This window comes from Dunckerocampus dactyliophorus, chromosome 12, assembly GCF_027744805.1.
Source record: "Dunckerocampus dactyliophorus isolate RoL2022-P2 chromosome 12, RoL_Ddac_1.1, whole genome shotgun sequence".
Classification (NCBI taxonomy): domain Eukaryota; kingdom Metazoa; phylum Chordata; class Actinopteri; order Syngnathiformes; family Syngnathidae; genus Dunckerocampus; species Dunckerocampus dactyliophorus.
The window spans coordinates 18,403,183-18,517,314 of NC_072830.1; the positions used below are offsets into that span (position 1 = coordinate 18,403,183).

At 40.3% G+C, this 114,132-nt stretch overlaps 3 protein-coding genes across 8 annotated transcripts; all 3 read left to right on the top strand.

The window, feature by feature from the left end:
• Positions 1 to 14,371: 14,371 nt before the first annotated feature.
• On the top strand, positions 14,372 to 41,193 carry akap1b (A kinase (PRKA) anchor protein 1b). Its single transcript, XM_054794054.1, has 11 exons — positions 14,372 to 14,536; positions 18,301 to 19,790; positions 28,381 to 28,505; positions 32,512 to 32,638; positions 32,773 to 32,897; positions 33,519 to 33,696; positions 33,886 to 34,036; positions 35,689 to 35,756; positions 35,837 to 35,910; positions 35,989 to 36,054; positions 36,975 to 41,193. Exons 2-11 carry the CDS (start codon positions 18,323 to 18,325, stop codon positions 37,035 to 37,037), a joined length of 2,445 nt encoding a protein of 814 aa, XP_054650029.1. The 5' UTR covers positions 14,372 to 14,536; positions 18,301 to 18,322; the 3' UTR covers positions 37,038 to 41,193.
• Positions 41,194 to 42,760: 1,567 nt separating this feature from the next.
• On the top strand, positions 42,761 to 65,654 carry cuedc1b (CUE domain containing 1b). 6 transcript variants are annotated; one of them, XM_054794066.1, is made up of 12 exons: positions 42,761 to 42,922; positions 45,890 to 46,382; positions 46,530 to 46,657; positions 49,227 to 49,353; positions 51,940 to 52,186; positions 53,913 to 53,975; positions 56,434 to 56,514; positions 56,606 to 56,699; positions 57,018 to 57,076; positions 59,606 to 59,824; positions 62,916 to 62,985; positions 64,845 to 65,654. In XM_054794066.1, coding segments are annotated over exons 2-12 (1,389 nt in total). In that variant the 5' UTR covers positions 42,761 to 42,922; positions 45,890 to 46,082; the 3' UTR covers positions 64,846 to 65,654. The 6 variants fall into 6 exon arrangements, with proteins under 6 accessions (XP_054650041.1, XP_054650039.1, XP_054650040.1 ...); XM_054794064.1 differs by having other exon boundaries at positions 59,606 to 59,796; XM_054794065.1 differs by having other exon boundaries at positions 51,943 to 52,186; positions 59,606 to 59,796.
• A 2,603-nt stretch (positions 65,655 to 68,257) lies between these two features.
• wsb1 (WD repeat and SOCS box containing 1) lies at positions 68,258 to 84,679 on the top strand. The gene is made up of 9 exons (XM_054794070.1): positions 68,258 to 68,653; positions 71,563 to 71,731; positions 71,824 to 72,107; positions 73,520 to 73,651; positions 74,047 to 74,147; positions 78,899 to 79,071; positions 79,489 to 79,602; positions 82,671 to 82,778; positions 82,872 to 84,679. Exons 1-9 carry the CDS (start codon positions 68,614 to 68,616, stop codon positions 83,032 to 83,034), a joined length of 1,284 nt encoding a protein of 427 aa, XP_054650045.1. The 5' UTR covers positions 68,258 to 68,613; the 3' UTR covers positions 83,035 to 84,679.
• The last annotated feature ends 29,453 nt before the right edge of the window (positions 84,680 to 114,132 follow it).

Here is a 114,132-nt window from a genome sequence, read left to right on the forward strand (position 1 = left end):
ACGCTGGAGCCTATCCCAGCTGACTAGACTGATCAGTCACTGAGATAATAGTGACTAATAAAATAAAAAAAAAACACAAATTGCATCGTAAACAATGTCACTTTTTTTCTTTTTTTAATATAAGAAATAAAAGTGCTTCAAGAGAAGTAGCTCTTAGTTTCCCACTTTAATTTCACTTATCAAAATATATGCCAGTAGATGTCGATGGCGGAAGCATTATTTTAAGTCAGAACTTAAAAATGGGACAGCACTTACCGTACAGGATGCTGCTGTCGCTTGTCCTCTGTCAAAATGGTCCAAGTGTGCAGCCTTAAATACTTTGATGAGCGAGAGACAGCCAATCACTCAAAGGAACATTCCATTAGTGGACTTTAACACACCCACAGATGCCAGAAGTTAAGTGGCCCCTTAGGCAGTGGTTCCCATTTATTTTCTGTCATGCCATCCAGTGAACAGAATTTTGTCACGCCCCCCTGATCTGAAATACTATTGAGAACCTGATAATATATAATTCAGCATTGTTAAAGCATTAATAAAGACACTAAGACTTGACAACCTTGGGAGAAATCCAATTGGTAGATTTATTATGTTATTATTATTATGAAATGTCCTAATTGAAGAATAATAATCTGGGGAAGGGGAAGCGCTTGCTACTGACTGTCCAGCTTTGTTGCTTGACCTCACAAGAAATTGTGCGTCTCCTTGCCCTAACAAACATTTTTATGTTATACTGGCGGAATGTGGTGATGGTGGTGGTGGTGGGGGGGTGTCTTCCACAAGTACAAGCAGTCAGATAAAATGAAATCAGGGATCATGCTGGCCCGTTGTTTGGTTTGGTTTGGTTTAGTTTATTTGAACATGAAGGTTACAATGGAATACATCTCATGAATCATCCTTTCCCAGTTCCACATGTCCAAAAGGAGTAGGAAGAAGCAAAGCTTATTTAATCCTACGCCCCATCCATTCCACATCTTGTACAGTACATGTTGTTCACCTCCTGCATTCCATATCATATTTGATATAATAATCAGTGTAATAATAAATAACAGTAAAAACAGTAAAAAAAAAAAATAAACAAGCATGACAGACTCATCAAGACTCTTCTGCCTTGTATTTAGCAAACATCAACTGCTTGTATTGTTTTTGGAATTTGCTCATCTCTGTACATTGTTTGAGTTCCTTACTCAATCCGTTCCATAATTTAATTCCACATACTGAAATGCTGTGCGTAGTTCTCACATATAAATGTTTTAGGTTTAATTTTCCTCTAAGATCATATTTCTCCTCTCTGATTGAGAAATACTGTATGAGGTTTTTGGGTCACGAGTTATTATTAACTTTATGCATTATTCAAGCGGTTTGAAAGAGTACAAAACCTGCAAATTTTAATATCTGTGATTTTAAAAATAGAGGGTTTGTATGTTCTATTTATACTTGGCATTATGATTGAGCCTCACCCATCTTTTTCGCAGTACGTTAAGTGAGTGAAGAATGCTTTTGCAATTATTTCCCCATATCTCCACACAATACATTAGATATGGTAATACCAAGGAACAGTAAAGAGTGTGGAGTGATTTTTGATCAAGAACATATTTTGCTTTATTCAATATTGAAATATTTCTTGCCACCTTTTGTTGTACATATTTAATATGAGATTTCCAACTCATTTTTTCGTCTATTATGATAGAGGTCCAATATGGACCTCTGGGGTACTCCACACGTAGTATTTAAACTCCCAGATGTATTTTCTCCTAGCTTTACAAATTGCTTCCTGTTTGCTAGGTAGCTTTTAACCCAATTCAAAACTAATCCTCTAATTCCATCCCTTTCTAATTTTGATGTTGAAATATTGTGATTAATTGTATCGAAGGCTTTTGTCAGATCCATAAATACTGCAGCTGCACATCTTCTCTTGTCTTTTGCAGTAGTAATTTAAGTAGTTGTTGTGCTTCAGTGAGCCGTTCTGTCCTCATTATCTGCACACTAAGCACACCTGCACACACAATTTATAAGATAACGTGACATAAGTTATACCTGCAGGTTTTATATTTTCCATCACAAGCGCAAATGCTGTCTTTCTACTCTTTTGCCGTTGTACAAATTGTGAGTGACATTGAATTTCCGGCTAGTAGGATTCCTATTTCTGTTTACGACTTTCTAAATATGTTTTTTAACATTATTAAAGCCCTCTAGACATGAAATAACACCTTTACATTCGTATTACCTAATATAGTAGACATAATAACAGAAAATCAGACATTCTTCTACTTCCAGTTTCTGTATAGTACTTTCTGTTCTAGCTATAACATTACTGCCACAAAGTGACCAGTGAAGATGACTACATATCAAAATGTGTCCTTCAATGCATTTTATGAATGCATATTTGTATTTTAGTTCATTTAGCCATTTTTATGCTTGCAAATCCTTAATACAGGCCAAAAATATGTAAAATGTGCTTAAATTTACATCTTTTTTGACTGATAGGCTGTATTCAACCACAAAACATCAATGATTTCAACCGCGATAAAGTGAAGCCTCGAAATTCAAAGCGCAATGTGGTAAGGGACGACTGTATTGTGATTCTTTTTTCACAATGAAATTTATGTTTACAGTATATACTGGATATAGCAGAGCTACAGTTCATTTTTTTGAACGTCCAGTGACCAGAATGAGAGAGTTGGAGAGCAATATCAAGAAATTTAACACACCTGCTCTCCATTCACTTCTGAGACAAGTCACATGGTACCAGGGTGGGAAACTGGCTTTTTGGGCAGTTTGGTCATTTTCATAATTATTATTTTCCTAAAAAACTTGTGATTGAAAAATCTATAACTTGGGTCACATGTTATCTTAGAAGTTATCAGTATATTGTATTTGTATCATTGTATCATTGAGTCTTGTATCTCAGCACATTGTATTCACACAAGTACAAGTAGTACCATGTGAGGTAAGGTGGTGTGGGTAGTAAGGGTGTGTTCTGATCAACTCTGGGGGCCAAGTACTGGGCTGGTAAGACGTGAAGAACTGGTCAGTGCCCTGAAGGTCTCTGGTGATACAGGACTATCTGAGGAAAAATGTGACCTCTTGTACAAGACAGACCGGCACCTCTCGGAATGTGGTTGTTTTTGCCGTGTTTGGTGTAACATATTTGCATGTTATGAGGTATTGGAATCTGAGTTGACCAGATGGACCAGACCGACCCTACAGACCGGACTGTTCTGTATTCTGGATCTGTTATCTGACTTCTTTGCAAAGGTAATACTCGTAGTCTTACAATTTTTTTCCACAGCGTGCTGATACCCTCCATCGTAGTCATTCATTTTCAATCAGTTATGGACTAGAGTCTCCAATTAACCTAGCAAGCATATGTTGGAGGAAGCCGGAGTACCTGGAGAGAACCCACACTTGTACGGGGAGAGCTTCAAATCCCACACAGAGATGTTCCAACGAAGGTACGAACTCGACCTCCTGACTGTGAGGCCAACATACTGTACATGACTACGGAATCATTTATTACAGTCTACATTCTACTAGTATTCCTGATTTACATTTCTGCTAAGCATTCCGTATCTTACATGCCTTTTGCGACCTGACTTTTGTTTGCAGGCCTGGATTGGCCAACCAAGGCGGAGCCTGAAGATAAAACAGCAGAGGTGACGTCGCACTCTCTCTCGCTCCTCCGATGCACGCCAGCGCACCACAAGTCCATCCACAGCGTTGTCACACCACACCGCCCAGGCCCATTCATCGGCTGAACCGGTCTTAGCGTCTAGCTTCCTTATATAGTGAACCCAGGCTAAGTTGGCCTGCTGAGTTTCTGTTTGACTTGTTGGTATTTGTTGCCATGCGCTATTTTCATTCCATTCCATTCCATTCCATTTTCCTCCGCTTATCCGGGTCCGGGTCGCGGGGGCAGCAGTCTCAGTAGGGAAGCCCAGACTTCCCGGTCCCCGACCACCTCCTCCAGCTCCACCGGGAGGACACCGAGGCGTTCCCAGGCCAGCTGTGAGACATAATCCCTCCAGCGTGTCCTAGGTCTTCCCTGGGGCCTTCTCCCGGCTGGGCATGCCCGAAACACCTCACCAGGGAGGCGTCCGGGAGGCATCCGGACTAGATGCCCGAGCCACCTCAGCTGGCTCCTCTCGATGTGAAGGAGCAGCGGCTCTACTCTGAGCTCCTCTCGGATAACCGAGCTCCTCACCCTGTCTCTTAGGGTGAGTCCCGCTACCCTACGAAGAAAACTCATTTCAGCCGCTTGTATCCGCGATCTCGTTCTTTCGGTCATGACCCAAAGCTCATGACCATAGGTGAGGGTGGGAACATAGATCGATCGGTAAATTGAGAGCTTTGCCTTCCGGCTCAGCTCTCTCTTCACCACGACGGTCCGGTACAGCGACCGCATTACTGCAGACGCTGCGCCGATCCGCCTATCGACCTCACGCTCCAACCTTCCCTCACTCGTGAACAAGACCCCGAGATACTTGAACTCCTCCACCTGGGGCAGGACCTCATTCCCAACCCGGAGGGAGCAATCCACCCTTTTCCGACTGAGAACCATGGCCTCGGATTTGGAGGTGCTGAGTCTCATCCCAGAAGCTTCACACTCAGATGCAAACCGTCCCAGTAAACGCTGCAGGTCACAGCTCGATGAGGCCATCAGGACCACATCGTCTGCAAATAGCAGAGATGAGATCCTAGTGCCCCCGAACTGGACTCCCTCGACACCTTGGCTGCGCCTAGAAATTCTGTCCATGAAAATTATGAACAGAATCGGTGACAAAGGGCAGCCTTGGCGGAGGTCAACGTTCACCGGAAACAGGCTTGACTTACTACTGGCAATGCGAACCAGGTTCCTGCTCCGGTTGTACAAGGACTGAATGGCACGTAGTAGCGCGCCACCAATCCCATACTCCCGGAGCACCCCCCACAGGACACCGCGAGGGACACGGTCGAATGCCTTTTCCAGGTCCACAAAGCACATGTAGACCGGTTGGGCAAACTCCCAAGTACCCTCCAGTACCCTTGCATGGGTATAGAGCTGGTCCAGTGTTCCGCGACCAGGACGAAAACCACATTGCACCTCCTGTAGCCGAGGTTCGATTAACGGTCGTACCCTTCTCTCCAGCACCCTGGAATAGACTTTCCCAGGGAGGCTGAGGAGTGTGATCCCCCTATAGTTGGAACACACCCTCCGGTCACCCTTCTTGAAAAGGGGGACCACCACCCCAGTCTGCCAATCCAGAGGTACTGTTCCCGACTTCCACGCGATGTTGAAGAGACGTGTCAGCCAAGACAGTCCCGCAACATCCAAAGCCTTGAGGAATTCAGGGCGAAACTCGTCCACCCCCGGAGCTTTGCCACTGGGGAGCATTTTGACTACCCCAGATACCTCAGCCACGGTGATGGAACTGTCCGCGTTCGTATCCTCAGTCTCTGCTTCCTCTATGGAAGGTATGTCAGTGGGATTGAGAAGGGCCTCAAAGTATTCCTTTTCATTCTGTAAAATAAAATCACTGAAAATTATCAATCATGTCCATCCTTTTATGTTACGTGTCCCTTTTTTCCTAGACAACAGTCATGGGGACTGGAACAACGTAATTTACACCTGTGATTGCCAGTGCCTGCAATTTTGGCTCTATAGCACCATAGCACAAATAAGCTGTTTTTGTATCAACATTGGGTATTTATAACAAAAACAAAGACATTCTTTGTAAAATTGTGTGCTAGGCAGCAGCTGTGGTTACCCCTCATGTAGTCCGAATGGTACAATCTTGATTTTTATATTTACAACTGTGGATACTTAGACATTTTCAATAGATGCAAATCAACAAGTTTTCAATCAACCAACAGAATCAGAGGTATCACACACTATTAGGTTACTAAGACCACCCAAATGTAAAAATGTTTTTGGCATTTGGCAGCAAAACAAATTATTAATCATTGAAATACCACACCCTTTGGTCTACATCACATGCCGTTTGGTTTTAGAGCCAATTACTCCACTCAGACTGCTACTTGCTATTTCACTGAAAACATCCCAGCCAAGGCTCTAAATGTTGAGGGACGGTCTTGGCTGACACGTCTATTCAACATTGCGTGGAAGTCGGGAACAGTACTTCTGGATTGGCAGACCGGGGTGGTGGTCCCCCTTTTCAAGAAGGGTGACCGGAGGGAGTGTCCCAACTATAGGAAAATCCCACTCCTCAGCCTCCCTGGGAAAGTCTATTCCAGGGTGCTACAGAGGAGGGTACGACCGTTAGTTGAACCTCGGCAACAGGAAGTGCAATGTGGTTTTCGTCCCGGTCGCTGAACACTGGACCAGCTCTATACCCTTGCAAGGGTACATGGGATTTTGCCCAACCGATCTACATGTGCTTTGCGGACTTGGAAAAGGCATTCGACCATAGGATTGGTGGAGCGCTACCGTGTGCCATTCGGTCCTTGTACAACCGGAGCAGGAACCTGGTTGGCATTGCCAGCAGTAAGTTGAAGAACAATTCAACTCAGTGCTATGCTGTGAGATTCATAGAGTAGCTTATAATTATTATTTTCCTCAAAAAAAAACCTATAGTGGCGAGAGAGGAGTGAGAGCACATTTGCACTTGTGACGAAAAAATGTATAACTTGAGTCACATGTTATCTTAGAAGTTATCAGTATATTGTATTTGTATCATTGTACATTATGAGTCTTGTATCTCAGCACATTGTATTCACACAAGTAGTACCATGTGAGGTAAGGTGGTGTGGGTAGTAAGGGTGTGTTCTGATCAACTCTGGGGGCCAAGTACTTGGCTGGTAAGACGTGAAGAACCAGTCAGTGCCCTGAATGTCTCTGGTGATACAGGACTATCTGATGAAAGGTGTGACACACCGGCACCTCTTGGAATGTGGTTCTTTTTGCCGTGTTTGGTGTAACTCATTTGCATGTTATGAGGTATTGGAATCTGAGTTGACCAGATGGACCAGACCGACCCTACAGACCGGACTGCTCTGTATTCTGTATCTGTTATCTGACTTCTTTGCAAAGGTAATACTCGTAGTCTTCGAATTTTTTCCACAGCGTGCTGATACCCTCCATCGTAGTCATTCATTTTCAATCAGTTATGGACTACAGTCTCCAATTAACCTAGCAAGCATATGTGGGAGGAAGCCGGAGTACCTGGAGAGAACCCACACTTGTACGGGGAGAGCTTCAAATCCCACACAGAGATGTTCCAACGAAGGTACAAACTCGATGTCCTGACTTTGAGGCCAACGTGCTACAGAATCATTTATTACAGTCTACATTCTACTAGTATTCCTGATTTACATTTCTGCTAAGCATTCCGTATCTTACATGCCTTTTGCAACCTGACTTTCAATTGTTTGCAGGCCTGGATTGGCCAACCAAGCAGAGTCTGAAGATAAAACAGCGGAGGTGATGCCGTCCTCTCGTGCTCCTCCGATGCACGCCAGCGCACCACAGGTCCATCCACAGCGTTGTCACACCACACCGCCCCGGCCCATTCATCGGCTGAACCGGTCTTAGCGCCCAGATTCCTTATTTAATGAACCCAGGCTAAGTTGGCCTGCTGAGTTTCTGTTTGACTTGTTGGTATTTGCGCTATTTTCGTTCTGTAAAATAAAATCACTCAAAATGATCAATCATGTCCATCTTTTTATGTTACGTGTCCCCTTTTTCCAATTATCAGCCAGCTCTCTTAAGCTGCAGTCTGATCTCCACTCTTTGCCAGATCGTTACCTGCTGTTCGCCTGCTACCTGCTCCTTCCAGCACCGTGCGTTTGTGTCTAGCTCCTGGTCCTTTTTTGCTCTTTATTCTCTATGTAACTCAGTATTTCCTGCCAGGCTTTTTCCCTGCAGTGGTTAGCATTTTTCCTCTCTGCTACCAACTTTTTGCAAGAACTTTTAGTTCTAGATTTTCCCTGCTTGTTTTCTATGCTAGCAAAGTCTTTTGGTCTTAGCTTTTTCCCCATGAAAAGGTTTGGGACGTTTTTGTGTTGTACTTTGTGGTTTTGTGTTGTACTTTGTATTTTTGTATTCTTGTATTTTTTTCTACCATGTGGTCACCCTCTGTTAATAAATTTTTAAAAACATTTTATTTATAATTATATATTTTATTCCCAAAATATTTTCCTTTTAAAAAATTCTTGCTTTCAAAAATCAACATTTTAAAGGAAATACAACTTAATTTTTTTTTTAAAAGTCTCTTTAATATTTCAACATTGTGCTATAATAAGATGTTCTTGTAAAATTCCAGCTTTTTTCTTCTAACATTTTGACTTAATTCTTGTAAAGTTACTGCTGATTTTTCCATTTTTACTTTTTTACATTTTTTCTTTTGGTTTTTTAGTCATCTTAAATTATGCACTCAACAAAAATATAAACGCAACGCTTCTGGTTTGCTCCCATTTTTTTAGATGAACTCTAAAAAATAAAAGCTTTTTCCACATACACAATATCACCATTTCTCTCAAATATTGTTCACAAATCTGTCTAAATCTGTGATAGTGAGCACTTCTCCTTTGCTGAGATAATCCATCCCACCTCACAAGTGTGCCATATCAAAATGCTGATGAGACATTATTAGTGCACGGGTGTGCCTTAGACTGCCCACAATAAAAGGCCACGTCTGAAATGTTTGTTTTATCACACAGCCACAATGCCACAGATGTCGCAAGATTTGAGGGAGCATGCAATTGGCACGGTGAGTATGCTGGCCATGCAAGAACTGGGACATTTTCAGCTTTCAAGAATTGTGTACAGATCCTTGCAACATGGGGCCGTGCATTATCCTGCTGCAACATGAGGTGATGTTCTTGGATGTATGGCACAATAACGGGCCTCAGGATCTCATCACTGTATCTCTGTGCATTCAAAATGGCATCAATAAAATGCACCTGTGTTCTTCGTCCATAACAGACGCCTGCCCATACCGTAACTCCACCGCCACCATGGGCCATTCGATTCACAACATTGACATCAGAAAACCGCTCACAACAACGCCACACACGCTGTCTGCCATCTGCCCTGAACAGTGTAAACCGGGATTCATCCGTGAAGAGAACACCTCTCCACTGTGCTAGACGCCATCGAATGTGAGCATTTGCCCACTCAAGTCGGTTACGACGAGGAACTGGAGCTGCAGAACCCGATGACAATGACGAGCATGCAGATGAGCTTCCCTGAGACGGTTTCTGACAGTTTGTGCAGAAATTCTTTGCTTAAAAAACAATTGTTTCAGCAGCTGTCCGAGTGGCTGGTCTCAGACGATCTTGGAGGTGAACATGCTGGATGTGGAAGTCCTGGGCTGTTGTGGATACATGTGGTCAGTGGTTGTGAGGCTGGTTGGATGTACTGCCAAATTTTCTGAAACGCCTTTGGAGACGGCTTACGGGAGAGAAATGAACATTCAGTACACGAGCCACAACTCTGGTTGACATTCCTGCTGTCAGCATGCAAACTGCACGCTCCCTCAAATCCTGCAACATCTGTGGCATTGTGCTGTGTGATAAAACTGCACATTTTAGAGTGGCCTTTTATTGTGGGCAGTCTAAGGCACACCTGTGCACTAATCATGGTGTCTAATCAGCATCTTGATATGGCACACCTGTGAGGTGGGATGGATTATCTCAGCAAAGGAGAAATGCTCACCATCACAGATTTAGAGAGATTTGTGAACAATATTTGAGAGAAATGGTGATATTGTGTATGTGGAAAAAGTTGTACATCTTTGAGTTCATCTCATAAAACAATGGGAGCAAAAACAAAAGTGTTGCGTTTATATTTTTGTTGAGTGTATATATATATATATAGCATATATATATACATTCACACAATATATTACTTTAACTTGTTTTCAAGTTGAAAAAAAAAACCTCATTTTTAAGTTGTGGCAGCTTTTATTTTGTAGTGGCACACCGCCACTATCAATTACATGTAGGAATCCCTGCCACCTGTATTATGATAATATTATTTCACACCTTTGTGCATCCTTATGCTCATAATTGTTACAAATGGCCCCCAGGCTGCACTTTAGACAGACCTGGTCCAACTGACAAGTCACCAATATACTGAAAATACAGATTCTGTTTGAAAGTAGTATATTCAACTGGCAAGAATGACACCAGACCGGCCCACGAGTGCAAAAATGTAAAAAAAAAAAATTTGCAAAAAAAAGCGCAACTGTAACTATATTTTAAAAAATTGATTACATTAATTTAGATTGAACTTTATTGATCCCTTGAGTGTGTGTCGTCAGGAAAATTAAACAAATGCTATACAGAAAATAAAAAATAGTAAAATTTTCCAGTCATCCTTTGATTATTTATTTAGTGTGCAGCCCTTGGTTTTGGGGATCCCTGGAATAGAGGATCTTTGACTCGTGTTTTTGCAGTGGGTCCTTAAGATCTGCAGAGTACTCCTGTTATATGTGCAGTGGTGTGATTTCTTATTTTTTGCATGTTTGTCACACTTTCAGTTTCAGATCATCAAACAAAATTACATATTAGTCAACACAACTGAACACAAAATGCAGTTTTAAGTGAAACATTTTAATAAGGTAGAAAAAAATCAAAACCTAATTGGCCCTGTGTGAGAAACTGATTGCCCACCCAAGAAAGAGATCTATCAGTTTGGAAAAGGTTATAAAGTAATTTCGAAAACTTTGGGACTCCAGCAAACCACAGTGACAGCCATTGTCCACAAATGGTGGTGAACCTTCCCAGGAGTGTCCGGCCAACCAAAATTGCCCCAAGAGCGCAGCGACGACTCATCCAAGGGGTCACAAAACACCCCACAACAATATCCAAAAAACTGCGGGCCTCACTTGCCTCAGTTTAGGTCAGTGTTCATGACTCCACCATAAGATACTGGGCAAAAACGGCCTGCATAGCAGAGTTCCAAGACAAAAACCACTGCTGAACAAAAAGAACATGAAGGCTTGCCTCAATTTTGCCAGAAAACATCTTGATGATCTCCAAGACCTTTGGGAAAATACTCTGGTCTGACGAGACTAAAGCTGAACTTTTTGGAGGGCGTGTGTCCCATTACATCTGGCGTAAAAGTAACGCCGCATTTCAGAAAAAGAACATCATAGCAACAGCAAAATATGGTGGTGGCAGTGTGATGGTCTGGGGCTGTTTTACTGCTTCAGGACCTGGAAGACTTGCTGTGATAAATGAAACCATGAATGCTGCTGTCTACCAAAAAATCCTGAAGGAGAATGTCCGGTCATCTGTTCATGACCTCAAGATGAAACAAACTTGGGTCCTGCAGCAGGACAATGATCCAAAACACACTAGCATGACCACCTCTGAATGGCTGAAGAAAAACAAAATGAAGACTTTGGAACGGCCTAGTCTAAATCCTGACCTGAGATGCTGTGGCATGACCTTCAAAAAGGCGGTTCATGCTTGAAAACCCTCCAGTGTGGCTGAATTCTGCTAAGTTTCCACAGCTCAGTAAGAGACTCATTGCAAGTTATCGCTTGATTGCAGTTGTTGCTGCTAAGGGTGGCACAATCAGTTATTAGGGAAAGGGGGCAATCACTTTTCACACAGGGCCATGTAAGTTTGGATTTTTTCCCCCTTAATAATAAAAAGTTTCATTTAAAAACTACATTTTGTGTTGATTTTTGTTGTCATTGACTAATATTTCAATTTGTTTGATGATCTGAAACATCTAAGTGTGACAAACATGCAAAAAAAAAGAAATCAGTGTCATGAGCTGGGGTGCTGCTCTGCTGCCATCTAATGGTCTATTGTTTCAGCACACCTGCCTACCTCGGGGAGGAGCACAGACACACTTGATGCTGCCAGATTGTCTTTCCATGATCACGTTTTGCTTAGTCTACCTTATTTCCCTGCATCTGGTCTACCCTTTGAATTATTGTAAGTACCCATGCTCAGTTCCTGCTTGCCTGTTAGCAGCAATGATTTTTTTTTAGCTTTATTCTACCAGATTTTTTCAGCAGCTACTTTTGTTTGTAGTCCCTCGTTGATAGGCATCAGGTGTGTCTGAGCTCCTCCCCTAGGTAGGCAGGTGTGCTGAAACAATAGACCATTAGATGGCAGCAGAGCAGCACCCCAGCTCATGACAATCAGGAAGGGGGCAAACATTTTTTCACGCCACTGTAGATGATCTTTAACGAGTGTAAACATATAGTTGTGTTTTAATTTAAAAAATAAAAATAACAGTTAAATGAGAAGTCCGGTCCCCCGGTCCTTGGCTTTCTGAAAATGTGGGCCCCAGAACAATTTAGTCAAATAGTCAGAAAGCCTCAGGTGCAGAACGGGTTAAAATTGAAACCCAAAATCAATTTTTCCCACAGAAAATAATGTAAATCCAGTTGTTCCAGACACCCAAAAATATTAACCAAAAATACATTTTATGGAGAATAATTATTCTTTATTATTCTGCAGAAAAACAATGTGAAAAGATGAATGGGTGGAACTTACTGTTGCTGCGGACTTCCGGTACATCCTGGCGAGATTGAATTCAAACGTGTTCGTCACCTTCTTTATCAAATTGCTGGCACTCTCAACATGCTTTGGCCCTATGGCGGGTTATTTAGCAGTCACACTCAATAAAAAATGCAGTGAGTCAGAAACGAGTAAGGTGCTTTTTTTGGGCACCCGAAAACCAAAGCAAAATTTTGGCAACATTTTGGACGAAAACCGAATCATATGAAAACGTTGGCGTTCAAAAACTAAGGTTTGACTGTAGTTGTATTATTTTATTGACATTGTTGTATTTTGTTATGTGATTGTGTTTATCCATCCATCCATTTTCTATGCCACTTCTCATTAGGATCGCGGGGGTATGCTGGAGCCTATCCCAGCTGACTTCGGGCGACAGGAGGCGTACACCGTGGACTGGTCGCCAGCCAATCGCAGGGCACATATAGACAAACAACCATTCACATTCATACCTATGGACAATTTAGAGTCGCCAATTAACCTAAAATGCATGTTTTTGGAAAGTGAGAGGAAACCGGAGTACCCGGAGAAAACCCACGCACGGGGGAGAACATGCAAACTCCAAACAGAAATGTCCCACGGAGATTCGAACCCAAGTCTTCCCGCTCTCCTGACTGTGTGGCCAACATGCTAACCACTAGACCACCATGTTTATATGTTGTTAAATTGTTCAGAGGTTTATGGATACAAATAGATTTTTTGCTCCCTTAAAATGCTTCTCCTCTGTGATGCCCTGCAATAATATGAGAATTATACTTTTCAGTTTTTGTCTTTGTTTATAATTGACATATCTGTGTTTTTATTGTGTTATTGATACTGTTATATTTATATCTGTAGTTCTCGGGTTACAAACAAGTTCCGTTCCTAAGATGCTTTCTAGGTCTAATTTTAGTGTAAGTTGGAACGCATTCCTAAATTAACACGTAAATCATTCACATTGTTCACGAAACACATAAAATACACTAAATACAAGAATTAAATGAAACTGTAATAAAATAAGAGAATAGTTTCTGACATTTATCACTGTTGCTTTTTGGGGGGAGGAAGTAAAAGAGGCAGGAGAAGCATTCATTCTGGTCTTCCAGCCAAAGCACGAGCAAACTTTCCATCTCGAGATAATAAGACCACTCCACTGCTTAATTATTACTGTCGCTTTCATAGGAGCAGATCCTTTAAGAGTTTAGTGATTTCCGACTGTCTGTGAGGATATGAACGCAACATAAGTCCTGACTGTGTGTGTGTGTGGGCTGAGTATGATGCCTGAGTGCAGAGAGGACAATTGAGTTTGCTGATGTTGTTTTGCCCTGGTTGCAACAAACAGTAGCCTGTTTTGTTTTTTTCAGTAAAGCTATTGTTGATCAACCACCTCCTCGTCATCCCTACAACGTCCGGATAGACATTATAATATGAAAATTGGTGCTTGTTTCTCCTCTCTTGGAGCTTTTTATTGTATTTATTTTGATCAAACAATTGTATGTAATAAACATTACTAATTTGATTCTTTTTGCTGATATTGTTACATTGTCGTATGTTGTTGTATTTTATTGTTAAATTGTTCAAAAATAAATTGAGAAAGATATACTGTAAAATGTATTTTTTTGTTTGCCTAAAATATTTGTAATTGTATTAAATTAAAGGCTGAATCATAAAATCATTCAAGAAACTTAACTGCTGCAATTAAAAATTGCAAGTAAAATGTATCGTTATCGGCCTGACTTATTTTGTATTTACCTGGTATCGGATGGAAACCAAGATTCGCCGTATCGCCCTTACCCAGTGCCGAGTATTGCAAACACGGCTATTGGCAATGGTGCTGCTGCCATTGCCGCATCGTCACTTATCGCGAGACTACAACGCGCCACTTGAGCTATGCATCGCGAGATTTGAGCAGCTGTTGAGTGTGTGTGTTTTTTTAGACTAGTTCTCGTCGGACAACACGTGGGGGAAAGAGGTTGAGTTTGTATGGGACACTTTTGGGTTTTTTTTAACAAAAAAAACGACACTTACTTTGACACCAGCCTTGCTCTCACCGTGGCGGCATCAACGACTCTAATTTGCTGTAAGTGAAACCGATACATGAATAAATGGTGGCAATGGCAGGCTTGTGTGTTTGTAACTATGCTCACGCAGCATGGCCTGGGTCAGACATAGTCGTCGCGATGTAACAGCCTTTCACACACACACACAAACACACAACTTGTGTTAATGATGGTCGTGCGTCGCTTGACTGCCCATGTCATTGAGCAGCTAGCTTGTGTAGCGTTACCAAAGCTAGCTCCATGTTTTTGACATAAGGCAAATGTCTCCCTGAGTGTTTGTTAAATGCTTGGCGTAACAAAATTAGCATGTGTCCTCAGTCGTGACAAGCAGTTACAAGAAGGGCTGTAACACTTTCATTTTCGTTAGGCCGGTTAGCAAGCTAACACCAAGGTCTGAGGCCGATCCGGTAAAGATGGACTCTTGTGGGCTAAAACGGCCTTAGGTTACATCAAGACACTGGTGCGTTATACTGTGTTTCCATTTCTTCAATTAATGCGTCCACTCCAAAGCATGAAAAATGGTGTTTGTCGACACCTTTAGGGTGCCTAGGGCAACAATAGTGTGCTGTTCTTGTCACCGTGCTTTGACTTTTGTGCGTTATTACTAAAATGACGTATAAAATTAGTATCCTTAACGAGGCATGCTTTACTCTCAGCAGTGTCAGTTAGCTTAATGCTATCAGCAACGCTTTTTACTCGGATATGTTTCGCGATACACAAGATTCATCAAACACTTATTTACATATTCATATATATAGCATACATATAATTATATTTGGATGTTCAGCAGTCCTAACTTCGTATTTCCTATGGTCAGCCGCCAGCCCGGTGGCGTTTTTTATTCTACGATTTCTTGATAGGTTGTGTTTGCTGCTTTTATCAGATACATGCCTTTTTCAATCGTCAAAACAAACGTTCAGACGTTTAATTCTTGGATTTGTCCTTTCCTATGTCATTTCAAGGGGACAGACGTCCCTGTTGTAGCTTCCGGTTTACGCTGTGTCCATGATGCTAACTTGTCGGATAGCTAACGCCAGCGACTAAATTTTTTTAAAACCCTGAAACGTAACTATTATATTGATAATGTTGTAAGCAATACCTACAAAAAATGCAATGTTTTGGGTTTAACGTTATGGTGTTAAGAGTGACCTTAGAAGTTAGAAGTATGACCTTTTTGATGTACTTTTAGGGCACCAATAAATGTTAGTGTCACGTGGGCTTCGTGGTGTTTGGCGATTGGCTAGGTTTTAAATTTGACATGGTAAAAGTATAAAAGGAGCTGTTAGTGGTATACCTGACTAACCAGACAATTCAGAATGTATCATGTTCATAACTGTAACACTAAAACCTATTGAACCTTGGGCCAGTTTGCTAGAAAGACATACCCAAAATAAATCAAGTTTTTCTCTGCATCTACAAGATCTACAAAGCTGATCTTGGTATCAAAGTAAAAGCAAGACTTAGATGCTGAGCTTGGATAAGAAAATGTAGATAGCTGTGCTACTGGTAAATGTAAACGAAGCTGCTTGTTGAGTGAGTCTTAAGCCCTGTCCATACAAACATTCCTGGGATTTTTTTTTTTTTTTTAGGGAGTTGAAAAAAATTGCGTTCACACTGTACCGGATTAGTAAATAGTTGCATCCGGATGGGAACGGATCATTGGGTGAAAATGATGTAATACACAAGGTACACCCACGTGTGGCGCTGTAAACACACACACAGACGGAACCATGTGACACACCAAACTATAGAAGAAGAAAGAAAGCACTTGCATAAGTCCATTGTCTTCCACTTACCAAGGCCCGTCTAACCTTACGACAAAGTGGAGTTACTTCTGCGAGTCATTTTGGACTATATTACAACAGTTTTAGGAGAATATCGACTATGGTGATCCATACCCGTCCAAATATTCAGATGATATGTTGACTTGTCATAAAAGGCCACTTCTGGTCACGTGACGGTGATGGGTCGGTGATGTCATCGTTTTCAAAAAGCAGCGCATTTGCTGGTCTACATGGAAACGACAAGCCGGTGTTTTCAGATGTTCCCACAGTAGAAGCCATCTTTAAAAAAAAAAAAACACCATTTCATGACATCCTGAACGCCGTTTCTGTGATGACATGCTGAAATGATAAAATACTTTGCTGTTTTGACCTGAAAACATTTCCATGTGGATAGCTCCTTGGAGGCAGAGCAGGAGTATCCAAAGTGTGGGCTCGGGGGCTCATTGTTTATTGGCCCTTGGCATGTTGTAAAAAGTACTCTAATTTGTTTTGTCACCAATAATACAAAGCTAAGAGTACATTGTTTTAGATAGCTTAGCAAATATTGACCTACATTGGATTGATTTAGCATCTTTATGCACAAAATGTATCAAAGTGCCCCCCGTATTTTTTTGCATTTTTAGCTTTCAAGCTAGACCAAGTTAATCACATTAGTCTTTTGTTTTGAGATTGTTCATGACACAGACTTCTAGTAATAATACCATGCATCCTTTTATAAATGACACCCTTAAGGAAAGGCATGTGCACAGGGCCTTTTTTTAAACATGGAGGGAGGGAGTCATTCCTGTAAGTCGCCACATGGTTGCTCTGGGTGTGCACAAAGTTCAGAGCCTTTTTAGTTATAATTTTGCTTTTAGATGTATTATTATTTCTGCTGAAAAAGTGTGACATAGTCCGATGCCCTGCGAGCTGGAGATTTCAAGAAAACTTAAGTGCGATCACGCATCACAATTTAAAGTAACTGATTTTAGATTAAATGCACTTAATTTTTTTATTTATTTTTTTAAACATTGTAACCAGTGGAATGTGCAATATCTTTTGAATAAAAAGGTCACATCAAGTCAGGCAACTTTTAATCAATTATAACAAATAGGCTCAATCTTTGGCAATATTTTGTTGGTCATATTAAAATGATTCGTTTTGCGTTGAACCCCCCATCCATGTTAAGTCACATATCAAATCACAAAATGTAACAAGAAAAAGCTGAAATGTTGATACTAACAACAAATTGATGTATTTAAATATATACAGAATGTTTTTGTTGTTTACTTTTTTTAAATTTAATTTAATTTTTTTACAAAATACCAAAAAATACACAAAATATCTTAGTGGCCCTAGGGGGAGGAGAACCATGAATTACTACATGCTGCTACTTTTTCCACACGCTTTCAATCCTGCCACTTCAGCAATGATGTAGCTAATTTATGGCAGAAAGAACTGCAGTTCCCATGAAGCTTAGAGTGCAGAGTCAGGAAGTAGTGAATTTCTGAAGTGGACACTAATATAATGTTGTGAAGTACTATGCAACGATTGTGTTTTGATCTGACAAGTCTTACTCTGACGGGGGGCGGGGGGAGCATCTCACGTCACATCACTGGCGCTAGCGGTTGACGCTGGGAACACTGACTGGAGGTAGGATTGCAAAGTTTATAGTGTGTCTTTCTGTGTAAATATCCCATGTTACAACGTGGACACCTCCGGTCTATAAACAAGTGCGGCCTATATATGTACACATTTAGTTTTCTTTTTAAATTTGGTGGGTGCGGCCTATATTCAGGTGCGCTTAATAGTCTGGAATTTACGGTACCCAGGTTTGGTCTGGACCAGCAGTTAATCGCTTTTGGAGACCACACACCCAGCGACTATAGGAGTTAATGTAACAGATTATTTGAAGCATTTATGGTATAAATATTAGTAGGTTTACAGCTGTAACTCAGTGTTGACAGACTTGAGATCTTGCATTGCAAATTAACTACAACTTTTTCTCTCCCTACCCGCAGGTGTAGCTAGTGTCCTGAGGAGATGCCGCTGAGGTTTCGCTCGGTCGTGCCCTACACACTACCTGGAGTCCTTGCACTGATTGGTTGGTGGTGGTACATCTCCCGCAAGAAAGAGCGCCTCACCAGCCATGACGAACCGGACGAAGCTTCAACTACTGCACCCCTGATGACATCTCTAGCAGTGGGTAGCAATGGCATGTGTGACAAAGGCACTGTATCTCCTACAAACGACACAGAACATCACTTCATCTGCAGAAATGCACCAGTAACTAGTCAAGACGAGGAGCAGGAAAACATCTCCCAGACTCTTGTTCAGGATGTATGTGCAGCATGTTCAGTGGGACAAACTTCCAAAGATGCGTTGTCTGATAATAGTGGAATGAGACTGAATGTTGATAGACCCCCAGTCTCAACTCTTCCACCATATGTGCAGGGCGACGGTCACAGAAAAGAACAGGACTGTTCGCAGAAAAGTTCAGCACCTGCCATGGGTACAGAGGCGGAACTCTACCTAAAGACTAACCTAACTTGTGCTTCAGAAGCCACTCTCAAAGAGATTGTCTTGCCCTGCCAAGCCCCCACGTTGGTGTACCTTTCGGATGCAGAGAGGCCTGAGCCAGAGGGAGAAGTTGCAAAGAATCACAGCACTATAATGACACAGAATGACGGTTGTGTAGTCACCCCCACTAAAGTGCAGAGAGTGATCTCATCACAGTTGGATTCTCTAGATGGTCACATGTCACTGCACGATTTCAATCAACACATTCTAACCAGCACTCCTACCTCCCCGCTTCTGACCTCCGAAGCCCAGACCACATTATTGACTGCGCAGGAAAACCTGGTTCATGATGAGGAGCAGGATTTGGAGGTTCTGGCAGCTGGGCTCATAACTGAGGTCATCTCGGCAGCCACCCAGCAGGTCCTTGGTGTCTCCAGCTGCCAGGTTGCTGACAAAGGCAAGCAGTACCACCACCATCAAATGTCTGATGCTCCTCAGACAGACCACGAGGCTGTACAGGTAGAGGTCAAAGAGAGCAGAGAGCAAGTGATGCCGAATGGCTGTTCTGAAATGTCTGTATGGGAATCTGTTGAGGTCAGTGGGTTGGTTCATCAGGCAGACAATGCGCAGGGAGACCCTTTGTCCAAACTGTCTCATCAAGTAGCAATGAGTTCCCCTCTACCAAGCTTGAACCCTAAAGCTGTGGAATCGGCTACACAGGCTGAAGACTCTGCTTGTAGTACATGCTACTCTGAGGATGGCATCAGCAATGAGGACCACCAACTGTTTGACAAGAAGCGGGATATCTTCCAGGTTACAGACTTGTCAGAAAGAGAAGAAACAATACCCCAATCACTGGCTGAGACCGCCACAGAGGCGATGATTTTGGCTTTGACTGAAGAAGACTCTGTGAATGTAAACAGACTTGACGGAATGGACTTGAGGAATGGAGCTCATGGTACATGTGATGTGGAAACAGACCAGTCTGGAGGTGAGTTATGAGTCTGAGATTGTGAATCAATTGTTTATGTACTCTTAATGGGGGAGTCTTACATCTCAAAGTCAACTTATCTGGGGGCCGCTGGGCCACATTAAATATTCCGCAAAATGTAATGTAACTATAGAAATGTAATAAATTATAGCATATTGGCATGTAAAACCGTGACCCTTTAGCTGTGCCCTACATGGTACAATCCACAGGTTTACGCTCTACAACCATCTTAGTGTGACTCTGTTTGTTCTTCTTTTCAGCGCACATCAGCAGTTGAAAATTGCTTCACTTAACGTGGTTGTACTCACTGGCATGATTTTGTAGTAGTTAAACAGGTTTTTCACACTCAGCACTCATCCCGTGGGTGCTGCATTTCTGATTGTAACTTTATTCCTTGCCACATAGATTTATATTGCATTATTTAATCTATTATTTGCATTTCTAAAATCAATTGAGAATCTGTTCACTCTGCATCGAGAGGCATCAAAAGTGGGTTTTTTTCGTGCCACTACCAGGTAGCAATAGCACTTTGAAACATTAACCATAAAGCATTTAAGATAAAGAATCCAAACCTTATGGATACTATGAAGTAAAGGTTTCAGACTGTTTCCCTTGCACACCCAGTATAAAAATGTTAAATCAAAACCATAGTGAGCATGCGCCTGGGAAGATCTGTGACTGTAGAGTTGCTGAGTGTTAGCATGGTTAGCAGTGTGGAGAGTGTCATTGGCGTGAGTTGTGGCTGGCAACAGCTCCTGTGTGAAAGTTCACTATTTTCTTTACGTCTTCTACACTGGCCACTAGGTGTCAGTAACGTTACATTGAGACAATAGCCACCAAGTATGCTTGTCAGTGCTAGCGTGTGGGTCTTTGTAGTGTCTTATTTATGTTTAAGATGTCTGTCTTTATATTATATCAACTATATTGGTAATACAAGTGTTATTTCATGTCTAGGAGGCTGTAATAATGCATATTCAGAAGGTCTTAAACAGGTTTTCTATGCTCTCATTTATTACATTTATCAAGAAGGAATTCTACTTCACAGAAATTAACTTATCGCGGACGGGTCAGGAAGCCAATTAACTGTGATAAACGAGCGATGAATGTATAGTTTTACATGTAGAAAACTATTAAAAATGCATATAAATACAGAAATTAAATGGATAAATTAACATTCAGGGTTTCCGCTACATGTAATGGATTGTGGCCGCACATATTTACGCACATATTGACCACAATTAGTTTGAAAACAATTGAAAATAGAAAAATGTTTCACTGCCCTTTATTTTGATAAACATGCATCACCTGTCTGCCTTGCTGGCACTCGCGCATATGTGACGAGGTACACAATGCGTCTTGTTAACTTTCACTTTTTCTTATTATCAGTAGGATGAACAATAGCCCATAAAATATGTAGTCAATTAACGACACATGCGACACTTGTCACATGCTAAGCCCGTCTATGTCAGCGTGTGTGATTGCTCATGTTTCAATGTCATTCGACTTTCTGGCATTTTTGTTTACACATGTCGTCTGGCTGGAGGCATCTAGCTAGCTCGTTTTTGTCCCATGGACGAGCTACAAGTGGCTGTATTACGTTTACGCTTACTTTTTTAAAGTGTCACGTAATCGTGCTCTCTTGTTATCATTATAATATTTATGGCTTGTCTTCAAAATACTACTTGTGTGTCAAAGTTGTTCAATAGAAACACGTGTGTCCAGCTTCAGACAGTGACGCTATCACAGTTACTAAAAGGTAGCTCATAAGGTAGCAGTAGCTCACTAGCTGATGTTGAGTAGTTCACCAAAGAATATGTTTCATCTCTTAGTATTTTTATGTCTGCTATTCAAACATGACACCTGTATTAATGACAAATGAGCACACTGAGTGGAGATGTGCTTTGTCAATAAAATAGAATTTATCTATTTATTTATTTATTTATTTAAAATCTGAACCTTTATTTGGAAAAGTCATCAATCGATCGATTGGGCACACACCTGACTTGAATTGTTTGGTAAAAATTGGTTTCAATTGCTCTTTTTAAGTCTCCTTAGGCAGAGGGTTCAGTTACTTATTCCTCCCCCTTCTGTCATTGTTTGCAGGCTATCCTCATTAAAATATGAAAACCTATAAGTGTTTGGGTGGTTTTAGTTAAAGCAGACACTGGTTTTTCATCTGTGTGATTTTGACAAAGATCAGATCACATTTGATGGTGATTTTATGCAGAAATGTGAGAAATTCCAAAAGGTTCAGATACTTTTTCATACCACTGTATAAATTTCCCATGTATCCGTAGTACTCTTAAACAGGCATCAAATTAAATTTAGGTTTGTGTCAAATAGTACAAAATGTTTTGTACTACTCACATAGTACTATTGGACTAAATAAGTCAGGTAACAAAAGGAGGCTCGACATTTTAGACTCTCACTTTAAGTGTTCTCAGTAAGTTTTCCATTAAATGAATAGTTTTGCAATGTTGAAAAAAAGTTAAATAAGATAATAAATCAATAAGTAAAAAAAAAAGGCCATCTGTCATTTAAAAAAAAAAAAGCAGACTCAGCAGGGGCACAACACAGCGGCGGCAGTCATATGCAGCCCACCAACACAGCTTTAAAAAAAAATCCTTGGGGAAACCCTGACATTTAAGGTTACTTTTGAGTGTTCCCAAAGACACGATGTGGCAGCAAGACACCACATGGACACCACCTTCCTGCTGTGCAATGAGTTATTTTTTGAATTCAATAGCTTTTCTCAGTTCTATAACCCAAAAATGGAGCCAAAGAAAGTTTTAAGTGCCAGCATGTTGATAAAGGTGAGAAACACTATTTAATTAAAGAAATAAATCATGACAAAACAGGAAGATGTCCGTGTGGTGTCTTGCTGCTACATTGTGTCTTTGGGAACAGCTACATTCAATTAAGGTACAATGTTTGTTTATCCCTTTTGATTCCTCATTTATACGCATTTAGATTTTTTTTATGCATTTAAAAACTATTAAAACATGTTTTGTGTCGACACTTTTGAGCGTCAACCGCTGGTGACGTTTTAGACTGGCGACATAGCTGACTTCCGGTATCTGTTGCCATTTTGTTAGCAAGCTATGCTAACAAAGACGTTTGTGATTAAAAACGCATTAAGAACACAATTGGACTCAAAGTGTATTAAGAACAAGACAAGACAGATAAAAGATAAGGGAAAAAAAACCCACAAGATGCGTGCCACATTGTATGTTAACCGGAAAATGTATTCAAACGAGACACAATTTTGGCGTACATTTTTTTTATGTGAACTGAAAAACCTGCTAGGTTCCACTGTACTACAGTTCACTGGTGACAATGAACTCTGACAAGCTAAAGAGACATACAATTTCATGAAGTTTGGCAGATCTGTTAAAGTTGCAAAGTGATGATCTGACAATGTGATGACGCGACTTGTGAAAGTGACTAAATAATGCAAAGAAGACACAAGACTTGTGAAATCACTCCCTGGAGCAGGTGGCAAAAGCAATACGACACTGACTTAACCGCAAACCTGGTGTGTTGCCTGGAAGCAATTTGAGGGTGATAGAGATAAAACAAAACAAAGTTTACCAAACCTTTAGACTCTTGAGTTCTCCTTTATGTACTTCTTGACATCGTGTTAAAGTGATATTGCATAATATGCTGATAACATGCTATCACATAAGATATACGTGTCTGAACAGTGACGTTTCTCTGTCATGCAAATGTAAATGCACGATAACTGCTGTTAATAACATGGGGAATCAATAAACGTGTTTGAACTTTGCGATGAGCGTGTAGAGGGGGAGAGGATTACATTCTTATTAAATTGATGAAAGGTTATGCTGGGGAAAAAATGAAAATTGATACAGATTACATTTTGAAACTGGAACATAAATACACTCCTGATCAAAATCTTAAAACCAGTAGAAAAATTGCTAGAATTTGCATTTTGCACATTTGGATCTTATTGGGGGTTTAAGTAGAGCTACAATATACAAAAACAAGAAGGGGGAGTGAGACAAAAAGCACTTTGAAAAAGTAATTTATTGAAAACAACAAATTGAAAGGCTGTTTATCAACTGATCAAAAGTACAAGACCATCGCTCAAAAAATAACAAAAAACTCTCCAAACCAGAACAAAACAAATTTTCAGTAGGACTCAGTAATGAGTAACTCCACTGTTCTTGTTAATCACTTCAAAAATTAGTTTGGGCATGCTTGATGGGAGTATTTCCAGGAAGGTAGTGGAAACATTGCTCCAAGTGGTGAAGAGGGCTTCACGAAGGGCATCAACTGTCTGGAACTGATGGCCATTTTTATAAACTTCCCTTGCCATCAATCACCAAATGTTCTCTATGGGATTTATATCAGGGGAACATGCAGGATGGTCCAAAAGAGTGGTGTTCTTGTCCCTGAAGAAGTCCATTGTCAAGCGAGCATTGTGAACTGCAGTGTTCCAGCTGTTCCAGCTGTTACTACACAGACGAGGGCCCTCGGTCATGAGGGATGCCTGCTGCAACATCTGCACGTAAAAATCCGCCGTTTGACGACCCTGCACCATCTGTAGCTGCAGTGTTCCACTGAATGAAAAAGCACCCCAGATCATGATGGACCCCCCCTCCACTGTGCCGGGTAGAAAACATCTCAGGTGGGATCTCCTTGTCATGCCAGTAACGTTGGAAGCCATCTAGACCGTCAAGGTTACATTTCTTCTCATCAGAGAATAAAACTTTTTTCCACCTTTCAATGTCCCATGTTTGATGCTCCCTGGCAAAGTCTAAACGGGCAGTTTTGCGGCGTCCAAGGAGACGTGGTCTTTGAATTAGTTTTTGTTTTTTTTAAACCCTTTTCCCGCAGATGCCGTCTGATGGTTATTGCGATGCAGTCGGCACCAGTAAAGGCCTTAAATTGGGTCGAAGACCGCCCTGTGTCCTGGACAGCCAATCTGATCCTTCGGTTCAGCGCAGGTGTGTTTTTTTTTGGGGGGGGGGTCTGCCACTTTACTTTTTTGTTCCATAATGCTCAGGATCTTTCAAAAAATGTAGAATGACTGATTTGCTGCACCCAACCTCAGCAGCAATGGCACGCTGCGAGAGGCCTTGCTTATGCAGCTCGACAATCCGACCACGTTCAAAAAGAGAGCTTCTTAGCTTTAACCATCAGAAGGACATGACGGTATGAATCCCTGACAGAAAATGAAATTTTGGCCGGATTTTGGCTTTTATAGCCTGTGGTCTTAAACTTTTGATCAGCTGATAAACAATCTATTTCAGTTTTGTTTTTTGTTTAAATTACAAGTTCCAAATATTTTTTGTCTCACTCCCCCTTCTTGGTTTTGCATATTGTAGCTCTACTTAAAACCTCATTAAGATCCAAATGTTCAAAATGCAAATTCTAGCAATTTTTCAACTGGTCTTAAGATTTTGATCAGGAGTGTATACATAGAATCCAATGTGCCATCTTTCATTGGAAAAAAATCACACACACAGCATTGGGGTGTGCCGATACAACCTTTTCACTTCCGATAGGATACTGAGAATACAGCATTGCGGATCAGCTGATACCAATATCAATTTGATTTGATATCAGTAGGAACCATACATACCGGTACATTTATAACATTTTGTTGTGTCAAATGCTTGATCAAGTGACTCAAACAGAATAGACAGTAGGCATGAGAAAAACTCACTGTCACGCTTGGCGGATGTTTCAGGCAGAGTTAGTTGTTGGGCCTCCTTGGTCTTGGCAGGATCCTCATGCAGTTTTTTTGTGGCGCTACTTTGGATGTGCGATGGGGTTGGTTTTGTTGAACTTCCCCGGTTCTGTGCCGCCGTGGGGGACTTGTGTGTGGTGTGTTTTGCGCTCGACTGCCACCTCTTTTTCGGACTTTGGCGAGGGGTACATTATAGTGATTTAATGCTATTTATTTATTATGTATTGTGTATAAAACTAAGACATCCGCAACATAAACTTAAAAGCACAAGCTGAATACGAATTACTTAACATCAGTACAAGCCCGGAGTTTGTTTTCAGAGAGAAGATAACGTAGGATGGTGTGACAGATATGCACATAAGCACTCAATAAGATCTTCAAAGCTTACCTTTATGCAATCCCACACAGTATCAGCATTTGGGAACAAATATGAGGTGAAAGACTACACGGAAAAATACAGTGAAAGTCTGTGCAGAGTCAGAGCACACAACTATGGTACATTGAACAAATTGAATTGTACATAAAATTTGATGTCGTTATTTACAAAAATGTTTTTGTTTTTTTTTGTTTTATCATTGCACCTGAAAGTTTTCCACGATCCAGTACCGGTCCATGTGGACCCCTGCTGTACTACAGCATTGTATGAATATGAGTGCATGCCTGCCCCACAGACTCAAGTGTATGAAGGGGTTTGCGACTGTAAAAAGTTGGCAACCACTGCGTCATGCGTTTTAAATGAACAGGTTTGGTGTGGAATAGACAAAGGCTGTAAGATCAATGCAAAAGGCTGGGCACTGAAATTGCAAAGCAGAACATCTTTCCCAAATTACATCAGTATTGAATTAATTCCATTGATTTTAGAGCAGTTCTGTTTTGCATTTTTAAAACATGCAAACATGCTACGTTTGGGTGATGTGCCAAGTCAAATAAGCACATTCAAGTCAGCAATAATTAATTATAAAAGAAACAGAGGCGTAGACTGCAAGTGAGCAATTCAAACTGTCAGGTATGGAAAAAGTAGCTAACTCTGGCCTGCAAAAAAGAGCTGTTTAGAAAGAGGCATAGACTGTTTTGTTGATATTTTACTGGTCCTAATTGTGTACACCTTTACTGTAATGTACTGAGAGCAACAAGGACACTGAGTTTGTTCGAGTTTGTGTATAAGTAACGGTAAAGGATAGTCTTGTTTGGAATACTGTCGAGGTACTTTGAGTATTGTTCTCAGGCATTGTTGCTGGAAAACATCAAGCTTGTGTGCCAACCATTTAGTGAGAGACCAAATCTCACTCGCATACAGAGACTACTGTTGAGTTGAACAGATGGATTTTGTTTTTTACGTCAATCTAGGGGGAAGAACAGATATGATGTGATGAGCTAAAAACAGCAAAGGCCTTCCCAATTTGCCGGGAAATGTCTTTGGTCAATGTCTTTGGTCCTTTTCCCATCTGTGGTCAGAGAGCTTCCGTGGAAGACAAAGGAGCTGACCTTGTCCAGCTTTTTGTTCCCAAAAATGATGCACATGATCTCTTCCCTTGTGCTTATTCACAACCCAACTTGACTGACCAAGTGGTCTGTCATCCATTGCAGCTAAGATTATGTTGGTGCCAACGGCACAATATCGTCGGAGAACTCTGAACCAGTCTTCAGACGATTCAGTCGGATGATTTTGTTGATGCCGCCAGTTGCTTAAAGTTGGCTGCTCTATTTTACGGTTCAGGACAAAGTACAAGCAAGCGGAAATGGGGACAAAGAAAGGATGCAGACCTGTCGTGACGTCTCAGGGTTTCCGTTACATGTAATCGATTGTCACAGAACACCACAGTAAAATAAAAGCTGCCACACCTTACAAAATGAGTTGTTTTTTAATGTGAAAATAATGTTAAGTAATACATTGTATGAATGGCCATACCTGTATATACTACCTGTATATATCAGGGGTGCCCATAACGGGAATCGTGAAGGTAGTGTGGAACGTTTGTCACCCACATAACCGTCACTTTGTAGATGTCACATGACAACAGTCATCAGACATTAAGCGCCCTCCTGATTCGCTCTTTTGCTTCTGCGGTAAAAGTGGATAACAGCTGTGTCCATTGCTGAAAGCTTATTAATATGTTACCTTGACTGCATTGTCTTTAGCATAATCCTTTTAATTTCTCATGTCAAATATCTGTAATTTTTTACAGCAAATGCTTATTGGACACAATGCATGAAGTGTATTTATAATGAAAGCTACGTAGCTATTTTGACGTATTACTCAGTTTATTTACAAAACTAGTGAGGAATTGTGCCTTTATTGCCATATTGATTTGAATTGTAAATTACTGAATATCAACTATTTCGATGATCTGTAAACTTTGAAACTGTAAATGTGAAATCCTAATCATTAGTATTTAGTATAGTAGTTGCAAAGTTTACCGGTTAGATTTTATATATGCTGTGTTTTTTGGTACACCCTGGACTGGTCCCCAGCCAATCACAGGGCACCATTCACACTCATATTCACATGTATTGACAATTTAGAGTCGCTTTTTGGCAGTCAACAAATTTCGCCGCTGTTCTATATCACGTTCTATGACATTACATAATGCCAATATTTAAAATTGTTTCTTGATTTTTCTCCCAAGAAGTGTTGATTTTCATTTTAACTGTAATGAAATGCTTACTTACGAAAACAATTGGAAACCAAAATACATAATTGAGCCGATGGAATGCAATTTAACTAAAAATGTATAGCAGTAGTTTTTATTATCATATTTTAAAGTGATCAAATTCAATTGATGCCACGGATGCCTTTTTTTTTTTTTTTTTGCCATTTTCGCAATGATTGTGGTGTACTGTTGCTTTTGAATAACTACCTGTTCTCACGTCCAGGCTCTGATGTCAACAGCATGGACTCAGGTGACAGTGGCTGCACGATGGGCGCTGGGGAAAGTCATAGTAGCCAAGCTTCTTCATCAAGTTCAGACATTGTCTTCTGGGAGATAGAAATTCCAAAGGTGAGACAGAACTGCTCGAACATGTATACTTGATGCCCAATTAACTAACCCATTTTGTGATAAATGTCACTGGACAAACCAATCATTTGCCATAATAGGGCAACCCGCTTAAGTCGGACCAGTTTGTCGACAACTAGTCTTGCGACCAGCTCGTCAAGTCCTGGTCCACAGTGTTCTTATTAGTCTACGGAAAAGTGCCTGCTTACTTTGACATGGATGTCTACATCATTATTATCATTATTGTTAGGCGGCGTGAAACGACAACAACATAACTGTCTTACTACAGTCTTAAAATGTGCACACAGTGACTTCCTGTTCAGTGCAAAGTAAACCCATGGCAGTATTAACCTGAATTCTGCAGCAGCAACTAGCAAAATGCATCACTTTATTTTTTTAGATTGTTATCCCATCGGGAGAAAGATGTGCTCATGCACAGAAGCTTTGTCATTGCAGCCATGACATACAACAGAAGTACCACAGCAACTGTTTAGTTCTGAGAGTATAAAATATGATATGAAAACGGAAGAATCTAAAGAAAAGTAGTCACAAATGGAGGAAGAACATTGTCAATAAACTGCTCTAGATTCAAAAATCCTTTAGTGGCAGTTCTACGCATGTCTCTGAAAGTCATGTAAATGTGTAAGCAATGGCTAGATTCCATTTTGGTTTTGGTTATGTTGACAACTGCTTATGTTGACGTGAATCAGCCAGTTCCAAGTGTGCCGACATAAAGTTGTACTGTACTATCAATTTATAATGTAAATCTCTAGCACAGCCGAATCTTTGAAGGACGGCATTTTTTTTGTGCTTGCAGTCACTTAACCTGCCACCTATGTTTTATGGTTTCATTCTAAAGTCTTCAGTAGTCACCATCAGAGGTGGGAGAAAGTCTGAGTTTTGCAAGTCTCAAGTAAGTGTCAAGCATTCAATCTTAAGTCAAATCTTAGGTAAAGACGTGCAAGTCCAAGTCACGTCTGAAGTCGAGATAAGATATGTCGAGTCAAGCCTGAAGTCATATGCTTAAAATGTTCACTATTAAACACTATTAAATTGGACAAATACAATGAATGCATTTGTATTTTTAATTTTTTAAATAAGACCAGTGTGACTAGGATTTAGTCAGTGCACAGAAATGTAATCCACACCCTTGTTTGTTCTTAAACCTGACTGGATGTTAATAGATTCAATGAGGCAGATTCTGAACATGTGTTGTCTTGCTGGAAATGACATAATAGCGGCCATGTTAGTTGAATACTTGGGGACACGTTTTGCTCAACTCACTCACTGAAAATCTGAAGTATTTTCAAGTCATCAGCCTAAAAGTGCGAGTCAAGGGGGATTTTTGTGACGGAACACAAAAATAATTAATAGTTAATATTATTAAAAATAGTTAATAGTATGGCACCTCAGTGCGTTCCATAAATAGTTAACACAGAGCCATAGTTAATCAGCACCTGTTTCTTTCTTATCATAACTCTAAGGGCATACTTGCACGAGGCCGTTTATGCCGTGCCGGACTTTGGCGCGTTTAAACATTCGAGCCATGCAGGGAGGTTTACGGCTGGTGAGGCAGTGACTCCTTTGGAGTCAGATTTATATGTGTACGCTCCCTCCAGGTGCCGCAGAATGCTGTCTGACATTAAACATGCTGTCGAAAGTCATGGTGTATAATAAGTCGACATACAGAGAAACAGGCATGTGCCATGCAAGCCAGGTTGGGCTTAATTGCTCATTCAGAGATGAGGTGAGGTTCGCGCCTGCCTCACCTCTGCTTTCTGCTCTGTATTTGATTGGAAAATGTTGCGAATTCAGCAATTTTGTACTTGAAGGGATAGTTCAGATTTTTTTACATGAAGTTGTACGACATCCCGATCAGCAGTGGACTATAGCAACAGTGACTTACCCCCTCTCCCCCCCATTTGGTCACGCGAGTCCAGTTCTGGTCAGATTTTCGTGACGAGGAACGTAGTACTGCTTAGTTGCTGGGTCATTTAAATACAGTAAAGAGTTTGGCTTCTCAAAGCAATATGCGTTCAAAAGAGTAGTACATTTGCATCATAAAAATGCCTCCTCAAAAAAAACTGACCTCACAAATTGCTTGGCATTCTATTTGCCGTGTCCCTGCGCACTGTCCCCTCTCCATTCGTGTGTATGTGATGAAGACGCTGGCATCTTCTTCCGCTGTGGAACACACGTAAACAAGATGGCCACAGCGCTCCGTCCCAAACTTGAGACTCCTCTGCAGAAAAATACACTGCTAATAGATAGATATGACCTGACAATACAATGACATGGATGAATTAGAATATTCACAGGCATAATACAGTAGATAGCTAGCTAGATACCCTATATCTATCTATGTAATAATAACAGTGATAATGGCGGTGCAGGCAGCATTGTTCAAGATCCCGCTGTTAATGGTGATGATGGCTGGGGTTGCTTGAGAGATGAGGAAGAGTATCACAAGTGGATGAGACATTTGGATGAGACTGTATCGTGGAGACATATACCTGACCAATTCTGAGCTTGGTGACGTCATAATATGTACATTAGATGAGTGAATTTACACCCATCACAAACTTTGGGTCATACTGAGGATTTTTCTAATTTACACTATGCCTTTATCCCTAACCTGTTTCAAGCTACAGCCTTTTCAAATCGTAATGTCAAAACTGGAAAAAAAAACACTGGCGCGTAAAGGGTTAAGTTGATCTGTCTCTCTTCCATTGCCTTTTTCTTCCTGTTTTGTAGCAACACATTCGTTTCAGCACTACAATACTATTCAGCTGATGCTCATAAGGGTGTGGTACCTCAGTGTGTTCCAAGCTTATATGCAGACAGAGGAGGTTGTAGGAACTCTACCAAAGTTGTAACGGCAGTAGGCCATTCTATGGTTTGTCTACACTGCACGCCTGCATGTGCATGGAATTGTACCAGCACCTGGTTTGGCTCTTCCAGTCGTGCCAAAAAAAGGGGAAGCGCCATTCCAGGGCGCCAATTTGTGCTCTCATACTTGCCAAACAGGTGTGAACTGGGCCCAGGCACAGTAAAATTAGCATAGTGTAAGTACACCCTAAAAATGTCTGTGAATAATCTTACAATGGCGTCTTTTATCATACTTTTATCATTATTTACTATATGTATCATTGCTTCCTGAAAACCTATGCCTCAAGTATCCCATTACTAATATTACTTTTTCATTAATATTGATAATGATGCAGGCAAGTGAAACTAACCATTTGAGAGGAGTGAATGATTTTATTTTGAGTAAATGACAATTTATTATTGGTTGAAGTGCAGCATTAATAGCACCAGCTTCCATCTCCCATCGCTACTGAACAATGGCGGCACACTAGTGGTGTCACGAGACACTGATGATACACGAGATTGGGTCTACAAGAACGAGATGAGATTTTAACTTAACTTTTAAAAAAAGTACAATGAAAACATATTAAACTATATGACAATATATTGCAATCTACTAATGTGATTTCTACTATGTTACACTCTTCTGCACTCTGTGTGTATGCTAGCGGCCCCACCTCCACCCAAAGAGACTGTATGACTGACAAAATGGCTCACTCCGTTCATTTCGTTGTTTTCTGGAACAAACACGCTAAGGTGCTGAAACCGATGACGAGTGAACTCTCTTCCTGCCTGTTGGGAGGCGGGAGACGAGCAGACACGCATGCACATGGCAATGTATTGAAACTGACAAAATTATCAAGTTCATTTTTCATTTATTGTGTGATTAATTCATTTATTTATTGCCCCAGGCCTAGTGTCCGCAAATCTTGTCACGTTTTAATCTCGGGAGATCTTGTGACAACCCTAAAGGCTTTCATCTTATCCACTTTGTGTTCCCAAACCGGAGATTTATCGACGGAAGAAGGTCTCCAGGCTCTGGCTTGTCCTTGGCACCACCACTAGCCATGGCTCCTGCTCGCTAACGGCTGGACGGCAGACTTTGTTTGATGTGACTCTTTTTGCTGTCTTTCTTGTGCAGCTTCTTGTTGGCCGCTTAATTGGTAAGCAAGGAAGATATGTCAGTTTCCTGAAGCAGACCTCTGGTGCAAAGATCTACATCTCAACTTTGCCTTACACCCAGGAGTTCCAAATATGTCACATAGAAGGTGAGTCGGGGTTCATGTCCTCATCTTAATAGGCTACCATTAGGAATCTGACTGACCAGGGAATTTGATGAATTTATCACTACTGTGATTGACTGAAGGAGGTCTAACCTGATGTTTGATTTCCACCCTACTAGGTATGCAGCAGCAAGTTGACAAAGCTCTGTCTCTGATTGGGAAGAAGTTCAAAGATCTGGATCTGACCAACCTTTATGCACCTCCACCACCACTGACATTGCCATCGCTCCCCATGACTTCCTGGGTAAGGACGGATGTTTGTCGAATCAATGTTTCACGCAGTGCTCTTCATAATTATAATAATACTGTCAGGGATGTCCAAACCTTTTCCACTGAGGGTAGCAATAGAACAATTGGCGACTACTATGATATTCTTCACATTCAAATCAATGATACACACCAATTAACAGTCCATTGTTGGTCAAGATATGTTAAGCTATTAAGGTCAGACGTAATACGTAATCTAATGCTTTTGTCATTTGTCATTTGTCATTTACTTGTTTATGAAACAAAGAAAAGCACAGCGTCAAATTAAAACCACAAAATGAATACCAACTCGCCATCAGTATGGTAATAGCATGGTTTGATGCGTGTGAGTGACAGGCACAATGTGCTGATGTGACTGATGTTTCCGGATCGGATGCCAACAGTACCGATTCCAACCACAACACACACACACACACACACATACGCGGTTTGACACTAACAGGAGGCGAGACATGAAAGAGTGACGCGAGCGGAACAGCGAGAGGACGGTTTCCGAAACTTGTTTTTTGGCCTTGGTGGAGGTCTGTGCTCATGTGTGCTCTTATTTATTTTTTTCTTTGCTTGTAACGGAATAATTGTGCTGTCATTTGTTGTCCAGCTTCTTCTGCCCAGTGGCGTGACTGTGGAAGTGATCGTGGTGAACATCGTGTCAGCCGGGCACGTCTTTGTCCAGCAGCACACCCATCCCACTTACCACGCTTTGAGAAGCCTCGACCAGCAGATGTTCCTGTGCTACTCCCAGCCAGGCACACCCACCCTTCCCTCACCGGCTGAAGGTAAACATACTTGCAAAGATTTAAAAATAGCATTCAGGTGTATGGTCGGAATGACATCATTATCCAATGATTTTGACATAAATTGAAATTACAGCAGACTTTTTCAAAAATCAGGAAGAGGAAGCCGTTCTAATTTTATGCCCTTTTGCACAAATTTACCATAATGTCTTTCTGCGTTTTGTCCTCTAGTTGGAGTAATATGTGCTGCCCCAGCAGTGGAAGGAGCCTGGTGGAGAGCTCAGGTCATCACTTTCTACAAAGAATCAAATGAGGTGGAAATAAGATACGTTGATTATGGTGGCTATGACAGGGTCAAGATTGACTCGTTACGGCAGATAAGGTAGGAACAATTTACCAATTATTTACATATAATTACATATAATTTACATATATTTTCATAGCCTTTAATTTCATGACATTCATAGTTATTTAATTGGAATTTTGTATTAAATTGCATTTTTACTTATTTAATGACTGTTTAAAAAAATATTGCATTACATTTGCACCCTGCATCTGTACGTTTTTGGCTTCTTACTTTGTCATCCTTCCCCACTCATTTTGAAACCCTTTCTTAAAGGAAAGCTGCACCTTTTTTTAAAAACAAAATTTGCCCTTCATCTACAATCCTTATGAGACATGAACACACGTCTTTCTCTATTATGTACAATCTAAAGATATAAAAAACGATAAAAAGAGACAGCTCATTACTCCAAGTAATGGGACGCACCTATTCCGCCGACAAAGACCACTATTAAAGCACATCCAAAACCCTCTAACAAGGTTTTATGGATTTATATCCATGCGGTGACCATGTAGTAACAGGCACATTCATGATAATATATAACACTTATAGTATTTTGCTGTATATTGTTCATTTTTAAGCATTACCAGAACTTGCTTCCTGGGCGCATTGATTTCACATAGCAACATAGACAGAACTGCTACACTTTTACACTTTTTCCAAACTTAAAAACAAAAACACAGCAGCAGTTGCAGTTGCAGCCGCTCCAGTATGTAGCGTTAGCTTTTGGTAGTGGCCTGAGGCATTGTGAGCACGGCGCTGACGCACTGCGAGCATGTGGTGAAGATAGTAGCTAGCCCATGTGGTATGGTGAGGTGTCACTACGCCAGTAACGTAGTTCTTAGGTGTAACAATGTTAATAATGATAACAATGTTGCTTTAGCTTGGTTAATATACCGGTCACGTTATGTAAATGGAGCGTTGTTGGCGTTTTTTTTTTGGTCTTTTGTGGAAGGCATTATAGGTGCAATACAGTAGGTGGGCCCCTTATGTTCATTCTTAGCTGCCTCGGTTTATCTGTTTTTTTATCTTTAGAACGCACAGAAAAGACAGACATATGTGTTCATGTGTCACTTAAGGATTGTGGATGACGGGCAAAATTCAAAAACAAATTTTAGATTTCCTTTAAGTTTAGAATAAATAAATTAGGGGCTAACTAGTTAGCTCTGTAGCTTTTTATGCCATGCAACCGACCCACATTACGTTGGAGATACAACAACAAGGAATTTTTCCATTGCTAGCATGTGAGTTATGTCTTATCGCTTATCATGTCTACTATATTAGGAAAAATGTGTATATAGGTGATTATAGGGGTGTTATTTCATGTATACAGGGCTCTAATAATGGTGGGGTAAAAAAACATTTTTAAAACATCATAAACAGGAAAATATTCAATGTATTAATATTGAGTCCTACTCTGCGGAAAGTCACTCATTGCGGTCACTCATTGGAACCAATTAACCGTGATAAACGAGGGCCGACTATATATTCAGTTTCTCAAAAGAATTAAACAAGACAGCAGAAAACAGCAAAAATTGTATTTACGCCTGTATTTGTACATTGATATTGTACCACATACAGCTACTTGGGGGTATTGGTTAGTAGGGTAATAAAATTGCAGATGACGTGAGTTTTGCTGCTTCCACGTAATTAAGTTGTTCATGTTTATTCAACATGCGTCTTTCTTCCAGGTCTGATTTTGTAACACTACCATTTCAAGGGGCTGAAGTATTGCTTGACAACATAGCTCCCCTCCCAGGTACGCTATTATTAATGTTGAAACACAAATTGTTTACTTGTGGTTTGTTATGTATTCTTTATATCTACTATATTAATCAGGAGAAGATCGTTTTTCATCGGAGGCCACATCAACATTAGAAGAGCTGACACAAGGCGTTTCATTGCTTGCACAGGTAAGCTTTTGCCCGTGAAGTCTTTCAAAACTGTTGAGTTGATTTGATGTTAACCGGTTCTTTCTCTGGCTCTTACAGGTCTCAAACTACGATAACAATACAGGTCTCCCACTGGTTCATCTGTGGAACATAGTGGGGGAGGAGGTAAGGCACCCCAGCAAAAATGTTTCATATTAATTGATTTAACTATACTTGTATGGATATGTACATGTGTTATTAGCCTTAACATATGATGACAAGTTGCAATGTAAAGAAATGCAACTTAAACACAAAGTAAAAAATAGTGTTTAAAAAAAAAAAGATACTTGCAGTGCTCTTTTGTACGGTTCGCTAAGCGCAGTTGTGTGCAAAGTCCTACGTAGGGGCCGCTTACAGCAAACAACTCTGGCATTTTTAAAATTTTTGTAAAGTTCAACACGGCTTGCATTGGAACGTTATGAAGCATGATTAGCGCCGCACTCAAAACGATTAAAGTTACAAGAAATTTGCCTCGATTTGGGTATTCAAGAATATTATAATAATGGATTGAATTTATATATCGCCTTTTTACAAGGTGCCCAAATTCACACACAGCATCAGCATTTGGGAACAATGATGGAAACGGGGAAAATATGTCTGAGAAAGTCAAACTTTCACTTTCTCAGTGCACACGACTATGGTGTGTTTGAGGACCGCTGGGAATAAACGCTCGGCGAAACATAGACAAACATGCAAAAACAACGGGCTTTCTAACAGTATAATATTTTTTTTTATAAAATAGTAACCCTTATTTCTAAAATTTAGATGCATTTACATATTTGATGTAGTTATTACGAAACTTTTTGTTTTTAAAGAAACGTGTTTTGTTTTTTTTGTTTTTTTCTTCTAAATTTAAGTCTAATAATTGCAACAGTCACTCTTATTGCAAATGTTGATTTGAAATCATCAGGGTTTTTATGGGCATGGTGACGTGGAACGTAACCTTCACGGAAAGCAGGGTTCCTACCATACGTATGGGTTTAACTTGAAAGATGGTGTGTTTCATAATATTTTCTTGTCAAACCATTATTTGTTGTCTTCTTCAGGTCATTTCAATAAACCGCTCGCTGGCAGAGAGGGGTCTGGGGGTCTGGGTGGATGGATTTTGAACCATCATGTTCAAAGACACATCACTGGATGAAGAGTTTTTTTGTTGTTGTTGTTGTTGATGTCCTGTTATTCCTTTTCTTTAAAAAACGATTAAATAAAATTAGTTTGCAGGCATAGTCTTCATGAACATCACTGGTCCAAAATTAGATTATTTAATTGGAATTTTTGGTGCACCAAAAAAAAAACAATCGGAAAAAAAGGATGTGATACTTTTTTCTTTTTTTTTTTAAAGAAGGTATAGAATGTGAAGTGAGGTTCAAAGGTTCAACCCATGTTTTTCTCGTCCAACACAAACTGGGTCTTTGCACACTGTCTAAAAATCATTATGCAGTGTAGACGCTTAATTTCCAATTCACTCACAACTCGGTCAAGACATTTCAGTCTGTTCTAAGAACTCTATATATATATAAAAAAAATTAAAAAAATTACAATGCTGCAAAAAACGCACCAAAAGGCCGAATCGCACAAAATCACTCGCCTGTCTAGACCAGTGTTTCCCAACCTTTACTAAGCCAAGGCACATATTTTTGGGCACCCGTATGAATGGAAATGGGTGAATACACAGGTTAATTATGTACCATCTGCCATCTTGTGGAAGAGCATGTAATTGTTCTGCCTGTCACTATATGTCGCTGGCATAGCGAAATGGGCAAAGCTATGTTAGTTACCAAAGGTGTGGGCTTGGCATGGACTTGAGTCAGCTAAGTCACAATTTTGATCACTTTGGACGCGACTTGAAACTCGACTTGGACTTTGACATCAGTATTATACATTAGCATTCAATTAACCGGGTTGATTGTCCAGCAAGACAACATATTTTCCCCACATATCTGCCTCATTGAATGCATTTATTAACATCCAATCAGGTTTAAGACCAAACCACAAGTGTGTGGATTACATAAATCCTGAATGCTGTGTCACCACTCTTTCTGTGCCTAATTCTTGTCACTCTGGTTTTATTTGATTTTAAAAAGTAAGAATTCTAAATGCATTCATTGTATTTGTCAAATTTAATAGATTGTTACCTTGTTAAAATGGCATTTATGTGAGAGATGCTAAACTGTGCTTACGACTTGTGAGGATTTGAAAATGTCAATCCTATGATTTAGGACTTGACTCGACCCGTCTTATCTAGACTTGGATTTGGATGTTTTTACTTGAGACTTGCAAAACACTGACTTGCTCCCGCCTCTGCTGGTTAATGAGTCACTTTTATGGAGACTAACGGAATTGGCATTTAGCTTTGTAGTGGCATGTGTTGTCGAGATGTTTCCGGAGATTTGCGGCTGAGGGCTGAGTCGATTACATGTAATTATCTATCGAAACGCTAGGGGGCAGTGTTTTCCTTAGAGTTCCTTCCTATCTACAGTAGTTTCCTGTGGAGTAGTAGGAGTAGTGGTGAACAATGTTGACTGAAGCAACGGCCAGATAGTTAACACACCACATTTCACTGTAACGGCGTAACATTTTAAATAATTAATTGCATCACCCGTTACTGGAAGACAATTTTAAAGCCATTACTCCCAACATGGATTATTTGTAGTAAATAAATGAGCACTTTTACATCACTTCTCTCGTGTACTGTGCCACAGTGGTTGGGAATCACTGGACTAGCCAACAGTTGGTCTGCAGTTTAGGCAATGGGGCCTCTTCCAAAGAGTTGACCTCCAGACTGCAAACTTTCCTTCTTGATTCTGTCGCTGTACCTCCATATGCAAGTGTTTTACTCCAAAGGCCAGATATAGACAATAAATGTATTTATTGAAATTTAAATATATGATGCACAGGTGCGCGTTTCTGACAGTTTAAATGTAGGCGTGTTCTAACAGTGCGAGTGCATTTAAATGATCAAGGTCCTTTAACGCTAAAGGGAAACAAAGCTCCTAGACATACACCATTTGGTTTATTATTAACAAGTGAAATTAAATTCAAAACAGTGTGGTTGGAAGAACACTACGTGATCTTGCCAAGTTTTCTTGTCTTGAAACATTTCATGGTGGCCTCTTTGAAATGCAATACTGAGAATTGTACTGCATTGTCATTTAACTTCCATTTTTATAAGAGCCTGCTACATTTAAATCCAGCATAAATCCAATGTGTGTCTTTACTGTACTACTCTGACTTCTGTGACACATATTGGCCTAATGCAGGATTAATGTATGGTTTGTGGGTGGCAAAGTCAGGGGGGAAAAATGATGTATTTGACTGATGCCAAGGTCTTAATGAATGGGGTGTCCAAAGTGCAGCCCTGGGGCCATTTTCAGCCCACAGCTCATTTAGTGGCATATTTTTAAAATAAATTAATGGGATATATTCAATATTACACTAATTTGCTTTTTCATCCACAACCCAAAGCTAAGCCTTTTTGTTCAGATATCGAATTGTTTTTTGCCTCTTTAATACAAATGTATCAAAACAGCCCCATGCATCCCTCGATTTTTCTGAACGCATCCTTTACTGGAAACAGTTTGGACACCCTTGTCTTAATGTGTCTTGGATTTTAAATAGGGGACGGAAGTTTTGAGGGGGAAAAAATACCGCGAGGGACATCACAAGGTTACATGTGAAAGATGCACTTAGGAAAACAAACTCAAAAAGGAGGGAAGAGTAATATTTACTTCATGGGGAAGAACAACTTGCTATAACATCACATTTTACTGATGTGCTTGTGAAACACTCTTGATAACAAGTCCACAGTCCACTTTTGTGTAGTCAGACGTACGACTGTGTTGTCTTTCATCAGGAAGGGTGTCATGTACAGTGGACCTCCGCAGATTTGCGATTCAGCATTCTCAAATGAAAACTCTTTTTTTATGCACAATGTGGAGTATGCGGGTATCAAACACAAATGCACTAATTCATGAAAGACAATACTAACATTCATAACCCGCAAGGCATGCTGGGAAGCCCCGGTGCAGACTTCCCCAACAGGTTACCCAGCATGCCTTGCGGGTTACATATGCTAGTATAGTTTTGAATGTACAGTTTATTAGTGTGTGGGTGGGTGTTTCGTTACCCGCATCGGCCGTGTGGTGTTATTTTTGGTTCCATTATGAGTGAGGTAGGCGTTGGGGTTGATGTATGGGTATAAACAGCAGTGCCCAGCTATAGCAGCATAACCCAGTCTTCATTAGTGTGTCAAAAATTGACATCTTTATGTGTCAATTACTCAATTTTGCTAAAAGCGGGGATCTACTGTGCACCTAAGTCGTTAAAACTCTGCCAACAATATCATGCTTTGCATTGTTTCCAACAAATCACTTTGGGGGGGTTTAGGCACATACTGAAATAATGGACATGAAACATGTTGCCGAAAAGAGTACGTTTTAAAACGCTAATGAGTGAGTTGCTTCACTAATGGGTTCCCAAAATCTGTTTGGCCAGGGTTGTCGAAAGTGCGGCCCACAGCTCAGTTTTTTGTTGGTCGTTGGCATTTTGTAAAAATTCAATGAATTCATTAAGATGTTTGATTAGATATTACACTAATTTGCTTTGTCACCTACAGCGCTGCGCTTTGTTAAAATAGCTTTGCATATGTTGACTTAAATGTACAAAATGTATCCAAGAGCATCCTTTAACTGAACAGTTTGGACACCTCTACATTATTAGGTGTTGGTGGTGGAATCTGTGCACCTGCAGGCACGTGATGGAGGCCTTTTTAGAGGGATAATTGAATTTAAAGACTTCCATTCAAGAACAAAATTGGAGCAGTAGGCATATTGTTGCTGTCTCTCGGGAACTGTTTTTGTTCTTCCAATTCTTCCAGTAAATATGCCAATGTAAATGAATCAACTCCCACCACACTTACTATAGTTTCTCTGTAAATAAGATCTACTACTCTACTTTTCTAGAATACTGATAGAGTGGAACATAAAGGGAAAAGTCTTATTTATGTATTCCTGTCCTGGTTCATCCTGCCTCAACCTTTCAGTCACGCTAATTTTTTGAAGCTGTGGGACTGTTTTTTTGTGTTTGCATAGCTAGCCAAGTTATAATTGGATTATTTTTAAACAAGTGTTGCTGTGCCCAAAATAATTCAACATGTACAGATGAGGGGTTTTTTTTGCGTGAAGACTATTTGGATTGTACAAAACTATTTTGAGGGGGGGGGCACAATAAAGTGTGTTGAAAGTGATCATGTTCACTCCTTTCAATGTTGTCTTCATTATTTTGACAGTATGAAACATTTTAATTTGATGTTGGAATACTGCTGATTTTACAAATGTAATGCTCCGTATAGTACTTACTAGCGGTGAGTGATACTGTTAAGTAGCTCAGCCTTTTGGTTAGAGCGATACTGCAAATGTCGGTATCGATCTAATGCCGCGTACATACTGTGTCAGTATTGTTGATACCAAAATACTTAAAAAGATCCTTGAATTATTTTGACTTAAGTTCATGTAATTAATATATAAATATTGCATCGACAATGTAACATTGTAAACATTACAACCGAAACCACACGTATTTTAGAAAATGAAAATGGCTACTCATTTTTGTGGAAATGATTTTCATACCTTATTTCAACCCAAACAGATCAAATATGCTTGTTTTACCAAAACATTCACAAAATGCTGGTATCCACAACTCACATTTTATGTTTCAGAATACTTTTCTTTCTACTGTTCTTACATTATTAACTGAAAAGCTGAATGAAAAGCAGGCTTGTGGGCACCTCATGTGGTCGTGGGGGGCTACCTGGTGCCCGCGGGCACCACGTTGGTGACCCCTGCTCCAACTGCTGTTTCTTCCCCAATGCTGGTGTATCATCTGCTGTCTTGAGATCTCGGCGCAGCTCTGCTGACTGGAACATTCTGTGGTCGGGGAGTTGGCTGTTTTTTCAATATCAGAGTAGAACATGCACAAAAGGACTGTTTCCTCTAACTGTCAGTACTCACACAAAGCCTGTTTTGTTCCCTTACATAGTTATGTGATTATATGTGTTGTACAGGTAAACTGTTTTGCTCTATTCTATGATTATGTGTCGTGCTGCCAAGCTAATGAATAACATGTCTATTCTACAATACAATAGCTAAATAGCAAGTGTGCATGTAAAGTGGTTACTATATCTTGAGCAGATATAAATAAACAATAAAATAGAAAAAGAAGAAGAAGCCAGTGATAAAACGTTCATACACCTTCAATTGTGAATGTAAACTGACAAATATAGAACTCATCACGTTCGAATCGATACCGATAATCGATATTTGGATCGTATTTGACGTAGGCCCGTAGCTAAGTTTTACTGACCTTTTTCTGTGCCCTCTGGTTATTATAGTTCCCCCGTACCTTTACGTTCCTTATATTTTCACTAACTTTTTAACTTAACATAAAAAAATAAGCACAACTTCCGGTCCGTTCGGCAACACCACTGAACTGCAACACGCGTGCAACATCGGCTAACACATCCTGTAGCCGCTGATGTCAGGTCATCAAAATAAAAGCTTGTCCATAAATTAACACGGTGGTATTGCAGTTTTGGTAGACATTTGAGTCTTTACACAAACACATATCAGAATGTCGTTTATTTTGCTGGAAAAATTCCCATATTTTGTAACGCAAGTGTTGACAGGTGTGGGTCTAAGATTACACGTAAAATGTGTGTATGTGCGTCTGTAAATTCATCTTTTTCAATGCTGCGAGAGGCGATTTGTTTTAACAAGTATAATTTGAAGTTGATTCAAGTTTTTTTATTATTATTATTTTTGACTTAATAGTGTGTGAACGCTCAACAGGCTAAAGGGACACATCCGGTTGCTAGCTGAGCTAGCTTGGTGCTAACAGCGAGAAGGGACAGTTATACTTCATGAAACTGTCCACGATGTCTGGTCTATAGTGACTCATCTCCACTGTGGATGTTTGTATTTTTTCAGCCAGTGTGTCAGTGAGTACCAGCGTCCTTACCACATTATTAACACTTGTAGTTTGTTGGATTTAATATAACGGGGCCGAGGCCTTGTGGATGATCAGTTTGTCTGGAGCATCACACACTGCTTCAACGTCCGTTAGCTGCGGTCGCTAGCATCAGCCCAGTCTTGATATTTTTATTAGAAGCGGATTCTATTGTTAAAAGCCACACATTCACCAGAAGGAGGCTGATTATATGTTGTCTATCCAAATTTGATTGTGCATATTGGGTAGCAGCAAGTTGCTGTTGACAACACAGGCAAGGGAGAGCAGAGCTAGCGTCAAATACAAACAACAAAACAACATCTACAGCATTTCCATATGGGTGTTGTAAAATAATCCGTCCAATGACTCAATGTTACTTTACAATAAAACGTCCTTGGCCCAGACAACTAGACTATTTCCTGTCTACTCATTGAGTCGTTTACAAATAGTTTAATGTTGACCCTTTATTCAAAATGATGTATAGGTCCTTAAACTTAATCCTTCCCCCTAGCAGTGTTCCCGACGCCTCAGAAGGAAAAGTAGCTATTGACTGTCCTAAAAGTCCTAAAAGCTAACGCCTTCTATACCAATGTCAAATCAACATTAGCATTAAAAAGTGACTGTTGTAACACATTTGTTAGTTCAGCTCCAATAACACTCCCGACTCTCTTTAATTGCCATTGTTAGTTGACAAGAAGGAAGCTAAGTTGTGGTTGCACACTGAGTTGATGCTCCGGAAAACAGCCCTCCTAGCGTTTTAGCGTTTTCAACAGAGAATTGCAGGTCACACGCTCAACCCCACACAGAGCATGACATCAATAAACGCAGTGATTCCGCAGAAGCATAAGCACAACACGTTTTCACGTCAGAGTCTTACAAAATCTCCAATAACGCCACAAAAAGTCGCCTAATTGGTCGCCAGTTGCTGTTTTGAAAAAAAGTTGTGGCATGGGTCTGAACACTTGCTAAATAGAATGCCAAGTCCTGTCCAATTTGGCCTATTTGAGAATATATTGTTCAAAATAAGCATCACATGACTGTACGTGTATTCATCCAAGAGTATGACAATTTTGATGCTAAACGTGCGTGTCTTCCAGACCCCTGATACAAATTATGATGGCGATTATGATGATTTAATACCGATATGACATAACTATGACACACATCATATGATACTAGGTGGTTGTACAAAGAAAACAATTGGTAAATCTAGTAGACAAAAGAAAGTTCTGCGAAGGCGCTTCATCTATCACTGTTACGACTATATAATTGTAACGCAAGGGGGTATGTAATAACTATTATTGTTCCTAAGTTCCAACAGTGTAGTAATGAATAGTAATTTGACGCTATTCCTCTTTGATTCAAAGGTTATCAACCTAACCTGTGCTCCTGTAAATAGCATAAGTGTGAAATAAAACTCAAGGAAATCTACTGGAGTTGATAAAGTGGCCTCTACGATCTTCTCAGCCTTTTCAAGCGCAGGCTGACATAAGTCCAAAAGAATTTGACAGTAGGGGGCCACTTATGGCTGACAGCGCGGTAGCAAGGTCTAAACGCTCCAAACACAGATATGAGCCAAAAAAAGGGAAAATGCTGCAAAGTAAAAATGCAGCAATCGCATAAATGCTGCAAGATCAAAAACAAATCCTAAAGAAAAACGCTGCAAATGCCAAAAAAGCACCAGTATGATAGAAATGCTAAAACTTCAAGCCTACCAGAAAGTTAGCCAAGTTACCCATGTTCACAGACCTGAGGGATAGACATTCAGGTCTGTGACACAGACATGAATGTCTTCAGACGTAATTTTACAGTATCATAGAGAATAGAGTTTTACAGCCATGTGTTTACCAAATACATTAATAAAAATGTACATTTTTAATAGCTATCCCTCAGGTGCGCCGCCCCTGGTAGCCTGGCTAACTTCCTGGTAGCAATGTCTTGGCGGAGATTTTCACAGCGTGCTTTCAACTCCAACAAAGTACTTAGAAGGTTTATAAAAGGATGGCACGGTGACTCTGCAGAAGCATAAACCAAGCTTGAGTGAAGCACATGAAGTACCACCTATATCTGTACAGTGGAACCATGGGTAGCATCATGAATTGTTCCAGAATGTCTGATTAACCAAATGTTTTCCCATAAGAAAAAATGTAAATCCAATTAATCTGTTCCAGAAAGCAAAAAATGTTAACACAGTATACTTATTGTATGGTTTTACGGTTTTACACACAGAAAACGATTCGAAATACATACAGTATAGATGATCAATGACAGGGACAAATGAACATTTAAGGTTATTTTTACCATCATTGAAGACATGATTCTTGATGTGTTCTCCCCAAAATCAACAACCACCACTTAATGTTTTGACATCCATCCATTTTCTATACCTCTTATCCTCTTTAGGGTCGCGGGGGCATGCTGGAGCCTATCCTAGCTGACTTCGGGCGACAGGCAGGGTACACCCTGGACTGGTCGCCAGCCAATCGCAGGGCACATATAGACAAACAACCATTCACACTCACATTCGCTTTTTGGAGTATTTTTCAGAAGGCTTAATCGGCGGAATCAGTGTGTCCCATAAGTGCAGTACTGAGTTGTTGGTTTTTATCTGTTTATATATCTTTAGAACACACAGAAAAGAGAAAGATCTGTTCATGTTGTGGATGATGGGCAAAATTCCAAGTGCAGGTTTCCTTGAAGAATAGAGGTGGACTCACACAGCGTATTAATAACACGACAAAACGTGTGCCACATTGTACGCTAACTAGAGAATGCACCCAAATCGAGGCAAAATTGCAGTGTAAATTTTCAACGTTCTGCTGTATTTTTTTGCGTTGGTCATGACCAGAATACCCAACTAATTGTAACCAAAGCCAAATTCTTTTGTAAATGTGGAAAATATCCGGTACGATACAATAATAATTAAAGTTTTCATGTCGTTTTTTTCCTCCTGTTGCAGGTCCTCTAAACTTCAACGCTGCCTGTAATTTTCAACAACACTAAAGCGTATGTAATGAGCCAGAAAGGTCTGCCGTGGTTGTCTTATAAAGTGGGATAAGTTGGGTAGTTGAGGAAGGCTGGAAGAGCAGACGTAGTGTGGTGGGAACAACTCGTCGCGGCCATCCTAGCTGTAGGTTGGCCAGAACTTGAAGATGACCAGCCTGTTCAAGCGCAGCAGTAGTAATGGAGGGTCCAGAAGTAGCGGTGGCAGTGATGGACAGGGTGAGCTCAACAACAGCAGGCCCAACCGGCAGGTCCGCCGCCTGGAGTTCAACCAGGCAATGGAGGACTTTAAGACCATGTTTCCATCAATGGACTATGAAGTCATTGAGTGTGTGCTGCGTTCCAACAACGGAGCTGTGGATGCCACTATTGATCAGCTTCTGCAGATGAACATTGATGGACAACTTTCAAACGACAGCTCAGACTCTGATGACAGCATCCCGCCAGAGGTAAGTGGAAAGTGTCAAAGGTCATCATCATTGTCGTCTTTAACGTGTAGTAGTTTGCAATAAAAGCAGTTTAAATAGCTCAACAAATCCAATATTGCAGTCACTAAACTAAGATTGTAATGGTCGTACTTGTCCCCCCCCCTCCAGATTCTGGAGAGGACTCTTGAACCTGACAGTTCAGATGAGGAACCGCCTCCTATCTACTCCCCACCCACATATGATATGCACATTTATGACAGAAAATATCCAGAACCCACACCAACGCCCCCACCAAGGTAAGGAGGAAGAACTGGACTCACTAAGCACATGGATACTTTGCCTATACTACCTTGGCTGTACAGTCGTCTCTCGCTCCTTCGCAGTTCGAACATCGTTCCCTCACTCTATCGCATGTTTTCATAAATGAATTAATAAATGATGGCTGTTTTGTGGCCTATTATCCAGCCATCCATGTTCTATGCCGCTTATCCTCACGTCGCGAGGGTATTTGTATTTGTATTTGTACTTTATTTATCCCACAGCGGGGAAATTCACTTGTTACAGCAGCAGCAAGATACGCAAGTATCAAGTATGCTGGTTTGCTGGAGCCTATCCCAGCTGACTTTGGGCGAGAGGCGAGGTACACCCTGGACTGGTCACCAGCCAATCGCAGGGCACATATAGACAACTATTCACACTCACATTCATACCTGTGGGCAATTTCTAGAGTATCCAATTAACCTAAAATGCATGTTTTTGGAATGTGGGAGGAAATCGGAGTACCCGGAGAAAAGCCACGCTCGCACGGGGAGAACATGCAAACTCACACAGAAATTTGTGGCCTATTAGTAGTTCAAAAAACGCACATTTGAGCAAATGTTACATATTCCTGGCCGAAATTAAGCATTTTCAAATCTAAAAATCTTTTACATTCATTTTTATTTGTATTTTTTTTTCTATTTTTTAATGAAAATGTTGTAAATTAAATAAAATGCAAAAACAGTTTGATATACAGTTTGAAGAAGTTGCGGAACTGTAGTCTACACAGGCCACTACGTGTCACAAGTAAAACGGACCAGATTTGATTGCCAAAGACAGGCTTTTATTAAAATTCACTCACCACAGGCATAATAATAATAATAATAATAATAGTCATCCGCATCCTCATTATAACACGGGCTACTGTTGTGGCCATACTCCAGCTATGTCTTTGACAACAAGCACTCTGGCCTGTGATCCTCCATTTATTTACTTGATGAAAATTTTGCGGTTGGCACTCCAAAGTTCTTTGGAGCCTTCCCTGCTTCCTTAGGTCGCGTGCTTTCTTGGCAATTTTAGCATTGCGTTTTGTCACATGCTCATTCATGTAGACCAAGGGTGTCCAAACTTTCCAGCGAGGGCCACATACTGAAAAATTAAAGGATGCAAGGGCCACTTTGATATTTTGTAAACCAACACATTGAGATATGCTCAGAAGCTATACAGTATGTAGCTCAAGAAAAAAAACAGCATTTTACCTTCGTAATATATCTGTAATGTAGGTGAAATGCTACTAAAAATGACGTTTTATTTATTATAATACGAGTTTATTCTGGTGAAATTGGCACTTATGACTAATATTTGGAATGGAATATGACTAATATTTTGACTTTATTTCCATAAAATTACAGCTGTTTTTTTCCATTTCTCCTGATTTTTTTAAATTTTCCAACTGTTTCATTTCAGCTTTCCTCTTTTAAATTTTCTTCTCGCAATTATAACTAATAATTAATATCTTTTTAAAAAATTATGTATTTTTTCTTTATTTCAACATTGTTACTGAAATGATATTTTTCCTCATTTTACAAGTTTGTCATATTTTTTCAAATTAGAAATCGATTGTTTCCTCATAATATTTTGACTCTACTCTGGTAAAATTTCTGCTGTTGATTTTTTTTAGTATAATTTTCCAAATATTTCAACTTCTTTTCTCCTGATATTTTTACTTTATTCCCATGTCAATTTACGTAAATTTTCCCTCAACCTAAGTTTCCAAAAATTGCAACTTTATTGTTTTTTACTTTAAAAAGAACGATTTCAACGTCATGCTACTAAAATGACATTTTTCCTCATACTATTACTTTATTCTTGAGAAAGTATGACTTTTTTCCTTGCTAGATTACAACTCGTCTCTTAATATTTAGACTTTTGATTAATTTTCCCATTTTTGCTGCTGTTTTTTTTTTTTTTAAGTTTCCTTGTTAAATTACATATTTAGACTGTGCAGCGGGCCGATAAAATCACAGCCCCGGGCCGCAAATGGCCCCCTGGCCGCAATTTGGACACCCCTGATTTAGACGTTTGTACCTTTCAGGTTCATTCCCTGTTTCAGTAGGCCGGTTTGGAATTTCCTATTATCAAACTTGACGAGGATGACTGTTGTGGGGTTGTTCCTGCCATACAGTAGTGGGATGCAAGTGTCAATGGTTTGGATGTCTACCTCCACCTCCTTTTGATTGTAGAAAAAGTAACAACTTATTGCTCCGTAGAAGCGACATACATTTCATCTGATTCATCCTTACTCCCAACTTCCCTGGCATAAGTCCTGGGTTTGATCCGAAGCACTGCTTAAGCAAATTGCTATTTGTGGTGTGCACCTCCAAAAGTAAACAAATTTGATGGCTGTAGAGGGTAGAGACAAATAGTGCTTTTATTGGGTTATTAACACAAAATTGGCTTACATTGGCTAACAGCTTGAGACAAGTGGCAACCTGATTGCTGCAGAACACAAGGTCTATTTATAACCTTTTGATTTCCCTCAATAACCTATGACTAAATTATGTCAAATATTGTTATGAGTCATGCTACTTTTTACCTCCCTCACAGATTTGAAGACCAGCCACATTCAGGTCACAAGGAGGTCAGAAGTTTCCGAAACTGGAACCCTCCTTTGCTTGGGAATCTCCCAGATGACTTCCTGAGGATCCTGCCACAGCAATTGGAAAGTATAAAGGTAAATGTCAAAAAAACCAAAAAAGATTTACTTGCTTTAGCATGTGCATGTCCTCTGTTTTTGGAAAAAAGACTCAGTATTTACACAAAGACAATAATAGATCATATTTAAACACGTCCTCATTTTGTCTCCAAAATACTGTTTCAAGATCATTTTCAATTAAAAACAGTCTTGTGTTAATAACAAAGAACTACTGGTTCGCAGTGTTGGGAAATTAAAAAGTAGGGCTGTCAAAAATAACACGGCAACTAATTCATTTCATTAATTATGTTAAAAGTTTTAGCGTAATGAATGCGTACGCATCATGGCAAGCCACACCTCTCTGTTAGGACGACAGACGGAGGCACTGTGTAGTGTCCCCAGAGCCTGACGCTCTTTTTATAACTTTATTCTGACCTGAACAGGTCAACAGCAATGCAATTCCAGCACCATATATGTATCTCCAACTCAATTCATCATCAGAACAACACTTGCGCCTTGTCACTACGTGAACCGAAATATATATTGCAATATAATATGAATATAAATTGTGTCCTGTCATGTCATCTTTCTGTTCATAAAACACAGTAAAATGGGCATATTTCTCACATAGTTGCATCATTATAATCGACAGCCCTACTAAAAAGTGCTAATAGTTACTAGTTACTTTCCCCAAAACAGTAAATGAATTACAGTAACAGAATTAATTACTCCCTCATTCGTGTAATTAGTTACCATTTAAATTAATTATTGCCTTTTTCAAAAACCTTCCTATATGTAAAAAAGAATTGGGATTTTGCTGCGCTCGTAACTTGCAACTCTCTACCAAAACGCCAGGGGGAAGTGTTTTCCTGAGAGTGAGCAACCACCACTTCTTGACACATTTGAGGTGGCAGTGATTCGGAATGAAATCATTTTAGAGTAAACTTAAATTGTTAGTGTGTGTAAAAGTGTCAATAACTGCTATGTAAAAAAACAACAATAAAGCTCTTGGCCTTTTTAACTCACCAGATGAAAAAAGACAATTGTGTTATGAACAAGGATGAGAATAAGTCAAATAGGCAAATTTTTTTCTTATTAAACATACAGAGGTGTGTAAAAGTTTGCTATTAGCATGTTTGTCACACTTGAATGTTTCAGATCATCAAACAAATTTAAATACTTGTCAATGACAACACAGCTGAACACAAAATGCCATTTTTAAATAAAGCTTTTTATCATTAAGGGAGAAAAAAAATCCAAACCTACATGGCCCCGTGTGAATAAGTGATTGCCCCCTATACCTAATAACTGGTTGGGCCACACTTAGCAGCAACAACTACAATCAAGCCTTTGCGATACCTTGCAATAGGAATTTTGGCACACTTATCTTTACAGAATTGTTGTATTTTAGCAACATTGGAGGGTTTTTGAGCATGAACCTCCTTTTTTAAGGCAACAGCATCTCCATGGGATTCAGGTCTGGACTTTGAATAGGCCACTCCAAAGTCTTCATTTTGTTGTTCTTCAGCCATTCAGAGGTGGACTTGCTGGTGTGTTTTGGATCATTGTCCTGCGACAGAACCCAAGTAGTTTTCAGCTTGAGGTCACAAACAGATGGCCAGACATTGTCCTTCAGGATTTTTTGGTAGACAGCAGAATTCATGGTTCCACTTATCACAGCAAGTCTTCCAGGTCCTGAAGCAGCAAAACCGTCCCAGACCATCACACTATCACCACCATATTTTACTGTTGGTATGATGTTCTTTTTCTGAAATGCGGTGTTACTTTTCCAGCAGATGTACCAACCACCTTCCAAAAAGTTAAACTTTTGTCTCGTTAGACCACAGAGTATTTTCCCAAAGGTCTTGGGGGCTCATCAAGATGTTTTCTGGCAAAATTGAGACGAGCCTTTATGTTCTTTTTGTTTAGCAGTGGTTTCGTCTTCGAACTCTGCCATGCAGGCTGTTTTTGCCCATTGTCTTTTTTTTGGTGGAGTCATGAACACTGACCTCAATTGAGGCAAGTGAGGCCAGCAGTTCTTCCAATGTTGTTGTGGGGTCTTTTGTGACTTCTTGGTTGAGTCGTCGCTGCGCTCTTGGGGTAATTTTGGTTGACCAGCCACTCCTGGGAAGGTTCACCACTGTTCCATGTTTTCGCCATTTCTGGATAATTAGACATGGCTTTATAGCCTTTTCCAGACTGCGAGATCTCAATTCATCTCAGTTATGTTTTAACGGAGGGGGCAATCACTTTTTCCACACTGGGCAATGTAGGGGTTTTTTTCCCCTCCCTTAATAATAAAAACTTTAATTTAAAAACTTCTTTGTGTCTTCACTTGTGTTGTCGTTGACTAATACTAACAATTAGTTTGTTGATCTGAAACCTTTCAGTGTGACAAACATGCAAAAAAGTAATCAGGAGGGAGCAAACACCTTTTCTCACCACTGTATGTTCAGATTCTTATAGGTAAGATGGAGTTTTTAGTTTAGTTCTGCAGCTCTGTGCAAGAAAAGAAACTTGATTTAACAGTGATGTGCGGTTAGAGGGGGCAGGTGACGCAGAGCCTCATTTACAAAGGATGCTGAATTATTTCGAGTGTAACTGTTTATCCTGTTGTGTCCATAGCAGAGTACTCAAGGCCATCTGTCTCAACCTGGTTCGTCATCTTCAGTCTCTTCAATGAACCACTGGACAGCCCGGTCAACTTTTCAGTCCGGAGCTGCTAGTACCACTGGTGGTCCAGGTGCTACAGAGCAAGACAAGAAATTAAAGCAGTATCTGGAAGACGAGCGCATTGCCCTTTTCCTACAGAACGAGGAGTTCATGAGAGAGTTGCAGCGAAATAGGGACTTCCTTGTTGCCTTAGAGAGAGGTATGAGTTTTATATATTATGCAGACACATAGTGTGGGGTAGGTTAGTAAGTGTTCCTCATCCCTCCACAAACCATGCCACAAACAAATATAATGGGGTTTGTTACATTCAACAACCTGCACTTTTTTGCTCACTCCTGCATTGCAGAGTATGAAAAGCAAGAAAGCAGGAAATACATTTGTTGTACAGGTTCTAAAAAGTTAAGTATTGCACATGTGGACCCAGAGTTGAGCATGTCGTATCAGGGCTGCAGAGCCACACTCAGCTAAAGGCTCTCGGCCAGGGGTTCTCAACTGGTGTCAACCTGGGACCAACATTCTCCAATGGTCATTTAGTCGCTTCCCACTCTTATTTGTCATGTTTATTTTTATCCATCCGTTCATCCATCGTCTATGCCGCTTATCCACACGGGGGTGTGCTGGAGCTTATCCCAACTGACTTTGGTGGGGTACACGCTGGGCTTGTCGCCAGTCAGTCGCAGGGCACATACAGACAACCATTCACGCCTTATTTTAATTATTTTTTTACATTTTTATTAATTTTTTTTTTTTTTTTTTTACTGCGGTAGGCTCCAACATACCCCCGCGACCCCAATGAGGCAAAGCGGCGTAGAAAATGGATCGGTGGATGGACGTGTTAAGCTTTCATTTATGTATTCATTCAATTTATTTATACTTTTATTTAAGTCAAAACAAGCAAATCTGTTTTTTTAAAATAATAATTAATGTCATCTTTTGAAACATGAAAACACATGTCAGTGCATTTTAGAGGTTTATTAGTGCATTTTGTAAAAAAAAAAAAAAATGAGGACAAACATAACTGCATGTATACAAATAATGCATAAATGAAAATTTTATTTAAAAATTGCAACAAAATTGCATATTTCACTTATAACTGTGTAATGAATATATACCATACAGAAATGACTACAGATGACTAAAATATTGCTGAATTTCAATTTTTTTTTTTTTTTAACTCAAGTCCGATGTCTCAAACATTGCTTGTATATTACATATTTTACTGTCATGTTTGACTCGCTGTCTGCGACCCACCCAGAATGGATCCATTTGACAACCACTGCCAAAGCACTTGTGAAAACTTGCGCACGTACCAGTCGGATAATTTTTGTGTGCACCCATTGTTTCCCACAGGATGTTAGATGATGTCATCCAGTTTGCATAATTGACCCTGTGCAAGTAATTGCAATGGATGCTGGAGGAGAGACACGTTTCTAAGCAAAACACATGTTTACAACTTTCTTCTGCTTCTTTTTGGGGTTTATTAAATGTGTATTCAAAAATTTAGAGATCAAATCAGGCTCGCCTGTTAAAGGTTGTAGTGAATATAGTGCCTTGCATCATTCAGGAGACTGTCATGAGAATGCAGACACAACAGCCTGCGGCAGTTATTGGTATCATCGGTACTTTTATCACGCCAGCCTCTCACCTTATTAACTTGGTACAATATGTTGAGGAAATCATTTACCAGACCTTCTCAACATTAATGTATAGGATATGCATACAGAGCTGCAGGCCTTCCAACGGGGGCAAACTTATAAATTCAGCACTGGATCAAATATTTACAGTATGTTACCCACTGTATACACTAAACTCAAGATACAACAAACGCTTGCATATATATTATGTAGTATGCGACCAAGGCAACTGTTGGTGCTTTTAGGCTTTTATGGCTAAATGTGTATATTAATCCTGCTCTCTGCTTTTAGATCGCTTGAAGTATGAATCAAAAAAGACTAAGCTCGGATCATCGAGCTTGGAAAATTGCACAGGTAAGAAGAAATCACACACATTTCTCTGCCAAGCTGTGCTCTTATGTCTCTGGATTCAGCAGAATGTCTTGGTATTTGTTGATTGGTTGACGGCTTTCTCATGCATCATTTTAAAAATACCTGTGCAGCCACAGTAAGTGCGTGCGATTTTTATATGTCTCCTAAATGTGAGTACATCCCTCTCATTTCCGCCACCATTTTATTACGGTATATCTTCTGAAGGGACAAAACTGTTGAAACAAAACGGGTACTTTAAAGTTTTCAGTGTATGGCTCTGTATCGCAGTATAGATTTACAATCAACACAGCAATTACTGTCTAAATTGCTAGCAACAAGTTAGTACCAAGATCATTGTCTCCCCAACACACATCCAAGACAACAACCGGCTTGCAGAGGAAGGTGATGGAGTGGCCGAGTATGTCCCCGGGCCTAATTGAGCACCTGTGGGGCATCCTCAAGTAGAAGGTGGCACTCTGTGATGTCATCATGGAGGAGTGGAAGAGTGGAAGTGCACCTCTGCTCAGTTCCATGACAATTCCATGACACTTGTGCCCAATTAGGTCATTTTCACTGTGGGGTTTCCGTCACTGTGTGGCCAGCTATCTAGTAAATCTATACTGCTTTCCAGGCTGGACACTGTCTACTCTAAAGTCAAACCAAGGTTAATTTCTTTGGTATTGTCCATTGAAATTACAGGATATCATTAAATGGTTCCTGAAATGTGATATAAAATGAAATGTGTTATATACTCCCATTTACATTTGTGGTTAAAAGTTTACATGCACTGGTCATCGGCTTGAATGTTCTTTAAATATATTTATTTTTTGGCCCTTAATGATTTCTTTGAAACTTTTTTTTTTTTTTAATTTTAAGTACCCAATTATTTTTTTTTTTTAGCCTGCCAAACATCAACCAAATGTAAACCATTCAGACGACCTCATGGGTGTCCAAAGTGCATCACGGAGGGCTATTTGCTGCTCGCGGTTGTTTTTTTTATTGGCCTGAGACACATTCTAAAAATATAAGAAAATGTAAAAAACAACAGTAAAATTTTAAGAAAAAATATCAGCACCTACATTGGTGTGAAAAAGTGTTTGCCCCCTTGCTGATGTTTGTCACACTTAAATGTTCCAGATTGTCAATGACAGCACAACTGAACACAAAATGCAGCTTTTAATTGAAACTTTTTATTAAGGGACAAAAAATCCAAACCTACACGGCCCTGGTGTAAAAGTAGCGCCGCATTTCAGAAAAAGAACGTCATACCAACATTAAAATATAGTGGTGATAGTGTGATGGTCTGTGGCTGGACCTGGAAGACTTGCTGTGATAAATGGAACCATGAATTCTGCTGTCTACCAAAAAATCCTGAAGGGGATCCGGCCATCTGTTTGTGACCTCGACCTGAAAACATCTTGAGTTCTGCCGAAGGACAATGATCCAAAACACACCAGCAAGTCCATCTCTGAATGGATGGAGAAAACCCACGCACACATGGGGAGGACATGCAAACTCCGGAACCGCAACCATTCTACAAAATACACTTTTAGCTAAGATTTACCGAATATAATACAATAAAATTATGACGGAACATAACTGTCGCTAACATGAGATCTACTCTAAACAAACTTTTACTTTTAATGTGGCTTACAAGAGTAAAAAAAACAAACAATATATTGTATTTATTGATTTTTCTGTTCTATATAAAAAAAATTGTTTTATACATTGGTGAATGACACTTGTATTTGATTACGAAATGGTCCAAGTGACTTGTTTTTAAAAATCATTGAAGGTGTATGCTGTATAATCATTTGACCCTATAAAACGGGTGTCCAAAGTGGCCCACACCTCGTTTTATTGTCCCTGAGCATATTCTAAATATAAAATAAATTATCAATGAGATGTTACTAGATATTTAAAAAATTGTCACGTGTAACACAAAGCTAAGATGTGGATGTTTTGTTCAGATAGCTAAGCATATAATAATGGATGAGAGTTGAAAGCGCTCATCAGGGTACCCAAAGCGTTTCACAATGAAGTGAACCCATTATTCATTCAACCTTCAGTCACACACTGGTGTTGGTCACCCACATCTGTAGCCACAGGGGTAGTCTGACCGAAACCTGGCTGCAAATTCGTGACCACCACCCAACATTCATTCACATTCATACACCAGTGTGGGCAGCACTGGACAACAGTGACTGCGGTTTCTGGACGACCTGCTCTACCTCCTGAGCCACTGCCACCCATATCTTTGCACCCCTCCACAAGCTTCAACGTAATGTGGAACCCCTGCTATAAAAAGAACAGTTCAAAAAATTATTTAGGGCCCAGAATTGATATGACTTTCATTCCCATGATGAGTGTTATGTAAACTTTTGAGCAGAATGTCTGTTGCTGTGTATCTACAGTACATTTCGTATCAGTACACCGTGTCAGTGTTGTTGTCTCTGTGCAGGAGAAGTTTTATCTGCATCTTCATGGGAGGCTGTGTCAGATGATGCACTCTTCAGAGACAAACTCAAACATATGGGCAAATGTACGTATTCTGCTTTGAAAAGTTTACATATGTGTGTAGTAGCCTTTTGATGCCTTTTAAGATGATTTGGCAATTTGTGTGTTTTTTCCAGCCACAAGAAAGAAGCTGTTTGAAATTGCCAAAACCTTCTCAGAAAAGACAAAAAGAAGAAAGTCGAAAAGGAGAGCACTTCTGAAGCACCATTCGTATCCTGACTTTTGTCTTCCATAAACATATGATCCGTAAAGTTAATACCAAAATTACAAATTTTTCATTTGGGTGGCCAAGATGAGACCATTACTCTTATAGGGTGGCAATAAGTTGATACCTGAAATGTCTAGATGGCCAGTGGGGTAGCTCCGCCACTGCTTGTAATCCACTGCTTTATCCTGTCAGTAAGTCTCACGTTGAGGCTTGTGATTTCATGTTTGCTCATAGTTTTATGTCCACATTTGGTGGTCATTTATATTGAAGAAGCTACTTGTCTTGCAGTATTAACTTTTCTGAATTAAGGCGCTTACCAGATTGGGGACTGCTAATTCCACAGCCAATCTCCTTGACAATGTTGAAGGAAACTCCTGTGGTAAGAAATTCATGTCACATGGTGATTTCTTTTTTCCTATGCCTCTTTTGACCACCAGCCAAAGTATCCATCCATTTATTTTCTATGCCGCTTATCCTCATTAGGGTCGCGGGGGTATGCTGGAGCCTATCCCAGCTGACTTTGGGTGAGAGGCGGGGTACACCCTGGACTGGTCGCCAGCCAATCGCAGGACACATATAGACAACCATTCACACTCACATTCACACCTGTGGACAATTTAGAGTCGCCAGTTAACCTAACATGCGTGTTTTTGGAATGTGGGAGGAAACCGGAGTACCCGGAGAAAACCCACGCTCGTACGGGGAGAACATGCAAACTCCACAAAGAGATGTCCAAGCGGAGATTCGAAACCAGGTCTTCTCGATCTCCTGACTGTGTGGCCACTGTGCGGCCACAGCCAGAGTAGTCATCAAAACGTTACCAACTGCATATAAGAGCAGGAGAAAGCATAACGTCCATTTGACCAGCTGGCTTCTATGTGTAACAGTTAGGTACTAGCATGTAGCATTCTTTTGTTGAGAAAGCCACACTACATAGCCAACTGACACCAACTCTCCCCTCCAGCATTTCAGAGGCACACAGCTTTTGGCTAATGATCGAATGACAGCCAGAGAGAAAATAGCAAGGTTTATTAGTGCCTGTGTGTGTGTGCGTGTGTGTGTCTGTGAGAGAGTGACAGTAGGGCACGTCAATGCCAGTTATGGATCGTTCTGTAACTTTGATCCAAAATAATGGAATGACTAACTTCTCCCCACACACAAGTGGTTTGGCGCATTAGCGTGAAACCGTATTTTAGCTGCTGTCATTATATTGGAAATTTTTGTCACATAATTGAAAATATTACTATTACTTTTTTTAAGTAAGATCAAAGTCACTGACGTTTGGTCAGATGAACCTATGATGACGATTGCAACGATCTAAAAACATGCTCGCCAGGTGAATAAAGAGTGTTAATAGTGAGCTGTCCATACAGTTTTCGTCAGAAGTCCCCTGCCTCATGAGTAAATGCAAAAGCATGAAAAGTTATGCAAATGCATGTCTGTTGTCACGTAACGTTCTGGGCAACATTTAGCACAGCTCTTCTCTGCTTCTAGCTGGCACAGCGCCCCACGTGACGCAACCAGCTGATTAAACTCCGCTTAGAGCAGTTCTTTCCATTTAACTTTGTTGCTACATTTCTCAACATTTTAGACCCTGTTAAAGGGATAGTTTGGATTTTTTGACATGATGTTGTATGACTCACCCCCAACTCTGTCTCCTAAGACCAGTTCTGGTCGGATCTTGTAGTTCCACGTTGTCACTGGGGTTTCACAAGTAGGAGTTTGGCTTCTCAAAATGATATGCGTTCAAAAGAGTAATACATTTGCGTCACAAAAATGCCTACTCGAAAAAATCTGACCTCACAAATCGCTCCGCATTATATTTGTATCCCTCCGTATCCCTGCGCACTGTCGCCTCTCCATTCTAGTGTATGTGACAAAGACACTCGCATCTACTTCCACAATGGAGCGCCGCGGCCATCTTGTTAATGTGTGTGTCCCACAGCCGAAGAAGATGCGAGTGTCTTCATTGCATACACAAGAACGGAGAGGCAACAGTGCACATCGATACGGAGGGAGACAAATATGACGCTGAGCTATTTGTGATTTTTGTTTTTTTGAGTAGGCATTTTTGTGATGCAAATGTATTCTTCTTTTGAACGCATATTGTTTTGAGAAGCCAAACTCGTTACTTGTGAAACCCCAGCAACTACGTGGAACTACGTTTTTCATCACCGACCAGAGTCGCTGTTGGTGGACTACACTGCTGATGGGGATGTGATACAACTTCATGTAAAAAAAAAATCCGAACTATCCCTTCAAGGACTTGGCGGCGAGAAACAAAACTAAGAAATGCTGCTCGGTTTGCTTGTATAGTATGATGTTATTACTTGTCCCTGTAGTGGCTAAAAATGTCCTGGAAAAGTTCTGCTCAATAATTTTAGGGAAAGAGTGGGTACCCTGTTGTAAGAAGTTTAAAGTAATCCAATTCAGAGTTTTGGAGTTTGGCTAGCCAGGACGGGTAGTGCCCCCATTGCAGTACCCAACCATGACAGACAGAGCACCTTTTAAGAGAGTCGTCCCTCGCCACTTTGCGCTTCAAATTTTGTTGCTTCACTCTATCACGTTTTTCAAAAACGTTAATCAATCATGCGGTTTCGTGGTTGAATACGGCCTATTAGCCAAAACATGCATATTTTGGTCTCAGACTTTGCCTTTCTTCTGCGCCGGGAGAACGCAGCAGCCTGCGGCCCCGGTGAGCTGAATACCCGGCGAGCAAAGCATCCGAGGCGTAAACGAGGCAAGCGAGCCGGCCTGCATGCTAGGCTAAAAGCTAGAGCGACTAGGCCACCGCTACCAAGCTTGCTGCTAGCCAACGTCCGCTCTCTTGAAAACAAGATGGACGAACTACGAGCAAGGATTACAGCTCAACGTGAGATCAGGGAATGCTGTGTCCTCACCTTCACAGAAACCTGGCTGACGGAGGATATACCGGACTCGGCGATCCAGTTGGAATCATTTGCTGCTTACCGGGGAGATCGGACTTTAGCGTCTGGTAAACACAGAGGTGGCGGCGTCTGTGTTTACGTAAACAAACGGTGGTGCACAGACGTACAGACGATGGAAAAGCACTGCTCGCAGGACATTGAGCTGCTGATGGTGAAATGCAGACCTTTTTATTTACCTCGTGAGTTTAGCGCTGTGTATTTAACTGCTGTTTACATCCCACCACGAGCTAACACTGCTAATGCACTAGGCCTCCTGCATGACATCATCGATAAACACGAGACCAAACACCCAGACGCTGTATTCATTATATCTGGCGATTTCAACCACTGTAACCTCAGGACTGTCCTCCCCAAATATTACCAGTATGTGAGCTTTCCCACAAGGGAAAATAACATCCTGGACCAAGTCTACTGCAACATGAAAGGTGCTTTGAAGGCTGTTCCAAGACCCCACTTTGGAAAGGCTGACCACATCTCTATATTCCTTTATCCAACGTACAGACAACTTCTCAAAAAAGCTCCCCCTGTAAGTACAGCAGTTAAAGTATGGAATGAAGAAACTGATCAAGTACTTCAGGACTGCTTTGGCTGCACAAACTGGGATGTGTTTAAAACTGCAGCGGGGAGGGAAGATTGTACTGTTGATTTGGATGAATATGCTTCTGCTGTTACTGGCTACATTAGCACATGTATAGAGACTGTTACCACCACCAAGTATTACAGAAAATACCCTAACCAAAAACAGTGGATGAACTGTGATGTAAGGGCTAAGCTACGTGCTCGTTCGACTGCATTTGTCATGGGCACCGCTGATGACTACAAAAAGGCCAGATATGACCTGAGGAGGTCCATACGGGAGGCCAAAAGACAGTACAGACAGAAGCTGGAGGGCTACTATTCCACCTCAGACCCTCGGCGCATGTGGGCGGGGCTCCAGCACATCACAGACTATCGACAGCAGAGTAGCGTAGCCACGTCCAGCCAAACCACACTTCCAGATGAGCTGAACGAGTTCTATGCCCGCTTTGACACCCAAACTTCTGATGAGCAGAGAGGGTGGCTGAACCTGGGGAGCACACAGGACGCACCTCTCATGGTGACATCAGCTGATGTGCGCAGGGTTCTAAACAAAACAAACCCACGAAAAGCAGCAGGCCCAGACAACATCTCAGGACGTGCACTTCGGGTTTGCTCATCAGAGCTAGCTGATGTGCTTGCTGACATATTTAACCTGTCGCTTGCACAAGCATCTGTACCGACCTGCTTTAAGTCCACCACCATAGTGCCCGTACCCAAGAAGAGCAACGTGACCTGCTTGAATGACTATCGCCCTATAGCACTCACTCCTATTGTTATGAAGTGCTTTGAAAGAATAGTCATGACCCACATCAAAAAGAGCATCCCGGCGGCAACTGTGGACCCTCTACAGTTTGCATATCGCCAGAACCGGTCCACGGATGATGCAGTCAACACTGCCATCCACACAGCCCTTTCTCACCTACAGGGCCAGGACACATACGTCAGAATGCTATTTATAGACTATAGCTCCGCTTTTAATACAGTCAGCCCCCACAAACTCACAAATAAGCTCCTCACACTTGGCCTGTCTCCCTCCCTCTGTAACTGGGTGTTTAACTTTCTCACAGGCAGACCCCAGTCAGTCAGAGTCCACAACCGCACATCCAGCTCAAGAATTGTGAGCACTGGGACCCCACAGGGGTGTGTGCTGAGTCCACTCCTCTACACGCTCTTCACCTACGATTGCGTGGCCTCCCAGAACAACACCAGCATCATTAAATTTGCGGATGACACTACAGTCATCGGACTGATCACTGGTGGTGTTGAAACATCATACAGAAGAGAGGTGGCGGACCTCATAGCTTGGTGTCGTGATAACAATCTCCTTCTCAATACAGATAAGACTAAAGAGATGATCATCGACCCAAGAACAAGGGAAAAGGAGCCACATAGACCCCTGTTTATTGGTGAGACTGAGGTGGAGAGGGTGAAAACCTTCAAGTTCCTTGGCACACACATCAGCGAGGACCTCACCTGGTCTCACAACACCCAACAAATTCTGAAGAAGTCCCAAAGGAGACTGTACTTCCTGAGAAGACTGAGGAAATTTGGCATGTCCACCACAATCCTGAGTTGCTTCTACAGATGCACCATCGAAAGTGTCCTTACCGCCTCCATCACTGTTTGGTACGGTAACTGTACAACACGTGATAGGAAGGCACTCCAGCGGGTGATCAAGACCTCACAGAACATTGTTGGGGCAGCCCTCCCCTCACTGCAAGACATTTATAAATCTAGAGTCCTACGCAGAACACACAACCTCATCAAGGACAGCACACATCCACAACACTCATTATTCACACTCCTACCATCAGGCAGACGCTACAGGAGTTTGAAGTCCAGGACCACAAGGCTGGCAAACAGCTTTTACCCACAGGCCATCAGGCTTCTCAATGAAGCACTCAGACACGCCACACGCAACACACACTCATAGCACTTTATTTATTTATTTATTTATTTGTATTATTTACTTGCATTAATGTCTCTTCTGTTGTTGTTGCTTAATTTCTTGGTATTTATGTATATGTGTTTATGTTTCTTATGTTCTTATTCTTTCTTGTGTTTTTCTTTCTTTTCCTTGGGAGAATGAACAGAATAAGATTTTCATTGCATGGTATAACTGCTGTTTTACCATGCACATGACAATAAAACTCTCTTGAATCTCTTGAATTTAAGCTAATGTTGTGAATTTTCCCCTAAATTGAGCATTTTCAAGCATAAAAAATGGCAGAATGAACTAAAATACAAAGGCCAGACTTTGCACACCTCTGTCTTATCATGTGACCAGCAGAAGTAGAGAGTACATGGCTTCAGGCCAAATGGACTGAAAAGTTTGGGAACCACTGAACTACAAAATCTTCAATTATTTTTTCAGCAAGAATTGGATGCACACTTTATTTTGGATTGCTGTTGGATTTTATCCACACAGGGTAAAAATGATACATACAAGCTCATATACACTGCATAAATACATGCCCTGGACCTTGAACAGGATAAGCGGAAGAAAATCAGTGACTGAATGATTGCGAAGTATCGTAAAGTAGTCGCTTTCTAAGGAACCTCAAGTCTAGCGCACTGTTTTCCTCTGTTGTTCATGATTACCTGTGTTTTATAAATGCATGTGGACATTATTGAACAAAACACTTTGTTGGTGGGTAATTGACACCCTGATGTTTCTATGCCTGTGCCCAGAGGAAGAATGTCAATCTAGAAGAGCAGTCACTCAGGGAGAGAATGAGCAACGCAGCGAGCCAGACTCATGGTAGGAACCTGTTCCCACTCATCCCACTTGTGCTGCAAATGAGCTTGTTACGTCACACATAGTCATACAGTCTCTGGCTGACTTGAACTTTCCATCTACCCAACAGGGTCAGGGCTCATTTTGCTCATTTTTTGTCATATATTTGATTCAAAACAGTTTTAATTTGAGCTGTTGTTGGCAGTGATGACATAGTTATGCAGGGGTGTCCAAACTTTTCCCACCAAGGGCCACATACAGTAAAATCAAAGGGCCCGGGGGCCATTTTGATAATTGATATTTTGTAACTCAACCCATGTAGCTATGCTAACAAGTTGTATATAAAGGAAAAAAACAGCCTGCATCTCAGCTTTGAGGTAAAGGTGACAGTGTATTAATACTTTTTCCCCACTGCTAGTTTTTCAATTATACAAATATTTCAACTGTTGTAATTTTTTTCATGACACTGACTTTATTCCCATAATATTTTGACTTTATTGTCATAATAACATTTTCCCAACTTAATTTTTCAGAAATTGAAACTTTATTCTTTGTTTTCCTGTCAGTATTGTGAAAATTGCTGCGGAAATTATTGTGAAATTTTTTTTTCCTCATAGTATTACGATGTGCTCGTAATTTTTTTTTGTCATGTTACAATTTTGTATATTAATACGACTTTATTGTAACGAGTATTTTATTGTCATAACATTACTGCTCTTTTTCCATTTTTCTTCTTGTTTTGGTTAGTTTTCTTGTTTAATTGTATTTTTAAAATGTGCCAAAGGCCTGTAAAATATCAGCAACAAGTTTCTAATGGCCCCCGGGCCACACGTTGGACACCCCTGTAGTAATGGGACGGCCCGGCTAGGTTTTAGATCCTGGCGCAGACACGAGAGTCATGAAATGTTGTACAACAGTTTATTTGAAAGCAAAAAAGCAGACATGTGACAAGTGAAACTTGGCCAATATACTGTATATATTTGAATTGGATCATTTTGACCCTCTGTAAAAATTATGCACACCATTCTAAATTGTGCTCTCACTTCTTTTTTAAAAAAAAATCGACCTTGTTGTGTAATACATTGTATAATAATTCCACCCTGGGAAAAATGGTCATTTAAGAATAGTGGAACAGTGGAACCCGTTTATAATGAGACCCCTCGGAATGGCTATGTAACTGACGTCGACATAGCCAAAATCTAGCCATTGCTTGCACATTTACTTGTCACTTTGGCCAAAGACAGAAGAAGAATGGTCAATAAAATGATTTTTTGCATATAAAAGGATATTTGTGCATATTTTTATTTGGATTCTTCTGTTTTCATGCAATATTTTGTACTCATCAGAGCTGCTGCGGTAATTTTGTTGTATATCTTGACAACAATGATAATAAACCTGCGCAAAGTAGATGACTACTTAAGCGGGCACTTTTTCATACTCCGGTTTTCACCGGGAAACTCCCGTATTTTGCCCTTCATTCCCAGAGCCTTCCTGTTGTACTTTTTCGCATTTTTCCTGTATTTGTATTTTAAATCCTCTCCAGTTCCAGCGTAGCAGCAGTGCTTCCGTTCGTCTCTGCAACACTTATGCAACATCTGCATAATACATCCTGTAGTCGGTATATTAAAGTAAGGGAAATTGTGCTCTTCCACAAGAAAGATACTTGTGGTGGAAGAGTTGCTGAATTTCCCTTAATTTCCAGAACATTTTTCGTATTTTATAACGCAGATGTTGACTTTTTAGTAATAATAACACAGTGAACCAGGACTTGATGAGCTGATGATACAAGACTGGTTGTCAACACAAGCGGGTTCCACTGGTTTTGTATATGTTGTTTTCTGACCAACCATCCAGTGAAAAAAAAATGATTTTCTGCATTTCAGATTCTCCCAAGCACCATGATATCATGGTTACCTCTGTGACAGCGGAATGAGCATCGGTGATGGCCTTGAAGTCTTCACCCATAAACCAGCCAATAGAAAGCTCTGCTTCCCTCCTTTCCATCCCAAGGAGAGAAAAACTGACTCTTTGGGTGGACTTTCAATACATATGTTATTCAATACACTATTTCTGTATTATAATTGTTGATATACCATTTTAAGTGTAAAGGAACAAGTATTAGTCCCTAATTATTTCTTCTTCTTTTTTTTTTTTATAAACCGCTTCCTCAAAATCTTTTTCAGGAGTGCACTAGCTATAGCGATGTACTTTTTTGTTACTTGTTCAGTCATAAACGGTAGCATTTTTGTGTGTTTGAGACTCTGCATCCTCAGGTTGGGCATTAGAAATCCAAAACATGGAAAGTGCCCATTTCTGTACACTATCAACTAGGGGTTTTCAAAGTGAAAGGTTATCCTCCCTTTAGGTTTGCAGCTTTAGAAAAATCAAGACATATATTTTTAAACCTGCTAAGCTAATGGATAGCGTTTTGTTTTTTGTTCTTACTGTGAGAAGATCAAGCAAATGATCAAATGTTTTTTTTTTTTCAGGATTGCCTTTAATTGTTAAAAGTACCACATTGTGTTGAAAATTCCTGTAGTAAGCCATGTGAGGATTTTGGCTTTGTTTTTGTCCCCATATTGTGTTTCCTGTTTCAAGATCTGTGGATGCAGAACTTTATTTTTCATGTATCAGAATATTGTGGCCATCGAAGCTGAAGCCAACCAGAAGTAAACGCTAAACCTTGCCAACAAGTTCAGTGGTTGATTGAGATCCGAACAAGCACCTCAAGAATGTCCTAAATCAGGGATTCCCGATACCACTTTTTCATGACCAATACCGATTCTGATACTAACTTCTTTGCTACAGTAATACAAGTAATAAGTACAGTGGTTGCCTGCAAATTTGCAGATTTGTTTTCATTTTCTCTCAGAAAATAGACCGTTTTCTCATTCACCAAAAGTAATATATGATAATACAGGTAAATTGTATAGCATACATGTAGCACTGTTAAAAAAAAAAGTTTTTTTACATGTTTTTGTGTACTTTGAGATGTAAAAGTTTGTTAGGCTGCAGAAGCACTTGCTTCGACAGTCCAGCTTCAAAACTTGTAGCAAAGTCAACACATGTTAGTATATTATGTAGACGCGGCATAGAGAAACGTCTTCTCGGCTAAAAGCTACACCGTGACTCGATTCCATATGTTCATTGGTCCTTGGTTTACGACATTTACATGATAATGCAAGTCATGTAAAATGATTCTTAATCATGTAAACCAAGGACCACTTGTAATGGTTAAGAATGGTAATGGTTGAATTTATTTCAACATGCATAGAAGTTACATTGGAATACGTCACATATTACAGTTCCACGTGTCCAAAAGGGGTAGAAAGAAGCAAAGCTTATTTAATCCTACCATTCATCCGTTTTTACATCAACTGCAATACATTTGTTCATTTCCTGTATTCCAAATGCACGCTTTGCTGGTTGAAATGCATAGGAAAATGATACGGTAATGTAATGTGGTCAAATAATAGTGCAGCGAACAGCCCAGACCATTATACATGGCTTTCATTGATCTGACCGAGGCTTTTGATTGCGTGTCAAGATTACTTGCATGATGGCATGTCTGCAACTGTCTAGACCACCAGCGGACACATTCCAAGGTAAAATGGAGTAAAATACGGATGTGTGATTGTGCCAACTCTCTAATCTTCATTGCAACCATCCTGTACCTGTATATAATCAAAGGACATGTACCACCAAACTCGGTTTCTGCACCAACCAGTCCCAAATTATCCAAGATTCAACACTTAATGTGTGCTGGAACTGCCCTCAGCCATCTTAAAAACAATTTTTCAAGACCTTGACATCAAAACAGAAACCAAGGTGGCTGTGTACCAAGCAGTAGTCATCCCAACACTCCTGCATTTATCTGAAACCTTGACAGCATACCACCATCTAAAAACACCGGTATCTTGGGAAACCAAAAATACAAACATCGAGGCTCAGATCAAGAGTCAGCCAAGGTGGGAGTGGGCATGTTATTCCAATGATAATTGCTTACCAAAGCAGATGCTCTATTCCAAGGTGAAAGGGGGGGGGAACGGAAGAAAGGACAGAAGTGTTACAAGGACCTGCTGAAGGCCAACATGAAGTGTAACAATGATACCAACAACTGGGAAGAAAAACAACTGGGAATGCTGAAGATCCATCATTCATGAAGGTATAACATCATTTGAGACAAAGTGAGGAGCTGGAGGAGAAGCGAAGAAAAAGGCGACTTCAACCCAGACCAGATCTACCGCAGGGAACAACCTGCTCAATCTGCAGAAGATCCCTCACAGCCTCCTGAGGGTACACCAAGAGTACAAATATGGAATAGCGAGAAGACCATCATCCTTTGAAGAGGAGAGATAGCCACTACTATTACTACTTCATCTTTTGAGTGCATAAGTACATTTAAACTAAGAAGTATGTCAAAATGCAGTGCACTGTCTGTACTTGGTTGTTGCATTCAAAAAGGTGAGAGTGCAGAGAGACACTTATCACCCTTTGGCTACGTAGCGGAACAGAGATTAACTCCAAATTGAGCAGCAACCCGTAGCAGTGGAAAGTCATGAACAAAAGAATGTGCAAACTCAGGAACTAAGTACGCAGTGAGGGAGGGGGGGCGATGCTGTTTATTTTTGCATGAATCTGATAAGTAAATACAGGGCCAGTTGAATTTTTTCAAAATCTTTGATTTGTTTATCATCACTTCTGTATAATCACAATAAAACTAATATTTTAGGCAAACAAAAACATGTTTATGAACAAACATTTGATTATTTGTAAACAAACAGTATAAATACTAAAATATAAGACAGTAACCATATTGACAATACAATTCCCTTTTATTACATACAATGTTTGAATAAAGTCCTATCCATCCATTTTATATGCCGCTTGTCCTCGCTAGGGTCGCAGGGTATGACTTTGGATGAAAGGCAGGGTACATAGACAACCAAAGTACGTGGGTTTTCTCCGGGTACTCCGGTTTCCTCCCACATTCCAAAAACATGCATGTTAGGTTAATGGGATAGGGATAGGCTCCAGCATACCGCTGCGACCCAAATTAGGATGAGCAGCATAGAAATTGATGGATGGATGGATGATAAATACACACAGAAAAAAGCCCAAGTGAAATGCACAAATAATCAACATTTTGGGTTTTGTGTAAGGAATACAGATGACAAATGCATACGTCAGTAATTACAAACTCTCGAGTGTTTTGCATTGCAGGAATCCACACAAAAGTGCGCTTAATAGTATTACTATGGTAACGGTAATGACGTCAGGAAACCCCGCCCATACACAGGCCCTCCCCCGAATGAAAATAGCCTGCTTCCAATCCGGTCTAAGGTTAGAAGCCATAAAACAGCACACTGTGATTTTGAATGACGTGACGGACAAGTGAAATGGTTTTATTAGACAGAATAGGACCGGCCGTGGAGTATTGTAGTTGAAGTAATCAATATTTCAAGAAGGTTTTGCGACAACTGCGCTTTCCACACAGGACTACTGGTTTGACGCGGAAGGATCTTTTCTGACTGGAGCTGACGTTGGAAGTGGGGAAAAAGGCGCTTTCTACATCCGCATATTTACTCTCGAAGTAATCCGTGTTTTACCGTCGGTGCTTGGCTTGTCTTCTTGGCCTCTGCTTTTATTTAGATGGCAAGCTTCCCAGACACTATAAACGAAAATGATATAGGTAAGTAAACTCCGACCGTGTGTCATTTTTCTGTGCACTTGAAGGCCCGCGTCTCTGCGAAACATTGTACGTTTTGTCATGCCCACCCCGTGTCAACATCGTGGCTTCCGCAAATATATGCCATAATGGCGGAAGTTTGTCGTAAAAAATCGTTACCGTTTGCCAGATACGGTGTCTTCGTGTTTAAACGGTTTTCTACATTGTAGACGTTTTTTTTTCCCCCAAAAAAGTCGGTCGCCGACACGTCGCATAGCTCGTCACGTCCTACTTCTTCTTGTAGGACAAGAATGTGTGTCAATAGCTGCGAATTGTTTGTGTTAAATGCTCCCTTCGGTCGTCGACGTAAAGTTGCATCAAGGAAAAAAAAATGTTGTATGAAAAGATCAATGTCACCGTATCGGACCCGTCCCTCCCCCCACACTAGTGTCAAGTGGTGGGCTGTCTCGCCTGGTTCGCTACGTGCGTGTTCAAACGTTGACGTTTCATCATAGCAGTTAGAATACCGATTACCTGTAATTCACTAAACTCAGATTTTGACACTGATTTAACACTTGACTCAAGTTACTGTGATTGTTTAGTAGATGGAAGTCCATAGTTTCTTTACTTTAGCTTCTAAAGTCTTAATTATTTGCTTATTTTTTTAATAGAGAGCCCAGCGAAGCGGGACTATGCTGTGTCTGTTTAAACGTTGGAAGAGCAACATGCCTTCTTGCAATGAGATTATTAGATGTCAGGTGATATCTGAAACAGTCTCTGGTGCGGTAATACGAATACTTGTCGGACAGTTCCCGTTGTTTCCGCATTGAGCACGGAGACTAGTGACGATGTTCGACTACACGCCGGCACAAAGAAGCGCGTCCAAGGTAAAAATGTTTTTGTTTCGAGTTTTGGCAAATTTTTAGGAAGATGCCTATTAGATGCCTATATATTTATGCAACGGACCACGAGGAACCCCTTTGTAAAATCTGTAAAATCCTGATTAAATACGACTGTTTGAACAAAAATGGCAGCAATTTGATTCAAGATTCAAGAGTGTTTATTGTCATATGCACAGTAAAACAGGTAGTTCTGCTATGCAATGAAATTCTTGTTCTGTTCATTCTCCCAAAAAAAGAAAGAAAAACACAAGAAAATGAATAAGAACATCAGAAACATAAATACCAATAAATTAAGCAACAGATTTGGGTCTTCTTCCAGAGCATCTTCACATTGTTTCACTGATGGTGTGAACCTTTTTGCGTTTTCTGTTAGAGAAATAGGCTCCAACTTCGGTTGAACACATTTGTTTCTCTTTTATTCTACAGTAGGTCAGTCTTTTCAAGGTCAGGAAATTGTGGTAGTCACAGCTATCTCTTTGAATATCTCCCAGGACAGTTTGAGTAGCTCCCATCTGATCGAGCTGTAACCTGGCTTTTGATTTTACAAGTCCTACTTGAATCACTTGGTTTGCGTCTTCAGTTAAAGTCTTGTGACTGCCATTTGAGGTCATGATTTTATTTGGGTCTCCCTGCCTGTCTGGTGGTGGGAGACTTCTGTGGAGTTTGAATTGCGTAAGCTGCACATATTTCTCAAATAATGTAACAGCTTCTCCTCTTAGGCTTTGTGGTATTCATTTTCCATTTGGTTTGGGAGAGCAAATCCTTGCTTCGCTTTCTGAGCTTCAGTGTCAGACTTTTTCCTGGGTTAAGGGAGAAGTTTCATGGCTTTTTTGTCAACCCCTTGACTGTTGTGAGTGGTCAGTATTTGGGGCCCTATGATTTCCACGGAATCATGGACGGAATCACGGAATTGGCCAATAAAACAGAATCTACTGTTAAATGCGGAATCTTGGGGAAATGGACATAATGTGAATGGAATGCTGTCATCATGAGGACAAGAATGTTGCGTGGGGAAGTATTCTCCTGGCGGACTGCTCAATCGTGGCAGAATTGCCTCACAAACACTAGCCTGCCCCCTCCCGAACAAAAAAGGCTTGGCCTGAAACACCGGCAAATTTACTAGCTATTTAAAAGGTCCATCTGCAGCCACTGAGTATTTGCAAACAGCTGAAAAACAAATGCTGAAGCAAACATTAAAAAGTGGGGGGAAAAAAAAAGTTGACTGCAAACAAAATAAGAAATAATCAAAACATGCATCACATTACTAGACTTGAAGGGGTATTTCGGATTTTTAGACATGATGTTGTATGACATCCCCATCAGCGGTGTAGTTCTCCAACAGCAACTCACCCCCCACTTGGTCTCCTAAGTCAAATTCTGGTCTGAATTCGGTGATGAAGAATGTGGTTCCAGATAGTCTTTGAGGTTTGGCTTCTCAAAACAATATGCGTTCAAAAGAGTAATAATTTGCATCACAAAAATGCGTACTCGAAAAAATGAGACCTCACAAATCCCTTGGCATTATATTTGTCTCCCGCCGTATCCCTGTACGTGACGAAGACGCTTGCATCTACCTCCGCGACAGAGCGCCACGGCCATCTTGTTTACGTGTGTGTTCCACAGCGGGAGATGACGCAAGCTCTTCGTCACATACAATAAATGTAAGGATTTTTGCATTTAATTAATGGACATTTTATTTACTGTCACAAAAGTACACCGTTTATCAAATTTTTACGGAATTTGGAAAAAAAAAACCCACAGCTTTGATAGTGCCCTAAATATATCTTCCACATAGCTATCTTCTTCAAGAACTTTGTGTTCTTGAACAGCATCTTGCAATCAACATTTGCAGGAACTTTTATTGCCAGGAATTTACCTGGCCGACTTTAGTGCAATCGCTCCGCCACAGTTACATTTTGCGCTGTACACAAAATAAAATGAACTTGATCTTCTTCTAATATAATGAATGGCTTGTGAAACGTTTTACAAATCTGTTTCAGTGATTGATTTACAATGTGTTTGTGTTTACAGGTAAGGCTAAGTTCATTGGTGAACTCCTGGTGCCTGTTGCTCCCTTTGACCAGAAGTCAGGGCGCGAGACGTGGACAGTAGCCTTTGCGCCCAATGGTTCTTACTTTGCGTGGTCTCAGGGGCATCGTATTGTCAGGCTTATTCCCTGGACAAAATGTCTGACAAACTTGTAAGTATCACCTTAAACAACATAACATATGAATTCACCACTAGAGCCACTGATAATAGCGGCACTTGGATATTTTTACTTTCTCATTTTAGTTCTATGAGCCAGGTTGGAGAGGGCACCAACGCTTTAAGCCCCCGACACTTTTCCCGTCAGAACAGTGATGGAGGTCAGCTAATACAGACAGCGGGCGATCCCCGAGAGCACACGATTGACTGCGGTGACATTGTCTGGGGTTTGGCCTTCGGCTCGTCTGTGCCCGAGAAGCAGAGCCGCTGCGTGAACATTGAATGGCACCGGTTTAAATTCGGCCAGGACCAGTTGTTGCTGGCAACTGGCCTCAACAATGGTCGCATAAAGATCTGGGATGTTTACACAGGTGAGAACAATTAAGCATTTTTACGCTGCAAAAAACCCTTCTATTATAATGTTCATGCTGTCAGTAATACAGTGGAACTGTGTCGACCAACTCCTCAAGTTCTGCTCCACTGTGTTGTTCTTATTCTTAAAGTGACAGCTTCAGCTGACATTGACATACGTGGTTGACCGCTTTTGTTGACAAAAAAAATCATTTGGACGAAAAATCATCTGTCCTTTTTTTTTTTTTTTTGGTCAACATGTGTTGTAGTATGCTTAACGACCAACACAGCAGCATGAACTACTGTCAAGCTACAGAGCATGTAGTCAAGACCATACAGTAACATTTCCACAGCAGCTCAATATAAAATCATATGAAACAGAAGTTTGAGCAAATGGAAGAAAACATCAACAAACTGCCGGCATCTGAACAAAGTCACAAGTAAATGTGCAGGCAACAGCTGTTATTAGTTTCAGTTTTGATTTATGTTAACAACCGCTTATGCCGACGTGAGGCAGCCAGCCTGAGGGGCGTAGACTTAAACGTCTTCCACTGCATTAGTGTTTATTTTTGTCTTGACATGTTTGTACATACTTGTCTCCCATGTTTGTTTGTTTTTTTTTTTTAAAGATTCTTAGGCCGTTATCTTGCAATGCACATCCCGGTCTGCATTTTTATACTGTACAGACTGTAATATAACGTACTTAGTCCATGTTCGAGTTCCACATTCTTAAGAGCAACTGCACTTGACGTTTGCACCACGGGTGCACAATAAATAATGATGTCATACCGATCAATCCAGTAACAAAAAAATAGCTCAGATAACCGATAATGTAAAAAAAAAAAAACACTCCAATGGGGCAAGATTATCCGTACGGTGCTGAAGGTGGGTTAGGCTGAGCAAATCAAGTGCTCCTTTTCTTCTATGTGGCATGCTGTAAATACGTGTCGTAAACAAACATGGCGTAGATCATGTGGCACCTCCCCCCCTGCCTCAGAGATCTCGTGCACTAGTCATACCAAACATTGCACACTTGGCGACAAGAGGAAAAAAAAAAACATCGACTCTCAACACACCAAACCTCACCAGCCACCCAAAACACCAGCATAGAAGCTGCCCTAAAGCCAGCCGCAAAGAAAGGCTCCCATCGCCACGCTGTCCTCCACCATCCACCATTGTTAATAGTAGTGATGTCATGATATTTGGTCAGGACAAATCTACAAGTACAGTTTGTCATATCCAACTTTGAGTTGTTCCTGCCTTCAGGTGTGAACAACTGCAGGTAAAAAAAAAAATAATAATAATAATACATATAAAAAGTTGTCGGTTATTGGTATCGGTCTTGAGAAGCAGGAAGTTATTAGTATCGGTTTGAAAAAAAAACTTCATCCCTAGTTTGCATGCATCGTTACATTTTGATTGCATTTTGCAGGAAAGCTGCTGCTAAATCTGATGGATCATTCTGACATAGTGCGAGACTTGACCTTTGCTCCAGATGGCAGCCTCATGCTGGTCTCTGCATCCAGAGACAAGACTCTCCGCGTGTGGGACCTCAAAGATGACGGTATGTACTGCTGATACATACATATATATGTACAGCGCATTCTTCATTTGTTTTTTGCATATTTTTTCCCCTTTTCATTTGAGATGTTTTAGCTATTCATTCCCAAACATTGACTACATGGCAGAAATGCCAGGAAGAATTCATGTCAGACTGGCCAATAAGAGGAAAAGACGGAGACGAGGTGTTTTTTTTTGTCTGCCAGAAAAGCGAGCATCCCGTGCAAAGTATTTTTTTTCCCCACCAAATACTAAGTCACACATGCTTGGGCTTCAGATATTTACTTACAATCCAACGCAAATTATTTCATAACCTTTTTTCACGATGTGTTACAATAAAATTACGATTAAAAACAAATAACAAAAAAAGCAAAATGATGTTTGTGTTTTTTTTTTTAGGTAACATGGTGAAGGTTTTGCGGGGTCATCCGAACTGGGTCTACTGCAGCGCCTTTTCCCCTGACTCATCCATTCTGTGTTCGGTTGGAACAGGCAAAGCTGTAAGTAGACAAATTTCTTCTAATTTACTGTGATTGCATTGATTTGCTAGTTTATTGGTGTGGTGTTGCTTGTGAATAGCTATGCTCAATGAACCTAGAAATGGAATGAAAACCCATCACAGTACTGCTATCCCTTTTTAACATTAGAAACGACTATGATCTGACTCATAAGTGACTTGCATCTAAAGCTTGTTTGGTTTTGTCTACTCTGGGAGAAATTAATCTGGTGTCCTGAAGTTTGCAGAACTTCCGACTAAGAGGGTTTTTATTCGGGCTAAGAATCTCAGGGCACCTAAAGATACAATACGATTCGCGATACTTGGCTCATGGTAATGATAATGTCTTGATAGATGATATGAAACGGTGATGATATGAAACAAAAACACAGAAAAAATGCTGTAGATATTTGCAGCATAATTTAACCAGAGAACAAACAGCAGTAGTGCAAAAACAATGACACTGTTTCAGTGCAACATAACTGTAAACAGGACAAACAACCACATGTCTCTCAAGTAGATCAAAAATAAATATTTAGTGTTTGAATCTAAAAAAACCCAACATTTTCACTTCAGGGTGGTAAACGAGGTGGCTGTGCATGTTTGTCACGCCGACAGTGTAATGTATTTTAATGAAACAAATCTTGCATACTGCAAAGTCCTCATCCAGCTTTGGCTCATCCACACTATAGAAAAGCCAATGTCAGTCCACACTTTTGATTTCAGTTTAACTTCATGGCGTCCGTTTTCTGCTTGTGACTTTCACCCCAATTTTCTGCCAGGAGCGCCTCCTGGATGTCATGTAAAATGGTGACTCAATTCACTGAGGAGGAACGGTGAAAGAAGCTTATAGCAACTATATTTTAACGATAATAAAAATACTGATACGTGGCAAGAGCGTATCCTAAGGTTAAATCTTGTGATAGTTTGCCATATCGATATTTCGTCAACCACCTGCTCTTAATTATATGAAGACACACAATTCTTCCTACATCCAATTTGCTTTCAATTGCATTGTGGGAAACTGAAACACGCGGAGGTAGTTTAAACTAAAACCTGAAACAAAAAAAACAGTGAAAAGAAGGTCTTTTTTGGAACTCAAAGTTTCATTTTCTTTAAAACATGTTTAACAAAGAGTTCATCCATAGACTGGCCGTCAACTGATTGCAGTTGTCATTTGAATTAAATCAAACATCGTAGTAGACATGGTGGTAGCTTTGACAGGCTGTGTGTCCCTACAGTGTGTGTGTCTTGCTCTCCCTGTCACAGGTGGTGGCAGAGCTCAGTGTGTGATTGATTTTGAGGGGAGCGCCGCGCTGACATTTTGCGCAGCCGGTGTAAACCGGGGATGCACATTGCCCAAAGGCCTGGCCAGGGGCAGCTTGGCACCTGACCCGCAAGGTCATTCTGTACGTAGGTGCTGCTCCGTGTCTGTCTACCTCTGCTGTCGCAGTTCCTCCTATTTATTTTATTAATTTCATCTTAAAAAAAAAAAAAAATCATTAAACTGGTCATTAATTATTCCCTCTGTCCACCCTCTCACCACCACCTATCTGCTAAACCCACAACACCCCACCCTTATTTCTAAATACTAGCTTCACCATCTACTGTATCTACACATTCTAGATTGTCATTTGGTTAGATGTACTCTCTAGTAGACTTAAGTGCCACCCATGTAGCCTGAACACTCAGAATAGGCAGGTACCAGGGCTTTTGCGATTGTTGTGCGACTTGGTACGAAGGCTGTGTTCACAGTTGTATCATCAAACCAAAAGCCGTGCAGTAAAAAAGCTTAAATTCCAATCCGATTGGTGATATTTGCGACGTATTACGTATACAGCGGAACACGTTTCTGATGACACCCCTTCTACTGAAACGACAATCAGCAGTTGTCCACACAACTGAAATCAAAATCCAAACTAGCCATTGCTTGCACATTTGCTTGTGTAACTGGACAGTCATGTCGCTGTAGTTCAGGCGTGTCCAAATTGTGGCCCGGGTTCTATTTGCGGCCCGCAGCTGGGTTTTTTTTGTTGGCCCGCGGCACATTTAAAAAATAATACAACTTAAAAAAAAAAAAAGAGCAAAAATTGAGAAAAAAACAGCAGTAATTTTACAAGAGTAAAGTCAAAATATTACGAGAAAAACGTAATTTGGTAAAAGTAATATGATAAGAAAAAAAGTAAATTTATAAATAAAAACAAACAATGAAGTTGCAATTTTTGGAAAATTAGGTTGGGGGGGAAAAGTTACACTATCACGAGAATAAAGTCATAATTAAAAGAAGAAAATTTACAAGAAGAAAGTTGAACTATTTGGAAAATGTAAAAAAAAAAAAAAAAAAAAAAACAGCAGAAATGAAAAAACTCAAAATATAAAAAAACTCTTTAGTGAGGAAAAATGGTGCAATTTTAAGAGAATAAACTTGTAATATTATAAGGGACAAATAACATCTTAGTAACATTTTAGTAGCATAGAACTGAAATATTAAAGAGAAAACATATTTTGGTTAAAGTCTTAATATATGAGATTACTGTGCACATCACAAACCTTTGGGAATAAAAAAAATTGGGGAATAAAGTCATAATTAGGTGTGTAATGAGATGATTGCATGTGACATTTCATGTCACCGTTATTGTGACCAAAAGTATCACTTTATCACGGTTTTGTTGAATGTGCTATAAATATTTAAAAAATACTGATGCACACACTGAAGTCTATTAACAAAGTTGTATTTAAAAAAAAAAAAAACACGAAAAAAACACATAAAACACACACAAATATACTTTCCTTGGCAGTTGTGTTACTGTTGGAGTTACCTGCTGCACGCCCACTATGTAAATAAGGGAAAACCAAATGATGTATGATGATTATGGGCCTGCAAACAAAGCGTAATAATGAAGTAGCAGCGGTTGTACACAGCAGAAAAGCCCTGAAACAATAACGCATTTTGCTCTGCTCCAGTGTTTGACATTTGTAGAAACATACAGTACCTGTCGTATGAACACACTACTCACTGCCGAGTTCGCTAAAACTTAAGTTTCCTTTATTGACTAACTATAGCAACGTTTGACATTCAGCTAGAAGTTTACTTACCTTACACTTGCTGAAAAGTTGTGGATGGTGGCCACGGAGATGGCTCATCATATTGGCAGTGGTAGCCCCATTTGTGGATACATTTTTTTTTTGTCTGTATCTTTATAGGTTGATTGTTTTCAATTATTGTCCCCTCATAATCCTTTGCTAATCCAAAATGTGTCCAGACTGGTCTTGTTCTTCAGTAGCGCTGTTAGTAGGGGTCCCGCCATGTTTTTTATAAAAATTTTGGATACCTCCATTTAGTGATAATGACGAATTTGACAATGGTACAACATGTTGACATAAACGCACAGATTTTTTGTAGAAATGACGCCTTTGTGTCGACAAAAGCGGTCAACCACGTGTGTCGACTTCAGCTTATATGAGTACTTTTTACTGTACTGTAGTAATAAGAACACAGTGGACCAGGACTTGATGAGTTGGTCAACATAAACGGGGCCGAACTGGTTCCACTGCACTGTAAAATCTGCATTTCCACACAAACCAAAATGCGAGAGAGACATGTTTGTCTATGCTTTCTGCCATTATGTGAATACAGGCCCGTGTCTTTGGTCGGCGGCGTGTTCACATTTGAGCTCAAATGACCCGCCTCTTGAAGAGGTTTCAATCCGCTTGGGTAGTGCACACCAGGGTTAGGGTTTACCAAATAACCTGCAGAAGTTCAGTTTAAATGTGGCAAGTGTGAACACAGCCAAAGAAATGCGTACCTCGCACATTCACAGTCTGTGTTTTTTGTTATTTCATCCACGCAACGTTTTTGTTTTTGCAACCTTCAACATTCCTAATCCATCCATTTTTAAAGTGACAAATTTCCATGCTGTTATTCAATCGGTTAATTAAAAAGTAATTACTTTTTATTGAGCATTTAGATTGCCAGCAGCCTCGACTAGCAACTAGCCACACACACACACACACACACACACACATACACACACACACACACAATGTCCAACAACACAAACATGATGAGGTGCAGAAGTTGCATATTTTTAGCATGAGACCTTTTCCCCCAAGTAAAGACTGATAAATGCTGGTCATAGCTGGCTGTTAAAAGAAAGATGTCAACAAAATATTTGTGTGTGTGTTTTGTGCGTGTGTGTGTGTGTGTGTGTGTATGCTTAATGCTTTTGCCAGAGGTGTCAACCCTTTGGCCATAAAATATTCTTTTCTCTTGCAGTATCTGTCGTAGGCTTCTGCCGGAGGTGCGAGCCTATTGTAAACAGAGAGAACTAAAACTCTGAAAGGGGAAACCAGTGGAGTAACATTATGTTACCTTAAGTTACTACTTGTTTCATTTTCTCTTTTTTTTTTTTTGTTAAATGAATAGAAGTAATGATGTAGCTTATTAAATATTGAATGAATAGAGTTTATAGAGTTAAATGCTGTAGTTTGAAATGTTAGCCATATTTATAGTCTGAACTGACTGTTTAATATACTGTATTTAATAGAAGTATTGCAAGTTTGACATGTAGACTTCCTTCTTTGTGTACCCTTTTTGCTTTAAGTAATCTGTATATTAACACCAATTGTCTTTAATTCCACTTAATTTAATTGCTAAACTATGTATGTGCAGACAGTAATGTTAGGGGTAAAATCATACGTCGATACTGTCCTTATCATTCCGTGGATTTTAACAATCCTTCATTCATGTTGCAGGTGTTCTTATGGAATATGGATAAATACACGTTGATCAGAAAGTTGGAGGGGCACCACAATGACGTGGTGTCTTGTGAGTTTTCACCAGATGGGGCGCTTTTGGCCACCGCCTCCTATGACACCCGGGTCATTGTGTGGGACCACCACAAAGCCACCATCCTTCTGGAGCTCGGGTAAGACCTGGATGATTTGTAATAAGGAATGTTTTTCAGGAATCTTGTACATGTGAGCAAATTCAGGCTATTCCATATTTTGCGGCCCATGTATAGAATTTATAAACAAAGAACATAATAAAAGTGTTTGGATGGGTACCTTTCACAATTGAACCAATATGGTACTGACATCCGGTACCTGGGAATCGAGTTCTGAATCACTCCGGCACCGTTGCACACGCAAACATGAATGTCTGTCAAAACATGCAGCCCCACTGTGTGGACTGTGCAATTACTTTTTTTTAAGCACCACTAAAGTTCATAGAACAACTTCACAATCTTCCAGATGACGTCTCTTTTGATACAAGAGTTTTTAAATCTGCACAAACTAGTGTTGTTTTTCCTTCTTCCGTTAATCAAAGTCTTTTTTTTTTTCAGTCACCTCTTTCCTCCTCCATCACCGATTTTTGCTGGGGGCTCAAATGACCGCTGGGTGCGCTCCCTGAGCTTCTGCCCTGATGGACGCCACATTGCCAGCATTACTGATGACCGGTAAGACATCCCTTTCCTTGCTGGCGGCCCCTGCATAACGTGCCCTGAAATAACCTTGGTAACTGCACTCTGCCTCAGTTTTTTTCCTTCTTCCTGGTTTCTGTATTCAGTCTCTCCTGTGGTTAGTGCTGCATTCATGTCCCATGACCAAGTGAAGTTTTATCAGCAGCTTTGTTTTCTTAAAATGGCTCCAGGCCAGTTTTCATTGTTTACACAATTCTCACAAGTTTGAGCAAGGTCTGCCAAGAAACACCAACTTTGAAGAGGGCAGAACCTAAAACCAAAAAATGACAAGCTGAATTCAAAACACATGTGGGTGGGTTTCGCAATGTCAGACTGAAAAAAACAATTTTAAAGGAAAACTTCACTTTTTTTTGGAATTTTGCCTGTCATCCACAATCCTAATGTGAGACACGAGCACATACTGTATGTTTCTCCTTTTTGTACGTTCTAAAGATATAACAGCTAAAAAGATTTAGCTTAGAATGCATGCAAGGGGAAGCACCTATTACGCCTATTAAGTAGTGATGTCGGCTGCCGATGCGCTGTATTTTGAAGATCTGATAATAGCGGCTTCCGCCACAAGATCGGGCCGATCCGGTTGCCGTATCACGTTCGTAACGCAGAGCCACACTCCAACATTGCAGGTGCAGTAAAGTGCCTCAAAGCTGGTTGCCACTTGACTCCTGCCATCCACAAGAAGAAAACGCAACACCATCATGCAGACATGTCCGCGGTGTACCGTGGTTAAGTTAGTTTCACGTTCAACAGCGGATATTCGGCTCTGTAGCTAAAGCGGTAGTTCCCCCTCACTGTGCCCGGACTGCTACGTGGTGACCATCTAGACAACTTATTACCCACCATGTGAGTAATGGTCTCACCTTGGCCACCCCGCCATTGCTTGCACAAGAAGTGCTGTTTTAACCGCTGGTTGTTTATACTAGGGACCGTCAATAAATTACTATTACGCTGAAGCAAGTTTGTTGAAAAAATGTCATATATTCTAAAGCACACCACAAATTGATCTATAACCATGTCAAATGATTGGTCCTACTCAAAGGATTTTGCACACCTATTTTTTCCAATTTAATCCTTTTATTGGATGGCTTTTTTTTTTGTATGAATCTTTTATTGGATTAGGGACCTGACTCGCATAAGTTTGTTACAAAAGCCAAAGAATATTGTTGGTCATGCTGTGTAACAAAAAAGTAAGTTCAGCAATACTTTAGTTGCATTATTTTTAATGCTTTGAAGAGCTATTTCCGTAACCATATTCAGTTCAACAAATTCATGTTTGTAACAAGAGCTTACTATTAAAAATAAATAAATAAATAAATAAATAATAATAAAAAGTCGGATCGGAAGCCAAAAAATGTGGCTCGGGACGTCCCTACTATAAAGCCTTCAGAAAAAAATAACAACGCTCCATTTACATACCTTAATTTGACGTGCATATTAACCCAGCTACAGCGACGTTGTTGTTGTTGTTATCAACATTGTTTGGCCGAAGAACTACGTTCCTGGCGTAGTGACACCATGCCACCCCGGTTAGCTACTAGCCCGCTAGCGACTCACTTCACCACACACACTCACAGTGCCTCAGGCCACTACTGAAAGGTAACGCTACATATTGGAGCTGCCGCCACTGCTGCTGTGTTTTTGTTTTTGAGTTTGGAAACGTCAATGCTAGCTGTACCATTCATTTCTATGTTGCTATGTGAAATCAGTGTGACCAGGAAGTTTCCGGTAATGCTTAAAATGACCAAAATACGGCAACATATTCTAAGTATTACATGTTATCATGAATGTACCTGTGTCCACATGACGACAACTCTCCCGGATTATAGACTCTTCAAACTAGAGCTGTCCTACCTAGTCTTTGAGCACAAACTGATGAAGCCTGCTTGGATGAGAGGTGAAACATTTTCTAATACAAGGGCTGTCCTATCTAGACATACTAGATTAAATACTTTTATTTTGTTGCTTGTCTTCGTATGAACATGATTCAGAGATTTCAATTTACCACATGCAACAATTTCAGAGGCTGCAAACAAAAAACAAAACATCCCAGTGACCAGTATGACACTTGGCACACTGTTCAACTGCAGGCCTCATCTGATCCCTTGCAGTGTTTCCATGGTGTGGTGTTGTTTTTACAGTCTTGAGCGCACAGAGCAGCTACAGTATGTGGCTTTGTTTGGATAGGTCACATGGCTGTCACAAGGTAGCTATTTATCAAGATGACCGCTGGCTGACCAAGCATGAACTGTTGTTTGGATGTGAAGCAGGGCAGGGAATTTCCATTAAATTAATGGCAAAAAGGGGAAAAGAAAATTTATTGCACTTTTTTTTTTTTTGGCAGATGACTGCAGGCCACGAGTTTCAAGTCATCTCATTAATTGAATAGGATCACTGCAAGTGCACTAGAATGAGGAGGAACATGCACAGATCTGTAACAGACAATAACAACTGCAGGCTCTGTAGGTCTAAATGCCAAATTGTGATATATAGTGCTTATATCCGATTTTTGTGTTTATTTTATTTGTGTTTATTTTTTCCAGGTTGAAGCCCTAAATACGCCTCACACACTTTAAATGTGTTTAATCATTAAAAGTATAAAATGTATGAGTACTCGCCACTGAAGGATAATGTAAGACAATCCATGAACAGATGGAATTGGAGTTACGGTGTCGCCTTTAGCCTGGTCACCAGGCTACCGCTAGAGGCTGGAAAAGGTGTTTCCCCAAGCCGCGTCTACATAATGCACACTGCTTGCCTGTTGAAATGCCACTAACAGTTTATAAACAGTTTGCCATTACAGTATATGTTAACCCCTGTTCACCTAAGTTTTGAGGCCGCATTGACTTCTAAATTGAAGCTAGTGCTTCTGCAGCCAAACGAACTTTTGCATCACAGCACACAGCTATGTTGCATTCAAGGACCGGCGAACAAAGTCGGAAATGCGGAGACACTCCTTCGTTCGTGCCGTTGTTGTTGTGTTTTGGGAACGGACATAAACAGGTTCTACCGTACATGGTTTTAACTGTTTCCTGCCTCTTTCTACTTAGACTGGTGCGTTTCTGGAGTATTGAAGAAAGAGCTCCTCAGGCTGTAGCCTCCCTGTCCAACGGCCTTTGCTGTGCCTTCTCTCCTGAAGGAAGTGTCCTTGCTGCTGGGTAAGATGCGGGCGTACCTCCACTCTTCCATGACCTTCCGCTGATTTTCCATGGATTTGCTGCCATTGTCAAACGTTTGCATGTTGTTTGCAGGACTCGGGATGGTGGCGTGCACTTCTGGGAGTGTCCTCGTAGCACTGCCTCGCTGCAGCACTTGTGCAGGATGGCGCTCAGGCGGGTGATGACCACGCAGCAGGTGGAGTCTTTGGCCATTCCCACACCGCTTCGTGACTACTTGTCCTACAGAGTCATCTGATTCTTCTCTGCTGGTCCCCCCGCATCACAAAAAGATGAAAATAAATCACTTAGTCTCTGTATTGCTCTTTTTATAAGCTCTATGCCCGTAAATAATTTAATTTGATTCATCCTCTCAAGATTCTTAGTACACTGTCACAGATGTTATTTTGTATATATTTATTTTTGTAATTGCTTGTTAAACAACAGTATGCTTGGGTTATTATTGCGCTATCAATGCAATCCTGAAGGTCAACGTTTTTTTCCCCTCTTGTCTCATCAGTGTCTTCATCAATCACCACTTTTATCTTTGAAGTATTCACCTCTTCAGGCGCTTTCTGCAATTATCAGTAAACACACGAGCAGTCTTAATCTTTTCCTCTGACTTGAAATGGCTGTTGCACTTAAGTACAAAGAGCTTTTTGTGGGAATGTCTTTTTCTTTCCCCTGTTTTCCTGTGGCTGAGATGATGCGTGTGAGTTTTCATAGTTTTACGTTTGTAAATGTTCTTGTGAATATTTAACACGGTCACTTTTTTTTTTTTTTTTAATAAACGTTCATTAGCACTAGAACATGTGGCAGATCCATACATTTTTTACGTCGTATACACTTACCAGGCAAAATTTGGGACACACTTTTGCATCCTGTTGAATGAGAATGTCTCCAAGCCTTTGAGCAGTACTACACGTTTATTTAGAGCATATCAGTCAACCCAAGCTACTTTTGAAATGGGCCGATTGAGGCCGCTGTCATGCTTTTTATTTGCTCTGTGGTGTCTTACGTGATACATATCTGATACCGGACACATTTCTTGGACATGTTGGCTCTGCGTACAATTGGCTGCAAATTCCGTGTAAATCCGAGTGGGTGCCGAGACTGGTGGGGGGGGCAACTGTTCTATTCTTCACACAGAGCAAAGACACATTTCCTCCATTGAGTGTGAGCCACAATACCCCCCCCCCAAATGCCTCTGCAACTGCTTTGCAAAGAAAAATCACCCCCATATCGCCACCTTTGTTTAATCTGTCCTCAAACCATGAGGTGATGTGCATCACATCCACAGTGCAAAACTTTCTGACTGATTTGCTTGGTAAATATGTCTGCATGTATATTTCATTTATTATGTCAGTGTTTGATGACCTCTCATGAGAGTAAAGCAGTTACGTGCTCAAGTGCTAAATTGTATACAACTTTTATAGGCAGTTCCATGAGGTATGTAATATATAACTTTAGCTTTTTCACCCAATGTGTACTTTTCAATATTTCTTTTTTTTGTATCGTTTTCTTTATAAATATGAAAATATATAAGCAAGGTAATACTCGAGCCAACATTTTAACGGGCAGAGTGATGCTGGTAAATATCAGCAGCTGAGTGTATGTACAATCCACCGTGAAGTTTTAAGATGCTGCGTTTGCTCATGTTGGGTTTGTGTGCGTGCAAAAGGATGTGGCTGAGCTCCGTGTTGTTTCAGTCGGCAGGTCGCTGCAGAGCGGTCGCATTCTTCTGAGCAATAAGGTTGCAACACCTAACCTGTGGGAGTACTTGTGACCTTTGGAGTGAGACGTCTCAGTTCAATGCAGTATGAATCGTTGGTTTACTCTGAATGTAATTTACTGCCGTTTTATGATACCTTTTTTTGTGTTTCAATAAAGGCTTTTTGATGATAGATCTTCTCTAATTTGTCTTTTTCTGGGGATTTGGAGTGCGAAACTGTCAAACATTGGACAGTTTAATTGGAAGCTGTATGAAAGATACGGTATTCTGTCAAATACAAAATATATCAAAGAATATATCAGATCATGTGATTGGTTCTTTGTGGGAGGGGACGGAAAACACGGCCTGGCTTGTAATGGGAAACTCGATGCCTTTTATTGACACAAGTTCATATGAGTTACCAAAGTGGATCGGGGACACGAGTCACTCATCCCAAACTGCATGTGTAGAAACTCGCAAATACGCAACTGAGCTGTACGTGCTGGCCAAGCAACGGGTCAGTGAAACTTGAGTCTTCATTGATAACTCATGAGTCAGTGATACTTGAGCCTTCATCAAGTCCCCATGATTCAGTGAAACTCAAGTCTCTGTCAAGAACCTTTGAGTCAGTGTAACTGGAGTCTTCGTTGATAACCACTGAGTCAGTGAAACTCGAGTATACACCAGGTGCTCGTGAGTCAGTGAACTTGAAGAACCTGTGAGTCAGTGTCAGTGTGTTCGTTGATAAATGAGTCAGTGAAACCCTAGTCTTTGTCAAAAACCCATGAGCCAGTATAACTTGAGTCTTCGTCGATAACCCGTGAGCGGAGTACCCCGATGGAGGTCGGCCAGGAAAGGGAAAGGGAGTGAATCGAACACCTGACTCACTTCATTGAGTGACTCATAAGAACCTGATTCGGTAAAAGGAATTGAGTTTCCCATCATTACTTGATTTGCGTAGGGTATCCAAAATTTGCGTCCTGCAGCTTGTATTTTATTGGCCCGTGGCACATTGTAAAAATCAAATTAAACAAAAAAAAATATGCAAAAATGGGAAAAATGGAGCAAAAAGGCAACACGTAAAGATAAGAAGCCAAAATGTTGATACTAATAACGACCAATAACACAAAGCTTTAAATGTATATACGTATTTTGTTAACCTTTTTACAAAATGTAAAAATACATTTAAAAATATAGAAGTGGCCTCCCGCATTTTTGGATTTTCAGTGGAAAAGTTTGGACACCCCTTACTTAGACTGAAATCCTTTTCTGACAAAAAAAACTTTCACTTTTACTAAAGTAATGATCCTGGAAGGCATCTTTACTTTTACAGCTACAAGACAGACATTTTGCATCATTGCCTGCATGTTACATAATGTGGCTGCCACAACATTGATTGCTCATTGAACTACTATGAACTACTTGAACACTGGCTGTTTTTTTAACTGGTGCAAGCCTATTGTAATTCATGTCTCCTAATTGACTGTTGGCAACAATTTACCAGGAATCGGGAGCAAGGCCACATTTAAAGAGACCTTTTTCAATATCACTGTGTTACTTCTGCTCACTAATGTTGCAACGGCACGGGGAAATCGTGACGACCACACAGAATGCTGCCACTGTTATCCAACGATTACTATTATTCATTAGTAATTAACTTGTCAAAGTTATTATTTTCACACCACTGGTAACACATTTGATGCACTGTAAACAAGGGCCGGGCGGATCTATCCAAGTATCGGAAGTAATGATACCAAAGGTAGTACAGTATCGGCTCAATGCTAGCGTGATGAGAGTGAATGTGTCCTGTAGAACTTTCTGCTTGTCCCTTAGTGGTGTATAGGTTTGCCAAAATGGTAGCAGTGTGCTTGCTGGGTTCTTGCAGATAGTCTTTTCCTTCTTCTCTGCTGTCACCACGTGCCGCCATATGAACATGAGTCACAGTGAAAGACAGGAAGTGAGTCACTGTTGTGCTATGAAGCTTCAAGGCCAGGAAGGGGGGGGGGGCGGCAGTAAGCAGAGCAAAGGTTGTGGGCGTCTCTTTCCTGATGGACTGAATACTGTTATTCGAGCCCCTAGATAAATATAACGATGGTAGAAGCATATGCCTGCACGCAAATGCAGGTTTTATTGCGTATCACCTCTAATGGATAGCGTCTTGTCACAACGCAACAAGAACTTCTTCACATGTTGACATGTTTACACACAGGCTGTGTCTAAATTCACGCACTCATGTACTCGTGCTAAAGTGCGTTCACACTGTGGACAAGCAATGCAGTGCACTGTCAGCACTCGGCCAGATGTTGCACTCAAAAGGGCCAAAATGGTGAGTGTGCAATGATGGACACTTACCACCCTCAATAGTCGCCTTCTTGGCGACTTCTTTACTTGAAATAATGGAGGTTGAGGAGCAACCGGTAGGCCTGGATTAGAAAGATGCAACCGAGTAAAGTAATGACATATTAATTAGTGCTGCAGCAATTAATCGATGATTAATCGATTATCCAATTAATTGACAACTATTTTGGTATTCGTTTAATGTGTTTTTGAATGTAAATATCCCCTGATTTCAGCCTCGCAAACGTGAATCTTTTTGAATGTCCTTAGTCATCCATGAAAGCACACCTATATCTTCGGGTTTTAGGCAAAACAAGATAAACAGTGATCAACATTTTTGCCTCGTTTCTGATATGTTGCGGACCAAACCACTAACTGTATGTGTTTAGGTCATATTGATGTGGTCCGTCTCAGGCCTAACCGATTACTCGGTGATTCGAAACAACAAGCGACTGAGAAATCGAGAAATAAAAGCTGGCGGATCCGGCGAGTGGTTGCAACTCACCATTAAAAAGGAGAGAAAAAGGAGACGAAGCGGGTAAATATTCCGGTAAGTGTACAACGGCAGAAATGGCTTTGGGACAGCACTCTGTTGTCAAAATTTGCACACTCAGGAAATTAGTACACAGTGTACATACTGTAGTGTACTTATTTAAATGTACTGACAGAGGTACTGTGCAGTGTTCCATTTGAGCCAGTGAGGGTGGGCAATACTGCAAACTTTGGGATCAAAGTGACAAAAGCAGGGCTGAAACTTACTTGAAACTGAATGATTTTTGCCTTAAATTCGTTGATCATGATTATAATCAGAATAAAAGACAGGACAAGGACGTCAGGCAGTTTAACAACATACAGTATAAATACAACAATATAAGATAATGTAACAATATTCACAAAATAATAGCATGATTCCCTTTTATTACATACGATGGTTAATCAGTCAATCATGCAAAAATAATTCAACAAAAGCAAAAACTGCTATGGGCTTGCATTCAAATCCTTTGGATGTTTCATAGACTTACTCCCAGGATGACAATAAATAAACTGATATTTGTGAAAATACACATAGAAGAGAACTGAAAAATATCAAATTCATCATACTAATATCGATCCACCATTGATTGGTATCCAAAAGGTACTATCAATAGTGGAGCCGATCCGCTCACCCCTGTGGGACAGCGCTCCATTGTCAAAATTGGCACACTCGGGAACTAAGTACACAACTAACCCAATTAAGTACAAGAAAACCTGACCAAGCAGCCACTGGAGGCCAACAGTATAAAATAAGAGCGTATTTAGGTGTACTCTAATATGCACGACCATACAGGATATACAGTACCTCTGCCTAGAATGAGTACGCTGCCAATGTGTTATGTTGGAATAAAGTACGGTAGATGTGATTTCAAGTACTGGCACCAACTTAAGTGATACAATACTGTATGTTTTTATCTCATGTACTGTATCATTAGAACAGTACACATAGTAAGTGTGTGTAAGCCGTGATTGCCCCCTAGAGGCCTTTTTGCTTACTTACTAACATGAATGTTAGTAAGTAACACCCTTATTAGATATAATGTACTGTATTCTGAATGGTGTTGGGCAAATTGCTTTAAAAAAAGTAATTACTTATAGTGACTAGTTACTTTCCAAAGGCAGTAGTGATGGAATTACTCCTTCATAAATGTAATTAGTTACCAGGGACATTTTTTTTTTACATTGTGACAATGCAGTGCTGTCCCCAGTCGATTATTGTACTGTCATTATTGCTTTTCTTCCCCTGTCTGATGATCTCCTAACCGTAGTACACAGGCTGAACAGGTACATGGTGTCGTTGTATTTACTGCACAAACTTTATTGGTCCAAAACATAACAGAGCGCTTTGAGCGTTGGCCCGACTGCAAGCCGTGCCGAGACACGAGACAGACACCTGGTGCCAAAACACAGAACTACAGCAAAGAGACTTCCCACAATGCCATTCTTCTTAAAGGGCCAGGCTACGCCTGTAACGTTGTGCACTTTCCGGAAAAGACGATGGCAATATTTATCTGCTTCTTATCAACTTAGTGGCATAGGTGTAGGTAGTATACTTATTGACATATACAGTATATACTGTATTGACAGAAGTATTCCATTTGAGACATAGCCAATGAACGGAGGTGTGGTACAATGAGGAAGTATGTGTTTTGATGCTTGAACGTATTCCTTATTTGAAAATGACTTAACTTGAAGTTAGTACAAGTGTATTTTGAATTTAACCAAATTTGTTAAACGGCTTTAAGATGCCCTTTAAACGTCAAAAAATAACCTTTTGTAAATGAGCTAGCTTTTCTGACACATGGCCATTTTGGGGAAGCCATTTCCTGGGATAGTCACGTGACTGTCGTGTCTACAACCACACTCCAAAATGTTTCCTGGGTTAAAGAATTATTGACGAGAAAGATGAATTATTTTTCACGTAAAACATGCAAGGAAATCCACAAATCATCCGACTCAGGTCCTCATTTCGTGGCAATATGCTGTATAAAAACACGATGCTGCTGTTTCCGACTCAGCTGCGACAGTGAACCTGAAATACAGTTTATCTGGGATTTTGCCTTAAATTTGATCCTTTTCACTTCTTACCACTAGATGGCGACATTTGACCATTTTCAGCATGTCGCGAAAAACGATGCTCTTCCCACTAGATGGCACTGTCACCATTCACACGCCTTCTACCCCCGACAAGTCCGTGTGTGTTGTGTGCTGTATGCATAACACTGACATTGTCATAATAATAAGAAAAACACACTTTGCATGTAGTGTACCGAAACGTATTCATTTTCTTTCTTTCAAAGACATAAAATCTTTAAAACTGAATGAGTGTTGATGTTAAATGAGGCAATAAAGTAAAAGCAAGAAAACAAACAAAACAAAAAAATGTCAAAGGATCTTTTATGTCTAAAAAAAACTTTTTTTAATTAAATATTTGATTGATTCTAGCATATGCTGCCAATGTATGCATGTTGAGGCAAGAATCCAGCAGATGGTTTAGCCAAACATAGCATGAAAGTAAACAGGTAGAAATGTATGGAAGGACAAAAGGTTAGATACATATGTGGTTATGTGTAAGACGGACTACAAAGGCTGCATGCATACTGTTTTTTTTTTTTTACTTCATGTATGAATGTGTGCCTCCCAGCTGTCATTGAATGGAATAGTGGGTGCATTAACGCACCAGCCCACCCAGTATTCAGAGTTTTAATGGAACCTGAAAACAAATTGAGTCTGATGGGTTAAACAGGGCTCAGTTCCACTCGGAGTGGAAAAGAACTCAGGCACACGAAAAGCCTTACTAATGACAAGATCACAAGGTCGTTATTATGATTATTCGAGAACACGGGTTTTCAAAGTCAATTCTGGAAGGGACAGTGCGTATTAATGGGCATACAGTACATACTGCATAAATATGCTGTATTTAGCACAGTGCTAGTTTCCATCCATAGGCCCTGACATAAAAAGGGAAAACCAATATCATACAATGCTGTAAAAAATAAGAGTTAAATGAAACAGAATAAAAGAGATAGTACAGTTAATAATGCAGTTTCAGTAGCACAGTTACAGTATAAGCTATACGTTTTTTTAAAATGTGAAAACCAGGTGAGTTTATGTGGGATTAACATGTTTACTAAATGAGCTGGTTGTATATAACAGTGGGTAACCCTGCCTGAATGGAACCAGACAGCCACCTGTGGAACTTGCCCAGCTTGACCTGTTTTCTTTTTCTTTTTCTTTATATTTTCCTGCCTTATAGCAAGGGACAGTCCGTGGAACATTTGCAACAGCCCACATATTTAATCATATTTTCCCATCTTAATAAATTCTGTTTTTATTGTGAATATTGCAGCGATTGCGTTTTTTTGGTTTTCTATCTCAACTTTTTGAGCGCTTGTGGCACATTGTAGAAATAAAATAAACAGCAAAAATAGAAAAATAGAGCAAAAAGGCATAATGTGATGAGGAAAGGCTGACATGTTGACACTAATAACTTGCAGTTACATAAAGATTTCTGTTTAAATTTATGTCGAACATTTTTTTTCAATTAAAAAAATGCACATGCATCATGACTGATGCAAACTACACGATGACTTTATCTAAACCCCTCCCCCTGGCCAGATCCTCCCCTTCTCCAAACTCTCCTGCAAGCTTGAAGTTAATTGTTTTGGGTTTTGAGTCAAACTCAGGCCAAGTCAGGAGTGAGTGCTCAGGTGATCAAAGTCCCAAAGTGCAAAGACGATGCACAATATTTACACTGTAAGTGATCTGTAAGACTTTAGTATTGAACTATTTTTTAATGAGCTGTGTGAAATTGGTGATTTATGCAAACATCCAGTGATGGCAAACAAAGAAATAATCTGTCATCCTTATTCACTGTAGTTTTCTCAAAAGCACCGCAAAGAGCAAAGTTTTCCAACTGACTTTATATCACCAGTCAAATTAGAAGCAAGCAGACGGGAAAAAGCCCCCAAAACACCGGCAGTGACCGATGCAACACGGGCCGTTTACAGCTCTGTCTTGTGAAATGCCCCGCGTACATAACGAAACAAGTTTACCAAGTAACTTTAGACACGAGCTGAGCTGAGGACAACCTAAAAAAACCCCGTCCGGAGTGGAGGCAGTGACCAACACGACACGAGCCGTTTTCAACTCTGTCTTGTCAAATGCACCGCATACTCCTCTCTCTGGCTCTAGGGAGTCTGTCTCGGGACGGGCGGTCGCTGTGTGTGACTGGCCAATCACAGAGGGTGAAGAGTGAATATACATAAGTAGTTACCCAATGAGGATTTTCCTTCATCACGATTACGGATAATGATGAGTTGTACTCGTTTCATGCTCGTACTTGGCAAAAATGCGTTATCCATGACAGATACTCGTCTAATACAAGTATCCGTCTCATCCCTACTACCCACACACAACCCTCGAGGACACCGACAACGGAAGATGGAAGGAGCAGACACACATCAGGAAGACTCTTTCTTACTGTGGGTTTTCTAACGAAGGGCCACTACACCCGAGCCTGAGGGTAGAAACAGGAGACGAAATGTGGCGGTCTGTGACTGGTTTGTCAGAGAAACTCAGAAGGATATTCTCCCTCTCTCCCTTTCACTCTCAGACAAAAGCTAGTTCACCACAAAGACATAATCACAGAAAGCAACTTCAGCAATGTTGTTGATACAGTTATGCAGTGCAGTGAGGAGTGCAATGACCCCTAATTGGAGAGACCCAGGAACCCTGATAAAAATGCATGGCAGTTTCTTCGGGGCCTGTGTCAGCAGTTAATTTGTACCTACAAAGGAAGGGACACTCCCTTGAGGACCAATGAGGTGTGAAAGAAGCCGAACTAGAGAGGCCCTCTCTAAACAGAGCAGGAGGTTTGCGCCATCACCTCTCGTCTGCTTTTAACAGTGTCCTAAGTTCTCTCCCACAAAGACTGTCTCATTCAACAATGAGCTGTTTTGCCAACAGGCAGGCAATGCCGGGCCACAATAACAAAAACAACCCTATTGTGACCAAACCGAGGGGACACACCCACCAGCAACATAAATAGGGAAACTCCACCGATTCAACCCTTGCGGATTACCATGAGCTGGAAGACTGAAAATCGACACAGACAGCACATCATTAGCTTAAATATTTTCTTTTCTGGGTGGCAGATGGAAAATTATGTGAAGCTGAGAAGTAAATGACTTCAGGTCATGACATTACATCAAAGCAATTTAGAATCAAAATCAGTTTTTAGGCCATCAATGTTTTGGTTTTCTAGCCTGAATTTGTTAATATGGCTTTTGTCTTGTCTTCCTACAAAGCCAAGATGCCATTTACTTTCCACCCAGAGACCTAAATATACTATCTAGTGCAAAGGTCTGAGGCCACCACTAATTTTACTGTAATAACCTTTGAAATCCACTGAACCCTGGCACTGGGCGATGCTGGGTTGTGTATGTGTTGTTATCGTAATTGCGTGCCAACAAACACATGTCCACATAACTGGAAGAACGTCAGCTAAAAGCTAAACGTAACCGATTTTAGGAAAATAGAAGAGATTTGAATTCACAAGCACTTACATGGAACAAAGGTCCAAAACAAGCAAACAGCCTGAAACCAGCATTTGTCATGAATAATATCAAATAAACACTAATGTGACAAACCTGGCCTAGCTTGACAGCTAACACTGTAAAAGTATTATTCCTCCACCTCTAAAACTCACTGAACAAGCAGCATTGACATTCATCCAGTACCATATATGCATGCATATACGTACATTTCACATCTACAGCAAGCGTCAAAGTCTCCCCTTTACTTTGATACGACATGGATATCATCCATGTAGACCCTGTAGATGCTGAGAAAAATGTTATTTTTTAAATTTGGATATGTCTTTTTCTAGCAAAATGACTTAACGTTTAAGAGGTTAACATACTTTTTCACAGCAATCACTCTGACATAGAAACGCAGTAAATAAAAGGACAGACGTAATTAGCAGGATAACACAACAACTTCTGTAGGGCCTCTAGCAAACGGACCAATGAAGACTCTATTAAACATTGGTGAGTGTCTGCATAAAGGGGATAATAAGGATTTATTTTTACAATTTCACTTTCACTGTTTCATTATGGCATCAAAGTAACCGTCCACACCCCGGAATTATAATAGCAACCTTAAAAAGCCCTAATAATGCCTATTTTAGATACTCTACCCAATAATAAGCTTCTCACAGTCATCCAATGCATTTTAAATTCAGTTGTACACATTAAGAAACAATCACAGGTATATCAGTATACAGTATTCTTACAAAACGTACTGTATACAGCATCCCTTGTTTATCATTTATTGGTGCCAGACCCGAATGCAGTAAGTGAATTTCCGCAAAGTAGGATTCCTTATTTATAAATTCAGCATTTTCATCGTTAGAGCATTAAAAAACTGTTTACAATCTTCTAAATATGTTTTTTAAACATTATTAGAGCCCTCTAGACATGAACTAACTCACCTTGAGTCACCTTTACGCTCCTATTACCTAATATAGCAGATATAATAAGAGTAAAGAAGCCATTTGAGCCATACTGTAAATAAGACTAGTGCAAGTGTGTGTTGCTATTAATATGTTCCCTAGGAGAGAGAAGTGGCGGGCAGACAGAAAGCGACATCGGGGGTTCAGAGTTCAGTGCGGCTGGTGGGTTACGGCTGCAACAGTAGCCCGTGTTTTTGGTTTTTTTTAGGCATTTTTATTACAGATAAATGTGGTTGCTGTGAGGTAATTCCAAACTGCAATAAAAGCCTGTTGTTGTAGTGATCAAGTCTGGTGCTTGTGTGTCTCACCATTTTTTCTTCTTTTTAATTTAAAGTATTCATTTTAATATGTTTTTATTTATATTATTATATATAATACTTATAATTTTCATCCATTCATTTTAATATGTTTTTATTTATATTATTATATATAATACTTAGAATTTTCATCCATTCATCCATTTTCTGTATTTTGTCCTCAATGGGGTCAAGGGTATGCTGGAGCCTATAATACTTAAAAAAAAATGTAATTAAGATTTATTAAATGTTAGTTATTTTTCAAATAATGTTGGAATGTATGTACTTATTTAGTTATTACAATAAACATTGGTTGTATCATGTGTGCAGATTACAGTATATGTCCCTGTACAATGTGTAGTCCATTTGTGAAGCTTTTGCCCAAGGCAATCTGCGGCCTGACGTTCAAAATAGTCGATTTCCAGATGTGTCATTTGCCGCAGACTTATGTAAGTTAGGTTACTGTAAATGAGGAGTGCTGTCTGCTCTCTTGATTGAAAAAGTTGAAATGTTGATTCTGTCTCAAAGTGCTATATCATGTGCGCAGACAAAATCAAGCCTTTGCTTTTTCAGTCTGCCTGCGCGCCAGCTTGGACAACCGGAGGCTGTCAATGCACTGTGCATTGTTTGCTTGCTAAAAAATAGACATGGGACTGTATTTTAGAACATTTTGAATGTGTGCACAACTTTATTTTGCTTGATTTATTTCTCATAATATTGTGACTTTTAAAAAGTAACATATTTTGAATTCTATTACGGTAAAATTACATTATTTTTCCTCATAATACTATAAGTTTATTCTCGTAAAATTGTGACTTTTTTTCCGTTAGAATACACATTTTTTTCTTTTAATGCTTTGACTGTTTTCTCATTAAATTGCAGCTGCTTTTTCCATTACTGCTGTTGTTTTTTGTTTTTTTTCCCCAACAATTTCAACTTTCTTCTTGTAAATCTTCTTGTCATAATTAGGACTCCATAATATTTTTACTTTAATCTCGTAACTTTGTGTTTTTCCGCAGCTTAATTTTTCATAAAATTACAACTTTATTCATTGTTTTGTTTGTTTGTCATGTGACTGACAGGTGTGTTTTGTTGCCCTAATACGTTACTTATTCGATCAATAAATAGCACTGAATGTCTATGCTCGGTTTCAGACTAGGTAGGATCGGTTTTGCCTGTGGAGACTGCATTCAGAGGTGAAAACAACATGAAAACCAGAGAGCTGTCTATGGGTGCTAAAAAAGCAACTGTGAATCTGAGAAAAGATGGAAAATCAACCAGAACCATTGCACAAACACTGGTAATGGTCTACAACTAGTTGGAATGTCCTGAAGGAGAAAGAAACCACTGTTGTACAAAGTAAAGACATTCATGAGGTACTGTAGGTACAAGGAAACATTGAACAGAAACATTGTGCATTTTTGAAAATATCCGCGTTTGTGTGGATATAGCCTGGGTATAATTTCCGCCTTACACCAAAAAGCGTCTTACATCGCTGTTGTAGGAACGTAACTCGTGCGTAGATCGAGGACGTCCTCATTAGACAAATTGTCAAGAGACTTTTGGGCAATTCCCTGCCCCCACAAAGATCAACCATTCTTGCTCACATTTTACAGAGATGTGCTTGTCACCGATTCAGAGGGAAATCCTAGAATGCAAAAGTGTCATTGATTTGGGGATAAAAAAACAAACAAACTCTAAATTGAGAGACTAGAATAAGAGTTCTATTTACAGTAACACATGTAATCAGAAAAGCCATCTGCATGTCATTTTACTTCTAAACTGGCTGTTTTCAACCCAAGGCCACTCCTGACGTCAGCAGTCCTGGAAAGGAACCTGCGAACATTCCTGAGATGAAGCGTGATGCAGACATACAATCATTCCACTGCACCCCACCCCTGCTCTCAGCAGCTCCTATCAGCCAGGTCGACCGTTTCAACAAGTGGAAAAATCACTTGTGTCTTTTAAAAGATGGTCAAAAGTGATCCAGTGGTGGATTACATTTCATCCATTCATATTTAAAGCAGGGTAAACGCTGGACTGCACACTAGCGCTGGGCAAATTTTGATATCGAGCCAATAACAAGTAAATACAGAGCCAATATTACCGATACAGACACTGATACTTTTTTACTTCATCATTGAATGTTTTTCTGATTTTGCCTTTAATTTGTTGATAACAATCAGAATAGAACATTTTAGACAAACAAATCGATTTTATCAACTTATTGTGAACAATTTCACTTATACGGTAGTACCTTGGTTTTTGTTATTAACTTCCTATTTTGTTATTAGTCTAAAAAGGATGAATAATTCTCCCAAGTGCAGGGATCAGTGACGTGCACTGACATTAATGGCTGGCTATCACTGAGTCGTCAGATTAACAAATACTGTTTTCATTATTAATTTGTTCCAAAAAGTGAGTCAAAAGCCAAAACGTATGAAAACTATATTTATATTAGTAAAAGAAAGGGAAAAAGATAGGTAATAGTAAAGTTACTCTGTGCAGTAATAGTAATCGATAAGGTAAAGGGCTCAATCGGTAGAGTGGTCGTCATCTCCAAACCTGAAGGGTGCTGGTTCCATCTTCTCTTGACCATGTTGAAGTATCACTGGGCAAGATACTGAACCCCCAGTTGCTCCTGATGCTGCGTCATCTGTAGGTTAAATGTGATAACAGTGTCAAAACAAGGTTTAAGCACCTTGAAGGTAGAAAAGCGAAATACAAGTAAAAGCCAGTTTACCATAAGTACAGGATATATGACACAACACTAATCAATAATAAAAACAATATCTGACAAGTACAGGAGTAAAACTGACTTCATTATTGTATCATGAATAGATAAATACAGAGTAGGTTGTAGATGAAACTGGCATTGTATAATAAATGTAGAAATAATACATTCAATACAAAAAAAGTGCAACAACAAAAAATTTATATTTAATTTAAGGTCAAAATTCAGCTTAAATATTGTTTTATTTTCTTAGTCAATGTTTATAAGCTTGGAAAGTATCTCAGTCTTAATTTAAATTATTGGCAATTGGTCCTACTACTCTGACTGCTACTACTACTAATACTACTACTACCACTACTACTACTACTACTACTGCTACGACTACTAGGGGTGTCACGAGACAGGACAATACACGACGATACCAACTTCCTGCCTGTTTGGACGCGGGAGACGAGGAAAACAGACACGCATGCACATGCCAATATATTGAGGCCGACAAAATTATCGAGTTCATTTTCATTTACAGTATTGTGTGATAAATGAATTAAATGCACACGAGATCTTGCAACACCCCCATCTACTACTGTAAGTCTTATCAATGCACAGAATGGAAGCCAGAGCCATGGTATTCCAAATAAATACTGGCATTATAGAAAAAGATGTACTGACACTGAAACAAGAACTGGCTCTGAAAACATTTCTATAAACAAAAAATAAATAAAATACAACCTTTTAATATTTCATTTGGATATTTGTGGCATTCTGTTTACATATTTGTATTTTTTACTTTATATGATGTTGGGGAGGCTTTGCAATCTCCGCAAACTGAGATTTAATCTGCATCCCATTGTTACTATCAATATTATTATTATGACATCATTATTTTCTCAGCATCTATTTTATTTTTGCTGGTTTGTTCATCAGAGGCCAACCAGGTCCCTATGGTTCATCTTCCTTCTTCGTCTTTCTTTTCTTCCTTATAAGCCAGCAACATTTGGAAGTTTGAACCTTAAAGGAACCCAATCCTCCTATAGTAAATTTCTTTTAATAAATTACTCATTAAATCTCAGGGTTGTGTTCAGGATAAATCTGCATTCTTCTCCTCTTGGCCAAAACCCTTAGATTCCGCCTATTCTGTTGGGAGTGGTCAGAGGTCGAGGGTCGGCTCCACGCCCCCCCGAGTCGGTTACTTGCTAAATGCTATCAGGAAACAGTAAAGAAGATTTGGATAGTGGATATAATTGGATAGATATCAGAGAATCAGGCGTCGAACTGTGCTTTCTTCACAAAACAAGAAGCTGTTCATGAAGCTGTGAGAGCAGTGGCGCAGTGACCATGAGGTAGGTCTTTAGCTCCACAAAAACATAAATCTTTCAATTGCTACCATACTCCGGTTTAGAGCTGCAAGTCTTACAGCTGCAAAAACACTTTCTGGCTGCCACTTTCTAGAAAAAGCAACCAACGGTATTGAGCAGCAGTCGCCAGTTACGACTAGGCAAGCGACAAGTTGCCCTACATATACTTCCTAAAGTTGTGGTGTGAGAAATTCAATAGATCTCAAGGAAATCTCATTAAGGTCTCCATTCAACCTTGTTGGAAGTGTGCATAATAGCCTACCCGATTTAGATCAGGTCAGGTCAGGTCAGGTCACACCCGTGGTATTTCTGCCGTTGGGGCACTGAGATGTCCTTCTCCAGGTTTCCTTATCCTGTGCCATTCTCATGCAGATTTCTACCGGCTTCTACACCCTTATCCTCACATCATCCACCCAATTCCTCCTTGGTCTTCCTTGAGCTCGCCGCCCATCCACCTGACCATGCATTAGCGTGTGTGCCAGTGTGCCTTGCCGTCGAGTGACATGTCCAAACCAGCTTCCTACTCTTCATTGTGTCCAGCAGCAGTTCATAATCCCCAATTTTCCTCCTGATCTCTTCCAGCACCGATGCATTGGTGTGGCGATCGTTGGTGCGGCTTTAGATCAAGTATCAAAAATTCTGCCTTTACGAACAAAAAATGCTCAGTTTGGATTAACACTGTCAGAGACGTATTCATAAACGTCAAGATGATGCCAAAGAGTTCAATTTTGGTCTCATGTGACCACATCACATTCTCCCAAACTCTGTCTGAATGATTCAAGTGTTGATTGTCAACTTCAGACGAGCGTGCGTGACCCTGTACAGTCTCGTCCCTGAGGTCCTTTGACAGCTCTTTGGTCTTGCCCATGGTGATGAGGAGCTTTGAATAGAAGAGCCTATTTCTGTGGCAGGTGTGTTTACTTAACGAGCTGAGAGAAAGAGTACTTTCCTAAAGGGACAGGACTAACTTGTGTGCTTAATGGGCACATAACCAGTCTGCGGGGGTCAGAATACTTGCTGGTTGGTTGGGGATCAAATGCTATAGTCCCCTCCATCAAGTACACATTAATTAACAGCCTTTATGTTTTTACATTCTGTCTCCCTGCTACAATAAACCTATCATAAAAACTCTTTGTAAGCAGCTAAACGTACAAAATCAGTAGGGGATCAAATACTTACAGTACTTCCCGCACTCTATAGGATATAATGGTGAAAACTGTCCCGTCATGTTCTCTGAAAGTCATATGCAGGTTCTGGCCTTCATTTGTGCTCACAAATGGACCACATGTGCTGACTTGACACCAGGACTACTGGAAAATGTCACAGGTGTCGTATGCATTTTACTGTCACTGCTGTCAGGTTGGCTTTTCCACGGCTTCCCAGTAATGCAATGGAAAAGACTTTGCCATGAAATAATGGAAAAAAAAGCAACCTCCAGACCCTTTTTTGATGGTTAATTGCTCAGTTGGAATTCACTTAATTGCTCAAAGAAATCCATCAAGTGATCCAAATATTATTGCTGTTTGTTTCAAGATTGAAGCTCGTCTTAGCCGTAGTAGACCAGGGCAGCTTGTTAACGAGGGGAAAAAGTGATGCTTTCAATATGAGCAGCACGCGCCTTATGTCACAATTTTGTCCTGGTAAGAGCCCTCCTTTCAGCACACACGGGAATATGGCGAATGGCTCACAGCTTATGAATGAACAAAGTGAAAAAGCAGACGCTTGCTTTGCCATATAAACCTGGGCTGCTGAGACTTCCAGACGCCACCTCTGGGATTGTTGGGAAGATTATTTGGAAATTGAGAGCATTGTCTGACGTCAGTAGAGATTGTGTCCAAGGCAACCATGGAAAACAATGAGGCACAATGACTTTGCATTCCACATCGCCATAATGTTAATTTAATGAGAAAGCTATATGGTACAAGTTGACCAGGCTTCATATTCATGCATATTCATTCATTCATATTCATTCATTGGTGTCACAAAATATGTCAGTGTATCCTAGATGCAGTAGATGTTCTGATCTTCTTGTGGAAGATCAGAAATTTCCTTCCTATTTTCCAGAACATTTCCCTTATTTTATCATGCAAATGTTGACAGGTATGCCGCAATTTATATTTGTGTCATAGTTTTGCACCTTTCAACACCAGAAAAGTTGGACTCATTATTTTATAAATATTTTTGAGAACCAAAGACAAATAAAATTTAAAAAAATAATATTTTATGATATATTGCATATTTATTATATACAGTGGTTACTCGGTTAACTCGGTTTGTGTTCGTCCGCTTAGTTAGAGTGAAATATGGTGCACGGGTTGCACACGATCGCGCAATGCAGGCACCATTTTTAGGGCAACAGTGTTTGTTTATATCATAATTGCTGCTGCCAGAGAGAGATACACAACTAAACAATACATGGACCACACAAAAGAGAAGGGCGATGCCAAGACAAGGCTGCAAGATCTTCGAATTTTACGGCTTAAAGAGAAGACCGTCATCATTTCAGAGGTATGTAAACAACACGTGGCCGCGCTGTGTCCCGCCCCCGTGGGGTGCTGCTTGTGCTGCTTGACTGACACATGTTGGTATCTGCTGGACAAATGTGTTTCCAACTAAATACTTTTAAAGCCTGGAATCTATTCTGCATTTAGCATTCTCAGTTATTTATCTATGAAGTGGGACATTTTGACAATTCGTAAAAGCTCCTGCTCTCCCTCCTCATACGCGGGTGGACTCAGGTTGGAATTTAACCAACAGTATTCTTTTATGTATTTTACATTAGCCAAATTCGACAGCAGCACTACTTTTTTTAGGATGAACAAATTGCTGTTATATGGTTGTTGTTTTTTTCGTCCAAGGGTGTCCACTACAGGTAAAATGATGCAGTGATGCTTCACTCTTTCACTGCCAAAGACGTCAACTGACGTCTTTTTTTCAGGGGAGCTACAGATCAAAGTCTTATTCATCTTGCGTGTGAATTTCTGACTTGTAGGCAATGTATTTATGTCCCAGTAGGGGGCAACGGTTCTCTTTTCCTCCAACCGGCAGCGACAGATTGTCTATGAAGAAGACGGATTGTGGGTTGAGAGAGGAAAATGGCGAAACACATGCAGAAATTGAGCGGAGACAAAAAATACAGGCAGCTAAAACTGTCACAGAGCTTGTCTGGTGACACGATCGCGAAAGATAAAGGTGACATGGGTGATGTAGGTGACGTAGACACAAATGCAGTTGACAACGGCAGCCGAAGCAACAAGCTAGTGGTTAGCGTTGCTGAGCCATGTGGCGCAACAACAGAGCCTGACACCGGAAGCAGTTCAGAGTCGGGTGACTCAGAACCCGACCCTGATTCTTCTGACGAGTGGCTGCCGTCTGGATCGGTCAGCAGCAGGGATTCACCCCCACGTCCAGGAGACCCCACCGTCACTCTGCATGAATTTGCTTCTCTGCAGAAAAATCAAATTTTCTCTGTTTTTTGGTCCAAATTAGGTGTTTTTGCTGAAACTACCCTATGTTCTACCACCAATATCTAAAGACCCAAAAAGGCTAGAAACAAACTTTTTTACCTGATGAAAGAAGAGAATCTAATGTTTCCTTAGATAGTTTAAATGTTTATGTAGTCCTAAAATTCAATATTTTGTGGGTATTGAAAGTTCAGCAAAAATGCCCCAAAACTCTGGCAGTATGGAGGTCTCTGCTCTGAACATGGCTGGCAGTCAATGGGTTAATGTTCATTTCTCTATTACATGTGTCACGCTCATGGCATTGTTTTTTTTAATGTAAAACTGTGCATGTTAAAAAGCCTTTAACAGACCTCTCTGCATTGATATTTTTGTGTCATGAGTGCAGAAACAATTTAAAAAAAGGAGATTGCCCTCCAAGCCTAATCTCTGCTCACCCTCTTTGCAAAATGTGATGTTAAATGTTCAGTTGTCCATTCATTTGGCATTTGTAATTATTTTTTGCATTATTTTCTGCATGTAAAACTATACTTATTGTCTATAAAATGTGTTTTGTGTGAACATTTTTGGGTGTCTGGAACAAATTCATTGGTTTTACATTATTTTCTATGGAAAAACCTGCCTTGGTTATAGTCCGTTTTGGTTTGAGTTGGACCTTCTGGAATGGATTAATGACGCTAACCAAGGCACCACTGTATGCATTTTTTAGAATAATTGTATGAATGCACATACAGAAAAACACAAACATGCTATTTTGTCTTACTACTGTATTTTTAAATTAAATGCACAATACACTTTATTATCTGAGATTTTTTTTTTCCGTGAAGATTAAAATATGGGAAAGTTTAGTGCGCTGGGAAAGAAGGGTAAAATATAGGAAAATGACAGGTATACATGCTATTAAAAGAATATTCAGAATATTCATGCAGTCTGACTGGCTCTGGGATCCTTTTTTTCATTTATCTGAAAAACAATCAAAATATAGCACAATATATGATGTGATGATACAGTAAATATTTGTTTTTCATCTAAAAAACAAAAACTGGAAATTTACATTACATTTTCATCTGCAGCCACGATTTAGAGCGGTTGGCCATGCAGTGGTGTGTATTTTCATGCATTGTCTGTGGAAAAGTTTGGGTGGCCAGCACACTTACATGAGACTGGAGTATAATGAGATGATTGTTTGAAAGCGCACAGCTCTCTGTCATTGCCTACAGCTTTTCCACTGTTGCTTATGTAACTTCATTTTAGGCCATAAAATTCATACTCCTTCCAGACCGTAAATGGATCCAAGACTGCAAAATATATTTCATTTGTTTTTGTTTTCTTAAATCACTCTTTTACCATGGGTCTTTTAATTCAATTAATAGTTGGGGGAAGAGCAAAAAATGTGTTTTGTACATTGCGTTGTCAAAATGGAGAAAACATTTTTTACATAGCCAATAAATGTAAAGTATTGCCACATGTATGATCACATGGTCAAATAAATTTGCTTATATTGGAATAACTCAAATAACTTCGATATCAAATTGCCTTACAGTTACATTTTTGTACCAATCAGTAGACCTGTACCATCGGTCTCTTTCAACAGTTTTGCCCTACCCTAAACCCACCTAACCAGTAGACCTGTACCTGTTCTGGGTCTCTTTCGCCAATTTTGCCCTACCCTAACCCTATCCCATCTAACCAGTGGACCTGGACCTGTACCCTCGGTCTCTTTCAACAGTTTTGCCCTACCCTAAACCCACCTAACCAGTAGACCTGTACCTGTACCTTCGATCTCTTTCGCCAGTCTTGCCCTATCATAATCTATCTAACCAGTAGACCTGTACCTGTACCCTTGGTCTCTTTCACTAGTCCCACCCTACCCTAACCCTAACCTCTAACCCGTAGACCTGTACCTGCACCCTAGGTCTCTTTTGCCAGCCTTGCCCTACCCTAACCCTAACCCAACCCATCTCACCAGTAGACCTGCACCTGTATCCTAGGTCTCTTTTGCCAGCTTTGCCTTACCCTAACCCTAAACCATCTAACCAGTAGACCTGTACCTGTACCCTCGGTCTCTTTCACTTCTTGCCCTACCCTAACTCTAAAATTAACCCATCTCACCAGTAGACCTGTGCCTGTACCCTAGGTCTCTTTCGCCCTATCCTAAGCCCAACTTTAACCCTAAACCATAAACTCTAACTTCCTAACCCTAACCCCAACTCGTAACCCTTGCACCCTAAATCTAAGCCCCGAACCAATAGGGTATGAATGTGAGAGTGAATGGTTCTTTGTATGTGTGCTGTGGCTGACTTACAATCAGTGCAGGGTGCTCAATTTCTGTTATGTGTCTGCCTTAAACCGTACCCTCTGCAATCTGTGTTGAATAAGAACCTTGTTTGAACGCCTCATCAGTGCAGGACATACAGTGTTTATTAGGAGAAAGAAAGAAGACAGATAATGTATTCATTTCTCTGTGTGCGTTTTATGAACAAATAAACCATCCACACACACACATAATAAAGGCAATTAAAGAATTCCCTGGCTGGAATCTGTCTATAGTGTCCCAACTCTAAAAAAACTCCAGTCTTCACAGAGACGCCAACATGTAGATGCTTTGTTTGGGCACTCGATTCCGCGGAATCATACGCGAGAAGGTGCAGGTGTTAGGCCTTACGAAACCCGAGACATAGTTTTGGCAATCATTTTTGTCAAAAACCGGGGCATACGAAAACCAAGGTTCCACTGTATACATTTTAAAAATACACTAATTGCTTAATTTTTAGCCCGTCATGTGTAGCTCCAATAAAAAAAAACTACTACTTTGAAAAGGCCGCCACCTGGTTCCTTACTACGGTTCTGAATTAAACTACTTAGTGAGATAACACTTATTGAACCTGTACTGAATAACAGTTTAAATACAAATGTTATTGTACTCTGATTTGGGTGCTAAAGTTAGTCATGCTCACTGTAAATAATTTAGAACATCGCCTCTGACAGCTACCACTGTTCACATTAGTTCTTCATATTTCAATCATTTATATATCACTTGTATATAAAATTTATATAGCACATTCTTGTGTGTGTGTGTGTGTGTGTGTCTTATTCTGATTACAACCATGATCAACTAATTAAAGGTAAAATCACAAAATCATCCAAAGAGCTTGAAAATTGTTAAAGTAAAAAGTACCAGTAATGGTCTTGGTATTGGTGATATTGGCCCTTTTTTTCAGTATCACCCAACCCTACTAAAGGGGAAAACGAGCAAATTACAATTTTATACACAAGTTGTGTGGCTTAAAAAAAGGGAAAAGACACTGGTGTGAACAACAATGGTTCTAATGGAATTTTGGATGCGTGGCATTCAGTTCTGCCTGGCAACATAAATGATGAAAAGCCGTATTCCTGGCTGGATTGTGGTATAAAGAACGAATGTGTCACATAAATAACGAGAGGTGCAGTTCCAAAATAACACAGTCATGATGTCATTGCAAGCACACTGATTCGAATATTGAACATGCTTTCAATGGAAACATCTGTGGACCTTAATATCAGACACACAGCGCATGCAAAGAGGAGCTAACAAGCTAACTTTTCAACACCTCAAGTTGGGAAAAGGGCGAACATTTTGGCAAAACATACACCTCTATTGTGGTGTTATTTTTCTCACAAATACACCACGTAATGGTGCTGTTACTAAACCCCCAGAGCTTGACCTCATAAGTTGGATAGACTTGAAATTTCTCTCGCAGCGCAATGTGCTCAATGTACATACCGAGCATGTGTCAAGGTTAGCAAAAAAATAACATGGCCAAGTAACTGCCCCTAAATAATTGACCACTGCCAGTATGAGCGAACTATGACCCGTTAAGCTTTTTAATCTGGCCTGCACAACCTTTCCAAATTATTTAATAAAAACCCTTTAAGTGGGTCTCTATGATTTCCGCGTTAATGGAATCATGGCGGAATTGGCCAATAAAAACGGAATTTACAGTTAAATGCGGAATCTCGCGGAAATTGACATAATGTGAATGAAATTCTGTCATTGTGAGGAGAAGGAACAACTGTGTGGGGAAGTATTTCCCCAGTGGACCGCTCAAGTGTGGCGGAATCTCATCGCAAACACAAACCGCCCCCTCCCGAACTAAACATTTCGAAATGGTGACCTGAAGTGGCAGAAAAACCCCTCTTATAGAGAATGAACTAGTTTAGAAAGAGCACGCTAGTGCAGCTGTGTGTGTGTGTGTGTGTGTGACTCAGGCTGGATATGTGTGTTTTCACCGTGTTGTGCTTTACCACTGTTGCGTTACTGTAAGCGAGTGTTTTACGATGCCAGCTGAAGTCGTGCAAGGTTTGAGTGAAAAAAGAAGCTCGTCTTAACCGTCAACAGACATTCTCAGCACATCCAACACACTTCTAGCCTTCAAAATAAGAGCACTGTTTGCCACATATTGTCTAATCGTGTAAATAAAGTAAGTGTGTCATAAAAGATATCTTCCGTCCATAACGCAATTGGAATTGCATCGGTGACTACATCTTCCTGAATCACAAGCACGGGCATTACAGTTTGTTGAAGACTGAGGCTGAAAACCCCTTAGAAAAGTTAGCCAGGTTGGTAAATGTTGTGTTGCATCAATAAATGTAAGTTTTTTTTGCATTTAGTTAATGGATATTTTATTCACTAACCCTTCCTAATTAAAACGGAAAAAACAAAATGGGACCCTATTTAAGCAGTCACAATGAGCGACAGGATTTGCAATGCTATTTTTTAAACTGCCATAAGTCTTGCACCCTTTGCGCAATCAAAATAATTCCAGTGATGCACGTGTCATTACGGTATTTCACGGGACTGTGAACCCAGGCAGCCCCTGGAAAACGAGGCGTTGATGCAAAGCAGAGCGGGGGATCGCTGACAATGGAGCGTGAGCCTGTGTGACAAAGAGGGATGGGGACGCAAGCCTTACATGTCAAAGTTCACCAGAAAAGTGATATTTTATCAGACAACCGGGTGTTCCTATTGTTTCCGTGTTTCGCTGCGTTGTTGCATTTCTGCCTTGTTTTTGTTTGATTTCAAACATGCGGAGGAGGTACAGTACATACACAGCTCATTGAAGAAGGGAGCACATCACCCCAGTAGGTAGACAGTAAATGTGTGAATGCTGATCACACAATTATTTAAACATGTGTAACAGATGAGCATATCCTGGCATCCGCTGGATTGGTTTTACTACGTTTACTAAAAAAATAATAAAGAAAAAGTAAAATCCTTTTCTTTTTCTGTATGTGTTCTCCTGCACTTAAAGGGAAACAGTACTTTTATTTGGAATTTTGCCCATCATCCGCAATCCTCATGTGAGACATGAACACACGTCTTTCTCTTTTCTGTGGGTTGGTAAGATATAAAAACAGATCAAACGAGACAGCTCATGACTGCACGTAATGGGATGCACGTATGCTGCCTACAAAGACAACTATTGAAACACCTCCAACAAGGGTTTATGGTTTTATATACATGCTGTAACCATGTAGTAACAGGTACATTTATGATAACATATAATACTTACTGTATTTTGCTGTATTTTGGTCCTTTTAAGCATTACCGGAGCTTCCTTCCTTGGCGCAGTGATTTCACATAGTAACTGCGATCGGCTGGCAACCAGTCCAGGGTGTACCCCGCCTGTCGCCCGTCCGTCAGCTGGGATAGGCTCCCCGCGACCCTAAAGAGGAGAAGCGGTATAGAAAATGGATGGATGGATGGATAGTAACATAGAAACGAACGCCTACACCTAGCGTTAACGTTCCCAAACTCAAAAATGAAAACACAGCAGCATCTATCTTAATAATGTTTTTGGTAGTGGAGGGGGGACGTATATTGCTTGCTGCCGTAAAATAGATTGACGGATGGCGGGATTACACATGCCTAACATGTGACTGCCGAAAAATAGGCTGACCAGATGTAGACGCGTTTTGCACATGCGTAGAACCCAATTGAACCGATTGCGTTCCGGGTATGTATTGCGGAGTGACACTGGCTACCTTCCTGGTAGCCTGGCTAACATCCTGATAGCCTGGCTAACTTCCCTGTAACAAGTCCAACTTTCTGGTAGCCTGGCTAACTTCCTGGTACCATGGCTAACTACCTGTTATCTTGGCTAACGTCCTGGTAAGATGACTAACTTCCTGATCGTCTAGCTAACTAGCTAACCTGGCTAACTTCCTAAAAAGTCAACAAAAGCAAAAACTACTATTTGCGCTCATTCAAATTCATTGACTTGCCCCCATAGTTTATAAACAATATAACAATATCAACAATGTAACAATATGAACACAAAAAAAATGACAGATAAAAAAAAAATTGTCAAGCTCATCAAGCTAGTATCGATCCGATACTGATACCATCCTTGGTATCAATACGATCCATATTTTTATCTATCCGCCCACCCCGAATACATGCAGGCGGTATTACAGGAGCGGTGGTGCTGGCTATGTTTTTTCTCCTTCTTGTTGCTCCATTGCAGGCACCGTGCTGCAACACATGACTATTAAAAAGAATTTACGTTGGAATGAAGGCGCAATGTTCTGTCTGGCTAAGATGAGAGCAGTAGATTGGCAGGCTCTAGAAGGGGGGAAAAATAAACTGACACATCCCGGTGGAGACCTGAAATGTTTTTCTTCTTGCTCGTGTCAGCAGGTAGCTGGAACATTATAGCTACTGCTTGGTACGGAGTAATCAGGATGTCTAATATTTTTCAGATGACAAGTCATTGCTGTTTCTGAATTGTTAATGGAATAAATGATTTTTTGCATTAGTGCAGTAATGGCTGTGTAACATTACCCAGGTCCTGGAATCACCTCTTGGAATGCAGAATTTGTTATTTTCTGTGGATGCAAAAAGCTAATGAACCTGGCAACGCTTTGATTTGTGGAATATTCCATTGAATCCAACCTTTCCATTGATTGGGAATGTATGACATGCGCATTAGTCATGCAGGCCCTTTTATTTTTCCTGGCTGAGAGGCTCACCATTGCATTATCAGTCTGCTCGCTAACTGCTGTAACCATTTGATCTCACCCCTGCTCCCCCCTCCCCTCCTGGCCGTGCACGTCCACAGATAGCCCGCAATGTAAACCAGTCGTAAACACATCTGCAAACACCTATCCCAGGGAAGAGAAAAGGTTTACAGCAAGCGAGGCAAGAGCCAAGTGTTACACAACGGGGTTGGAATGGAGTTGGGTAAAATACGCGCTTCGTGTTCATGCACCTGTCTTTTGTCAACCTCGTACAAGTACGATTAGGGTGCAACCAAAAAGTGGTGTTATAGTTTGTACGGGGTGGGCGGATCGATTCAAATATTGACAGTGTCGATACCAAAGGTGAAAAACCACAAGTAATCGATACGCCCATACAAATGTGTGTTTTTGACACCCTCAAACACTACCGCTAGCTCGACGTTGACCTCCGCCAATTTCGGCTTAACTTTTATTACTAGAAAAGCACTCGGACAGCGCAGATCTCCGCCAAACGCCAAAATTCCCCCCATATTGTTATTTACACCATAAATATTAGTCCTACATTGATTTTATCCACATTTTTGGATTCCTTGAACATTAAAACATACCATTCGCAATTGCATATCATTAGTTCAGTAGTTATTCACAAAAATCACATTTTCCGTCATGGTGGTTTTCTTCTGGATCTAGCTCCATAGCTTTTGAAGATACAACACATCCGTTGGCACACTCTAGATTCCACAGTGTCTTGGATATATAGAATGGTGTTTGTTGCATGCTTATGGCTTTCTTCCCATGATGAAAATTCCAAATTTAATTTCCAAATTATTTGTTCATATTCTGGATCAGAGCACCTGGAATTATTCCATTATCTAGAACAGTCTTTGATATTTTGTAGAACCTCTTAGAAACTTGCACTGTAGTTTTTTTTCCTGTGCGCTGACCATTTTTTGTGGCGTTATATGTACAAATGCCGAAACTGGTGCTACCACGCAATGTTAAAGAATCCTTTAAAAAATTCCTGGATCCAGACGTTGATCCCGATCACTCCCAATATTTTAATCAGATCTTCCATATCCCATTTCCGACAATTCCTGAAAGTTTCATCCAAATCCATTCAGAACTTTTCAAGTTATTTTGAACACAAACAAACAGATAAGCGCTGGGAAAACCATAACCTCCTTGGCGGAGGTAATACAGTAGTACCTCGCATAACGTAAACCTCCTTTTACATAAATTCCACTGAACGTAAAGAATTTATGTAACGTTTTTCATCGTATTACGAAAGAAATTCCATATAACGTAAAGCGTCAAGTGGGTGCAAGTTTTTTTTTTTTCAATCAACTTTATTAATGCCTCAAGTCGGTGCAAGTTCAGAATAACACTTGGTGACGCCTTCTGACGCTTCACGCTCTCATTGGCTGATTTTCGGGGCACCGCCTCCGCTCTCATCTCATTGGCTGACTTATACAGCACGTACGTGAGTTTGTGTGAGAGACAGGCTTCTCCCTTCAAACTCCTTCCTCTTCGTAGTCGCCCTGAAACTAACTTAAACAATTAAGTTAAGTTACAAATTAAAATTTTGCACACAGCCTTATCGTGTAGTGCGTGTGCGTTTGTCTGTGAGACCAGCTGACCATTAGACCCTTTGAGTCGCGTTTCGACTCAGGCTTGTCCTCCTCCTCCTTCCTGCCTCCACTTGCGCTCCTGATCAAGACATCTCGTGAACGGTAGGATTGTTTTTGTTTTTCAGTTTTATTCATTTACAGTAATCTTATTTATTACCTTATTTTATATTGGAATGTTACTCTACTATGTTTATGCTAACATTTTCTTATATTTTCCCACCATATTTGGTGGTCTTTGAATATTTTGTAGTGTCAAAGGGGTGAGTTTGGGAAGATCTTGGAACGGATTAGGCTACTTACATGTATTTTACGCTTTGTATAACATACAAACCCTATAACATAAAGGTTCTCGGAACGGATTATTTACGTTGTAGGGGCGTCTACTGTAATAATAAAGTAATTTCATACTTTTAACACGTAACGATAATTCACTAGAAGCCTTACTACTTCACATCATCAATTCAAACCATTCCAACTTCAAAGTACTCAGCTCATTTTGCACTTTCTGTACTTACTGTAGTTCTAGCTTGCCGGTTACTAGCATACTTTTGCTAAATGCTATGATGAATGATGAACTGTTCAAACGTTTGTATTTAAGCCATGTTTTTCCTGTTAAATTGCACGTACCATGACATGATGTCAAATCACGATAGTCAAACAAACTCAAGAACACAAACAGACAAACCGATAAACGCCGGCAAAAACATAACCTGCTTGGCGGAGGTAATAAAAGGGACTGTTGTAATGATTATATGTGATTCAGTTCCTGAATCTTCCCCTTCTCTCTTCAATTGCCATTGTTCACTCGTGACACAATGCAGGTTTAAGCCCTAAATGTAGAGACTCACCACTAACAACTTTTAATGTAAGATGATGCATGGAATTGGAGTCACGATGTAGCCTTTCGTGTGGTCGTCTGGCTAGCGCGGGAGGCTTGCAGGTTAGGAAAGGTACTGTATTTCTTGTAATTCCGCTAACAACTTACGATCATATATTCCCTTGTATTCACCTCTCTGCAAGTTTGACTGTGCTTCCGTAGCCAAGCATCTTAACGCATAACTATGGCGCGTTCACGGACCGCTGGACAATGTGCGAAATCTAAGTGCTTGGCCAAAAACACATTATCAGTGAAGCATGAAGACATAAACATCATGGTTTTTCTTTTGGTGTACAAAAAAAAATAGCTTTACCAAAAATTTGCAAGTTTGCAGGACTGTGGAAGCTGAATCGTAAATGTGCGGTGATCCACTGCATATACTGTTATATTGTTTATAAACTCAGGGAATAAGTTCTTATTCCTTTGCTTTTTGCCCCCAAAGCCTATCAAGGGATTTGAATGAGAGCCAATAATCGTTTTTGCTTTTACTTACTTTTTTATTTTATTTAATTTTTTTTTAACAATTGTATGCAATTAAATGTAATAATCATTTCTTGGTGTTGTTTATTCCTTTACATTGTTGTATTTCTATACTGTTAAATCTTTGTCCTGTGTTTTATTTACATTACAATCATTCGATGATCTTTATTGAATAAAATTCAATAATTCAACGCAAATTTCAAGTAAAAAGTATCGGTATGGGCAATAGTGGACCTGTGTTGTACTTCAAATTTGTAGTATTCCCCACCCCAAATGTATATCTGGCATTTTGCAAAACATTGAGCTCAAAAATACAATCTTTAACCAATTAAAGGCAAAATCACAAAATTATTCAATGATCTTGATACATTAAGTAAAAAGTATCATTCCTGTATTTACTTGGTATCAGATTGGAGGCAAAATTTGGAGTATCGCCGATCCCTATTAGATGGATCAAGAGATACTGTAGATGAGGTGATGACAGGGGCGCCACCGGGAATTCTGGGCTCCATGAAAAAAAAAAAAGCACATCAAAACCACATCTTTACTTTTTTGACAGAGGTCCTTGAACTTGTCCTAAGTTTCCCCCGCCCACCAGGCGCCCCTGTGTGATGATGGACCCCATGCCCTTTCAATGAAGATTCTTGTCGTTCTTGATTACGTCAGAGTTGGCTTGAAGCAGCTATATTTCTTACGTTTTTGCAAAGCCTCACTCTGCTTCGCAAAGATTCCATGACAGGCAGGAGGCCAACAGACCTTGTCATGACAACTTTAATCCAGAGAATGAAGAAATTTATAGATAGCTTTGTTTAGGTGCTCTGAAGGAGGCTGGCGGCAAAAGGCAGTCGTAAATTTCTTAAGAGGTTCATCCAACCATTAATTTGAGGACAAATTATTTTCCTATCCTTCTACTGCTGAAATAACTTTAGGTTGTGATCCTCCATACCAGTGGTCCTCAACCTTTTTGGACCCACGGACTGGCTCCAGTGGACCGGAGTCCGGGGTCGCTGTACATTGTAGCAATCTAATTTATTCTGTATTGTGTAAAACTAAGACAGGCACAACATCAAATTAAAAGCACAAAATGAACACAGACTCACAGAGTTTTTCGGAGAAAAAATTCTAATGTCGCTGTTTGATGTGTGTGGTGACAGGCAGTCAGTGGCAGAGCTACATGTACGGCTAACCCCACTGGCCACACCCGCCGTTGGCGCAGAACATTAGTTCCGCCTGACCGCCGTTTCTGGCGCTGGGACGCATTTGACTGCAGCACACAACTTTCCGCGGGATGAGAGCAGAAGAGCGCTGCCTATTGTGTGGAGGAGCTGTCATTAAAACTGCACCTGGCATGAACTGCGAGCGGTAGGTAAGTTTTCCATGATTACTTTGGTCTGTTCCGGTTAGGTTTTCTCACTTTGTTGACTTTGACTTCAAGGGATAGTTCGGATTTTTTGACATGAAGCTGTATGACATCCCCATCAGTAGTGCAGTGCATCAACAGTGACTTACCCTCCCAATTGGTCCCGTAAGCCTGGTTCTGGTCTGAGATCTGTGACGAGGAACGTCGTTCTGCTTAGTTGCTGGGGCCATTTAAGTAAAGAGTTTGGCTTCTCAAAACAATATGCGTTCAAAAAAGTATTCATTTGCATCACAAAACCGTCAGACCTCTCCGTTCGGCAAGCGACTGAGAGGTGTGACTTTTTTTGTTAGCGATGGTTTTGATGGGGATGTCATACAAACTTCACGTCAAAAAATTGGAACTATCCCTTTAAGTTCTGAAGCGCTTCAGACACAAACTTCTCATAGTCTCTCGGTGGTAGCAAAATAGTGGAGATCCCCTCACTTACATCGAGTGTGTGTGTGTGTGTGTTCGGTGATTTTTCAAACAAGTCCTCCTGTATACTTATAAAATTAAACAACCATTTATTATTAATGTACCAGCGGCGGCAATGTTTTATTCCCACATTTAGCACATAAATCTGTTCATAGTGGAAACTCTCTGGAGCAGCATGAGTGACCACATAAACACATGTGGTTAATGTATTTTGGTGTTCTCTACCTGTCAGGTGAAATGAAAAGAAAAATTACTACCTACGTCAGCAAGTGTATCAACCTATTGTCACCCCTATGTGAGCAATGGTGTCGTCCTGGTCACACCAATGAAAAACTTCTGGCTCCGCCACTGCAGGCAGTGTGCTAGCATGAATTAATTTGAGGTTGTGCACCGCACAAATATGCACATTAGCACTCAATATCATCATCAAACCTTAACTTTGTGCATTCCCCCATAGTATCAGCATTTGGGACCAAAGGTGCGGTGAAAGAGAAATGGGAAAAATACAGTAAAGTAGTTTATCTGCGTGGGAGAAAGTTAGCACACTCACCAATTATGGTGCATTCAAGGACCGTTGAATAAAGTGGGACGGGTCGC

Coding starts and splice junctions, on each gene's coding strand:
- akap1b (XM_054794054.1), top strand. CDS start 18,323: ATGCCGCTGAGGTTTCGCTCGGTCGTGCCCTACACACTACCTGGAGTC. Junction 19,791..28,380: donor GGAAACAGACCAGTCTGGAG/GTGAGTTATGAG, acceptor TCTCACGTCCAG/GCTCTGATGTCAACAGCATG. Junction 32,639..32,772: donor CCAAATATGTCACATAGAAG/GTGAGTCGGGGT, acceptor CCACCCTACTAG/GTATGCAGCAGCAAGTTGAC.
- cuedc1b (XM_054794064.1), top strand. CDS start 46,083: ATGACCAGCCTGTTCAAGCGCAGCAGTAGTAATGGAGGGTCCAGAAGT. Junction 46,383..46,529: donor ATGACAGCATCCCGCCAGAG/GTAAGTGGAAAG, acceptor CCCCCCCTCCAG/ATTCTGGAGAGGACTCTTGA. Junction 52,187..53,912: donor CCTTGTTGCCTTAGAGAGAG/GTATGAGTTTTA, acceptor CTCTGCTTTTAG/ATCGCTTGAAGTATGAATCA.
- wsb1 (XM_054794070.1), top strand. CDS start 68,614: ATGGCAAGCTTCCCAGACACTATAAACGAAAATGATATAG. Junction 73,652..74,046: donor GTGGGACCTCAAAGATGACG/GTATGTACTGCT, acceptor TTTTTTTTTTAG/GTAACATGGTGAAGGTTTTG. Junction 82,779..82,871: donor GGAAGTGTCCTTGCTGCTGG/GTAAGATGCGGG, acceptor TGTTGTTTGCAG/GACTCGGGATGGTGGCGTGC.